The 144179-nt window shown below is 38.9% G+C and overlaps 1 protein-coding gene across 1 annotated transcript; it reads right to left on the minus strand.

Moving 5' to 3' along the window:
- Nucleotides 1-46325: 46325 nt before the first annotated feature.
- On the minus strand, nucleotides 46326-108847 carry Syt10 (synaptotagmin 10). Its single transcript, XM_052161010.1, has 7 exons — nucleotides 108697-108847; nucleotides 89284-89641; nucleotides 75900-76467; nucleotides 56458-56578; nucleotides 54698-54869; nucleotides 49385-49514; nucleotides 46326-46537 (listed from the first exon to the last, which is right to left on the minus strand). The coding sequence occupies exons 1-7, from the start codon at nucleotides 108845-108847 to the stop codon at nucleotides 46466-46468; spliced, it is 1572 nt and encodes a 523-aa protein (XP_052016970.1). The 3' UTR covers nucleotides 46326-46465.
- Nucleotides 108848-144179: the final 35332 nt, after the last annotated feature.

A 144179-nucleotide genomic window follows, 5' to 3' on the forward strand; every position in this document is an offset into this window, starting at 1 on the left:
AAGAGGAGGGGGAAGCCGATGGTGAAAGGGAATGAGGGCGACGTGTCTCTTAAACTGCTTCCTGCTGTCTAGGGGTGTCATCAATTTTGGGGTGTAGCTGACTTTCACCGTTGGGATCCACTTGGTAAACATTCGCATCAGGTACCTTTGTGGACAGCGGCTCTTCTGTGGGCAGCAGCTGGTAATCCTGTAACAGGAACTGATTAATAGTTTGGTTAGAAATATTTTGTATCTGCTATTGGAGGAATGTATAAGATTAATGAGGCAGGGAGCAAACAATAATGCCAGGAGGGTGACTAGAACAGGCGTTACCAAAGGGAGTATCCACTTCCAGATAGGATTATACGTTTCCCCCTGGAATTGATTGTCTTACAGCCTCTCCAGTGATACTGCCAAGTAACCTTACCTCACCTTTTGTCAACTGTCTTGACTCCGATGTCACCATGACTCTGTACCTTACCTCTGTCCCTCTCTTTGGCATGGCAAACTATTTTAAGACCTCTGGGACATGTTGTAGGAACACTAAGCTTCCTAGATTGCAATAGAATCATAACCCTTGATATATCATCTCTGCCACAGTGCCCTGCAGTCCAGAACATGTCAAGTTTTTGTGGCACCCAGGTATATCATTGCTTACCTGCTAGGTGGTCAGAAGTTTGCATGTTGGTACTTCTTTCCTCTGAACTGGGAGTAATCCAGGGAAATGAGCCCCTGCCAATCCCAGTAGTAGATATGATAGCTGCCTGACATAGGAGGGCAGTTCAGGTCATGTCACTCTTGGTCACTATGGTGATAGCCATAGGTGTTAGTACTGGAGTTGCAGGGATAACAACTTCCATGACCCAATATAATACATTCACTTCCCAGTTTAAAAGCAATCTATAAGAAATGACTGAAACTGTGCTTACTATCCAGAAGTAGATGATTCTTTGGCAGCTGTGGTGACTCAGAACTGACAGGGCCTAGATGTCCTGACAACTAAAGAAGGTGGTCTTTGCCTGCTCATTCAAGAAGAATGCTGTTTCTATGTCAACCAATCTGGGATAGTGAGAAATAAAATCCAGGAGATACAGTGAGACATAAAGAATTTTAGGGATCTCGAGACCTCCAGTTCTGGGATTTTTGAAAGCCCTATATGGAAGCTTAGCCTAATTTTTAATCTGTTTTGTTGTGTTCTTATGAGTGAGTATATATACAACAGGCATGACTTTTTTTCTCAATAAAATATGAATATATAACTTAAAGAAGTAATAAACAACTCCAAATCTTGAGAAACATACACCCATACAAGGTCATACTGGTTAATCTTTTGTTAACTCAGCATAAGCTAGAGCCATCTGGAAAGAGAGGACCTCAATTTAAAATATATCCCAATCAGGTCAGCCTATAGGCAAGCCCATGGGACATTGATTAATGTGGAAGAGCTCTGTCCACTGTGGTAGTGTCACCCTTGGGCTGGTGTCCAGGACTCTGATGCCCCAGAGAAGGGGGAAGCTAGAGAGGTGAGATAGGAGTGGGTGCGTGGGTAGGGGAGCACCATCTTAGAGGCAAAAGGGATGGGGATAGGGTGGGAGGCTCATGGAGAGGAGATTGAGAAGGGGGACATTTGAAATGTAAACAATATAATTAATGATAATAGAAAAGAAAGCAGAATGTGCAAACCATGGAAAACAAGCCAGCATGCAACATTCCTCCATGGCCCCTGAATCAGTTCCTGCCTCCAGTTCTTTCCCTGACTTCCCTTTATGAAGACATGAGAGCAAAACAAACCTTTGCCTTTTCAGATTGCTTTAGGTCATGATGTTTTAATCACAACAACAGGAAGTGAACTAAGATAAGGGCAGTAAGTACTCATGAAACTTGATGAAAAATTTGTTGGGAATTCAGTTGGGGCTGGGAAAGCAATAGTATAGGAAGTTTGTGTCTACTGTGCATATTTATTTCTATAAAAATTGCCACAGCAAGAAATGTACTCACAGTCTATATTCTCTAGATTAAAATCTTTTGGTTTGTGTATATAACCTTAAATAAGAAGGGGAATTATGGAGGGAAAAAAAGGATTCAAGAGAAGAAGATGGTGGGAAACAAATGGGTGCTACAGAGGGCGATAGAGGAAGATGGGAGAGAGGCAAGAAAAGTGGGAGAGAGAGAGAGAGAGAGGGACAGAGAGAGAAGAGGGATAGAGAGAAAGGAGGGAGAGAGAGAGGAGGGAGAGAGAGAGAAAGAGAGAGAAGAGGGATAGAGAGAAAGGAGGGAGAGAGAGGAGGGAGAGAGAAGAAGGAGAGAGAGGAAGGGAGGGAGAGAGAGGAGGGAGGGAGGGAGAAAGAGAGGAAAGAAAGGAACTAGCAGTAGTGGAAGAAGAAGGAGGAGGAGAAGGAAAAGGAGGAGGAGAAGGAAGAGAAGAAGCAGCAGCAATCATTAACACTAAGGATGTTTGGGAAAGTTAATAGGGAATATTGTTTTCATCAACAAACAATAAAACAGATATTGGCAGGGATCCACTTATATTACATACCAAAGCCCCAAGTGGTAGGCTATTTCTTCCTACTAAGGTGTGGGCCCTTACTTATAAATGTCTTTAATTTTCTGTGTAATCTCCATTCTTTTCTGTTACAGCAGTCCATTTGTAATTATGTATTGATCAGATTTAAGTACACATTAACATAAGTGTAGTTAAATACTGACAAATCTGGTTTAGGGTAATTTCCCTTTAAAGTGTGCCTATTTTAAGAAAAAAATTTAAGCAGGGCAGTGGTGGCACACACCTTTAATCCCAGCACTTGGGAGGCAGAGGCAGGTGGATTTCTGAGTTCGAGGTCAGCCTGGTCTACAGAGTGAGTTTCAGGACAGCCAGGACTATATAGAGAAACCCAATTTTGGAAAAACAAAACAAAACAAAACAACCCAAACCAAACCAAACCAAAAATTTAAAAAGTTGACTAAAGAGACTTGTGCATGAAAAACCATGTGTGATCCAGGACATAAAAGTATAAAAACATGTTGATCCCCAAGACAAGGACTATTTCTCTTTCTACTGTTTTACATGTGAAAATTCAGCTTTTAAAAGATTCCTCCAGTTCCTTTGATTGTCACCTGAATAGAGAAACACTAATGATTCCACAGTCAATCAAATTTAATGTTATTTCTGGACTCCTAATTTTTGCTTAAGCTGCCGGAACAGATTTCATTGTGATGCAAAATTGAAATGCAAGGTTATGTGTGTACAGAAGACTGCCTTTCACATGACATGAAATTAAGAAAAAAAAAGAAGCCCTCAGCCTGAGTCTCTTAGGTTAGAACAGGCATCTGCCTAAAGCAGAGAATGTTGAAGTGGCTAATTGATATGCCAAAAAGTACTGTATCAATTAGGCGCAAAATCAATAACTGTCAAGAACTTACAGATGAGTTACAAGAGAAAAGTCTATTTCTGTTGATCTGCAATTTGAATAGGGATTTTAAAAAAATCTAAAATAACCTAATAAGAGTGTTGGGAGAAAAGCCAATCATAATTTTTCAATATATCTTGCTGGCAAGCTTAAAGCTGTAAAGGAGTGGAGAATTGGAGATACACTAAGAGTGGAAATCTGTAGTCTTCATGAGTAGCTAGAATTCTTAGCCCAAGTCCCCTGCTCTAGCAGTGCAAACAGGCTGGGCTTGGGTACTGGCTGGGTTTGTGTGTCAACGTGACCCAGGCTGAAGTTAGCACAGAGAAAGGAGCTTTAGGTGAGGAAGCGCCTCCATGAGATCCAACTGTGGGGCATTTTATCAATTTGTGATCTAGGGAGGAGGGCCCATTGTGGGAGGTGCCATCCCTGGGCTGGTAGTCATGGGTTCTGTAAGAAAGCAGGCTGAGTAAGCCAGGGGATACAAGCCGTAAGTAGCATCTCTCCATGGCCTCTGTATCAGCTCCTGCTTCCTGACCTGCTTGAATTCCAGTCCTGACTTCCTTGGGTGATGAACAGCAATGTGGAAGTGTAAGCTGAATAAACCGTTCCTCCGCAACTTGCTTCTTGGTCATGATGTCTGTGCAGTAATAGAAACCCTAAGGCAGCTTGTAAGAACTGGCTTGTTAACAGTTTCAAATAGTTGCACAAGAGAATTGAATGTAAACTCGTGTATTTTATGCAAATGATGATGGGGTGAAACAGATCAGATTTCCTGTCTTTGAGACTAGTCTTTGGGAGGTAGTAGGTGAGCCTTTAAAAAGTGAAAAAAGACTGTCTGCAAAAGGACAAATTATTCTGTTCTAAATTCTAATTAACTCAAGTCCCTGCATTTCACCTAGGCATGGTTAAGATAAGGAACGTGAATAACTTAGTTTTTTGAAAAGACACTGCAACAGAAAAAGAGAGAGGGAGTGTCAGAGGTAATAACACCTATATTTTATAATGAAAAATTATCACACACACACACACACACACACACACAGAGGCACACACCATGTAGATGCACTTCATTTTTTCTTTTTTTCTTTGATATATTCTTTATTTACATTTCAAATGATTTCCCTTTCCTTGATCCCCCCTCCCTGAAAGTCCCATAAGCTGTCTTCCCTCCTCCTGTTCCCCCATCCACCCCTTCCCACTTCCCTGTTCTGGCATTCCCCTACACTGCTACACTGAGCCTTTCCAGAACCAGGGGCCACTTCTTCCTTCTTGGATATCATTTGTGGATTGTGTCTTGGGTATTCCAAGCTTCTAGGCCAATATCCACTTATCAGTGAGTGCATACCATGAGTGTTCTTTTGAGACTGGGTTACCTCACTTAGGATGATGTTCTCCAGCTCCATCCATTTGTCTAAGAGTTTTATGAATTCATTGCTTCTCATGGCTAAATAGTACTCCATTGTGTAAATATACCACATTTTTTTAATCCATTCCTCTGTTGAAGGACAACTGGGTTCTTTCCAGCTTCTGGCTATTATAAATAGGGCTGCTGTGAACATAGTGGAACATGTATCCTTATTACATGCTGGGGAATCCTCTGGGTATATGCCCAGGAGTGGTATAGCAGGGTCCTCAGGAAGTGTCGTCAAAAGGATAAAACAGTAACCAACAAATTGGGAAAAGATCTTCACCAACCCTACATCCAACAGAGGGCTAATATCCAATATATACAAAGAACTCAAGAAGTTAGACCCCAGAAAACTAAATAACCCTATTAAAAATGGTGTACAGAGCTAAACAAAGAATTTTCACCTGAAGAACTTCGGATGGCTGAGAAGCACCTTGAGAAATGTTCAACATCATTAGTCATTAGGGAAATGTAAATCAAAACAACCTGAGATTCCACCTCACAGCAGTCAGAATGGCTAAGATTAAAAACTTAGGAGACAGCAGGTGTTGATGAGAATGTGGAGAAAGAGGAACACTTCTCCACTCCTGGTGAGATTGCAAGCTGGTACAACCACTCTGGAAATCAGTCTGGTAGTTCCTCAGAAACTGGGCACAACACTTCCAGAGGACCCTGCTGTACCACTCGTAGATGCATTTCAAATGTGGCATGTTGTGACTAGCAATGGATATTTCAAAAATGTGAAAATGAAGTGGTTGCAGATTTGCTATTAAGTTATTTTCAAGAAATATGGAGGTAAAAACATTTGCCTCATCTTGCTTTAGACATACAATGATATGTGAATACATTAATTCATAGCTATTACAAAAATCACCATTAATTTAGGAAACTCTTGTCAGCTAGAGCTCTCTGTGGGGAGCACCAAGCTAGGACAGACTTAATATTTCCCAAGGTCAAGCCAACGAAAACTGATAACCCGGATAGTCTTGTACCTTAACATTCCCTGACATTAGAGAAATCACTTCATAAACCTATTACATCTTAAAGTAAATTGATAAGAAAAATGGGACTTTATAGTTTGATGAAATTGGGGAGAAAAAGTTCCCTGGTTTCTTTCTACCTTTATATGGCAATGTTACAATTTTACACTCCCCCACACACATGAGAAAGAATACTTAAATTTTAGTTTAAATAGAAATATACTTTCAGTGTTTTCTCTAGCAAACACCTGAGGGTCATTCTTTCCCTTGCTCTGGCATGATATTCCTGAGGAAATTTGGTTCAGTAGTCTGACAGGAAAAGGTAAGGACACATGTATTTCCTTTTTGACTATTTCCTCATCGAAAGAGATTGTCATACTACTAGTAACTGACACAAAATTACAGAGCGTACATTTCCTTATCAGAATCATAGATTCACAAGGGGTTCAAAAGAACCCTAAAGGCAAAAATTCAAGTGACTCTGAAAGAAACCAAATATTTCAAAATGTATTTGAGACCCAAGTATAGCACTGAGTGTCCCGAGTCTGGCACTGTGTTGAAGGTTATAGATGTTTAGATGCTGGAGCCTTGCTAGGCAGCACATCACTGTAGGTGGGATTTGAATATTAGAGCCCTGCTGCACTTCCCATTCCTTTTCTCTGCTTGTTGGATGTGGATTGGATGTGAGCAGTCAACTCCCTGTCTTTGACACCTTATCTTCCTTGCCTGTTACACATTTTATAACTTCTTCCCCTCTGGAACTATAAGCTAAAATATACCATTTTCATCTACGATGCTTAAAAACCCTGTTTATTGATTCTTTGAGTTTTACATCACACACCCTAATCCCACTCATCTCTCCTATCCCTCCATATCTTGTCCCTGCCCTTGCAACCTTCCCCACTACCCCCCCAAATCAAAACAAAACCAACCAACCAACCAAAAAAGCCCCCCCCCAACGAAACACATCTTGTAGAAGCTATAGTGTGACAGTGTACCCTTTTGTCTACACATTTTTACTTGCAAGTGCTCATTGCAATGAATAATTGGTCTTGTTTGAGGTGTCTGGCTTCTGCTACTCTATCAATACTGGATTCTCACTGGGACTCCTCTCAGATCTCCTGCTGTTGACCTGTGTCATGGAGATCCTGCAGCTTTGGATCTGCAGGACACGCCCCTTCACACGCTCCAGCATTTCATCAGTCGTGTAGATGTTGTGGTGGTCCAACGCAAAGCACCTGGGTGGTAGCAGAGTTAGTTAGCTCTCCTGCTTCTACACCACCAGGGCCAGCTTTCCACCACTGCTTTGACTAACTCACCCAGTGCTACAGACAGAAAGGGATAAGGTCGTCTCTCCTGCTCTCCTGCTCTCCTGCTCTCCCTCAGGGCCAACTCACCCACACCCTTGTCAGCAGGGCCAGCTATATGATTCTGCCCAGTTGAGGTGCAGGGTCTCCTCTCCAGAGTGCTACAGCTCGAGAAGTGGCAGGGACAGCTCTCTGGATTTCGTGACCTTGGAGCCAGCTCTCTCTCCTTCTACAGGTGACAAGGTGTAGTCATCAGGGTGCAGTGCATCTCTCCTGCACCCACATGTTCAAGGCAGATGAGAGGTGAGGACAACTCTTCCATATTCATCCTGCCAGTCTAGGCTGGTCTGCACTTACCACCAGATCCATCTCTATTGTGCTACCCAGGCATGGCGCAGGGTCCACTCTCCCAAGTGCCACACCAGTGAGAGGTAGGACCAGAACTGCACAACGTAGACATCCACATGGTCCCTGGCAGCATCATGGCATTTGGTGGTAATATAAGTCACGGACATGAGCATAGACCATTGCTGTTCTATGCTCACAGATCTAGACATGACTCAGGGACAGCATTGGCAGGGACTTCACCATGGCCTCAAGTGGCAAGGCAGGCTACTCACATCAGATTATTTTTCTCTCTCTACCCTTGCATCTTCAGTTCTGTTCCTCTTCATAGTGCTCCAACCTGTCTCCTCTTTCTCTCCTATCTCTCCACCACGTGCTCGCACTTCATGATGGATCCTGTGGCCCGCAGGCCATGCAGTGGGTGGGTCTCTTCTGTGTACCTGCACATGCATGGTGGTGGGTGGACCTTTTGGAATACAGATTTTTTTTAAAGTTTGCTTGTGTGACTCTCTGAATTTCCTTATTATGTATAGTAATCTTTTCTTTTCATATCTAATTTTATTTATTTGGACCTCCTCTTCCCATCTTCGGCTAATTTGTCTAAGTGTTTATAATGTATTTTCTTAAAGACCCAAGTCTTTTTCACTGATTCTTTATAATTTTTGTTGTAGTAGCTCTATTTCATTGATTTCAGCTCTTGAGTTTGGTTATTTCTTCCCACTCACTGTTTTGAGTATTATCCCTTCTTGTTTTTCTAGAGGTTTCAGGTGTGCTATTAAGTTACAAATACGAGGTCTTTCTACTTGTTTGACATTTTCTGCTGTGTTCTTGTTTCTTAAAGCCACTGATTTCCTTTTTGTCACATAGTTTCAGATATTAGTTACATTGTCATTTTCATTCAGTTGTAAAATGTTTCGATTTTCTTGGTTTCTGTCTTGACCCAATTTTCATGCAGTAGCGAGTTGCTCAGTTTTCATGAGTTTGTATACTTTCTGCTTTTTCCATTGTTACCAAGACCCAGCTTTAATTCTATGGTGATCAGCTAGGATTCATGGCAGTAGTTCTGTTTTATTGTATCTGTTGAGACTTCCTTTGGTTCCTAATATTAGTTAACTTTGGAGAAAGTTCCCTGAGTTACTGAAAAGATAGTGTATTTTTTAGTGTTTGAGTGGGATGTCCTATAGATGTCTGATAGGTCCATTTGATTTATGATGCTATTTTATTGCAGCATTTTTTGTTTTTGTTTTTGTTTTTAACGTGGATAACCTATCTATTGCTGAGGGTTAGGTGTTGAAGTAACCCACTATCACTGTGTGAGGGTCAATATATGATTTTAATTGTAGTAGTGTTTATTTTATGAACTTGGGTAGTCTTTTGTTTGATGCAGAAAAGCTTAGAATAGTAATATCCTCTTGGTGCATTTTTCCTTTGATGAGCATTTTGTGTCCCTTGCTATCTCTTCTCATTAGTCTTGGTTCAAAGTCTGTTTTTGTTTTTTGTTCTTTCTGATATTAAAATGGCTACACTTGCTTGCTTGTTGAGTCTATTTGCTTGGAATACCTTTTAAGTCCTTTTACCTTGAAGGGATGTCTGTCTTTGAATGTGAGGTGTGTTTCTTGGATGCAGCAGAAATATGACTCCTGTAGTACTGCTTGAGGTCTGGGATAATGATTCCCCCAGAAGTTCTTTTACTGTTGAGAATAGTTTTAGCTATCCTGGGTTTTTTGTTATTCCAGATGAATTTGAGAACTGCTCTTTTTAACTCTATGAAGAACTGAGTTGGGATTTTGATGGGGATTGCATTGAATCTATAGATTGCTTTTGGCAAGATGGCCATTTTAACTATATTAATCCTGTCAATCCACGAGCATGGAAGATTTTTCCATTTTCTGAGGTCTTCTTCGATTTCCTTCTTCAGAAATAGGAAGTTCTTGTCATATAGGTCTCTTTCACTTGTTTGGTTAGAGTCACCCCAAGATACTTTATGCTGTTTGTGGCTATTGTGAAGGGTGTCATTTCCCTAACTTTTTTCTCAGTCTGCTTATCCTTTGAGTATAGGAAAGCAACTGATTTGCTTGAGTTGATTTTGTAACCAGCCACTTTACTGAAGTTGTTTATCAGCTGTAGGAGTTGTCTGGTAGAGTTTTTTGGGTCACTTAAGTATACTATCATATCATCTGCAAATAGTGATAGTTTGACTTCTTCCTTTCCAATTTGTATCCCTTTGACCTCCTTATGTTGTCTAATTGCTCTAGCTAGGACTTCAAGAACTATATTGAAAAGATCAATGATTGCATTCCATGTGTATTCTTTTGTGATTGGGTTACCTCACTTAGGATGATATTTTCCAGTTCCAACCATTTGCCTAAGAACTTCATGAATTCATTGTTTTTAATTGCTGAGTAGTATTCCATTGTGTAACTATTTCTGTATCCATTCCTCCATTGAGGGACATCTGGGTTCTTTTCAGCTTCTGGCTATTATAAACAAGGCTGCTATGAACATAGTGGAGCATGTGTCCTTTTTATATGCCAGAGAATCCTCTGGGTATATGCCCAGGAGAGGTATAGCAGGGTCCTCCGGAAGTGTCATGCTCAGATTTCTGAGGAACTGCCAGACTGATTTCCAAAGTAGTTGTACCATCTTGCACTCCCACCAGCAGTGGAGGAGTGTTCCTCTTTCTCCATATCCTCACCAACACCTGCTGTCTCCTGAGTTTTTAACCTTAGCCATTCTGACTGGTGTGAGGTGAAATCTCAGGGTTGTTTTGATTTACATTTTCCTAATGATTAATGATATTGACATTTCTTAAGGTGCTTCTCAACCATCTGAAGTTCTTCATGTGAAAATTCTTTGTTTAGCTCTGTACCCCACTTTTTAATAGGGTTATTTGGTTCTCTGGGTTCTACCTTCTTGAGTTCTCTGTATATATTAGATATTAGCCCTCTGTCGGATTTAGGGTTGGTGAAGATCCTTTCCTAATCTGTTGGTTGACATTTTGTCCTTTTGACAGTGTCCTTTGCCTTACAGAAACTTTGTAATTTTATGAGGTCCCATTGGTCAATTCTTGCTCTTAGAGCACAAGCTATTGGTGTTCTGTTCAGGAACTTCTCCCCTGTGCCCATGTCCTCAAGGGTCTTCCCCAGTTTCTTTTCTATTAGTTTCAGTGTGTCAGGTTTTTATGTGGAGGTCCTTGATCCACTTAGAGTTGAGCTTAGTACAAGGAGATAAGAATGGATCGATGCGCATTCTTCTGCATGCTGACCTCCAAATGAACCAGCACCATTTGTTGAAAAGACTATCTTTTTTCCAGTGGATGTTTTCTGCTCCTTTGTCAAAGATCAAGTGACCATAGGTGTGTGGGTTCATTTCTGGGTCTTCAATCCTATTTCACTGATCCGCTTGCCTGACATTGTACCAATACCATGCAGTTTTTATCACTTTTGGTCGGTAGTAATGTTTGACGTCTGGGATACTGATTCCCGCCCTGGCTCTGAAAAGAGTTGATCCACCATTGTAGGGGAGTACCAGGACAGGGAAATGGGCCGGGGTGGGGGGGTGATTAGGAAATAGGTGAAGGGAAGAAGGCTTATGAGATCGATGGGGAGGGGGCAACCGGGAAGGGGAAAGCATTCGGAATGTAAACAAAGAATATAGAAAATAATAAAAAAAGAAATATGACTCCTGTTGTCTAATCTAATCTGTTAGTCTGTGTTTGTTCACTGACACATGAAATAATCGCTGTTGAGAGTTATCGGTGAGCAGTGTTTATTGAGTCCTGTTTTATTGTTATTGTATTTCCCCATCTCTTTGACTTACTCTTCTTCAATTATTTATTTCTTATGTCCCCTTGCATGTGGTTAACCCCATCACATTGAAGTTTCCTTCTAGTGCCTTTTACAGCTGGGCTGATAGGCAGAAATTACTTAAATTTGGTTTTATCATGAGATATTTTTCTTTCTCCCTCAATTGGAGTTGATAGTTAGCTGGGTACAGTAGCCTGCATTGGCATCTGTAGTCTCTCAGAGTTTGTGAACCATCCTTGCAGGCTTCTCTGGCTTTCAGAGTCTTCATTTAAAAATTACAGTTTATTCATAATGGGCCTGCAATTTATGTTATGTGGTCATTTTTCCTTACAGCTTACTATTCTTTCTTTGTTCTGAACTTTTAATATTTTGATTATTATCTGTTGTGGGAATTTCTTTTCTGGTTCTGCTTATTTGCTATTCTTTACCCTTTTAGTACCTTAATATGCAACCTTTTCTTTCGATTAGGGACATTTTCTTCTCTGATTTTGTTATAAATATTTTCTTGGACTTTGACCTGTTTTTATTCTCCTTTCTTTCTTCCTATTATACTTAGGTTTGGTTTTTTTCATAGTTTCCCAGATTGTGCCTGATTTTTAAAAAAGATTGAACATTTTCTTTAACTGAGATATCCATTTTTCTACATTGTCTTCAAGATCTGAAATAATCTCTTTCATATCTTATAATTTCTTACTTCTGAGGTTTCATTTGACATCCTAAAATTTTCATTTCTAGTTTCATTTCAAGTGCTGTTTTCCTTAGAGATTCATTTCCTTGTTAGATTCTACTTTAATATCTTGAAGGGTTTTCATTATTTCATTTAATTTTTATGTTCACATAGCCTTTATTAAATATTTATCCATATTCTTTTTGAGGCCCTTGAACATATTCACACTTGGTATTTGGTAGTCCTTTTCTTGCGGTTCAGTTAGGGATTTTTCTTGGTGCCTATTGCAATAGGGTTGCCAGCAAAACTTTGGAATATTATGAATTTTTATGTCATTCATGTGCAAGGGTTAGTCTCTCTATGTGCTCCTGAAGTGAGCACAGAGAACAGGTTTTTAAAGCATTCCCTTATGATATTCTGAATTCCTTTGATGTCTGTTTTAAAGTTTCCATGTTCATTTCTGTTTATTTGGGTCATCCTTTTCTTTCTTTTGATTAGTTGTCCAAGGGCCTGCCAATAAATACAATTTATTGGTTTATCTTTAAGTAATTCATTTCTCTCTATATAAAAGAGATAACTCACCAGGGTGGTACGGAATTATCATTTACTGAGCAATGCTATTTTTATTTTCTCAAGATTTATGAGAATTTACATGTTCTATCTATAAAGTGCTCTTATTTTTTCCTTTAGTAGAGACAAATATTATACAGATTAATTTATACCATGAAACAACACCGTTTTTATGTTCTTTCACAGACTTGGATGGGAATGGTAAGAAATGCCTATTCTTACTGTAATGTTTTTAACAGTTTTTCACTAAGCTGTCAAAGTCTAAAAAAAAGCACATATGTGCACACTGTACGTGATTAGGAACAGCTGTTTCAGCAGAGAGAACATCATGTACAACAGACAGAGGAGACAATTACAGCATCTGATAGGTAGCAGTCAGGTTATGGGCAGCAAGCTATTATTCTGAAAATAGCTGCACGTGTATCTTGCTGTCTTCACATAATGTGTGCAACTGGCCACCTTAGTCTTTTGTATAGCCACACAACTCGACGAAGAAATAATATAACAAACACGTCTCTAGATATAGTACACACCCAAACAGTTAAGTGGCCCCCACGTTAAACCTCATGCATTGACAGCTCCTTAGGGTAAAGCCTTCATTGTCAGCTCTGGGTTCTAGGATCTTTCCTAGATGTCAGCGGAGTCCCTGGCTTCTATCCCAGGGTGTTTGTAGGACTCTGGAAACGATGTGTGGGGGCGGTCACTTTTACTCCTGAACAATGTTAACTTAGTGTGAGTCATGCATGCTTTCAATGAGCATTAAACTTCACGGCCACATGTGCCTGTGTTTAAATGTAAATGAGAGAACTGACGTCATAAACAAAGACAACCCCTCTAAAGGAATGACAGTTAAAGTAAACAGAACCGTGAATCTTTATAGGCTTTGACAGTTTAAAAATATGGATAATGTTAGCCTCTATGACCCCCCGCCCAGGAGAAGATACACAAGGTGCTGAATTATTCCAATTGAACGCATTTGATTCAATTAACTAAAATCAATATATTCTCACACACTTCAGAGTAATTCCTAAAATCTCTTCGCCCCCAAAGAGGTTTAAGTAGATTCTTTCAGTCAAAATTCACACAAGGACTTGCAGAACACTGAAGAATACCAGAGAAATAAAAATGACATGATATGCTATTTCTAAATTTGGAGATAACTGTGACTTTAATGTATCTCTCTCTCAAATGTAAGCCAAACCGTTCACCACAGGCTAAGGATGTTTTCAGTATTAGAGATGCTCTTGGCTTTTCAGTTCCTCCAGTCTCTCCTAACTGAGGAAGTGTTTTGTAGTTCCAGGTCCCACTGGGCTTTGTTTTCATGTAGAAAACAAACTTCCAGATCTCCCATTCCTTCTCTTCATCTTGGCAGAGCAAAGAGGAAGTACACTTGACAAGCTGATTTGCTTCAATTTTCTTCACCATTCCCAGCGAGAAGCATCACGTTAGGTCCCAGCATTCCCATCTTCTTGTGCTTAGCCATGCCATTAGTGATTTAGGCCAGCACCCAGATAGCCTGTAGCTCTCTCTATTACTTTAGCTTTTCTTGGTATGTGGTACATAACATGAATAGATGTTTGTTATCATCAGCCGTCATGGGAACGGAAGCAAACAGCAGTGAGCTATCACTGAATGTCTATTACAATGGTTACGATGGTACTGGAGACCATGAAACATCTCATGTCATTCTCATACAAATTAAAAGAAAAAAGGTTTGGGTCTTTGACTCCCCCAAATGAAAATTTATATTCACACAAATTCTGTATGTGAGAATTTATAGTGATATTATTGATAGTTGTCAAAAAAAATAGACCAACTAAACCTGTGGTAGATCACAGTTACAAAGTAACAGATAACAGTTACTTAAGCCACAGCCCCCAATGGGGACACATAGCAGATACTATTGCTACAGAACATACCTTCTGTTCAAAAAGAAGAACATCGATTCTCCTAATATGGCCAGGATGCCATGATGGTCAAAGTCTCTGGCAGAAGCATGGCTTTTTAGAGAACATGGAGATAAGGGAGAAAGGAGAGATAAAAGAGGAAGGGGAGAGGGAGGGGGAGGAAATAAAGATAGAGAGAGGGAGGGAGGGAGGGAGGAAGGGAGAGAGAGAGAGAGAGAGAGAGAGAGAGAGAGAGAGAGAGAGAGACGTACAAGTGTGTGAGAGAGGACTTATAACTGGGGCATTAGCGTCCCCCTTTTCATAGTGTTAGAACTTAATGATTCATATCAGATAATTTATAAAGAGCAGAGATGAACTTAACCCATGATTCCAAAGGTGAGAAGACTTGATAAAGGCACTTTGCCTACATTAAAATATGTTGAAGGGCATCTTATGGAGAGACAGGGTAAATCTGTGAAATTGAACTCTAGTTTGTATTAAAATTGGTTCGGCAGTAATGTACTAGCTTATTAATCTTTTGATTGCATCTCAGAAGCCCCAGGTCTCAACACTGTTGCCCTGGTGGCCACATTTCTAACATATGTATATTTTGGAACTAATTTAAATTATACTACCACCCAAGGGATACTATTTCTGGGATTTCAATATTTACAAACAGTATACAATGAGCATGTTGACAATTTATCTGTAAGAGATAAAGATAATTCACCACAAACACTTGCTGAAGTATTGTGCTGTTGACCACCTTTCTGGATTGTCAATAGAAGTTTAGGCCTCTCAGGATGTTCATTCTAAGTGAAGCCTTCATTTATTCATGTATGTATGTATGTATGTATGTATGTTTTCATTTATTTATTTATTTATTTATTTTAGAGTTCTTTTTTAAAAAAATTTCTCCCAGAAAACGCTCAAGTCATCCTCCCACCCCGGTCTCCAAGAAAATGATGGCCCTCTGCTCAACCCACTCCCACCACCGCCCCTGCCCCCCCTCCCCCCGGGATTTCCCCATGCTGGGTAATCAATCGAGTCTTCATAGGACCAAGGACCTCTCCTTCCACCCATGCCGGACAAGGTATTCCTCCGCCATAATTGCGGCTGGAACCATGTGTACCCCTTGGTTGATGGCTTACTCCCTGGGAGCCCTAGCGGGGGGGTTTGGTTGGCCGGCATCGCCGGTCTTCCCATGGGGCTGTAAACGCCTTCAGCTCCTTCAGTCCTCCCTCCAACCCCTCATTGGGGACCCCGCACTCAGTCTGATGATTGGCAGCTAGCATCTGCCTCTGTATCTCTAAGACTCTGAAGTCTGCATTTATAAACCAAAGAACTTAGAGGTTCTTTGACTTTTAACTTACCTGGATTCCAAAATTCACTGTACTCAAATTGCTGGTGGCTGAGGACATCTTTGACATTGTTTGCAGAAAGAAATTGAGACCTGCTGTGGACTGACGTGGCTGATATCAGCTTCTCTTACAAAAAAGCCACACAAGCCAAGGCGATGGTGGCACACGCCTTTAATCCCAGAACTTAGAAGGCAGAGGCAGGTGGATTTCTGAGTTCAAGGCTAGCCTGGTCTACAGAGTGAGTTCTAGGGCAGCCGGGGCTACACAGAGAAACCCTGTCTCCAAACAAACAAACAAACAAACAGCCACACAAATATTGGCAGAATTTGGGGGTAATTGAGATACCATATTCATAGCACAAGATGTGTCCAGGTCCAGAATTAATAGATTCTGCCATATATTTTCATTCTTTTATCCATAGCCTGTAGAATAGGGTGATGTGCAAGGAAAACTTTCAAATTAGGTATCCCCAAGGGTCCTTTCTAATGCTTCCACTGTCCTTTGTCACAAGGAAGATCTCACAAAAAGACCATGTTTTTCTGTTTTGAGGAATCTCTACATTGATTTATGTAATATACGTAAGTTTAAAATCCAACTAGTAGTGAATGAGGAGACTTATTTCCCCACATCCTCTCTGGCATTTGTTGTTATTTATTTCCTTGGTGATAGCAAGCCTCATTGAGATGAGATGGAATCCGAGGTAGTTTTAATTTTCAATTTTTCTTATGTTCAAAGATGTTGAACCATTTTTAAAAGTATTTATTTGGCAACCTAAGTTTTGACAAAAGTTTGAGAAACCATACATTGGGAGTAAAGCTTCTTCAACAACTGATATTAAGAAAGCTGAATCTACGCCAAAAGAATAAAATTACAATGTCATTGCTCACCTATCACAAAATACCTTAGTATGAAACCCGAGATGTAGAAAGTACTAGAAGAAAATACAGAGAAAATACTTCAAGTTAAAGTCTAGGTGACAATTTTCTAGAAAAAAGCTCTACTAGCATAGGATATAACTCCGTGAATTGACAATTGAGATTAATTGATATTATGAAGTTTTTGCACAGCAGGAGAAATTGTCAGCAAAGTGAAGAGAAGTGACTAGGAGTTGTGAGGAGATCTTTTCCATATTGTCAACTTGACACAAGCTTGAGGTATCTGCGAAGGGAAAGAGTGACCTTTAGACAAGTCTGAAGGAAACTTTCTTTTTCTTTTCTTCTCTTTTTCTTTTTTCTCTGTGTAGCCCTGGCTGTCCTGGAACTCACTCTGTAGACCAGGCTGGCCTTGAACTCAGGGAAATTTTCTTGACTGATATGGGATAGCCCAGCCCACTGGAGGTATTGACACCTATGGGTAGGTGATCCTGAGTAGTCTGAGGAGGCAGACTGGACAAACAATAGGAGCAAGGCTATAAGAAGTGCTCCTCCGTGGCTTCTGCTTCAGTTCCTGCCTTCACGTTCCTGCCCTGCTTCACTTCCTGTTTAGACTTTGTTCAGTGATGGATTATGATCTGGAAAGGTAAGCCAAAACTTTCTTCCACAAGTTACTTTTCTTTTAATTTTAATTTTTTTGTTATATTCAACATAATATATTTTTATACCAATCATAAAAATGATGGACATGTTATTAAATGAACATAAAAAGATAAAGTCTTTCTGTTTGTTCATTTCGTTTCTAGTAGAGCTTAAAATCTTGGCTCTTACTGTGGTACAAACCCAAAATAAGAACAATTTTTAGACATTGGAGTTCATTGTAATAAGGCTGTACTTCAATGTCTCTCACATATCCCAAAGGATTTTACCTCCATAGTAGCTAAGAGTTGACAGTTCTGCTACATCAAGAAGTGAACTGTAGACACAATTATTTGGATAAAGATTTCCTGCTATGGTCAAAGCTATTTGACTTGAGTGATTGTCATCATTCTCAACCCACAGAGAACAGATTACATTCTTTTAAGAAATTGTGTGTGTATTAAGATGGTCTATCCATGAAGTCATTTATCAACTGTTTCACTGAACAGTGGTTCTGCTTGGAGGGTAGGACAGACACTAAGTGAGGGTAAGATTCTGTTTCATTGGCTGTGATAATTTTGAAAAGCATTTATCTCAGAAAAAGAGTAACTTATAAGGTCATCTTAAAAATTGATAAAATAATTATAAATATCATGCAAAACATTCAGTCTCACTTTTGTTCTCTTACAAGCTACCTCCCAAATCAATTGTCTATGTTTCTTTTGGTTGTATAAGTAATTTTGAAATATGTAAGCTGTCCTGAAAACCATAGTATAGAGTAAAAACCTCAAATAAACAATCCTACTAAAAGAGAGGCTGAGATAGGAGAAGCATGATTTCAAGACCCTTATGTGGTACACAGCAAGACACTGTCATGTACAAACGAGCAGAAAGTGTATATGGATTGTACAATATTGGACATATTTCTTCAATTAACAAATTAGAGAGACCACTGGGTGACAGCCAACACATTTCTAATTCCTCATATTTTTGAATTTCAATCAATTAGGGTATGTTGGTAATATTAATTTTCTTCTTTTTATAATAAAAATCATTTTATTTTTATGACAACTTAAGTAAAATGATTATTACATAAAAGCTAACTGGTACATGTTATCATTCCATTAAAGTCCACTGTTAGAAAATATAGAGGGTCTACATACAATGATCTGATAAAATTGAAGAAATATATATAAAACAGTGTTAAAATTGGAAAATTTTATGGAAAATAATAATTATAAATTGGTAAACACAGAAAATATATCTATTCTAATTGACTGAGCACATAGAAATATTTTCTCATAAAATTGAAAATTTTCAAGGAAAATAATTCTGATAAAAAGAAGAAATATATTGAGAAAAGTTTGAAAATTGAAGATTTCATGGAAAATAATGCAGATAAAGTGGACATATAAAACATTCCTAAACTAATTGAAGAGGTAAATAGAAATATTTTCTGATAAAATCGAAGATTTACATGGAAAATATTTCTGATAAAATTGAATACATACAAAGAAAAAAGTGTTGAAATTGAAATATTCAATGTAAATCACTACAGATTAAAAGGGAGACATGGAAAACATTTCTCAACTAATTGACAAAGCATGTTGAAAATTTTCTGATCAAATTGAAGAATTTTATGAAAAATATTTCTGATAAAATTGAAGAAATATAGGGAAAAAAGTGTTAAAATTGAAGAATTCATTGGAAAATAGTAATAGTAAAAAGGTAAACAGAAAATTTATCTTTATAAAATGACCAGGCACATAAAAAATTTCCTCATAAATTTGAAAATTTTGATTAATATATTTCTGATAAAATTGAAGAAATGCAAAGAAAAATGTGTTAAAATGAAGATTTTCATGGAAAATAATAGAGATAAAATGGTAGACAGAAAAAATTTCTAAACTAAAGAGTTAAGTAGAAACATTTTCTGATAAAATTGAAGATTTTCATGGAAAATAATACAGATAAAACCTAAGAAGCATATGAAGAAGTGTGAAAATTGAATATTTTCAAGAAAATAATTAATGGTAAGATGGTAGACATAGAAAAAAATCTAAACTTATTAAAGATATAAATAGAAATATTTTCTGATAAAATTGAATATATACATGAAAAATATTTCTGAAAATATTGAAGAAATATATAGAAAATGCTAAAATTGAAGATTTTCATGGAAAATTATAGATAAATGGTAGAAGCAGAGAACATTTCTAAACTATTGATGAGGTAAGTAGAAACATTCTGTGAAAAAACTGAAGAATTAATGTAAAATATTTCTAAAACAACTGAACAAATATAAAGAAGTGTTAAAATTAAGGATTTTTATACAACATTATAGCTAAAAGGGTAGTAATAGAGAACATTTCCCAACTAATTGAAAAGGGAAGTATAAATATTTTGTGAAAAAACTAAAGAATTACATGGAAAATATTTCTGATAAAATTGAATTAATATATAGAAAAAGTATTAAATTTGGAAATATTCATGGAAATAAAGTGGGAGACATAGAAAACATTACTAAAATAATTGAAGAAGGAAGTGGAAATATTTTCTGATAAAATTGCTGATTTTCATGAAAAATATTTCTGAAGGAATGAAAAATTGAAGGAATATACAGAAAAAAGTGTTAGAATTGAGGATTTTCATGGAAAATTATAGACAAAACTATAGAAATAGAGAACATTTCTAAACTAATTGATGAGGGAAGTGGAATAATTTTGTGAAAAACTGAAGAATTACATGTAAAATATTTCTGAAAAAATTGAAAAATATATAGAAAAAAGTGTTAAAATTAAAAAATTGACAGAAAAACAATACAGATGAAATTGTAGACATAGAAAAAATTTCTATTGATGGGCATGAAGTGTCTTTTCATGTCTTTTTTGATGACTTTTGGTTGATAGTCAATTTTATCTGATATTAGAATGGCTACTCCAGCTTGTTTCCTGGAACCATTTGCTTGGAAAATTTTCCAGCCTTTTACTTTGAGGTAGAGTTTGTCTTTGACACTGAGGTGTGTTTCCTGTATGCAGCAAAATGCTGGGTTCTGTTTACATATCCAGTCTGTTAGTCTATGTCTTTTTATTGGGGAATTGAGTCCATTGATGTTAAGAGATATTAAGGAATAGTGGTTGTTGCTTCCTGTTATTTTTGATGTTATTTTTCTGTTTGTGTGGTGACCTTCTTTTGGGTTTCTTGGGAGATTACTTTCTTGCTTCTTCTAGGGTGAAGTTTCCCTTCTTTTGTTGGCACTTTCCATCTATTATCCATTGTAGGGCTGGATTTGTGGAAAGATATTGTGTAAATTTAGTTTTGTCATGGAATATTTTGGTTTCTCCATCTATGGTGACTGAGAGTTTTGCTGGTCTGTGCTGACATTTGTGTTCTCTTAGGGTCTGTATGAGATCTTCCCAGGATGTTCTAGCTTTCATAGTCTCTGGTGAGAAGTCTGGTGTAATTCTGATAGGTCTGTCTTTATATGTTACTTGACCTTTCCCCTTCTTTTAATATTCTTTCTTTGTTTAGTGCATTTGGCATTTTTATTATTATGTGACAGGAGGAATTTCTTTTCTGGTTCAGTCTATTTGGAGTTCTGTAGGCTTCTTGTATGTTCATGGGCAGCTCTTTCTTTAGGTTGGGGAGTTATTTTTCTATAATTTTGTTGAAGATATTTACTGGCCCTTTAAGTTGGGAATCTTCACTCTCTTCTATACATATATCCTAAGGTTTGGACTTCTCATTATGTCCTGGATTTCCTGGATGTTTTGGGTTAAGAACTTTTTGCTTTTTGTGTTTTCTTTGACTCTTGTGTCAATGTTTTCTATGTTATCTTCTGCACCTGAGATTCTCTGTTCTATCGCTTGAATTCTGTTGGTGATGCTTGCATCTATGACTCCTGGTTTCTTTCCTAGGTTTTCTAGCTCCATGGTTGTCTCACTTTGAGATTTCTTTATTATTTCTATTTCCATTTTTAGATCCTGGATGGTTTTATTCATTTCCTTTGCCTGTTTGATTGTTTCCCTATAAGTCTTGAAGGGATTTTTGTGTTTCCTTTTTAAAGGCTTCTAGCTGTTTACTTGTGTTCTCCTGTATTACTTTAAGGGATTTATTTATGTCTTTCTTAAAGTCCTTCATCATCATCATGAAAAGTGATTTTAGATCTGAATCTTGCTTTTCTGGTGTAATGGTGTATCTAGGACTTGCTATGGTGGAAAAATTGGGTTCTGATGATGTCAAGTAACCTTAGTTTCCATTGCTTATGTTCTTAAGCTTGCCTTCCACCATCTGATTGTCTCTAGTGCTACCTGCCCTCGATATAGCTGACTGGAGCCTGTCTTTCCTGTGATCCTTATTGTGTCAGAACTTCTCAGAGTCAAGCTGTTGCTGTGATCCTGTGATTCTGGGATCCTTTGTTCCTGAGATACTGGGTGTGTCTGAGCTCCTGGGAGTCAAGTTGCCAATGGGACCCTGAGATCCTGGTGTGACAAAGCTCTTGGGATCCTGGGATCCCATGATCCTGGGCAAGTTAGTACACTTAGTAGTGGAGCTTCCTCTGGATGTTGTGGGACTGACTGAGGAGTTTGTTCCCAAAGTCTGATATATCTTTTTGATTTAAATATCAAGTCTGTAGCCCAACTCCCCAACAATGGTCCATAGCAGCTGTGAATGAAAGTCCAAGTATCTAGCAGTTTCCCAGTCTCACAAGGCAAGCAGGCAAAGAAGAGAGAGCCCACAGTAGGGCATAGGCTGGAACTCAGGTACTTTTAATCATGGTTCTTATCTCAGTGATAAAAATCTGACTGTAACAATGGTTAATAACTAGAAGTGTGGAAATGAAACAACAAACCCCCAAATTTTCCAATCAGTGAACTAAATAGGCAGCTCCAAAAGGGAGGGATATCAATGACAGTTATGGGGCCTTGGAAGTTAAAAGTATGTCACATTATAATCAAAACACTAAGTGTACATATAACACACACACACACACACACACACACACACACACATACCACAGAATATTATAAAATGCAAAGGGAAAAGACTATAGCCTATTAAGTCATTCTTATTAGAGTAACACCTGACATGTCAGTGAAGACTGTAAAAGCCACACACACACACACACACACACACACACACACCACAGAATATTATAAAATGCAAAGGGAAAAGACTATAGCCTATTAAGTCATTCTTATTAGAGTAACACCTGACATGTCAGTGAAGACTGTAAAAGCCAGAAAGGCATGAAGAGATAGATATTCTTCAAACCCTGAGATACCACAGATGCGAGCCCAGTCTAGTATACTATATAGTATAGTATAGTATAGTATAGTATAGTATAGTATAGTATAGTATAGTATATTTTCTATAATAAGATCAAACCTAACCTCCAAGAACACATGAAAAAAAAATCATCCACCATGATTGAGTAGGCTTCATTCCAGTGATGCAGTGATGCATGAATGGTTTAACATATGTGAATTGGTAAGTGTCGTCCATCACATAAACAGATTGAAAGACAAAAGCCTCATCATCATCTCATTAATTGCAGAAAAGGTCTTTGACAAAAGCCAATACTCCTTCATGATAAAAGTCCTGTAAAGCTTAGGAATTCAAGAGTGGTAGTTCAACATAATAAAGACAGCCTAGAGCAAACCCATAGCCAACGTCAATTTGAATGGAGTGAAACCCAAAATATTTCTATTAAAATCAGGGACAAGATAAGGTTGTCCACTCTCCATACCTATTCAGTATAGTACTTGAATTTTTGGCAACAGAAGATCAAGGGGACACAAATAGGAGAGCAAGATGTCAAAGTATACTGCTTCCAGATTATATGATAGTATACATTAATGACCATAAAATTCTACTGGAAAACTCCTATAGATGATCAACACTTTTAACAATGTATTGTGATACAAATTAACACACACACAAATCAGTAGCCTTTGTAAATACGAATGACAAACAGACTGTGAAATAAATTAGGGTACAAATGCTTTTCACAATAACCTCCAAGAGTATAAAATATCTTGGGGGTAAGTCCTAGACAGGCAAGCTAAAAACACATACAATAAAATCTTTAAGACATTGAAAAAGAAATTGAAAAAGGTATCAGAAGACGGAAAGATCTTCCATTCTCATGGATTGGTAGGATTAATGCAGTAAAAAATGGGCATCCTACCAATAGCAATCTATAGATTTAATGCATTCCTCACTAAAATTCCAATACAGTTCTTCACAGAACTCGAAAGGACTAGTTTTGGCTTTTTATGAAAACGGAAAGACATGTAATTGCAAAACTACATTTGAATGATACGGAACTTTTATAAGTATTGCTAGCCCTGACTTCAAATTGTGCTAAAGATCTATAGTAATAAAACAGCATAGTATTAGCACAAAACCAGACATGCTGATCATGGATTAACATTGAGAACCCAATATAAATCCACGCATCTATGGACATCTGATTTTTGAAAAAGAAGCTAGAAAAGCATCTGAGAGCAAAGAGAGCTGCTTCAGCAAATGGTGCCAGTCAAACTGGATGGCTGGATTCTGCTGGCAAATAAACCCAAACTTATCATTCTTCACAAATCTTAATTCCAATTGGATCAAAGACCTCAACATAAAATGTTACCCCAAACTTGATAAAAGAGAAAGTAGGGCATAGGCTGGAACTCAGCGGCATAGGAAAAGACGTTCCGAACAGAACATCAAAAGCTCGGGCACTAAGATCATCATACTTAATGAGGTAACCCATTCACAAAAGAACACACATGGAATGCACTCACTGATAAGTGGTTATTAGCCCAGAAGCTCTGAATACCCAAGACACAACTCACATATCAAATCATTTCCAAGAAGAAGGAAGGAGAGGGCCCTGGTCCTGGAAAGGCTTGATGCAGCAATGTAGGGTATTGCCAGGACAGAGAAGTGGGAGTGGGTTGATTGGGGAACGGGTGGAGGGAAGAGGGCTTATGGGACTTATGGGGAGGGAGGAACTGGGAAAGGGGAAATCATTTGGAATGTAAACAAAGAATATAGAAAATAATAAAAAAAAGAAAAGAAAAAGAAAGAAGCTTGGAACCCTTCTGGTTAAATTATGGAAAGACTGGAAGAAGCTAAGGAGGAGGGTGTCCCCACAGGAAGAAAAAAAATAAAAATTTTTAAGTAAAAACAAAACAAAACAAAACAAAACAAAAAGGACAAAAAACCTGAGAACTCGTGAAACTGTAGAGCTCCTGTATGGAGAACGACAGCGTCATTCAGACACTTGCAATCTATAGAATGGGAAAAGATCTTTACCAACTACATGTTGGACAGAGGTCTAATATGTAAATTATATAAAGAAAAAAATCATCAAGAGGCAATAACCCACTTAAAAATGGGGTACAGATCTAAACTGAATTCTCAAAGGGGGAAACTCAAAGGCTGAGAAGCACCGAGAAAAGTGTTCAGCATTTTTAGCCATCAGGGAAATGCAAATCAATACTACTTTGAGATTTCATCTTACACCCAACAGAATGGTCGAGTCCAATACAACAAATGAAAGCTCATGCAGGTGAGGATGAGCAGTCAGTGGGAGGCATTCATCCATTGCTGGAGGAGTGCAAATTTGTATAGCCACTATGGAAATCAGTGTAGTGGTTCCTCAGAAAGATAGAAATCAATCTACTTCAAGCTCAAGCTAGAGCTCTCTGGGCATATTCACAGAGAATGCCTTATCCTACTACAGAGACACTTATTAAACCATGTTTATTGCTGCTCTATTCATAATAGCAAGAAATTGGAGACAATGTAGATGACTGTCAACAGATGAATGGATAAAAATGCGGTTCATCTATGGAGTAGAATATCACTCAGCAGTTAAAACAATGAAATCGGGAAATAGACAGTGAATGGGTAAAGATAGAAAAACACATCCTGTGTGAGGTGACATTTGTTATGGTGTGCATTTGCTTTTTATGGCTGTTATCTATCTATCAAGTCTTTGAGAAGACATTATGTATAACCACAGAGGTTACGTATAGAGTAAGAGTCTAGGGTGAGGGATGGATCTCCCTAGAAAAGTGGAATAAAACATAGTTATGGATGGCCATGGGGAGGAATTGGAATTGGAAGGTCAAACAAGAAGGGGGAGAAAACAGGAGGTGATGGAGGGAATACAGCTTAAACTAATGGCCATTTGGGGAGTCAAATGGAAATAGTAAAATAGAAGCTTTCTATAATATACATGTATCATATATTATATATAAAATAACATATTATTTATATTATTATATATGATGATATATGATCATATATTTATATTATATATAAAACAATCTATGTTACATATAACAATATATAAATAATATGCATGTATTATGTGTATTATGTATCTAAAACATAATAATATATATGATGATTATTTAAATAAAATCAACTAACAATATGGTGAGGTGAAACTCCAGTTGGATATTTCTCATCAGCAATGAAAATTTTAATGCCAGCAATTATTTATATCTAATTACTTTGTCAGCCATAGGAATTCTATAGGAACCCCCAAGCAACCTAAACTATTGCCATGGCTTTAGGAGACTCTCCTTAAACTGATGACAAGACCGTATTGCAGAAGACAGCACTCAGACAACTCACTGAACATGGAGAAGTTGAGCTGGTGCCTAACTGAAAGCCTTCATCCCTACAGACTAGTATTCATGGTACTGGAAGCTACTCTGCATGCCACCAAAGTCTAAAGGTAAATACCAACCCAGCTACAAACCCTTTGAACTACAAGAGTCTTCTGCCTGCAAGATACACTGGTGTGATGGTAGCACAAAGTTCTTGGGAATAACCAATCAATATCTGATTTGAATTTTGTCCACTTGGTGAGATGGGCAAAGCCAGCCATACTCTGTTCTGCTTGAGTGGTAAGAACATGAGACTTGATAGGGCAGAGATCTAGGGTAAAACCAAACAGGACTGTTACAGGAATATAGCAATAAAATAACTCTTAATGATATTCTTCTATACTCACAGAACAGTGCCTTGTTCAGCCGTCATCAAAGCAACTTTCTCCCACAACACATGGGAAAAAACCTGTAGCCAGACAATATACAGAATAAGAGATCTAAAAGGGATGTTTCTATCAAATCCCACCCTTCAAGGTTCCATGACCTATGTGGAAGAGGAGGCAGAAGCAGTGCAGGAGCCAGAAAGGATGGAGGACACCAAGGTATAACAGTCTTCCCGACACAGCAGGACTGCCACACATACAAACACACAGTCTGCAACGACATGCGCAGGGCATCGGATAGGGTCTTAGAGCTGAAAGAAGTGGACACACTTCCCATCCCTAAATCCGAAGCCATCTCCAATTGGTAACTACTTGCAAATAAAAAGCTAGTTTTCTCCAAGGGAATCTTACTCAGGAAAGGAGCCACTCCCAAGGGTAAGCTCCGTGCCCAGCAGTAGATGGCCAACACTAAACAACTTGGAGGTATTTTTGGAGGTTGTCTCATAATGTTAAGTCAGGACATTTTTTATTGTTGTTGTTCACGCATTCTGTTTGTTTTATTTATTAAACTTACAGGTTTCTTGCATATTCATTATGGTTTCCATTTAGTTTTTTTTTATTATTATGGGATTCTCTGTGTGTGTGTTTGTATCTATATGTATTTCCTTTTTTTAATTTGATATATTCTTTATTTACATTTCACATGATTTCCCCTTTCCTTGATCCCCGCTCCCTGAAAGTCCCATAAGCCCTCTTCCCTCCCCCTGTTCCCCTATCCACCCCTTTCCACTTCCCTGTTCTGGTAATTCCCTAAACTACTGCACTGAGCCTTTCTAGAACCAGGGACCACTCCTTCTTGGACATAATTTGATATGTGGATCGTATCTTGGGTATTCCAAGCTTCTAGGCTAATATGCGCTTATCATAGAGTTAGAAAGAGCAATTCTCAAATTCATCTGGAATAACAAAAAACCCAGGATAGCTAAAACTATACTCAACAGTAAAAGAACTTCTGGGGGAATCAGTATCCTGGACCTCATGCAATACTACAGAGCAATAGTGTTAAAAACTGCATGGTATTGGTACAGTGACAGGCAGGTGGATCAATGGAACAGGATTGAAGACCCAGAAATGAACCCACACACCTATGGTCACTTGATCTTCAACAAAGGAGCTGAAAACATCCAGTGGGAAAAAGATAGCCTACATGTATTTCTTGTGTTTTTTCTTTGGTTCTTTTTCTTGTTTTGTTATATTCTGATTTGCCTGTTTTTCGTTTAACTTATTTTATATTAGTTTTATTCCTTACATGATTCTCTGTTTCTAAGGCTAGACAGAAAAGGAGTGGATCCAAATGGGAGGGAAGGAGCTGTGAGTAGCAGGGGGAGAGGAGGCCATAATCACATTATGTTGCATGAAAAAAAAAAAAAAACTATTTTCAACAAAAGGGGAAAATAGGTTTGCCATGAAACTTTTCTTTTATATAGCAAAGTATAGCACAATTAAAAATTTAAAACTGGAAATAATTTTGTGTTGATTAAATTTTTGTTTGTCTCTCCTCATTAGTATCTGATTATCATATTTTTCAGATAGATGGTCTAAGTAGCCAACAGTGTTCGTGGTGGTGGCTTGATGCCCATGGATCCTGGGCGTCTGCCATGGAAAACAAAAGTTCTGCCAACCAGGCCAGGTAACCACTTACTTGTTCCATTGTACTAGGTCATCTTTATATCCACCTGATATTTCATTTTTTTTCTCAGAATTAATGTCACTTTGCATTGAAATAGCTAATGAATATTCCGGCACTGTGTGTAGATGCTGCCCACCTACAAAAGCTTTGCGCATACTTAAAACAAATAAACCCGGGACGCACAATGGCACAATGGCTCTCTTAGTCACTCTGCTTAGAGCTAGCTCTGGTAGATTCTCTTTGGCAAGCCATTTTGTAAACCCTTGGGGCAGGTCACCATTGTGTTTTCCCAGAACTCCCTCATTTTACCTTATTACACAATTCATTAAGTTTGTCTTGCATGGCTTACTTACATTCCTCTTTTGCATTAGATTTGGAGTTCCTGGAAGAAAAATGTGTGTTCTTGAGAGCACACACAGCACAATTTTGGTATATACTAAACGCTCAAAAAACTGTGGGTTTGATTTGGATAATTCTGAGTAATTTTATTTTCAAAACATTCGCGCTTGAAGGGCACTTATTTTATCAAAATGATTGTTCTGCAGATGATGGTGAATTGAGCCAGAGGGAATAAAATGCTTTAGGCACAGTATTTCATTTGGGATTTATTGGTTCAGCAAGGCACAGCAGAATGCATAGAATCACGTTTGCCACTAGAGTGTGGGATCTCTACTTCATGTGTGCATCCTAACAACATGACAATGGAAGAGTAACACGAAATGTAACCTCTGACCAAAGGGGGCTATGAAGCATTTTGCTGAGTACAGGTATGACGCTTAAGATAAAAACATACGATCATTAGCCATTGTCAGTCTCCCTCTCTTGACACCTTTCTAATAATGAGCCAAGAGTCCATAAAGAATATATGTTTTTTAAAAATACTAAAAATGGTTTGTATACAAAGCGTTTTCCAGCAAAACCAAAAGCAAATAACAAGCTAAGGAGTTCCGGCAAGAATAACTGCCCTTCTTGAGTTTTTAAAAAGAAGTATTTATTCATTTAACTGGGTTTCTGTAGCAATTGTTACAGCAGGAGACAAGGCTGGGAGGATAGTGAAAGAAGTTCAGAGGAGCGTTTGTTTGTTACGACAGTGAAGATTACAGCCGAAGATACCCAACTCTACAAGACAAGTTCAAGAAGCAGATGGAGGACAACATTAAAAAAAAATTCAGCACTCTTCCTTTTAAGTCAGTCACTCTTCCGGTCAGTGTCTAGGTGATAGGGAAAGCTTTCACTCTAAGATTGATATTGGTTTGCTTGTTCACTCTGTTAACAATGATTTGCTCTCAACGAACCAGCAAAATTAGCACTTGGTGTTTATTAGGGTTCAACTGTGAAATGCACCCTAGAGGTCATGTTTGGAGTGCTTGGGCCCTCATTGTTGGTGGTTGTTTGAAGAGGGTGGTGTCTTCAGGAGGTAGAAGCAGGTCCCTGAGTGTGTGCCTTTGAAGGTGTAATTGCTACTGTCTTCTTTCTGGTCCAGTCAACAATGAAACAAACAAACTTCCTCTCTTAAGGAAAGTAACAATACAGAGTTGGAAATGATTGGTATCAACTCATATTCAGACCCTCATTCAACATATGCCAATTACCCAAGCAAGGGTCAGGGAAGACCCAGTGTAGATGATCATCCTCTGCAGCCAATTACTCTAAGCTCAACATGTGAGAGCTGTAGCATATGTATTTTCCTAAGACCCACAACACAAATAACAGTATGAAGCAGTCTCCCTAAATGGCAGGAACCCAGAGTCACCAGGTATCTCCCTGAAGAATTTTTCTAGGGCACTCTATAAATGAGTTTCATGATTATAATCACCTTTGTCTTGGATAAATGGCATCTATTATATTTCATTATACTCTGTTGTCGAATATATAAAAAATAATTTTTTGATGCAAATACACAGTTCACCATCCATTCCTGTAATAGGACACATATGGTGACCAGATCAGTAGAAAACAAATTCTGAGGTGCTAAGGATCAAAGCTTGGGCCTGCAAATACTAATGAGCCACACCCAAGTCCATAGAAATTATTATGTTATTCTTAGGATAGGAATATTATTCTTTTGAATGTTATGAATATAAGTATGACCCTCTATCTTGTTATCAATTTTCCTCCTCTTCCATTCTCAAGAGTCTTTTTATTCTACATGTAATTATATTGTAGAAATGAAGGGAAATTATTTGTTATACTTTTTCATTGTTCCCTCCTCTCTAAAGCCATTTGTTCTGCCAACTTCTAACAAAGAAGTGAGGCGTGAGCTTCGTAGGCTGTCTCACTTGTGCCTATAGGAGCCCTGATGTCTGGGGATTGGAGTACAGACGCGGAAAGTCTGTATGCTGATCATTGTCACAACAAATGGCAAAGTGGAGGATAGAGACAGTGTTGGGAAATCTTGGTCTAGACCACGAGGGGAAGGCCTCCATGAAAACAGGCAGGGCTCTTCCATTTTGCAGGTAGCAGAAATTGTGGATGGCAGTATTGGCTTTTTAAAACAAGGTTCTGTGAGAATTTGGCAAGTTTTATCATATAACAGGCAAAACAATTTTAGTGTTCATGTGAACTCCAATAAGGGGAATAAAGCTGGGTATCTGTCTGTTTTGTGTGAAAGAAAAACAACTCCCGTTTTGTGTGTATTGCATCTATCAGACACACCAGTCTTTCTACTGAAAGGTGCAGCATGTCCAGGCAGATGTGACAGATGTACTTATAGAATGACTTTTATCACACATTTATACTTTATGTATGTATGTATGTATGTATGTATGTATGTATGTATATATGTATGTGTGTATCTAATGTAGATTGGTGTTTTTCTAGTTATGTGTGTCTGTGTTAGAGTGTTGGATCCCCTGGAACTGGAGTTTGTTAGTTGTGAGCTGCCATATGGGTGCTGGGAACTGAACCCTGATCCTCTGGAAGAACAGCCAGTGCTCTTAACCACCGCACCACCTCTCCAGCCCCTATAATTGTTTCTTTTTGACCTTATGGATACTAGTCAAACAATTATAATATATGTTGAGTAACTGATCATGCTTAAAAGTCAGAAGAATGTTCTGCTCTGAACAAGTTGAGAACAAGTGAACTGCAGCATGATTTTTAGTTGTATTTTGTGAAAGCAGAAGTTCCTGCGATTTCCTCTTGTCCTTCAGTCATTTATATTTTTAGGGCACAGGGGCATTTTCAATCATGCGGCTACCACTCTTTACCTGAGGACTGTCTATTAGGAGAGTATTTTCTCACTAAGCTGTGACCCCTGATTGTGACTGCAGAGCAGCAATGTGTTGACCACACAATGTTCCCACTTCAAAATCTCTCAAAAAGGGTAAAGTTTGTAGAGATGCAAGCCCTCATATTTCATATTTTTCCAGATGTGTTAGCTGCAAGAGCAGACCGTGAAGTTAGTTCAGTCCTTTTCTCACTACATCAACTATAGCAGCTGTTCCTTCAACTCTCAACTTCTAGCAGAACCATGCTTTAACCTAACAATTCCGAATAAATCTGTTACCTGCTGTATTCAGGCTCTCAGGCTAGCTACTCCCTCCTGCCAGTGCCTCCTATCACGCTTTCTCAGGCCTACTTTTCAGTTTTCAGGTAACGTCCCAGTGAGTTGAGTTACGTACTCTATTCTTTCCTCCTTCTCTTCTACACACATCACTAAGGGCATCGTTCCTTATACACGCCCCACGTTGGTCAACATAGCTTTAGTTTCTACTTTTGTACTGCCCAGGCAGGGCCGTGCTCTATACATTGTACTTCTTTAATATCCTTTTATTTCTAAATTTTTCTCATTCAACTTCTTTTCTCCTTCATTTATAATGCTTGCTGAAGTCTTTAAGTACAAAAAATAATTAATTTAAAATTTTCTGGGACTATGAATGATTTGTGTGTCGGGTAGTGTGAGAAATTTATGTATAGCTAGGTTGACTTCTCCTTGGTTTAGTGAAGCAGAGGGAGTCCTGGATGAGTTGAAACTGGTTCGAGCTTCTGTGGCCACTCGTGTTAACTTGACAGAGCTAGAGTCAGCAGAGACATGGGCCTCTTGGCATTTCCTCTGGGAATTATCATGATTATATTCATTGAGGTGGAAAGACCTGCCCACTGTGGGTGGTAACATTTCCTGTGGAAGGAGGATCCTGGACCATAGAAGCTGAATTAGTTGTGTGCCAGGTGAATTGTTTTCTTCTAACCAAGGATGCATTTTGAGCAGGTGTTTCAACTACCTGCTGACTTCCCTGGCATGATGGACTATACTCTAAATTGTGAGCTCTAACAAATCCTTCCTTAAGTTGTTTTTATTATTCAAATGATAGAATTCTGGCATCAATGTGTTCCCCAGAGCCTTGGGGAAAAGTTTGGTTTAGTGCTGTTTCCCTTGAGAAACTTTGGTGATTGCACTCTTTGGATATTCTCTACAACCCAGTATCTTTATTATCTGTCATTACAAAACTTTTCTTGTTTGAGGTGAACAAATGCTCTTATGTAAAGTGGTGCTGAAGAGTGTTAATCCTGTCAGTCCTTGCTTTTCTGATATAGGTAAGATTTAAAATTGTGCAGCAATGATTCATTGAGCCCAAATGGGTGGCATAAATTGACTTTTGTCAGAAACTACTTCGGAGAGCTGATTAATCGAAGGCTGGCTGTCTTTATCTGAAATCTCCATATATGGAAGAAATACATACCATCTCTCCCCAAAGTTAAATGCCATTTAGCAGAGGAAAATGAAAACATAGTTTATATTGAAGAGCTTGCTTTGAAGACAGGCCCACAGAAGACGGGAGTGACACTTTGGCAATGAACTGACTCATGCTCCCAGCCCTAAGAGCTATTAGTCTTCCATTTTCAGAAAGCTGTTAACATTGTCAAAGAAATTCAGCATCATTATGCGTGTTGGATAATACAGTTGAAGAAGAGGATAACTCGTTGGGAATATCTGTCACCAGATCTAGAAACTTGCCTCACTTTCATCATTATGCATCAGGCATCTTTTCTAGTCCACAGTGGCCCTGGGGCTGAGGGCTCACCACCTGCCAGGTATAAAGCTGAATCTACCATGGTTTGTTTGTTTGTTTGTTTGTTTTGCTCTGCTTAGATCTTACCAATAAACTCCAGATTTACAATCAACCACACTCTGGGGTACCTTTTCTCTGATGAAATCTTTCATTCTTTTTGTTTTGCTAAGCCTTTCCATTGTGGCATTTGTATTTTAGACAGATGGTCAGTAGTTTCAAAGAGCCTCAGCTATTTCCAAATACTTACCTTAACCTCCTATGACCCGTTACAGCTATCAAGGGTCAGTCATCTATTCATATCACACTCATCTCTGGGTCAAGTCAAGGGAATCTTTGCATTGTTCATTCTTGGGCCAATTGCTTTTGATGGTTTTCTCTTCTTCATCTAAGATTCTCACTGTCCATGAACATGACTTGTACCTTCTGTCATGCCACATCAGTCTATCTTAAATACCTAGGACATGTGTTTGTTGAAATGTATATTTATATTTATATTGTCATATATAACTGGTTATTATATCTTATTTTTATGATTTGGTTTTTCAGGATTAACCTTATCTTATGTTACCATTCCTATAACTATTTAAAAACCTTCCTTGTGAGACCCAATGACTCAACCTCTTTCTTCTGCACTACTCTAAACAAATGATTTTTACTTGATACGTGTCTGCTTGGCATAATTATTTAGATTCTCAGTTATTTAGATTCAGTATCTGGAAAGCTCTTCTGAATCATCTTCCTACATCAACATCGTTCTTCCTTTTACATCCTCTTCTCATTAAGTCACATCTGTAATTTAGCAAGTATTTAGAATTGTAACCAAGAAGTTCTGTCTACAGGCAACTTATTTACCTATTAGAGAAGTCCAAGTCCTGGACTTGGAAGATGATTCTATGGATATGAGACTTTGCAAAAAGAAGCACGAGAACCTGAGTTAAAATTTCTATTACTCACATTTAAATAAATAAAAAAAAAGCCAGGAATAGCTGTGCATGCCAATAAGTCACTGTTAGGGGATGGAAATGACTTATTGTTCAGTCAGTCTAGCCCAAACAGCAAAATCCTGGTTCATTGAGAGACCCTCTTTCAAGAGAATAAGGCAAAGATTCGAGAGAAGATATGCAAGAAAAAATATGAGAGAAGGCAGCCCAAGTTTTTTATACTTTACCCCCTGTGCTGGGCAGTGTTGCTCCCACCGTGCCAACTTTTATGTCACACACACAAGCAGCAGTTTCACAGTTCTCTGGAACTCTGCCCAGTGCTCACTGCAGTGTGCCTCTTGTGCAACTTATCTCTACTGTGATAAGACACTTGAGTGAATTTACGAGCTATGCATTTAGTTCGCAGTTTGAGGTGTCTCTGTTGACTGTCAGCTGGCTCTACTGTTTACAGGGCAGTGACAAGGTGGAAAAAATTTAGTGCAAGAACATGGTAGAGGGTCTCACCTCACAGCAACCAGGAAGCAGATACATTTTAGTCGTGGAAAAATATATAGCCTTCAAAGGCACACACAGAGTTACCTAATTCTCACCATCAAATGGACCCTGCCTCCTAATAGCATCTTCAGTATAAACACAGGACTAGATTAGTCCACTGATGAAACTGTTTCCTCATCAAACAAATTGCTTTTCAATGTTGCCACCAGTTGGTTACCAGATATTCAGAAAATGGGCTAATATTTTTCTTGGGGCGGGGAAGGATGCTATTATATCTGGAAATTGTCTTAGACCTTCTTGTTCTTCACGTTCAGCTAAGACACATGCTCTGTCTATGAATTTTCTGCTGGCTGAGACCCCTCCTAGACCAATTTAGGTCTTCCTGTTATACAGTATATTAAAATGCTGTGTCATTCATGGTTGTTGTCTGTTTTCTACTTGTAGACTAAGCCTCAATTTAGTAGGGTCTGGATCTGTTGGGTTTACCTGCATAATTTAAAAATATTCATGGGGCTGGAGAGATGGCTTAGTTATGTGAGAAATATTGAGGACAGGTGAAGCTTAAAAGAAGAAAGAATTGGAAAACTCAGTATTAAAAACTCAATATTTAGCCCAAAGCTGATAAGGGTATAAGAGAAATTAGTTTCTCACCTCAGTTATAAAAACATACAGTTTGGGATCCTAGTAAAACTAGGCCATCTTTTTAGAAAGTTCCAGAATAAAGATGACGTAAAACAGAAGCAAACTGCTGTATCTGCAGCCGTAAGTCATTCTCACAGAACATCTGCTAGTGTGACATTTTATAACCATCTTATTATGTTTTGTTAAGTAAATTGTTTTATGTTTTTGTTGCTTGGCTTTCAGACTTTGGCTACTTAGAGAACTGACTTTACAAAGCTAAGATTCACTTAAGTAATTATTTAATTTAAGCAGTTATTTAAATATTGATCTTCGTTAAAGTCTTTTAAACGACTTCTCTGCAAGTAATTATATTAAAGTGATTTTTAGCAGACTTAATGCTCAATGTATCTGTGACTAAAATGTTCCTAGCTTGGTATATATAATACAAATTTTACGGAGTTAAATCCATATAAGGCATTTAAAATAACGAACAATTACTGTTGGCCAATACAATGTCTTCTCAGTAGCTATGCATGACTGAGGAAAGATAATAGTAGGGTTGCAGCCAGCTTTCCTGAGCAATGGGTGCAATTGGGACAGATCAGAGTCCCATTTTCTCTTGTCCCAGCGCCAGGCTGAAAAGCTTACTGAATTCCATTGAGGTTAAAAAAAAATACAAAAAAACAAAAAAACAAACAAACAAACCCAACCCATTCTAGCATCCCAGTTGAAGAAGAGACAATGCATTCTAGAATCATTCTACATCAAATAGAGGTATAAGAAAATTCCTTCCACACACACCAATGTGCCTAGTCACGCTCTTTTAAAGGAACAACTTATGAACTATTTCCTTCTATACTGTATTATTTACTCTTGGAACTCGTGTTTCTGAACCAACCACCAAACGGTTAATTAACAGTGTCATCAAAGAGTTTTGTTCAGTGCCAAGGGGAGGGGTTACCAGGATTGTGGATTTATAAGTGAATTCTCAATTCATCTATCCTGTCTTTATTCCAGTGCCACACTGTTTTATTATTATAGCTCTGTAATATAACTTGAAATCTGGAATGATTAGACCTTCAGTGATTTTGTTGTTGTTCAATAATACTTTAGCTACTCCACATATTTCATAATCCCACATAAAATTTAGTATTGATATTTTTCAGTTTCTGAGGATAATTGCATTGGGATTTTGATGTAGAATGCATTGAAAGTGAAGATTGCTTTTGGTAAACATTAAACCTGCCCATCTATGAGCATAATAGAGCCTTCCATGTTATGGTAATTTCTTTTTCAGGTGTTCTGAAGTTTTTGTTGTATAAACTATTTTGCTTCTTTAGTTAGATGTATTCCAAGATTTATTTTTTAAGCGACTGGGATGGTATTCTTTCTTATTTTTTTTTCTCAATGGGTTCTTACTTGTATATATGAAAGCTGTTGGTTTTAAGGGTTAGTTTTGTACCCTGTTACATTGCTGATACATTGTATTTATCAGATGTAGCATTTTCCTAGTTTTTCAAGTTCTTTCATATAAAGAATCATATTTGCAAATGAAGATGCTTCTACTTTAACTTCTCCCTTTCCTGTTTGTGTCTCACTTATTTCCTTAATATGTCTTATTGCTTGGCTAAGACTTTATATATTGTATTGAACAGTAATGGGGGGAGTGGACAGTCTTGTCTTATTTCTGATTTTAGTGGAAATATTTTGAGCTTTTCTCCACTTAAGATGATTTTGTCTGTAGGCTTTCTGTGTATTACTTTTAATGTATTTTAGCTATGTCTCCTGTATCTCTAGTCTCTCCAGGACTTTTCTCATGAATGGATGTTAGATTTTAAACAAAATCCTTTCATGTATTTAATGAGAGAAATCATGTTATTTCTTTCCTTTAGTCTATATGTGTGGTGAATCACACATTGATCTATTTGTGTTGAACTATCCCTGCATCTCTGGGATGGAGCAGACTCGATGATTTCAGATAAGAGTACAATTTGCAAATATTGTATGTAAAATTTTTGTGTCCATGTTCATCGGAGATAATTTTATTTTGTTGTTGGTTCATTATCTTGTTTTAGTATGAGTGATACCGATTTCATAAAAAGAATTTATAAAGGTTCTTTTCTCTGTTTTGCAGAAAAGTTTGAGCCACCTTGATCAATTATATCTTCTTTGGAAGCCTGATAGAATTCTGCATAGAATCCACCTGTCCCTGGCCACATTTTATTGGGAGATTTTAAATTACTACTTCTTTCTCACTGAGTGTTATAGGTCTATTTAAATTATTTACTTTATCTTGATTTAACTTTAATGGGTTGTCTCTGTCAATAAATCTACCCATTTCTTTTAGGTTTTGTAGTTTGGAGGAATACAGACTTTGAAAGTACGTTCCTATTATTCTCTGAATTTATTCAGAATCTATTGTAATGTCTCTCTTTTCACCTCTAGTTGTAATGTTGGATTGCCTCTTTCCTTTGTTTAGTTTGGCTAAAGTTTGTATGTAATAACATGTAATGAAAAGAGACCATGAATCTGAGGGGAGGAGTATATGGAGTACTTGGGGGGAGGAGAAGGAAGGGGGGGATGTTGTAAGTTTATTGTAATCCCCCAAATTTAAGAGGTAGGTGCTTATAAATGGGAGCCTGGCATGACTGTCCTCTGAGAGGCCCTGCCAGCAGCTGACTGAGACAGATGCAGATACTTACACCCAACCATTGGACTGAAGACAGGGACCCTATGGTTGAAGGGAGAGTGACCCCATAGGAAGACCAGCCTTCACAACTAACCCTGACTCCAGGGAGCTCCTAGAGACTGAGCCACCAGTCACGATCATACAAGGGCCAACCTGAGGCTCCCGGCACACATAGAGCAGAGTTCTGCCTGGTTTGGCCTCAGTGGGAGAAGATGCGCTTAACCCCTAACAGACTTGAGACCCCAGGGAAAGGGGAGGCTTGGTGGAGGAGGGGAACAGAGGCAAGGAGGAGGAATGGGATGAGGAACGGTGAGGGGAGCACCGTGGGGGGGTAATGACTGGAATGTAAATAAATAAAATGACGAAAATGAAAACATTTAAAAAGATTTTTTTTTTAAAAAAAGGATGTTGTAAGTAGACTGGGCAGAGAAGCAGCCATTCTAAGATCTAACTGCAAAATATCCAGTTGCGGAACCATTATGAGACATGTATGCAGGGGTGGAGATGAAGTGAATGTGAGAATTAATTTCTGCCCTGCATTGAATGGTGCAGCTCTCAGAAGCTCCTGGCTCTTGCAGCAGCAGGAGGAGTGAGCGGGAGAAACTGCTCTCTGTAGGTTCTGCATTGCATAGGCTTGTGTCCTGTGATGGAGAGAAAGTTGTAAAACTTTTCACCGTAGTCTTTCTTGTTACAGACCGCGTGGGGGTCTGCCGCAGGGATAATCAGGGTTTCTTGGTCCAGGAAGACACAGGTCCGGCGGAAACATGACAAACTGACATGACCACAGAGGTGATTTAAAATCTGAGTGTATTTCTTGGGTATCTCTCAAAGTCCAGTCAAGTTAACATCTCGAATTAAGCATCATATACATCTGTAAAAGGCTAGCTAGGCTTTCTGGGGCAATACAGGGTGTTTACCCAAAGTCCAGGGCCCATGTGGCTAAACTGCTTCTTCATCTTGGTTTCAATGTCGCGCCGGCTCGGGAGCTGAAGAAGGATGGTTCTTGTGTCTAGCCTCCTGGAGAAAATGGAGGCATTGTAGAGCTTGGGAAGCTGTCTGGCTCGCACTGTCTTTTAAGAGTCCTTTTGCCTAGTCTGCCGGTTGTATTCTTCTCTGTGCCATGCTTGTGGCCGTCGTAGGCCACCCTAGGCCCTGGGCGATTAGCTGGATCTGCTCCAGCCTCTAGCTCTTAGCTTGATGAATCAACTAACTCATTCCTCCTCTGAGTGTCTCTCTCTCAGGTAGAGAGAATCTACTGCCTCTCTGTAAATCAAAAGTATCTATTGTCTTTCTGTCTGCCTCTCTCTCTCTCTCTCTCTCTCTGACCTTGCATTGAGTCTTCCTGAGTATTTAGTATAAACTGTATCCTGAATCACACCTGGATAAGCCAAGAAAGGCAGCTTTTGTCAAGATCTCTCTGCGTGAGGCCTGTAACAAAAGGTAGTTCCTCACAAACATTCCTTGCTATTCAGGTGGGCCAGAGATAGCCGGTCTGTAAGCAAAATCAAGAGTTAAAGGCAGAACTAGATTAACTTGTGGAGAAAGGTGGCTAGGGAACCAATTCAAATGTAAATTCTTTCTACCTAGCCCAAAGACTCATCTTTCTGGCAGGGACCTCCTAAGATTTTTCAGATGTAAATATCCTTAGTCTGGACTATAGTTTAGAAACCATTTTTTTTTTAATATTTTTATTTTCTATATTCTTTGTTTACATTCCACATGATTTCCCCTTTCCCGGATCCCCCCTCCCCATATGTCCCATAAACCTTCTTCTCTCCATCCATTCTCCAATGACCTCCCTCCTTTTTTTCTCTGACTTTATATTCCCCTCCAATGCTAGATCAATCCTTTCTAGGATCAGGACCTTAGAACTAGTGACTGGAATTTCTGGAATGCCTTTTTTTTTTACCATAATAACATAAATGGTTGAAGCAAAGCAGAATTTTTTGTTATAAGATAGATTCTAACATATTTATATATGCTTGGTTAAGCTTTGATTCGAGTAAAGTTTAAAGTTCAGAGCAATGCTGTTCTCTGCCATTAATCACCCGTGTATCAACACAACTTTCTCCCACTTTTAAAAATGGTCATAATGTCATATTTAAAGTTTTGTACAGATTAGGAGTAAGGTGTGTAGCCAAGTGGGGTTCATATACATGTTGTGTCTGTTTTAGGCAATCTAACCAATTCAAACAATCTGGATTTAAATTCTTGCTGATTCTAACTTCCAGTGATAGCCTCTAGTGAAGGTAATTCTATGGGTTTTACTTGGGCTATGCCTTGCCAAGTGATGCTGTTTGGGTTTGTGCTTCCTGGTGGCACCGTACGCATAGAGTACATCCATTGTGAATGATGCTGGAGCTGTGGAATTTGGTCGCTCTTTTGTGTCTCAACATGTTTCTGATATATCAGCCCCTTCACAGTTGGGTTTGAGTGCTTGTCACCAACTCAGGTATGGCTTCCCATTTAAGGGAAATACTTTATTAGCATATATGTGAAAATTTATTTTAAAAGGATATTTCCCCAAGGAACTAACTGAGCACACAAGGCTTTGCTCCTAATTAATCAGACTCGTTAACTACGTTAACAATGGCAATTGATTTCTGTTACCAAAATTTATGCTCATTTTAGAATCGGGTGACTTTTATTTTATTTTTTTAATTTCAAGAAAGGGATATTTTAAAATATTGTTACTTGCAGTGACAGCCAGGGAAACTTACCCATGTTGTTTGCAGTTTCCATCCAGATTTCTTATTTTGGCTTTTATTGCTGCGCCACCAGTGAGTCATGTGCTTCTAGTTTACTATGTTTCTATGGCTGCCCATTCATCAGAGCTAACCACAGCAGTCACTTTTCTGTGTCTTTGGATGTTCATAGCTGAAGGGTTTCATACCAGGCTACAGTTTCCTTTGTTGTGTTGCTGGGGTTGGAGCCCAGGGATTCAAGCTTTCTAGACAAGTGCTCTATGACCAAGCTACAGCCCAACCCTGGGATCAGCTAAGTGCACTTCTCACGTTCTTCTCTTAGTAGGGTTTGCTTTGTTACAGAGGCCCTTATGAAGGAGCAGAACAGTGTTGGGTTTTTTGGTCCCACTTCAGTGAGTATTAAAGGCAACTGGAAAACTACGTTTAATTTATATTCAAGAGATACTTCATATTTATCTTGCAAAATTAAATCGGGAAAAGGGTTTTAAAAGAGTAACAGATAAAATTATTTATAACTACTTTATTTCTTTTTTAAAATACATATGAAACAGTAAAATTATATTTCAAGTGCTTTTCCATTTCTTTTACAAAAGGAATTATCAACTACCCTTCATAACAGCTTTGAGGTTTCATTGTTACATAATTCATCTGATCCTGACAAATATGTTCATACACTCTAAAGAAGACATAGTAAAAATGCTAAAACACAATGTGCAAACATCTTTTGGAGGGTTTACAGAAACAGCTGTTCTAAGTAATATGATTATAAGATGCCAAAGTTCACAAAATGACTGGTCACCATACAAAAGTCAGAAACACAAATTTCAAGACCTCAGTTTCTCTTCTATAATGTAGAAGTCAATGACACTGATTTAAACAATGGCTAAGTATTAAATCACAAACTTCACTTAAAATGTTACATTGAGAACAATGACTTAGAGGTACCCCAAAAAGATGAACTATGATGGATTTTAATTGCCTGAGGCTCTATGAAAAGAACAGTAGCCGTTTCTACCAATATACATGGTGACTATCTACTTGTAAAGGAGTTAGAAGGAACATTGCATTTATGACGGGGCAGTTCTTTTCTTGTTGACTTGTCTTGATTCTGAACTCACAGTGTTCTATAGTTTCTCTGTGTTTGAATGCAATCCCAGTCACTGCTCTGTTGCATTGATAACAGCTAATGTTGACAACCTGGGTGTTGTACTTCTTTGTTTAAGGAAGAAGCTATAAACACAAATATTTTACATATTGAAGTTTTACCGACTTCTCCTTTATGCAGTGAACTCTTGGCATTGATACTACTATATTCCTTAAATGCAAAGCTTAAAGGACTTTACAAGAAAAACAGCAAATCATGATGAAACTTACCTATGAATGTTTTATATAAGTATTTATATAGAATGATTATTTTATTGTTTTACATAATCGTGGGGATAAGAGTTATGTGGGGTGCATGAAGTTTTCAGCAAATCATGGAAATATATTTCCTTTCTTAATGTTCAGGTGAGACACACAAGAAACTATTTGGAAAGCCTCAGGAAATCTAACCACCTCACACATTAACTTTGCAACATTGAAACTAATTTAACATTAATGAGTTTTGACTCATATCTGTAAATTTCATCACCATTCAATAAATTATTTTCAGGACACTAAAACCTCATGAGGTTGAATAAATAAAACTCAATTCTACGTTCAGCAAGTAGTGAATTCTCTACACAGTAGATGCAACTCAACAAAATGTCAGAAGACAATGGTTTACTTTTACCCTCTGTGATAAAATCAGACATAGTCTCACTATTTGGAAAGGGTCTCATAGCCTACATAAAAATTTATCATAGGCTTGAGATGAAAACATTTCCATATAAATTTATCAAGAACAACTCATATCTCTTGTCACAATAGAGGTAAAAATAGGATTTATAGAAATAGTTCCCCTGGGAGGAGTATATTTAATCATCTCAGATATACAAAATACTATCATTTCTCTTAAACATCTTTTACTTATTTTTAAGTCACTATTTTTAGTATTCAAATGTTTTCTTTAAGTAAATCATTAAGGCTTACCTTGGTCTTTAACTGAGTGATTTTCTCTATTTCTGTAACTGTCATGCTACCAAATCAAACTTGAATTTAGTTACATGATAGACATGATGAAAAGAAAATAATGATTTAACCATGATGAAAATGCATTTTTGATCAAATATTTAATGCCACTATTCAAATTAATATGGTGCTGGTTAACTGCTAATGGTATAAGATAAGTAGTTACCTTAATCTTAACTGACAGATTATTGAATAAATATTGATCTTTTAATGAAAAAATTCTTAGCAAAGAGAATACCTAAGAGATAGGATTCTGGAAACAGCATTTTATTTTAATTGGTTCTTTATTATGTCTAAAATATTAAAGTCATTTTGTCCTAAATATTAGGTCCTCACAGCAGGTTCATATAAATCATATCCTGAGCTATGTCACTGGGTGATAATTACATATTGAGTCATGGAGTTTTGGGACAATATTTGAGAATTTACTGTCCACTAAGAGTTAAAAAATGAAGGAATCCCCCCCCCTTTTTTTTACATCTCCATATCGTTGTTTTCTATGCGTTAATATCCTTTTTAATAACTACATGGCTACTTAAATTATCTTAGGCTTCAAACAAATCTACTTGTTGAAAGTAGTACTCCTTTAATCTAAAAATTACAAGCACTGAAACCAAGGTCAGCTTAGAACAACTGTAATTGTTATCTGATCAAGTTGTGACACAGGTCTTTTTTTTTTTTTTTTTTTTTTTGAACAAAGAGACCTAATGGTTTCTCAAGGCCATACCAACCCAGTTTTCTAGCTATTTGCAAATAAACTGGTAATATCACAGCTATTATGACAAAAATCGATAAATTCTGCTGAAGAATAACATCAAGTAGTCTTTTTTGAAGAGGTAGAAATTGATTTGTGTTCAATGTTATAGTTTTATGTTATTTTATTGTAATAATTCCTGGCTGCTTGGATATCTCATCCTGGAATAAATTGTATTTTGTTTTATAGATAGAATAGACATGGCAATAGTAGAATTGACATGGGAAATGGAATTTTGATATTTATTTTCTTAACTTCTGAAGTAACTATTAAGTGAATGCTTCAAGAGACTGCTAGTTCTTTATGGACCCTGGGAACTTCTAAAAGAATAAACACACCAGGAGAGTAAGCACAGTTGTGACTATCAATTAAACATCACAACCAAGTAGCTCATATACATTTGCTCTAGTATAAACCCTGAGTAAGCATTGGTCGTTTGTGAGCTCCCTGCAATAACTAGTGTGTGCACCCCCCATGAAACTCCGTGTAGATATGTGATTGGCTCCACTTCCTGCCACTACTTCCCTGACATTTGTCCTAACGTTTGAAACTGAAATGAGTGTGTCTGAATAGGGTGAGCTTTATGTATAAAGTACGAGCAACCCAGGGTGTCCTGAGAGAGGAAACAAGAACTGTTGAGAAAACTGTATTAGGAAGCTAGTGATCATACCTGGACCCTTACACTAAAATGGAATCTTCACACCAGTGGAAAAAAAAATCAAGACCCTCCAAACCAATCAGCTTCTGGTTTTGTGAAAAGATTGTGCACTGGACACATACTGGTGTCTGTCATATTCGGTCCTTAGCAACAGTGCTGTCCCGCCCACAAGGCAACACTGAATCTTTTTCCTAGATGCATATAAGTCCCTGAATGAATCCCTGAAATCAGGAGTTTAGTGAATACTCAAATGACAGCCTCGTGCCTTGCTGGCCAGCATTGATACACGTGCCCTTCCAACTAGCTAGTGGGGGAGGGGAGGGGCATCTGGAACACCGAACCATATTTTAAATACCGAGCTCAGGAGCAGAGAAGTTTCCGTGTGTGGCTGGGTAAGATAAGAGTAAGCAGTATAAGACCCGTAAGGATTGTGTTTTCTCGGAATGAGCTATTCTTCTAATGAACTTGTGCATCGCTCTGAGAAAACGTCTCTCACACGTTAATGGAAAAACAGTTGCAGATTTACTCTCTTTAACCTCTCTCATAGCGTAGTAAATGCTTTGACGCTCCGACTTAATTCTCAGTTAATTTTGTGTTTCATTCCCCTCCCCCCAATCTTACGTTAATCTACTCACCTCATATTTAAAATATCTTGCCTACCTGTCAGTTTGCTTTAGTTCTTAAGGTTTAGCCTGTTCTTAGGAAATTACATGCGATTTTGTAAGCCTTTAAGATATCATTTTGAGTGAAAATGCATACTTTATAGACTTGAGAAATGTCACATTCATAATTATTAATAAAGCCTCTCCCAAAATGTTGTCATATTAAGATGATGAGGGTGTTGCTCTCCATTTGGCCATTTGCGTTTTGCGGTAAAATAAAGACTTCAAGATAAGTTGTCATCTTGAGTCATTCTGTAATGAGTAGGGTTGTTTGTTTGTTTGTTTGACTTGGTTTGACAGGATAGTCAAGTGTTTTCAGATGCATTTCTCTTATTTTTAATGAGAAAAAGTTTAGTAGTAGGTTTTCATTAACTGGACGTGGGCATTTCTCCAAAGCTTTAGACAAAACTGTGTTTACACTATAAATATTAATATGAAACATACTTGCATCCTGGTTAACAGCATCTGATTCTTTGTGAGAGAGATTTTAAGACCTTAAAAATACATTTCCTAATTTTTGAAATGAGGGATTTCTACAAATATAAAAATCCACAATTTGTGATAAAAGTACTTCATCCTAATGAACTTGTTTTAAAATTTCAAATATCAATTTTCTTCCCTTTTAGAAACCATATTGTGGAGTAAGCAATAAATATGTATACCTCAAAAGCAAGATTATTGTAATTCCATTTAGGTTCCTTCCAATAGGGTCTTAAAATAAGACAGCAGAAAATCTGATCTGATTTCAAAGAAAGTTCCATCTTGTAAAAAGACAAAAGCATTGGCATAGTTTTTTTTTTTTAACCTATCAATCCTTCATTTCATTAAAGAGCTGGCTGTCTGGACCTTTGAAATGTACTTATTTTTATTAAGTGTGAAAGTTGTACTGTTTATAGCATGCATCTATATTTTGTCCGTGAGAGACTGTCTAGCTCTAGCTCTAGTGGTGAGAGATGAACTCCTGACTGGGAGGAGTCAACACCTGTCTATCTGAAGGACAATGGGCACAGAGAGCTTTGCTGGACCTTTGGTTTCTTTGAAGTGTGATCCATCAAAAGCGTAGGAGCAGCGTGACAGCTCCAAGTTACAGAACAAACACACCACAGTACTAGACAACCTTGAAAGACAAATTTATGACTGTAGCCACTTAAGAATACCTCAAGCAACACTTGAGGAGAAAAATACTAGGAGTTTTAAAATGGTCAGAGGACTAACAGGTGTCTGACTAATGCAACGGTAAGACATTGTAAGCTGGTGGCGTTTACCGGGCACTCAGCATCACTTTGTATATTTATATTCAAAATGACTCTTCATTTTGCAGATTAGCTAAGTGTCCCCAAAAAAGAAGCTTGAGAGACAAACCTCAACGACAAAAAATGCTGATCATGAAAGAAAAACTATTGTCAGGCACATGACATGAATTAGGATTCGAAGGAATTGATTCTGTTGAGTTAATTTAAATATGCACATTAAAGTTCAGATAGAACTGTGTGTACAGTTGGAAGTGACGTGTTTCACTATTTCACACAACACAAGCATAAACTATATCTAATTTTACGTATACGTGGATTTTCTTCTCAAAAAAGTTATTTCTTTGCTTAGGCAAAGAATTACAACATATTATAACACTGTGCTAGTAGAGATAAGACATGAAAATAAAACACCGTATATAACTAAGGACTGTTAGTACTCAAGTAGAATGTATTAATATGCTTAAAGTTATAAATAAATAAGCCAAAAGATATTATGCATCGAGTTATTAGTTATCATGGGTGTATTTTAAATGAAGAAGTCAAATGTTCTTTCTCTCTGAGTGTATTCTCCGAGTATGTGTTTCTGATTCAATGAGCACATGATTCTAGGTCTTTCTGTGAAATGGTCTTATTTGCAGGCTTTTATGGTGTGGACGGTGGCCTTGGAGAAGAACAGGATCCTTGACTATCAAAGCTGGTTGCCCGGCCAGGTAACTGAAAGACAGGAATTTCATAATTTATGATCCAATAAATAAATAAAAAACCTCCATGTAATGGCAATTGTATCTCTCTGATGACAGTGGATATTCACACAGTTTGCAATTTTCTGAAAAGAAGATTTATGTAACCTCCATGTTGTTCAGAACTTACCTTCCAAGGCAGAAAGAAAACACAAATATTTCCTGTGATACATGGTACTTGGATATAAAAGGTATATAGAATAATATCATTCAGCAACTTTTATGGCTTTAGAAGAGTCCCACACTTTATGGGAGATATTTAGTTTTTTCCTATATTATTACCTTAACAAGAACTTGCAGACCTAAGAGACTTATGATAGTTTGAATGAGAAATGTCCCTCATAGACTCACATGTTTAAGGGCTGTTTGGAATGGTTATGGAACCTTGGGTACATATGGCCTTGTTGGGTGGCCTTTGAAGGTTTTTACTCCCAGTGTCCTTCTTCAAGTTTGTTCTGTTTCCTGTGAATGAATAAAAATGTGCTCTCTCTGCTTCCTGCTCTGGCTTCCTGACACCACGCTTCTCTCCTATATTATATCCAGAGGACATAATATATGTTCTATATTATATCTTTTATTATATATCCTATACTATATATTATATATCTTCTCCGCTATATTATATCCAGAGGATATTCCTCTGGAATCATAAGCCAAAAAAGTTCTTTCTTCAAAAGGCCAATTTTGATTTTGATATTTTATTACAGCAACAAATTGTAATAAATTCAAGCCCACATTCCCTTTGTTTTGAAGCAGGAAGGAATTTTCCTCTGGGGGATTAATACACTGAAAGGGCTAGCTTATCATGTGGGAACACCAAATGACCAGAAGAATTCTCATGATCTATTCATATATGCATTTTAAGAGTTTAGCTAAAGGAATATCTATCTATATCTATATCTATCTATCTATCTATCTATCTATCTATCTATCTATCAGCTATCCATTGATTTATGAGGTACCTTGCCTGACTGTATACTTCTCACAATGATAAGCATGACCCAACCATCTGAATCTGTATGCAAGCCCCAATAAAATGCTTTCTTTCATAAGTTTCTTTGATCATGGTGTCTCTTTACAGCAATAGAAAAGTAACTAAAATAATACTTGTCTGTGTGTATATGTGTCTGTGTATGTGTGTATCTGTGTCTTTGTATGAGTATGTCTGTGTGTATATGTCTGTGTATATGTATGTCTATGTGTGTCTCTGTATGGATGTATTTCTTTGTGTATGTATGTATATGTCTGTGTGTGTGCACATGTCTGTGTGAATGTGTGTGTCTGTATCTCATGACTTACATTAATTATGAAATCAAGTAAAGTTTTGTGATTTTATATATAAAAGAAGTGTAACTGTTTGTGCTTTTCTATGTCCACTCCATTTTCTGAATGACACAGGGCTTATTTATTTATGAATTAATGCCTACGCCTTAAGGTAGGTATGTTCATAGATCACTATATCATAACTAACACATTTATACTATTCTGTGTGCCACATAGCTGGTTACCTCTCCTCAGTTTCACACATCCAACTTTCTCAATGTTTTGGTGGCAAATCCCCACATCCCTCTCTTTCCCAGAGTTCCCCTCTCTATCCTGGAAGTCCTACCTATTTTTTTCCTGCTTTGCTGTTGGCCATTCAGTCTTTATTGACAGGTGAGTACACAAGAGGTTATCCCTACAATGGGAATCTGGGTAGCAGCTTACTTCCATTGTCTGAACATGAAATCTTTGCCTCATTACCACAAAATGCCTTGAATAACATACCCAGGGTCTCATTCTTGTAACTAAGTTGAGACTGAAACCTTGTCCTACTGATAACATTCAGTCAGTTATAGCACACAGTCTTTCCTGTTTTAAAACCAAAGCTTACTGCATAAAGCATCAACTTACTCCTCAAAAAGGCTAAATTTTTATTTATTTTTTGTGGCTTTTATAAGCATTCATTTTATGAAACTTCACAAAGTTCTTTCTATCCTTTTGTGAACACCCATTATGTCTCTTCATGTGGCCCTTGAGGAGGTTATGTCAACTGATTTTGTGGGAAAGAAAGGCATTAAATAAAGCAATGTTTTGTACCTCCAGCTGACCAACTTTGACCAAAAGTTCTGAGAGAGAAAATGGGTATTCCTGTTCCTCTTTCCTAACATAACTCAGTCAGCGACACTGCTGTCAAGACCTGATACTGAGTCAGCCTGTGTGGCATAGTGTTCCGCATCTTCACTGTAAGTTGCTCCTACTGCAGAGGCATAGTAGAAATTTAAAGAAGGTCAACCATTCACCAAGCTTTATAATTAAAGTTGCATAGCATGGCCGGGCTTTGACTGTAGCTAAGTCGGTGTCTTGATATTTTAAATCTCTGTATGTTCTTTTTGACCAGACTTGCATCTGGGACGTACCCAGACGTATCAGATGACAATGCTTAATTAAGGATTTATAAATGACAAGGGGATTTGGGGAACGAGGTTCTTTTCACAGAGGATCAGTGCCGGAGCTCGGTTCTTATTGAGTAATGAACATAAGACCATGGCCCCTGGTCACTGACAAAAGCCTAAGGCTACACAAAGGAAAAGACACACTCCTTTCCCAGGCTTACTGACCAAGGGGCCCCAGACATCTAGAGGGTTTATTTATTTATTTTTTAAAAAATCTCTCAATTCACCCAGAACTTTGAATAGACAATGTTAGAGGCTCTGAAACAAAAGCAAGAATATGTTTTGTTAAATAGGTGGATAAATGAAATGTCAAATGAAGGTTAGCAGATAAAAAAAGTTTAAGCAACAGCAATAACTGAAGGCTGAGGTGGTGTCAGCATCCTTACCTCCAGCAAGGGGTGCCAATGTGTGATTGGCTTTCGGTGATAGGCCAGCATTTCATTCCAGTGGTCTCTCCCAAGACCCTCGGCATCTAGTCCAGTTCGACACACGCCTATGACCTCATTGTGTCCCACCCTAGGATTTGAGGAATATCCTATTTTCATTGTCACAGTTCAAAAGTCAGTGGAATGTTCCACATTTCAGTAGAATTTTAAAACTCATCATCAAAGCAATAGGTCCTTCAGGTTATGGTAGTCCCCAGACCCAGATTTCACTCTTTGTACTTTTAGTGACATGGACAATCACTGTCAGAAAACATCAAACACACAGTTCTAGAAACAAATAATCCACCAATATTACACAGTGATTTATACATACAGTATATTGCTATAATTGTTCTAATTTTATTATTTGTTATTGTTAACCTCTTAAATGGGATCTTGAAACTGGAAAGCTTCTGTAAGGCAAAGGACATAGTCAATAAGACAAATCGGCAACCTACAGAATGGGAAAAACATCTTCACCAACCCCACATCTGATAGAAGGCTAACATCCAAAATTTATAAAGAACTCAAGAAGCTAATCACCAAAAAAACCAAACAACCCAATCAAAAAATGGGGTATAGAACCAAACAGTGATTTCACAACTGAGGAATTTTGAATGGCTGAGAAGCACTTAAAAAATGTTCAAAGTCCTTAATGATCAGAAAAATGCAAATCAAAACAACCCTGAGATTCCACATCACACCAATCAGAATGGCTAAGATCAAAACCTCAGGTGGCAACACATGTTGCAGAGGATGTGGAAAAAGAGGAACACTCCTCCATTGCTGGTGGGAATGTAACCTGGTACAACCACTCTGGAAATCAATCTGGAGGTTCCTCAGAAAATTGGAAATAGATCTTCCTGAAGACCCAGCTATACCACTCTTGGGAATATAGCCAAAAGATGCTCCACCATGCCACAGGGGTACGTGTTCCATGATGTTCATAGTGGTCTTGTTTGTGATACCCAGAAGCTAGAAAAAACCTAGATGTCCCACCACAGAAGAATGGATACAGAAAATGTGGTTCATTTACATAATGGAATATGACTCAGCTATTAAGAACAAGGACATCCTGAGTTTTGCAGGCAAATGGGTGGAACTGGAAAATACTATCCTGAGTGAGGTAACTCAGACCCAAAAGGACATGCATGGTATGTACTCACTAATAAGTGGATATCAGCCAAAAAAAATGTTCAGAATACCCAAGATTCAGTCCACAGAACTCAAAAATGTCAACAAGCCGAAGCGCCCAAGTGAGGATACCTCAGTCCCACTTGGGAGGGAGAAGAAAGCAATCACAAGTGGAGGAGGGATGGAGGGACCTTGGAGGGAAAGTAGACAGTGGGGGGGAGGGGAGACAGGGGGAAAGGGGAATCTGATCTTGTGCACAGTTTATAAAGTAGGCTTCATGACGATCTGAACATGTAGGAAGAACAGCATTTATGAGACTCACTACTGTTTTTGGTTTCCACTATGTATGGAACATGTTGAAACATTCCCTATAGAGAGAAGAGATTGTTCTATACCCCTTTTGATTAAATGGAAATTCCTAAATAAAAATTAACTAGGCCAGGTGTAGGGCACAGCTGAGAGGTGGAGACAGGAGAATCAGAATTTCAAGTTCATCATCGGCTACAGAGAAAGTTTTGAGGTCAGCCTGGGCTACATGGGGTCTTGCCTCTAAACAACTACCAACCAACCAACCAGCCAGCCAACCAACCAACAAACCAATCAACCAAGCAATCAACCAACCAACCAACCAGTCAACCAAGCAATCAACCAACCAACCAACCAGCCAGCCAACCAACCAGCCAGTCAACCAACCAACCAACCAACCAACCAACCAACCAACCAATCAACCAACCAACCAACCAACCAGTCAACCAAGCAATCAACCAACCAACCAACCAACCAGCCAGCCAGTCAGCCAGCTAGTCAGCCAACCAACCAGCCAGTCAACCAACCAACCAACCAACCAACCAACCAACCAACCAACCAACCAACCAATCAACCAAGCAATCAACCAACCAACCAGTCAGCCAGCCAGCCAGCCAGTCAGCTAGCCAGTCAGCCAACAAAAAAGATGCAAAGATAATTTACTAAAAATCAACATACAAAGTAAATTCGTATAAAAAAACTCTCAGACTTTTTCAGCCCTCTGTCATGTTATCAATGAAATCACGGGCATAGGAAACACCAGCAAATCTCCCCCCGACTTTTACGATGCTGCTTTCTGAGAGGGAGCCCCACCTAACCCCCATACTGCAAAGAAAAATCCCACTCTTTTCACGAGGCTTGCTCTGCAGTGGTGCTTAGATTGTATGCGAGGAAGACAGTGCTCAGTTTCTTGCATAAAAGTCTCTATTTTACTAACTCTAAATTATAAGAGTAAGTATGCTACTGCTGGCAGTATAATTAAATAGGGTAGAGTTATGTTTAGTCCCGCCACTGTGATTTATCACTGCATAACAAAGCATACTGTTCGACATTACTATTTTCTATTTATGCCTTGTTTTTACTGCAACCAATAGCAATGATAGCTGATACTTATTTTTACTTTTTTATTTTTGATATTAAAATATAATTATACCATATTTCCCTTTCTCCTTCAAAATCCTCTCGAACACTGCTTTTGGTTCACATTTAGGCAGTCGTGTTTGGTGATATATTATGGATGCAGCTTCTGACATTACTAGGAGACCCAATCTCACAGCAAACTCCTTGACTCTGACTCTTTCAATCTTTCTACCCATCTCTTCTGCAGTGTTTTCCAAGCCTTAGGTGTGGAAATGTTTTGTAGATATATCCATTGGGACTCAGGTAACTAATATTTTTGAGAGTCCACTATGTAAAGACTGTTTTCCAAGTACTTTGAGTTTAATGATACAGTTAATCCCAAGTCCGTGACTTTGATTTGCTGCAGTATTTTTCCAACCCAATTACCTGGTAAAAGAAATCTCAGTTCAATCAATATCAATACAAACTATATGCCTATATTGGGTGAATCTCCCACTACATTACTCTATTCCCATCTATGTTATCCCATATAACTTGCTTCTTTCCATCCTCTCCCTCTATCCTCTGTAGCTCCTCCCACTTTCCCTGTGGATCGTTTTCTCCTCCCCCAAAACTCTCAGCTCCTCTTCCTTCCTCCTTCGCCTTTATTTGAAAAGTTAAAGTAGGGAGAAGGTTCACAGGTGTTGGCGAGGATGTGGAGAAAGAGGAATACTCCTCCACTGCTGGTGGGATTGCAAGATGGTACAACCACTTTGGAAATCAGTCTGGTGGTTCCTCAGACATGGCATGACACTTCTGGAGGACCCTGCTATACCTCTCCTGGGCATATACCCAGAAGATTCCCCGGCATGCAATAAGGATACATGCTCCACTATGTTCATAGCAGCCTTATTTATAATAGCTAGAAGCTGGAAAGAACCCAGAGGTCCCTCAGTGGAGGAATGGATACAGAAAATGTGGTATATTTACACAACGGAATACTACTCAGCAATTAAAAACAATGAATTCATGAAATTCTTAGGCAAATGGTTGGAACTGGAAAAATATCATCCTAAGTGAGGTAACCCAATCACAAAAGAATACACATGGAATGGAATCACTGATAAGTGGACATTAATTAGCCCAGAAGCTCTGAATTCTCAAGACACAGTTAGCATATCAAATGATACCTAAGAAGAGGGAAAGAGAGGGCCCTGGCTCTGAAAAGAGTTGATCCACCATTGTATGGGAGTACCAGGACAAGGAAATGGGAGGGGGGTGATTAGGAAATAGGTGAAGGGAAGAGGGCTTATGAGACCAATGGGGAGGGGGAAATCTGGAAAGGGGAAAGCATTCAGAATGTAAACAAAGAATATAGAAAAACAAAGTAAGGCACCTGTATACCGATTAACGATTAACTCCTCCTCTGCAGCCCCTCCCAGGAGTGGAATTAGCATCAAAATATAAGCCCAGGGCTATCCACAACACTCTATCATCTTATTTCATAAACAAAAAAGCTGGATACCTAAGAGTCAATAGCAGAAGTCAGTCTCTCAGTAAAGCCCCTGGCAAGCTGGATTTCCTTCCCTTTCAATCAGTTTGAGATGGGATTTTACGTGGCTTAGGTGGCCCTCAGACTCACCATGTAGCTGAGAATGAGCCCCCTGCCCATTATTTCTGAGTGCTAAGTTACTGTTTCTGTACCACAACTTTCTCGATAATCTGTTTTTTGAAACACGATGTAAATTTGAAAGAATTTGAATGTCTACAGAGTCACTTTGATAAGGTATCGAAGACATTGAATGGGCATCAAAGTGATAGGCATGATTTTAGGATGCTCTTCTTTTTAGGTATGTTTTCTGCTCTTCTTCTATGTAAATTCCTCTCAACATGAAGTTTCCCAGCAGGAGTATTCATGGAAATGATTTTTATAATACTAATTTATTTGATATTAGGATCTATTTCCTTAACAGTGGCTCACTGTTTTGAGAAATCAATAGCAGTTGCTAAAGCAAAATAGAGTTGTTCATGAAGACATTTATTTTTAAGGTTTGAAATGTGGGATGATTCAGGATTCTTTTAATACCCCTGAAAAGTCATCACAGGTGCTTTTCCTTTAATATAAACCCATTTAGTTAATTAGTTATCTAATTAATTTTTGGGGACTGAGTTTGAGACACTGAATGGCACATTACGACCATTCCCCATAGTGTTTGATTAATATTCTCTTAGGCATTTTATACTCATGTTCTAACTGAGCGGTAGAGTTATCAACAAAGAAATGTACAAGGGCAATGAGCAATGTCACAGCCTCCCAGGCTGCTACTCATCTTTCCTCCCATCATCACCCCAGTTCCACAGGATGTTAACAGTTTACCAGTGCAGAAAGTGAACCCCATAAATATGCTGCACTGGCCCTTGATGCCAGTTCATTCTAGAGCTGGGGTGAGCACCATTGCCCTTGTGTGGCATTCCCTCTAGTAAAGCCAACTCTGAATTGTCATACTTGTTATTCTGAGGAAAGACTTCTGAATAGTTCTGTATGTCACGAACTTCATACTACTTCCAGACTTGCTCTTCCCTCAGCCTCATGCGAATGTTAAGAAAGACTGCTTTGGAGATGAAACCAAACCCAAACTAGAACTGTAGGTTCTGATGAATTGCTTCCTTGTTGTTTAAGTTACATCTGGTGTCACAGTGAGTAACCTGGACACAGATGCGTCCTGGCTATGACTATTTGATGGTGTGCATCATGGACACACAGCCTCCACCCACCTGTCGTAGTCCATGACCGCAATGCACAGGCTGACCTGGTCCACATTCTCTGGAGGGATGTCGAAAATAATGGCTTCATTGTACACGGGATTGAGAGTATTCTTCTTTGTAGTTGTTTTCCGTTTTTTAAGTCTCCGTCCCTCGCACATCAGAGACACTTTGACATAAGGATCTATGAGAAGGAAGGGAATTTTATTAAAATGAAAACATCCATGATGTACACGAAACAGAGTATTTCATTTTTACTAAATAAGAAAGTGTACACGAGCTCTTTAGTATTAATAGTTTTAAAATTAAATAATTTACTTTGGGGGTTACAGACTTGATCTTATTTTGTCTATTCCTTTAGTCATAACTCTTTAGACTCAGATTTTAATTTTTTGAGCATGTTTTTGGAGCATTTTAAACTCTAGAAAAATATGTCTTTATATTTTGAGGAACAAAAGGTATTTTGTTATTAGAGTTATATACATACTGGTGCATAAAAGGGGAAAATGTCAATACCTAACCTCAGAAACACTTATTATTTTTTTTAACACCTGGAAGATCATTCTAAGGAAAACATTTCTTTTAAGTGAGCCACAGCCTCTTAAGAAGAGAGCGAGGGCTAGTTCCTCTCTGCTCCCCTATCACAACTCTGATGGCGTTCTGTTCTTTGCTTCTTACAAGTTCAGCAGCTCCTTTGCTGAGGCATATGCCTGCTGTGAGGTCGAATTAGATAATACTCTTCAAACACAGACATTTCTGAGGAAAAGCTTCACATAACAGTGGAATAACTTCAAATTTCATAATAACTCTGCCATTGTTCTGCTTGGTTCAAAACACACAATAAGAGACCAGAATAAACAATAACACGTTGGATGTCTTCTTGACATTCAACAACATATATTGACTCACAGATTTTTCACTAAAATAAACTTAATTTTTCTTTTACCTTCTTTTTTTTTCATTCTATAGTTTACACTGTTTAATTTGGGGATAAAGTCCCCAATTAAGGTGATAGCGGAATACACATAAAAACATACACAATAACTGGACCCTTCCTTTGCCACCTGCTGGTTTGTATCACTTTATAATTCTCGAGGCAAACACTGCAACAGAAGTTTATGTTCAAAACCATTAAAGGAAGAGAGAAGGAAGCTCCAGATTTCACTACTTTGTCAAATTTTCCCCCAAGAGAAATTTCCCTCAAGAGTTTCTTGACATATTGCTTTTGTTTGTCTCTTGTAGTGTCTTTCGACACTCCCGATGTTTACTGGGAAGGTGTCGAGAATGCAAAATGCAATGGTGAGCTTACATTTCATCTGCTTCTCTGCAGGAAAGTAAAGGGGGTGTATTCAATTTAACCTTATCTTTGTATGGTCTTGATTCACAACTGAAAGGCTAAGGATCCTCCTTTGCAAACTGACTCGATGAAAGCTTGGGAGAACAAAGTAAATTAGGCATTTATAGATAAATTGTATCAGGAAGGAAGCAAAGAAGGAAAGAAAGAAAGAAAGAAGGAAAGAAAGAAAGAAAGAAAGAAAGAAAGAAAGAAAGAAAGAAAGAAAAGGCAAGACTAAAGTTCAAAGTCAATCTATTAATAGTTTTCAAAGATTTCATAATTTGAATGTTATGTAAAAGGTGATTTATAACATTTTAATTTGTAATTTCTCCTCCTTTTATGTTATCCCACAGCAGAGAAATGATCAAAAGCCATACAACGTTAGATGTGTGAAATTATTTGTACAGGAATATGCCATCGACTACTGTGCACGCACCTGATGACCCAGTAATGTCCATTGCTTTCAGATTTCTGCACTTGATCACTGTCAAGGTCATACGACCAGCAGTTGGCAAATAGCAAAGGGAGAACATGATTTCGCCCAGGTCTATGCTTTCCTAGAAAGGAAATTGATGTTAGTAATTTCAAACACCAAACAGTGAAAGAAAAATGAAAAGGAAGATCAGCGAAAACATTTGCATCAATAGGATATTGGAAAATTTTAATTTCATTGAGGATTAAGACAACAGGTGTTTATGAGTGGAGCTAGTGAAAAGAGTCTCTCCCAACTGCTCACTTACCTTCTGTAACTTAGCAGAGAGGACCAGACTGCAGATGCCATCCACTGGCCACCTTCATCTTGTTTGTCACAATGAATGAAGGACAGCAGAGCTTATTCAGAGCCTGAGGACAAACCTAGTAGGAAATTATTCTCCATTTCCTCTCACCTCTGCATCCAACCAAGCCAGAGCAAATCTTCTCTACACTACTGACGAAATACGCCATATATTACTGATTCTTGGAATCTACTGTGCTGTGACTGGTCAAGCCACAGTCTTCCACCACCAGGATCAAATGGCCTCTAAAACTCATCTCCACTCCATATATTAAGCTTCACATATCAAAGTGATCAGTTATGGAATGAAAAGCAAATTTTATTTACACACACACACACACACACACACACACACACACACACAGACACACGTGAGTCTTACGCTTAAAACAAAGCACTTAAGGGATCATGATGTACTCAATATAATTTAAACTCCTTACATTGGCCTGGAGATAGAATGACTGACTATAAGCCCTGATGTGTCTGGAAAATTCCTTTTTTTAAAAAAAGTATTTATTTTATTTATATGAGTACACTGCACCTGTCCTCAGACACACCAGAAGAGGGCATCAGATCACATTGCAGATGGTTGTGAGCCACCATGTGGTCGCTGGGAATTAAACTCAGGATCTTTGGAAGAGCAGTCAGTGTTCTTAACCACTGAGCTATCTCTCCAGCCCCTGAAAAATTCACAATGCACAATTCTTTTGGTGTGAGTTTAAGAGCTTCCTTTCTGTGTCTTCATTAAGTAACACACTAAAAATCTATCTACATAAGCCCACATTGACTGGATCCTACCTTTGTTTCATCTCCAGTGTACCAACTCAGCCCCATTAATAAGCACAGAAGACTCTTTCCTACAAATCAAGTGATGCTTGCCTCTGCTTTTGAAGGTGCTGCTTGTTGAAACTTAACTCAGATTTCAGTTGTTTGACTTCTTTTTCCTTTTGTTTTTTACTTTTTCTGTCTTTGCTTCTCTCTGTCTCTCTGTCTCTCTGTCTCTCTCTCTCTCTCTCTTTGTGTGTGTGTGTGTGTGTATACACACATACACAGACACTCTTCACACACGTATTACATGTGCACATATGTGCACATGCATGTAGAGGCCAGAGATTGATGTTAGGAGTCATCCTTTATTGACCTTCCACCCTATTTTTCTTTAAGGCAGTGTCTCTCAATCAAACCCAGCACAATATGGCTAGTTTTGGAAGCCAGCTTTCTCTGGGAATCCTGTCTCTGCCTCCCAAGGCTGGAACTACTGGTGAAGCACCACACCCACCTGCTGTTTATGTGCATTCTGGGGATCTGAACTCAGGACCTCACACTTGCAAATGCTTAAATCAATGACCTATATATCCTCAGCTCTCGGCTATTTGATTTCTTATCTGGGAGCTGGCTCTTTAGATATTCTTCAGTGAGACATCATTCTAAGGCAGCATCTGGCCTATCCCCTGCCCGTGCCCATGCCAATGTTCCTGCCTGTGCCCTTTCCATGCCCCTCCCATGCCCCTCCCAGCTCCTTCATAGATTTTCATAACAACCACAGCATGAACTTGATTCATTGTCTAAAATTCCCCTTTGGATTCTTTCCCTTTGTTCATAGACAATGTCCAAAATAACAAGACTCCTGTCTTATTTTTAATATCCTAGAGAGACATAGTTTATTAGTGGCTGTCAGTACTTGAAAAACATTATGGATCTGAGGATTGGACGCAGGATTCCAAGAATGCTAGGCTATCACTCTACCATACACTACACCCTCAATCTTCTGGTCCCATAGTCTTTGAAGGAATGGATAAATGACAGTCACTGTGGATAAGTGTTAAATTTCTCTTACACATTAGAAACATCCCTAGCATTCTTACATAGGTGTGTATGCTATCACTGCATAGCTAGTGAGTGAGTGTGTAAAAACTGATGAGCATAATGAGAATTAAGGATTTCTAAGGGTAGGTTAAAGGATTTGATGAAATCACTTGTAAAGAAAAAAAAATGAGCCGGGCGGTGGTGGCACACGCCTGTAATCCCATCACTCTAGGAGGCAGAGGCAGGCAGATTTCTGAGTTCGAGGCCAGCCTGGTCTACAGAGTGAGTTCCAGGACAGCCAGGGCTACACAGAGAAACCCTGTCTCTAAAAAAACCAAATCAAAAAAAAAATTGAAGTTGATTTAATTCGAAGAAAATACATTCCTAATTCAGTAGCCAGCATCACAGAACTAAGTTCTTAAAAGTCTTTTGTTTCTCGGGGCTGGAAAGATGCCTCTAAGTCTGATGACCTGAGTTCAGTCTTCCAAAAGGTCTCCACATGCTAGAGGGTGAGAACTGACTCCAGAATCCTCCAAGTTATAGTCTGACATGTGACTTCCACAGTGCCTTTTGGCAAACATGGACCCACACCCACACACAAAATAAAGGAAACACATACATTTTTTAAAATCCTTATTTCTCTGAAGAATGAAGTCAGAATTTTGATTGGCATCACAGTCAGCCTGTGGGTTGCATTCAGCAGTACAGCAACCTTTGTGGATTGATTCCGTGATAAGCTTCAGAGGGCTTCCCATCTTGCCTTATCCTTTCTTACCCGTTGTCTTACCCCTCAGTGTGTCAAAGGTTCATTGCTAAGGTCTCCCCTTTTCTGGTTGTACTTATTCCAGCCCACTATCCCTTTAAAATGGGAGTGCTTCCTTGAACTTTTCCTCAGCGTGTTTGTTACTGACAAATAAGAAGGGTACTGGCTTTTGCCTGTTAGTTTTGTATTCGGCCACTTTCCCAAAAGTGTTTATCAGCTTCAACAGTCTTCAGGGTCTTTTATGTACACAATCCCAGAATTGGCAAATGGAAATACTTCAAACTCTTCCCCCCCTCTTTGATTCGTTTTTTTCAAGACAGGGTTTCTCTGTATAGCCCTGGCTGTCCTGGAACTCACTCTGTAGACCAGGCTGGCCTCGAACTCAGAAATCTGCCTGCCTCTGCCTCCCAGAGTGCTGGGATTACAGGCGTGCACCACCACCACCCGGCTCTTTCTCTTGTCTTACAGCTTTCACTACGACCTAAGACTTCTGAGCGCACTGTGATTAGGAGTGGAGAAGGTGGACAGCCTTGTCTTATTTCTTCTTTTAGTGGAAATGCGTGGAGGTTTCCTCTATTGAGTAAATTGGTGGCTACAGGTTTGTGGGGACACACAAGAGCCCAAATAGTGACAGTAATTTGGAGCAAAAAGAATAATGCAGAAGATAAAATCATTCTGATTTTAAGTTATGCTACAAGCCATGCCAACAAAAACCAGCACGGTGCTGGCACATCCACAGAGTGAGATCAACGAGTAGAACAAAGAACCCAGATAAAACCCTACAGCAACAGCCACATGATGGCAATAATCCTCAGTGGAAAAGAAGTCATCCTCTTTACTAATGGTGCAGATATACCACGTGCACATGTAGAAGAATCAAACTAAATTCCTTTCCTTTAGCCTGTATACATTTGAATCCAAACAGATCAAAGACCATAAAGTCAGGAACTATTGAAGGAAACAGTGGGGAAATGTTTCAAGAAATTGACATTGAGAAGACTTTCTCCAGTCATGTGGAAAATCAAGCTAAAAGTGGACCAACAAGACCTTCATCAAGTTCAAAACCTACAGCATAGCAGAGGACATAAGTAATTGAGGGATGGGGCAGCATATAAGAATGGGGAAAAATCTTATATACTTATATATCAATTGAAGGATTAATATCCAGGATATGCAAATAATGCAAAAATGCAAACAACGCAGTCAGTATTTAGTAAAACTAATAAAACAAGCAGACAGCTCCCAAAAGATGAACTATGAATGGCCAATATACATATAAAAATATACTCAATTTTACAAGCCATTAGAGAAATGCAAATGAAAGGTTGAGGAGATGGTTCAGTGGATAAATCACTTGCCACACAAGCATAAGATTCTGAGTTTTGATTCCTAGAACCACTGGGCATAATGGTGTGCAACTGTCACCTCAGTGTTCTGACAGTGACAGGAGGTGGAGGCAGAATAATGCCTGGAAACGTACAGGCCAGCTATTCTATACATAGCTGCAAACAAAGGACTCTTTCTCAAGGCGGAAGGCAAGGACCCACACCCAAGATTGTCCTCTAATCTCCAAACATGCACCATAGCACAGGGGTGCCTCTCTCTCTCTCTCTCTCTCTCTCTCTCTCTCTCTCTCTCTCCAGTCCGAATGGTAGTGAATAAGAAACCAAGTAGCCACCAGTGCTGTAGAGAACATAGAAACATGAGAACCCCTACATAATGCTGTTGGGGAGGTGGACTAGTCCAGCCCCTATGGCAACTGGTAGGATGTTTTCACATAAAACTAAATATCGGTCTACCAGTGACCCAGATGTACTACTCCTGGGTATTTACCCTAAATTCTAAGTCATCATCTCACAGAGACACTGCGCTTCAATGTGTACTTTAGCACTGTTCCAAATAGCTAACTGTCTTAGGGTTTGCATTCCTGCACAAACATCATGACCAAGAAGCAAGTTGGGGAGGAAAGAGTTTATTCAGCTTACATTTCCACACTGCTGTTCATCACCAAAGAAAGTCAGTACTGGAACTCAAGCAGGTCAGAAAGCAGGAGCTGATGCAGAAGCCATGGAGGAATGTTACTTACTGGCTTGTTTCCCCTGGCTTGCTCAGCTTGCTTTCTTATAGAACCTAAGACTACCAGCCCAGGGATGGTACCACCCACAATGGTTCCTCCACCCTTGATCACTAATTGATAAAATGCTTTACAGCTGGATCTCATGGAGGCATTTCCTCAACTGTAGCTCCCTTCTCTGTGATAACTCCAGTTTGTGTCAAGTTGACACACAAAACCAGCCAGTACACTAACATACCGAACTAACCTAAGCATCCAACAACAGTGAAGTGCATAAAGAAAATGTAGGAAATATGCACAATGGAAATATTTTAATCCACTAAGAACAAATTATGTTATATGTAGGAAAGTAGAGACAACGGAGATAATCCTATCAAGCAAATTAAGCCCCTGTCAGACTAACAGACAAATGCTTTCTCTTATACATGGTTGCTGTATTTTACATAGATACATAAAGCATTCACACACACACACACACACACACATTACATTAGAAGAAGACTATTTTGTTACCAATTAGTCAATAGCCATAGGGATTGTAAACAGTGAAATAATCTAAATAAAGCATAAGGAATTCAACATGGATCAGCATATGATAGGAGATATTGTCTTGATCATAGGTACATGTTGGCAATGAATCTTCCACATAATAAATTCCGTGTTTCAGAAACCTGTAGCCAACACCAGGCTACATGGAGAGAACCTCAAAGCATTCCCACTAAGATCAGATCTAAGATAAGGATGCAGATCCTTTTCATGCTTATTTAATATAGGGCTTAAAGTCTTATCTGGAGCCAGAAACAGAAGGAGAAAATAAAATGGTTATAAATAAGAAAATGGCTGGCTGCTATATATAACAGACCCCAAGGACTCTAAAAAAATCACCTACAGAAAAGGAAAGAATACAAAATGAGTTCACAGAATCAGTAGACCCTCTTTGTACTAATGACAGATATACTGAAACAATCCTATTCATAATAGTCATTAACAATCACATACCTAGGAAACCAAAGACAAATGTCTTTAACAAAATTTTCAGATGCTGAAGATCAGGGAAGACACTAGGGGATGGAAGGTCCTTCTTTACTTCATGGAGGGGAAGAACCGAAACTGTGAAAATGGTGTTCTACCAAAAGCAATATAAAGATTCAAAGAAACCACAGGGGCACAATCCATAGGCAGACAGACATACACACATACTTGCACATACTTCTTAAAACATATATGGAGAAAAAAATCAAGGATAGTTAAAGAACAAATGGTATTTGCAAAAATACCATTGTATGAGATATCACCATACCTGATTTTAAGTTATGTACACAGAACCATAGGAATAAAAATAGTGTGGTTCTGGCATAAACATAGATTCATAGAACAATGAAATAGAAGACTTGGATATAAGTACAAATAATTATGACTACATAATTTTTCTTTTTACATAGGGTCCAAAAATATACATTAAAGGACAGACAGCTTCTTCATGAATAGGGCTAGAAACTCATTAACGTGTACAAGAATGAAACTATGATCATATTATCTTGCTCTGCACAAAACTCAATTTTGTAAATGAGTCAAAGGTCTTAATATAAGACCAGATACCTTAGAACTGCTACAGGCAATGTAGAGAGTACAGTTCAACATACTAGGTATAACATGGGCCCTTGAACCCCCAAATGGCAGTACCACTGGCAATGTCCTAAATGACAGTCTGGGCTCAGCCAAGGCTACACTCTCACTGAGTAAACAGAAGTATTGTTGCCTAAAGTCAGCATTCCTTGGAAACCTTGATAAGTGGGGTTCTGTTTGTCAGGAAAAGTCATAGACTCTCTTATCTGTCACCTATAAGCAAATATCTCCAGAATGGACATCTAGCTCCTGGTTAATTCACATAAGACTGCAGCAGATCAAAGCCCCATGCTGGCTTCTAGGCTGTCTCAGCTGACATGCCTACCTCCCACCATAACATAACCCCGTTCTTATAACTAGCAAGAATCTCCCCCACCATTTTGCTCTTCTTACTGACCCCCAAGAGAAAGCTTTGGCAGTTTGAATAACAAATTTCCTTCCACCCATGGAGTAGTCTAGTTCAGTGATTTCACTGCACCCCTGACTACAATATAAATATAGGTAATGATTTTCTAAACGGGATTCCAGCAACATGGGAAATAAGACCAACACTTGACACAGGGGACATCAGGAAGCTAGAAAGATTCTCTACAGCAAAGGAAACGGTTAGAGGAGTGAATAGAACTTTGTACACTGTTAGTAGAAATGTAAACTACTACAGTCACTTTAGGAGTCAATCTGGAGGTTTTTCAAAAGACTTTAAGTAAATCTCCCACATGACTCAGCTGTACCATGACTCTATATATTAATATAGAGATATTTATATTAGTGTATCCAAGCTCATTACCACTCTATTCACAAGAGATAGGAAATGGAATAAGTACAGATTTCCAGTTGAATGTAAAATGGAGACATGGCAACTGTACACAGTGGAATTATATTCAGCTACAAAGAAAAATGAAACTGAAAAGAATTATACTGAATGAAGTACACTACCCTCAGAAACAAAAACGCTCATGTTTTCTCTTCTGTCCAGATCCTAGATTTGGCTCTTCAATTGTGTTTAGCTTGGAGTATTTCTCAAAGCCAAGACACCAGAATAGAGATGAAAGGCCTAGAGGTGAATTACCTTAGAGGAAGTGGGCATAGCACATAGATAAACAGAGAACAGGAGATGTTAAATTTTATGTGGAAAGATTCAAATAGAGAGAGGGCTGGGAAGATTTGGATGTAGGTAAGGAGTAATTACCATGAACTGGGTTTAAAGAGGAATAGATGTGGTCAGCTGCATCAGGTGATACGGCAGGAAGGTGCTGTGGAAGCTGCTCAGAGAGAAAAATCACGGACAGTCTTATCCAGCTGTGAACCTTGGCAGCCACAATGACAAGATATGCTCTTTGGTGACAAGATGGAATGAAGTCATGAGAATAGTCAATGTAATTTTAAATTAAACTTAAAGCCTGTTCCACAAGAAGCAGTTCATGCCTGGTACTGTAACCCTTGACTAGGGAAGCCATAGTCCCAAGGGGACAACCTTCTACTAATGTTCTGTTAAAGGAACATGATGTACTAGTGGCTTCTATAGGCACTCTACTGATCTTTATGCCTATAGATTAGTATAGCTCTTGCCCCTCATCAGAGAGACTTCTTATTGTAGTGGTCAGAGACTACCATAGAGATCCACAACTGGTCAAAGTCCAGAGAATAATTGGGTGTGGAGTGGCCAGTCCTAAATAGAACATCTGTACCATTCTTCGTGCTCCAAAGCTCCCCGGATAATCTTGGAAGAGGTGGTGAAGAGTCCTTAAGAAAACTGTAATTAGAACATAGAATGTGAGAAAAAACATCTGTCTTCAATAAAAAGAAAAAATGGGGGGAAAGAGAGAGAGAGAATTGCTGCAAAATAGTACCCTCTTGGACAAGGTAGGACAGTTATACCATAGTCTCATCTGCTGTGGATGCCAGTCAATATCCCAACAGGGAAGGGGGAGAGGGATTATGAGGCTGTATCTCTAGCTGAAGAATTATTGTCAGCTGATGGCTACTGAGGGACACTCATTTTGCTTCAGAAGTGTTCTCTCTGGTAGGATGGTCATATATCCCTGCACATATGAGTACCACTAATTGGTACTCATATGTGCAGGGATATATGACTATCACACACACACACACATATGAATTTGGAAAGGAATGGGTGGGGCAGAGATTGTTTAGGAGAAGTATGTAGGAGTAATTAGATGAAGACATGATCAAAATATATTACATATATGAAATTGTCAAAGAATAAGTGGTGTGATGGATATTCTTGGGTATCAACTAGACTACATCTGGAATTAACTAAAATTCAAGCAGCTGGGTACACCGGTGAAGGATTTCTCTTAACTGAATTATGCAAAGTGGGAAGACCCACCTTATATCTGGATCTTTTGAGGGAGAAAAATCCATCTTAAAACTGGGCCATACCTGGTGGCAGCCTATATAAAGGACATGGAAGATGGAAGATCTTACTCTGTCTGCTTGCCCTCATTCTCTCTGGCATGTTCTTTCTTTCATTGGTATTAGAGCCTTCTTTGGGATTCTGAAGAACAACTGAGATAACCATTTTCATGGACTGAACAACTACTGGATTCTTGGCTTTTCCATTTGGAGATAGCCATGGTTGGTATGGAGGAAGAAAATTCTCTCTCCTTAGCAGATGTGCTCCACCCCCACTACCTGAAATATTACCACTTTGACCTTGTCTGATAAAATTGTCCTTCATTGTCTGTTAAGTCATAGGTGACTTTCTTTGTAGGAGATAACAGACTTGGCAATAATGATATCCCTCAGGGTCCACCTAAATTACTGTTAGACCTATACACTGTTAGACATATAACCAGGAATAAGGCTAAGAGGGGATATCCTATACCCTTTCATCTTATCAAGTAGATAAGTCTGGTTCAAGGGAAAATGTTTTATGCTACTAATGAGTGTGATAATTCATTCACTCAGAATTAAGTCTGAAGAATGTGTGTTAGAATGGATTTCAAGGCTGTAGCATGGATGGCTAAGAAAAGGGATAGCTAAAAGGCATAGAAATGTAGCATGGTTTGCTGATGGTTCTGCACGCAGAAGTGGAGAGCAGTAGCATTATAACCCCTTTCTGCGACAACCCTGAAACACACCATCAAAGGGAAATCTTCATAGTGGGCAGAACTTTGGGCAGTACCCTGGTATTACATTCTGTTTGGAAGAAGAACTAGACAGATGTGTGACTGTTCATGGCCTGTAGCCAGTGGACTTGCTGGATAATCAGGGACTTGGAAAGGCCATGATCTGAAAAATGATTGGAAGAAATTTGTGAATAGATCTCTCCAAATGGGCCAAGGGTATGAAGATACTTGTGTTCTTCAGCAGGGGACTTCAACAATCAAGTAGATAAGATGACCTAGTCTGTGGGTAGTTAGCCCCTTTCCCTAGCCATCCATGCCATTGTCCAATGGAAAAAGTGGCCGTGGTGGCAGAGATGGAGGTTATGAATGGACTTGTTAGTGTGGACTCCCACTTATCAAGCTCACCTGGCTACAGCTGCTGCTGCTGAGGGGCAGGTAGTCCAACAGCAGAGCCCAAGACTGAGGCCTGATATTTCCCATTCCCAGGGTGACATGATGGCAGGTTGACTACAGTGCACCATTTCCTCGGTGGAAAGAACAACTCTGTGTCTTTATTGGAGTAGGTACTTATTCTGGTTTTGTATTTGACATTCCTGCATGTAATACTTTTGCCAAATCTACCATCTGTAGAACTGCAGACTGCAGCAACCACTGTCATGATATTCTACACAGTATTGTGCCTGACCAAGGAACTCACTTCACAGCCAAAGAAGTGGGACAGTGGACCCATGATCACAGAATCCACTGGTCTTAGCATGTTCTCCATCATCCTGAAGTAGGTGGCCTGACTGAACAATGGGATGGCCTTTGAAGACATAGAGGGTCAAGTAGGTGACAGCAGCCTAAGAGGTGGGCAGAGTTCCCCAGAGGTGGTAAATGCTTTAAATTATCATCCTATATATGGTATGCCTTCTTCCTTAGCCAGGATCCATAGATACAGAAATTAAGGGATGGAAGAGTAAATGGTTCCACTCACTTTCACCCATATAGAACCACTAGACATTTTTTTCTTCCTGTTCCTACAACCTTAAGTTCTCTGTCCTACAAGCTTTGGTTACAGATCAGGGAACACTCCTGCTAGGAGACACAATAAACATTCCATTGAACTGAAGGCTCAGACTCCTCCCTAATTACTTTGGGTTTCTTATGCCCTTAAAACAAGGAATAACTATGTCCAGATTACCTAGGGGAAATTGAATTGATACTCCACAATGGACATAAAAAGATTATTTGTGGAGTGCAGGAGATCCTTTGGGAATCTCTTGGTGTATACACACACACACACACACACACACACACACACACACACACCACACAGAGTGAGCGAGAGAGAGAGAGAGAGAGAGAGAGAGAGAGAGAGAAAGAGAGAGACAGAGACAGAGACAGAGAGACAGAAAGACAGACCCACACACAGACAGACATACACAGACACAGACAGGCGCGAGTGTACATACATACACACACAGAAAGAGAGAGAAAGAGAAAGAAAGAGAGAGAGAGAGAGAGAGCGAGCGAGAGAGAGAGAGAGATGGGGGAGAGAGAAGAGTGAGTCACATTCATTCTCTCAGTTCTGATTTGCTAGTCAATCTTGACCATTACAAACATACTTGAAAAATATAAAAAATTCAAAAACAGAATAATCTAAACAGCTTAATGAGTCACAGTCCCATAGTCCCACATTTAGTTTATCATCTAAAGGATCATCTAACTGATCATGTTGCAACACACAATCTATTAATTTTTCTACTTACTGGCTACTGAATCTCATCATTCAAAGATTCTTTTCATAGTTTCAAAAACTCCAACAAGAATACTTATCTGCTAATCAATCTACAACAGGTGAAAACACATGGGATCTAAAGAGACAATTAAAAACAGAAATAAAAGTAGCTATGTAGAAATAAAATGTAGCTGCTATAAAGACATACTGTATATAAAAGAAGCAAATGTTCCAAAGCCACAATAATCTAGTCATTTTGAATATGGCTGTAAGGCATACACAGAAAAAATATCCCATACATAGAAATATATAGCCTTAGCATTTTATTAAAAGTGCAAACAAAGATTAACACAAAACGATGAGCTGTGTCATCGGATAAGAAACTATGTTTTGTACATTCCACTTCAGTAGAGAATTGTGCACATTTGTTTCAGTTCCTTTTCTTTAAGTGCTTAAAATAAGGCCGGCTTCTGAGGGGCTCCTGAAAATTCATTAATTGTTATTCTAATGTCTGCAGTATTATTGTAAGAATTCCCCTTCTTAGCTCTCTAGAAACTCCTGATTCTAGAAAACAACCACTGTAACAAGCACTGTCTAGTGCTTGGCATTCCATAGCTTTTTTTCCAAGGAGTATCTTTAACCCGTTTAACCCACGTATGCACTAACTTAGTTGTGTGTTCGCTGTGACTATGCTCTAAGTGCACAGTTGGGAAGTGAGGAATATAGAGGAAGATCACAAAGAGGCTGACCCAAGAGTTTCTGCACTTTATTTCTTTGTCTTAATGGTGACATTATGATATATGATGGTTAACGAACTGAAGTGATGAGATTTCATAGATAATAAGAAGTATAATATATATGAGTACTGTGATAAGTATTCAAAGATAAGAATGACTAGGCCACATGGCGAAATGAGGAAGTGATATTTAATGAGGCTTAGTGTGGGCAGGTGATGGTTTCTAAGGAAGCAAGAATCCAGAAGTGTTCGTGAGACGGAAGAGCAGGAGCTTGGTGAAGTAGGAAGGAGTCAGGTCCCGAATCAGAAATGATGGAGATGAAAGGGTAAAGCTTTGGGACCAGTGAGATGGATCAATCACAGTAGTGCCTGCTATCCAAGGATGAGGACCTCTGTTCAGTCCCCAGCACCTAGAACATCCATGTAAATGCCTGGTGTGACAGTGCACATCTGTAATCCCAGGGTTAGGCAAGTAAAGACATGAGTATCTCCAGAGTTCACTGACCAGATGATCTTGCCAAGCTGGTGAGCTGTAGCTTCAGGGAGAGACACTCAAAAATATGGTGGAGAATGACTGAAGAAGATACCCAGCCTTAACCTCTAACCTTTATATGCATGCTAACGCACATGCTTATCCACACACATGCATGGATATGTCCCTAGACACCACCAAAAACCATACATCTTCCATGTATTGATTCTCAAACATAAAAGAAAATTACCTAACCTCCTTAATTAATTGCAAGCAAAATGACAATATCTTTTTATCTTACAGGGTCGATCAAGTACTTTATGTAAATATATACAGAACACAATAGTGACAGTAGTACTGTTTGCATTGCTTCTTTATTTTTTGTGACCTGGCTAGGAGGAGAGAGAGAAGCAGCAAATTAAGTAAAATAGGGATGGGAGATGTTGGCTGAGGGAAGTTTGAATTCAGGGATATATTGGGAAGTAGACTAATGAAGACGTATTGGGAAAAAAAACCTCATTGGTTGCTATGGTTACAGCAGTCATCACATTTACTTAGCACCCTAAATGTAGCCTGCCTTCCACGTTTCCTGGAGGGTAAGAAAAGAGATGGTTTTCTGTAGTATATTGCTAAAAGCAAGATCTAAGTAGATCAAGTGAACTTTTATCAAATTACTAGTCCTTTGTCCATCTCCAAGGAAATGAATTTATAGTGAAATTTGAGTGATGTTCTAGGTTCAAAGGACTATACAATTCTTATCATTTCTTCATGACACACCTCCTGGAGTTTCATCTTGAGCAATCCACCTACCCTTATGTGTCCTTGGTGTCCTTGGTATAAGACGGTACTCAATAAGATGAAATAAATTATTTTCCAGAACTAGATGTTTATAAATGTAAACACTAGTAAAAATGATGCCCATGGAGGATATATAAGTGAAGTAAAGTATGCTCAAGAGTGTCTGAACCTGGAGTTGGAGGATGGCACAGCAGGTAAGAGCCCTGGCTACTCTATCAGAGGACCAGGGTTCAATTCCCAGTACCCACATGGTAACTCACAACTACCTGGAACTTCATCTCCCAAAGATCTTACACACTATTCTTACCTCCTAAAGATACCAGGCACACACATGGTGCACAGACATACATGCAGGCAAAATATCCATATGCATAAAATAAGTACATTAAAAAATAATGTCAGAACAACAGTTTCATGCTTCCTTGCTATAGTGAGGGCATTAATAGGTCAAATTAAAGAGAGGAAAAAAGTAGACTCAAAAATGTAGATATCACCTTACTTCAATTGCTCAAAAGTGTGCCAGATGAGGGAGGTGGCACACTTAGACATTGTCAAGGATTATTGAACTGGAGATTAATGAGGAAGTCATCAAGGTTAATGGATATTAAATGTTATTTATATTGTGCATGTGTAATCAGGATGCCTGGAAGGACATCCTAAAAGGACCTGGTTTCCCCTATACAAATAATTTGGACTATTGAAACAATCAATGCACCCAGAGACTTGGAATTTCTCTCCACAAAAATCTCATGCTGGGAAGGAAAAGGTTGCATCCTGGTGTCTTCCAGAGAGAGGGCGCTTGTCTCCTGGAAGGAGATTTCACACATTACCAACAACTTTATAGATTGCCTGGTAAGGAAGACAGACTGGGTCATTGAGAGGCAGAACCAAGACTCCTTAATCATACATATCTCTCTTCCTACCGTTTGAAAGTTACTTTCTTGTCAGAACCCTGAAGATGAACTTGGCAATGGGAGGGGAGGAGGGGGCATAATTGGAACTTTTTGTCCCTTTACCCAGTGTGGCCGGCTTGAATATGCTTTTATTGCTTTCTGCCATTGTTTGTTTGCTTAGTGGGCTTACTAAGTCCAGCTGGCTGAGCGTGGTTTATGGGGGCTGCCAAGTCCCAGGCTCTGACCTTCAACAACTCCAGTAACACTTGGTTCTCCCAAAAGCCTCAAAGGGGTCTGGTGTGTGTCTTACATAGATCTCACAATATAAAGTCCAAATCTCATATCGTGACACATGTGGGCCCTTGAATTACTAATTTCTCATCTTGCTCTCACAATTTCCAAACTCTGATTCCAACTCTATAAAATACCTTATCAGTCTTCAAAGACCTGCTCATCCATCACAGTGCTCACTGTGATGGAGAACATCCCCAAACACCAGGTACTTGGCTGGCCCTGGGGACACTAGTGATCAAGATAAATGCTCTCTCCCAAGGTTCTTACAGCTGATTCTGAACAAGTATTGTGACCTTTCAAAATGTCACAGAATTAATTAGGGGCCAACAGAGAATAAAAGCACAGGTCTTTATCATCTTAAAGCATCTTAGGCATTTGGGGTGGGGGTTTAACAGAACAGTGATTAAAAAAATACAACCGCTATTAATTCTTTACAATGTATTAAATTTTCAGAGGAGGGCAGCAGGTAATTTGAGGAGATGTGAAAGCATCCACGGAGGCTCTGGGATGGGAGGATGGACATGGGCCAGGCTGTGCAGGAAGTGCTTTTAGGGCAATGGCATTCAATAAGATCTGAACGATAACACTGGCTGATCTCTAAATGGCCTGTTCTCTGATGCACCTCACGAACTTGCATTTTCTGGTTTTTGTTTGTTTGTTTGTTTGTTTGCTTGTTTTCTGGGTTTTTGAGACTCGCAAACTCTCTACGTGGCTAAGGATGACCTTGAACTTCCAATTCTTCTCCTTCCGCCATTTTCTCTCAGCACTGGGATTAAGGGTGTGTACCATCACACTTGGTTATAGGATGGCAGAAATTAAGTTTTAGGCTCTGTGCACATGAATGAAACAAGCATTCAGTCAACTGAACTTTTTATCTCAACTTTAACTTTCTCTGCTGCCAGGATGACGTCCAATTTCATGGCTTATAAAATTATCAGGAGATGAGAGGTTTTAACTAACATGTGGCCCATGCCTCTAGTACTGCCTCCTAGTCTCTGGTTATACAGTGAGACACACATCCCTCTCACACATCTTGTCTCACATATTTTTACTCCAAAGGAAATTGGAATTTGGTTACTTTGAAAAATTTGACAGTGACTATATCAACTCGTAGCTGAAGTTTAGAAGAAAGTTTATTAATAGCAAAATTTATAAATAGCATTATACTGATCCTGTGATAGGTCTAGTATTAGTGGAGGAAAAATGGAGAATATAGTATCAGAATAAAAATTCATTTAAAAATTTAATTGCTCACATAATATGTATAATAAATGAGAAAATGAATTTATTTACATGCAGCTCGGCAGGAACATTTGGTACCAGGAACAAGAGATTTCTTTCAGTTTTCAATTCAAGGTCTACTCATTTACATACTATTTGGCAAATCCCGTGTTATAAAATAATATATTAAAATATTTTATAGCCACAAATCAGCTCAGTATGTTATAAGAACACATTTCTCTTTTTCTTGTGTCTTATAAGAATCTTTAAACACTTTAGGAAATGGTTGTGGCTATAGATGTTTATTTAACAGAAGGTCAAATAGGTAAATGTTCAAAATGTAATTTTATTGAGAAGAAGAATTATTGGGTCAGTGAGGGGGCTCGGCAGGTTGAGGGACTTGCTGCCAAGCCCAATGACCTGAGTTCGAGCCCCATGACCCAGATTGCAGAAGAAGAGAACCAAGTTCTACAAGTTGTCCCGTTACTTCCAATCATGCATGTATGCATTAATGTGCAAACATGCATGGATTCACATACATATGAAATGAAATGGATGAGTGAATAAGTAAATAAATAAATAAATAAATAGATAAATGTTTTAAATGAATTATTTTCCTTATTTATATTCCCAGTGACTTCTGGCTATGCTTGGGAAATCTACATGTAAAATCTACAAAATGTTTGTTTTCATATTGATTTAAAATTCAATTAAATGCAACAACTAAACATTGAATAATATGAAAATGTCCCAGATTATTTTTTTTATAATCATCCATGTAGTTCTTAACACGTTTGACAGTAAGTAGTGATCTTCGTTAAATTCTATATAACTGAATATTAACGTGGAGTTTTTCTCTCATGTCACAAAAAATGGTTGCCTAGGGCAACCATGCCCTTCAGCATAAACCTCCCTAAGGTCAGCAAGTTTTCTGTGTTAGGTTAAGAAAAGATGACCAGACTGCTTTATGTATGATAGATAGTTGATATGATGTTCTGCAAAATAAAAATATTTTTGTATATAGCAAATATACATTTCTAATGTTTGCCTTTCTGTTTAATAGCAAATTTGAAGAGAAATAAGTGACAATTCCTTATATTAACCCACGTGATTCTCTCAGAAGAAACTCATCGATTTTGATTTATTTTCTTTTCAAGTAACAAAGAACTTGTTAGCATTCTGTCGCCATCCCAGGATGATTTCAAATAAAATATATACTACGGCTGGGTGTGGGCAGAGGATTGCTTTATTCCTTTATTTAGCTCTTATTTTAGATTTCTTCCTTGACCCAAACCGATGTTTTACTATTTTATCTATCTCTACTCTAAAATTAAATATGAACTTGCACAGAGAAAGTGTTTGGTGACCATTTATATAATAAGAATAAAGTTATGTGGATCTCAAGCTTCAGGGAAGGAATATTATTTTTCTGGAATGGATTGTCTTAGGTTTTTAGGAAAGATCTTGGAAAGGGCTTTAGATATCTAGAAGGAAGAATGCTCTAGAGACACTCTGATGGCTGTGTCTCCTGTCACATGATCATGTGCCCTTTACTTAAGCATTTGTTCATTTTATTGACTCCTCCATATCTAATCTCACTTTTCCCAGCTTCTATAGAACGGTGGTGATGAGATTCTCTGTTGGATTCCTATTTCTTTCCTTTCTACTTCCTTCTTTCTAGAAAACCCTACAATTGCAATTTGAATTCATAGAGGGACAGCTAGAATAGAACATTTTTTGAGGCAGATTTTGATCTGCATTAATATTTGCTCTTAGTTAAAAAAGAAATATAAATAAAAAATGTAAAATTGTTTCATAAACAGCTATGGTGGGACATATATATACTGTCAGAACTTGGAAGGCAAAGGCAGGATCTCATAACTGCAAAGCCAGCTTGGGTTTTATAGTGAGTTGATTAGAATAATATAGCAATGCATAAAATATAGAAACAATACATTAAATATATAAAATAATAATTATGAGAATTTATTAAAATAACTGTTTTGTTTGTGTCAAAAATTCAGGCTCCTATAAGCAATGCCTACTTTCTAAAGGACCTGTTTATATAAAAAAATCTTGTAATTAATTATAACAAAAAATCCACTATGAGGCTCTTGGAAAAGGCACTAAACTTTTACGTTTCACTTATGGGTTTCTTACTGCAGAAGCTGAACATATAAACAGAACATGCTTTCAACAGTATTCTAGAAATGCGTAGAGGTGACCAAGCATTGGTGCTCTGCAAACATTTGTTGACCAAATAGCGAACCATGATAGAAGACTTCAGAGTCAAAGGAATAACTTTGCAACTACAGCTCAACAGTCACCATCTACATTTGTAGAATTGTCAGAGCTCTTAAACTTGTGGTGGTTACAATTAAGAGTGTCTCTGTGAGAATATTATCAACAAAACTTTTAAGATGTTAAAGTCAAAGACTGTGCTGTGCCTGCCAATGAATTGGGATCCTGCTCTTGATTTCCATTTGTTTGTTTCATTTTTTATTAAAGACTTATTTATTTTATACATGTGAGTACACTGTTGCTGTCTTCAGACATAACACTGGATCCCATTACAGATGGCTGTGAGCTATCATGGGATTGCAGGGAATTGAACTCAGGACCTGTGAAAGAGTGTGGGTACACACACACAGACACTCACACATGCAGACACACTCACAAACACACTAATAATTTAAAAATTGAAAACAATGAAGGCCATGCATTGAGACAAATTAGCACACAACAAAATCAATGTCAAATAGAAATTTGATGTGATCATAATTATTTTAATGCATTCAGAGCAGAAACAGGAAACCAAAACATTTACATAATTGGCAGCATTGTTGACTACTTTATTTCTATTCTGTTTTTACCGCTTTCCAAATTTTCAATACTGTATCATTTTGCAATTGAAAAATACGTGTCATGAAAAAAATAATTCTAATATGTAGAATTATCTTTCGATACTTTAGCAGCCATGTACTGTAATCATGTACATTCCATGGAAGCTTCTAAAATCATGGGCTGTTTCAGATCAAATCATATCGCATCAGTGTACATTTCAGGTTTGACTGTGAAATAAAATCACTTTAAATAATGAAACCCAGCATCACTCATGGTGAAACTGGCACTGGATACAGGTTACATGTAAGTGTTTTGTAAAAGAAAAGCCTCCCCGCTGGGCAGTGGTGGCTTTAATCCCAGCACTTGGGAGGCAGAGGCAGTCGGACTTCTGAGTTTGAGGTCAGCCTGGTCTAGAGAGTGAGTTCCAGGACAGCCAGGGCTACACAGAGAAACCCTGTCTCGAAAAACAAAACCAAACCAAAACCAAAACAAACAAACAAACAAACAACCAACCAACCAAAAAAAAGCTTCCCCATGTAAAAAGCATGTAAAAGCTACTTTACTGTCTATGCACCTGCCGAGTTACCTATGCCATACATATTATTAGGTGACCAAGTAATATTGCTACATAGTCAAATACCACCTTCGTTAGAAACTTGGAGTTTCTAAATTCTATGGCTCTATAGAATTTACTCTATAGTGGACAATGATTGGTCTTAAATATCACCAGCAGTCAAAGAGAAATTGGAAGGTTTATTACTTACTGTGGTAGCACAGTGGATATCTTTCCATACTGTGGCTTCCCTGGATAGATCAGAGACTTCAAATAAATTATCAAGAATCACTTCCCCAATCATGTCGTGTCTGGAAAATCTGTCAAAATCATATATACTAAAGTGTAGTTTGCGGTTGCTTAGCTGATCGTAAACCACCGGAAACTGAAATAGCTCATCGAAGAGAGGATTTAAAGTCTTCCGGTGCACACGGGTCTGAAATTTTTTCTTCCTGTCTGGAAGAAGATAGATCTTCACATAAGGATCAGAAGTTCCTGTAAAATCTTTAGCTGGGAGATCTAAAGCTTTGATAATTTTAACAACTAGAAGTTCATTTTCATAATCATACTGGAGCGCAAAATTAAGTTTCCCACAGGTCTTGATGTCGTCTTTTCTGTTGCCCTCGGAGTCAACCGATTTCTGCTTGTAGAGTTCTGGTTTTATCCTTCCGATGCTGGTTCTTGTTTCTCCTCTTTGTAAGACAGGTTCAGTGCCCATGCTGAAGTCAACGCTGGAGACGTTCATTTGCCTCGGTAGGTGTCTCCTGAAGGAATTGTGGCTGTACAGACACACATACACAAAATCATTTAGGTTAGTCATTTCTTTCTGAGGTAGTTTGGAACTGACATATCCACCCTTCCCACCCACCAGGATCAGGAGAAAAGTGTCATTGTCCTTGTGCAGTATAATTATGCCTATGTCTATGTCAGCACTGTCTCACACTCAAATGATGCAAAGAGAGCCACCTTGAGAAACCAGAATGACAGTTGTCAAAAAGTCTAAAGCTTGATACTCAAACCACACACACACAGATGTTCAGCGTAAAGAGGTTCTGCTGTTCTTCCTCCATAAACACATCATTAAACACCATGGTGAAGAAACTGGATTGTCAACATGTCCTTTCATCCTTCTCCCAAACTCAAGCAGATTCATCATTTTTTTCCCTGTCGATGCCAGAGCCACTCCCCTCCTAAAATCTCTAACAGCATTAAATAATGTGTTGTATTGAGTAACCGTGAAAATACTTAAAATATTCATATATGTTTTATATAACATTTTACTTAAACATTATACATAACCTACCTATGTATACTAAACTTCAAATCTTATTTGGTTGCAATATCTTAAGCTTATTTGGAGGGTTTCTCCCCACTTTAAATAGCTATCTAAATAAGCAGTGGAATAAGAATGCTGAATTTGTAAGCCAAATTATAACTATTCTCTGGTATTAAAAAATCTAATTAAGCATATTGTTAAAGGACATTTTGTAATATATATCCAATATATATATATCAATATAAATATATATTAACATATATATAGAAAATGGCAACATAAATATTGTAGCAATTTATGTTATATTATATAATAATAATCACTAAATCAAATTTTGACCATAATTGAAAAATTATTTTTATAGAAAGAAATATACTAGACCTCTTAGGTCTGATAAAAATAGATAGTAATTAAAACTATAGTTAATTTGAAGCTCACTATTTCAGATTCTGTAACTGAATATGTAACATATATGAAATTTTTTACTAAAACTTTGAGACTGTAAATCTTGAAGCAATCTGTCTTCTTAGACCTATCCCATTATAATTTATTAGACATACAATGTAATTAATATTGACCCTAAACCTATTCCAAAATGAAAGACCAGCAGTCTAAATTATATTCAGAATAAGGTCAGAGATAATTTACGAAACAAGAGGAAAACGTCCCCATAGGCTCTAATTGTTCTGAAGCATTCAAGTGGTCCATTACAATCCAATTTGCAAGCAGAGTCTAGGGTACAAATCACTACATAATGGGTCAAGCTTTAGCTTCTTGAGAAAGTTCATTACGCAACAATAGATATTTCTAATAAAATCACTTGTTCAACAAATTTGATTCATAGAAACAGAACCCGAAAGAAGTTAATTATTGAATGTCCTAAGCTCATTTCATAATTCCAAAGACTTTCAAATGTAATTGTTTAATCCTTTTTTTCTTTCTCTCAAAACTTAGACATGTCTTCTTTGTGCCTCAGAATGCAACATGCTTTCTATTATTATATAAGAGTCATGAAGCCTTTAATAGGACTCACTTCTACTGAGTCCCTTCTAATGAAATAAAAACTGTAGTGTTACTTTTTTATTCAAGTATTGTGCCCTAATTACAGGGTAAATAGTTCAATTCTAAGTCAGTTCAGCTAGTTGGTTAACAAAAGCATTCATTGCTACAATGTTGAATTGTCACCATGACAACGCATGGCTTCCTCCTCTTCTGCCTTTTCTCTTGAAATGGATGATTAGCAAATGTTCAAACAATGAAAATGTGAAACACTTTTACACTTAAGACTTCTGGAGACCCATGCAAGTGCTCTGGGGAGGTGCTGGGCCTTAAAGGACTACAAGTGGACCCGGGTTGTCTTACATAAAGGCTGACTGCATAAGTCACCGAGTGTATTGGTGTCCGCTACACCCCACTGCTCAATAGAAACCTGGCCCAGACTTCTCCTGTGGGTGCTGGTACTTTCTCTACATTCATTATTCTACTGTTTCTTGGCCTGGAATATTCCATTGTTTTTGACTGCCTTTACCACATTACACAGTTCAGAAATAAATGCCACTTCACTGACTTGTCAGCTAAGCACTTTATTGTAATCTCTCGTTATTAGCCCTGTGTTGATAGTCAAACCATTCCCTGGAAACTCTATGTTAGTCTCCTGGTATCTTTAAAACTTTGGAAACCTCTATTCTGAATGCTACTATACGCATGTTACTTCCAGAAGTTTGATCTCTAAGTTCACTGAGCTACTCTCCTACAGGAATGTTTTATATCTTAATCACCATTATGCAAACAGTTTGATTGTGTCTCGTCATTAACTGGAAATGATTCCACACCTCCAACTTTGAGCACATGTCTGATCAATACCTCCTACCTTTCTATGTTCTTTTGAGACAGACTGAACACTTGTCACCATGTAGAGAGAATTAGTGACTCAGAATCAGAAAGAAGCATTTGTTATGAAGGAAAACAAGACTTAGCAACAGCTGGTGATAGGGTATGACATGAAGTACTGAGGGAATCCAGGGCAGGAATTTGAGGCAGGAACCTGTAGGCAGGACTGAAAGCAGAAGCCATGGTGGGATGCTGTTTACTGGCTTGCTTCTTTTTTTGTTTATTTGTTTGTTTTTGTTTGTTTTTGCTTTTTTGTTTTTTTTGAGACAGGGTTTCTCTGTATAGCCCTGGCTGTCCTGGAACTCACTCTGTAGACCAGGCTGGCCTCGAACTCAGAAATCCACCTGCCTCTGCCTCCCAAGTGTTGGGATTACAGGCGTGTGCCACTACCGCCCAGCCAACTGGCTTGCTTCTTATGGATTCCTCAGTTTACTTTTTAATATAACCAGGACCACATTCCCAGGAGTTGCATCCCCTAGAAAGCCTGAACCCTCCCATGTTGATCACTAATCAAGAAAATTCCTCAGGCTTGCTGCAGGTAGTCTGGATGGAGGCATTTGAAGGATGGAGGGTTCCAAGATAACTCTAATTTGTGTCAAGTATATGAAAAAGCAACCATGACATTTGACCCCTTGTCGACTTGGCACACAAATACATCTGTATACTATGTAAACATTCCTTTCTTATTCAATCCTGTGATCTCATATTAATGCTAATATCACGATATGAAGCATAAATAGAATTAGAAATCCCACAGCATTTAAAAATTAGGACATTTTAAAAGTTTAGACTCATAAAAATGTCTGAAATCTCTCAATTGTGGGCTCCTGTAAAATAAAATAAGTAACATATTTTTTTTATTCCAAGAATGAATAAGCAGGAGATGATCACAATCAAATCCAACCAGACCAAAATTCAAGTTCATAGGTATAAATAGAAGTTCAAAACTCAGAGGAAAGCCTTATAGACAGAATGAATCAAGCAGAAGATAGACTATCAGGACTTTAAGATAAAGTAGAAGATCAAGGTTGAGTAAGCAAGGAATAGGAAGAAAGATCAAATCACTAAGAAGAAAATTACGGAAAGATAGGACTCCATAAAAAGACCAAAGCATTGTATTATAGGCATAGATGAGGGAGAAGGAACTCAAGCCAACTGCATAGAGCATATCCTCAACAATATCATAGAAGAAAACTTCCCCAAACTAAGGAAAAACATGCATATACAGCTCGAAGAAGCACACAAAACACTGAATAGACAAAACCAAAAAAAAAAAAAAAAAGATCCTTGTGGTCTATCATACTTAGAATACTAAGTATACAGAACAAAGAAATGTATATTGAAAGTTGCAAGAGAGAAGATGCAAGTCACATAGAAAGGAGACCTCATCAGAATAACGGAGGGTTTCCCAATGGAAACTTTGAAAACAGGAAGAGTCTGGAGCAGTGCCTTCCAAGATCTGAAAGACCATGATGGCCTATCTTGATTAACTTATCTAGCAAAATCATTCCTCATCATTGAAGGAGAAGGAAAAATTTTCCATGATTTAAGTGACCTAAAAATTATTTATATACAACAGGCCAAACCTAAAGATAAGACAGGAAGCAATGTTTCAGGCTGGAAAGAGGAGTGTTCATAACAGATATTGTGGAAAGAAATACAAAATCATTATTATTAAAACACAAAGTACCACTGAAAACAGAAACAACACCAAAACACAACAATATGATGATTATGATTAATACACACACTTCAATAACTTTAAATATTAATGGTCTCGATTCTCCTATCAATGGACACAAGCTATATATTACAGAGCCATAGTAATGAAACAATATATTACTGGCACAAAAACAGACACATGGATCAATGGAATGAAATCCAGATAGCCTCAAGCATTTATTATTTGACAAAACCCCAAAACATAAGGCAAAGAAAAGAATATATCTCCAGCAGCAAATGGTTCTATGGGAACTGAATGTTCACATGCCGAAGAACAAAACTAGAACTATCTCTCTCAACTTGCACAAAAAGTAGCTACAAATGCATCAAAGACCTAAATGTTGAGCCTGTAACACTGAAATTGCTAGAAGAAAACATAGACAGTACCTATATGTTATAGGTATAGAAAAAGACATTAAGGGACTCATACTTTGTCCAAGATATAAGGCCAAAACTTAACAAGTGGGACTGTATAAAACTAAAATGCTTTTCCACAACTTAAAAAAATAATCAACCAGGTGAAGATGAAGTATACCAAATGAGAGAACAACACAACTGACAGAGAATTCACTTCCTGAATATACAGAGAGTTAACCCACAAAAGAAGGGAGAAGGATGAGGAGAAGGAGGATGAGGAGGAGGAGAAAGAGGAGGAGGAAGAGGAAGAGGAGGAGGAAGAGGAAGAGGTGGAGAAAAAGAAAACCAATTAGGGAACTGAAAATCAAAATAACTTTGAGATTTCATTAACCCCAGATCAACAAAACAACTGACCACAAATACCAGAGGGGATGTTGTGGTGGGGGACAGAGGTGATGAAAATGACCCTCCATTACTGCTTTGTGGGGAGTGTTCTAAACTGGTCCCACTGCTCTGGAAATCAGTGTGGAAATTTCTCAAAAAGGCTAAAATAAATCTACCACATGAGCCAGCTTTACCACTCATTGTAAAGGTAAAATCCTTTACTACACGTGTAAAGGATTCGGCATTCTACTCCACAGACATTGGCTCAGACATGTTCACTGATGTTCTCTCTATTTACATTAGCTAGGAAGTGGAAACAATCTAAACGTCTTTCAGCAGACCAATGGATAGTCAAGATGTGGTGCACAAACATTATGGAATACTTACTATTCAGCTACACAGAAAATGAGACCATGACATTGGCCATGAAGTAGAAAAATGATGTAGTTGAGTGAGCTAATCCAGTCCCAGAAAGACAAACACTGCACATCCTAGCTAATCCTAGGCTCCTTCCTAATGTCAAATCTTCAGATGTGAGAAAATACCCTGGAGTAACTACAAAACCCCCGAAGGTAAAAAAAAGGGGGGGGACCAATTTCAGGGTACAGGAACAATAGAGGACAGAATACCAGTGATCTGAAGGGGAATGGGAAGACAGATAGGGCTCTAACTCAGGAGGAGGAAGGAGATAAAGAAGATGGAGGAGAAAAAAAAACAGAGAGTAAGGATATCTGAAAAAGTCATAAAGAATCATGGGGAGGGGAAGGGAGGGAGAAACCTGAAAGGAGACAGGGAGGGGAAGAGGGGAACATGATCAGGTACTGGAGGTGGGCAGGACTGAATTCCTGGGAGCCAGCAGAAAGAATGGAAACAGGCAACCTCTGGAGGTAGGAGGTGAGGGGGGGGGACCCTCTATAATGTACCAGAGACCTGGGAAGTGAGAGACTCTCAAGACACAAAGGGAGGGAACTTAGATGAAATGTCCTACAGTGGGGAGAGGGAACTTGTAGAGCCCACCTCCAGCAGAAAGACAGGGCATCAAGTGGAGGGATGAGGTCGCCATCACAGTCAAAATCTCTGACCCATAATTGTTCCTGTCTGAAAGAACTCAGGGTCAAAAATGGAGAAGAACCTGAGAGAAAGGAGGTACAGTGATAGGTCCAAAGTGGGACCCAGCTCAAGGGGAGGTCCCAAGGCCTGACACTATTACTGATTCTGTGATGTGCTCACCAAAAGGGGCTTATCATGACTGCTCTCCGAAAGACCCAACAAGCAGCTGAAAGAGTCAGGTGCAGGTATTTTTACCCAACCAATGGACAGAAGCTGCTGACCCCTGTGGCGGAATTAGGTTGGAAGAAATTGAGGAGGAGGAGGAGGGCGACCCTGTAGGAGGACTAGCAGTCTCAACTGACCTGGACCCTTCATATTGCTCTGACAGTGAGTCACCAACCAGGCAGCATTCACCAGCTGATATGAGGCCCCCAACACATATACAGCAGAGGACTGCTGGGTCTTGACTCAGTGAGAGAAGATGCACCTAACCCTCAAGAGACTGGAGGGCCCAGGGAGCAGAGAGGTCTGGTTGGGTGGGGGTGGGGGATGCAGACATCCCTTTGAAAATGGGGGGAGGAGGTATGGGATGTGGAACAATCAAGGGAGGACCAGGAGGACATTTAAAAAAGATTAAAAAGAATAATAAAAAATAACACAATTCTCAGCTACCTAAAGATAATCATAATGAAGTATAAGTATTAGTTATAAGTATGCCAGTGCATTGTACTTTAAATTAAATTTTCCTATCTTGGCTGACAATGCTCTTTTTAAGAAACAAAGACTATCTAGCAAAAGTCTCAACACTTGTCATGAGAAGTCTTTTTTTTTTTTTTCTTGAGTTAGGGTAGTCCAAAAGACTCCCAAAACATCGTAGACTACTGTTACTGTTTCTGCCTGTCCTCCCACCACAACCCCAGTGGAAGGGATGTCCTTATTGCTGAAGACACCTTCACTTCAGACACAGGGCCAGAAGCCTTGAGATGGATCTGGCCTGAATGTCCTCCATGAGGACTGGCTTTTGTGGTTCTGTGTGTTCCCATGCAAGCTTCCAAAGGAAGGAAGCAATCAATAGACTTACCCAGCGATGGCATCTGTGAACCACAACAGTGGCTAACATGGCATGATACCTCTAAGGGTTCTTGAGTACAATATCCTTGAGGTAATCAACAGTTCTCCAAGATTTGAAACCCATTCAGCAAGTGGCAAACCATGCCTGGTCCTGGAAACCTAGCTATACCAACTCAGGACTAGTGAAGTCATAAATCTTAGAGATCCTGTAACTACATTGGTAAACCAGCAAAATCACTTGCTAATTTTAAATATTTGCCCTTATACCTACACGAGTTCCCACCCCTCCTCAGGGAAGCCTCTCTTATAACAGAGGGAGGCCACAACAAGACAGAAACTGACAACCAACTGGAATGCATTGATGTGGAGCCCAGTCACATCAAACACCCCTACACTCAAAGCTCAGGGAACACTGAGGAAGAGGGGTCAAAAAGATGGTGAGATCAGAGAGTGCATTGTACGAGTGTGTCTCCTAGAAATGCCAGAAGCTACATCCGTAAAGTCTCATCAACACGACTGCCTAAATGTGAGCTGAGTGAGAGCAACAAGAGATGGGCCAAAGAGGATGGGGGCAGCCCAGAGGGCCTCAGTCTGACAGAGAGAGCTACAGGCTGTTAGGGGATGCTTAGAGGGAGGGAAGTAGTCTATCCCAAAGAAGCAAACACCAGCTGCTTATCCAATACCAAACGGTCAGCCCTGAAAACACATAACACTGCATAGACTAGGCAGGCTGTGTTTCTGCTTAGGAACATACATGCACACAGAGCAGGTAGAGGGGGATAGCAGGGTTTGGAAGGAGGAAGAGGAAGAGTAAACGACACAATCATATTAAGCAGTCAGAAGAACCTTTTAAAAATTATTAATAACCTAATGTATAACCATATAACAAATCTTAGACTAAGTTTATATTATTTCTAGAAACGTGAGACGTGTTCTGTCCCATCATATTCTGGGCTTAAATTTCTGTACTCAGTGTGGCAGTTTAGGCTTTTTTTCAAAACTCTTTTGACCATCACGGGCCCATCTCCTGGGTGAGATTTGAAGAACATTTGAAATCCTGATCTGATCTGATCTGATCTGATCTGGCACCGCTCATCCTCCTCTGTGTTTTAGCACCTGCTCTATTGGAATGATCTGCTGTCTCTCCTGCCTGCCATTCTTCAGTATTTTATTAGACTGTGGCATTCATAATATTGGAAAATTATTACTCATCTTCTTATACTTTTAATTAAAAACATTATGGGACTGTACAAAGGACTGTCTGTTCCTATAAATGATTTATGATAGGGTCCTTGTGACAAATACCGTGACACATTCAGAACTTATCTATGTCATATAGAAAAAGTATAGTATCAGTCAACATAAAATTAGTATATATACATATGTATATATAGTAGATATATACTACATATACTATGTATATAGTATATATAGTACATATAGTGTGTATATATAGTATATACAGCATATATACTATATATAGTATACACATATTATATATATTATATTTATATCTACACACATATAAACACACACACACACACACACACACACACACACACTGTTAGTTTCAGAAAGCCAAAATAGTTTCACACTGGAGGAATTTGTTCTCTGGTTGTTGTGTCACATACACCCTTGATCAAAGGAGGCACCCCACTTGAGAAAAGCAGCATGCACACACCAAATACACCCCTTTTGTAAGAGAGCATATGCACAGACTTCATTACCACATGCCTCATGAACCTTCAGCCCTAGGAGACTGGCTATTGTCTCTGGTTCTGAACAAACATTGCTTCTTGATATCCTAGAGAGCTACATGTTTTTTCAAATGCTCCCTTTAATATTGTTTTATCTTTTTTCCTATTTCTTACAGTGGCCTGGCATGAGTAATTTCAGTGTTTGTTGTCCTTTGGAAGGAATTTAATTTATATATTAAAAAAACCTTACCTTAAATAAAATTACTCAGGATTTTCAGTTTTACATAATTTTTAATTTCCCTCATAACAAGATACATTGAACTATTCTTTGTGAAACTGCGCATGGCCATTTCATGAATTATTTTTTTAGTCAGTCATTGCTAATTCCATCAGAAGACGTAGCCACTGTTTATCTTATACAGGTTTCCTTGCTTTTATTCATGTTCAATCAGATCTCTCATGCTTTCTCCCCATTTCACGAGTCCTTAATGTCCCCCAACAGTGATGAACTTATGTAATGCTGCATCTTCCACTAAGTATTTTGCCACTCACTCTTCTTTTCATCTTCACACCATTAATGAATGAACTGAAAACTGGTTTTCCTATGCATCCGGTGAGCACATCACCCCCACCCTCCTTCTAACATGAGCACCGCATCGCCTTAGCATCTGATGTCTAGCAGACTAAACCGAAATGGAGCAATGATCAATCAATCAAAAACATCCTCTGACAATTACTCTGTCTCTCTACACTGTGCTGGAAGATAGGGGGACATAGAGGAAGGTTGTGTGTCCTCATGGTTCGAGAATTTAATGTTGGAAAACAAGTGGCTTCTGCTGAACATATTTTTTGAAGGAACAGTTTTGAACATTTTAGCCATGATTTTAAGGCCTCATGTACCTTAATTCTAACAGACTCTGCTTATATTGCCACCAATGACTCTTTTGTTAGCAGTGCATTGTGTTTTGTCTTGATGTAAGTGTTTTCATCAGCGAAACACACTTAAGTCTCCATGGAAAAATTTATGGACTCCCATTTGCCTCTCCTCATTTCTTCATAACTCAGCAGGAAATCTCTCTGTGCTCTGAAGTTCGCCTTCTCCACCACACAGGTGACATTTACCATTACTTATGTTGAAGTCTGATGATGTGCATTTTTTACAGTCTTCAAGTGGATGGTGCATAGAACACATTGATTGCACCCAGAAGTAAGCATATGAGTGTTTTGAGTGAATGAAGGTTCCATCAAGAGGGACCTTCTTCTAATGGAGATACACAAGTGAGCCTGAGTAGTTTAACTGACAGCCAGAGGGGTCAAATGTCAAAAAAACCTTCCTGTGTCCAGCAATGCTGCTAGTTTCTAGACTTGTCTGAATGCTGTTTCACTAGATAGAGGGATAACTGAAACTTGATGTCATCTCTTGTCTGAAATAATGCGGAAATGGAAAATTAAAGTTAGGTTTAATTTGGACATTTGTGTATGGATATGTATGCAGTTTTGATTTTGCCATATGCCAAGCAAAACTGGTACTTGAGATGGATAATTTGATTTATCATAATGTAATCTCTATTTCATATCTAAGGTGACTACACAGAAAACTCTGCAATCTCCTCTTCTTCATACAAAGGTAATACACATGAAGAAGTGGTCAATGTAGAGGAGGACTGTTGAGAAACAGAAGTGTTGAAATTTTCTACAAGGCGTCCATCCCCGTGCCAAGCATATTTGGAGTCCTTTCTATAATCATTCACAGTAAAGTTGCCACACCCAATTTCAGATTTTAGTTGCGAGGAACAAGCAGGAAGATATTCTTCAGCTCCAAACTGCTTATCTTCAGCTGACTTTGTAACTCGGTTTGATTTGTATAAACCCCACATTACATTTAAAAAAATTGAAACGTTCCACCCATCTGGATGAATCTGAATGCTCATTCATTGCAGCTTTCATAATGTCAGGCAAAATATTTAAATCTCCCTGGGCTTTGGCTAATTCATGAAGAACAGAGATGATTACTAACTAATCTTTTCTGCAGGATAGTGGAGGCACAGCAGGGAGGGAACTAAGTTATCCGAGATTTCCATCTCCCCAACCTTCCCTATACACAGGGCATTTCAGCAGGCATGGAAGCAGCACCCTTCCAACCAAACCCCAAGTTGCACAGTACTCCTTCACTCAGGCAGCACCAGATGTGTGCCACCTACTTTTGTGCCTTCTAAGACCGAGAGAGGAAGTTTTCTGACTTAATTGCTATGGGTTTTCTTTTGACTATAATTACTGGAAAAAATCCAAGAATAAAATTATTTCTCTTGACTGAAAGAGGCCATTCTGTCTCCAGGACCCAGTACATTAGTCTCTCATTTTCCCTTTACTAGGGATAGTCAGATGCTCTTTCTTTAATATTTTCTTTTAATTTTTAAATTTTATTTAAATATTTTAATATTTCTTTATATTTTGGAGATAAAAATTTCACTTTTATGATGTCATCTGGAATAAAATGCACACATTATCTTCACTGCTCAAGTTTACTTATGTAAATTTACTTATTTACTTATCAGCTGAAGCTGAATAATTCTGAACACCATGCTGTCATCTATTCATAATTGTTAGGACAGTATTTCCTCTTATCCTGTCTCATGTTCTCTGGTCTTTGTCAAGCTGTTGTCTTGGTTACCAGTGGCAAACCGAGGGCTGGAAGTATTGAATAGAAAATTCTAGGAGTAAACAATTCATAAATTTAAAAATGAATATTGTTCTGACTGGTGAGGTGAATTACTGGTCACTTTGTTCTGTCTCTGGGGGCTGTGGCTCACTCACTGCCCCTCATATCTATTTGGTTCAGGTAGCTCCTCGGTCACTAATATGTCATCTTAGTTATCAGATGCCCTGCCGTGGTATCGCTCTGGTGTAGAAACCCAACAGATGTCACAATGCCTGCATCATTCATTTGTCTGTTTTTTTTTCTTTTCTTTTCTTTTCTTTTTTTTTTTTTTTTTTGTATCATGGAGGGAATACTGTTGCATATCACAACAGCAAGAAAACTATTATATATAATAAGATACAATATTTGGGGACAAAGGGACAGATTCATAGGTTTAATTATCATTATTCTATTCCACCATTAATAGCTATCACTTTGCTATAGGTATGTACACATAGGAAAATAGAGCATTTATGGAACTTGGAGCTTTCAGGAATCCACTTAGGTCTCGGGACACATCGCTGGTGGGCAGGGGGAACCTGCTTCTTTTAAAAACTCCTTTGTGATTTTTCAGGGATAATAGCATAATAATCAAGGGAGGCATATGGGATCATCTTGTGCACATGTAGACAGTTTTAAATGACCATAAATGCCACTGGCTAAAAACGTTCTCCAAATCACTGGCTAGCATCTGTTGCTTGCTTGTAAATTGTAACCAGCACAGCAGGCGAGCCCACCTGCTTTCCTTGTTACTCTTTCTGAAGTTACACATGCCAGTGGTAACAGTTTCTTACTCAACTCTTTGGAATGCATTTCAGAAAGAGCGTGTGCTACACGTATACCTGTGACCTGTAGGCTCCTATAGAATTGCTAGCATTAATATTTCATCTACAGGGGCTCAGATAAAGAGAACAGTTTGTGTTTACAGTTTAGGTGCTAACTAACTGCAGAGTAAAAACTTTCCTCTGTTTTTATTGTGAGCAGCAAGGTAGTTCTGGCGTGTGTTGCGCGTACACACACACACACACACACACACACACACACACACACACACACACACAGCTTCTGTGTGATACATTTTTCCCAATGGCTCTTTGCACACTATTTATTAGTTAACAAAAATAAATTGAAAACTTACAAGTGGCAACTGTGAAATAATGACATTTCAGGGGCAAGAGTTAAATAACTGGTGTGATTTGACTCAATTACTACCAAATTCTTTTCATACACCACTCCTACCTGCTTCTTGGTCCTTGATCTTTCTATCTATATCCCTGTCTGTGTCCTACCCTTTGTCTCTTGATTGCCTTATATGCTTATGTGTTTCCTTACTGCCTGTTTCTCTCCCTTTCCTCCTTCCATTTCTGCTGTTGACTTTTCTTGTTTCTTCTCTGTTCTCCATCTTACTTCCAAACCCACCCATAGGATCACACCTGCCACCCTTCCTTACCGGGATGAAGATGTAGGCTCGGTGGTTTGCCTTTGCACTCGAGCATGTTTAATTAAGTGCTCCTTTAAAGCAGTCTGCACTTCTGCTGGGATGTCGGGGGATGTGTGGCTGATTTTTATTGCAGGCTCAATAGCTTTTGGTGTTGGCTTTTCATTTTCTTCCACTTCTTTTTTCTCTTCGGTCTCAAAAACTTCAGTCGGAGCACTTGAGACGCTCTGTGGAAGGACACTGACATTGGGGGCCACAAGCTTGCTCTTCCAGCATGGCCAGCACAACTTCCAGAAGACGAAAAGAGAGACAACCAGCAAGGCCAGGCCACAGAAGCTTACAACAACTGCTAACAGGCTGACTGAAATATCTGGAAAAAAATCACAATGGAGAGAACTATCAATAGACATTATATATCAAAAGCAGAAAAGGGGACATAAATGATTAAGATAATGGGGGGGGTTGAAAAGTTTTATGATATGAAAAATTATCAACTGAATTCAGGGAACACATGTCATAACCAAGCATACTACAAGGGATTCAAGATTTTGCAAGTAAAGGTTGCAACTTGCCTCCTGCTACAAAGCCAGAAAGTTGACCTCTGAAGCTGTATGTGATAGAAACTATTTGCTCCTCTGATTTAATGATCTCCTCTCCTTGTCTATGTAGAGAATAGCATTGAGTACTATCTTCCTGTATCATAAGCGAGAATAGCACCATGTAAATGATTAGAGTTTTCAAACACTTTTTTTCTAATAATTTTCTACATATGCAATTTTAAGTTAGTATGCATGTGATTTTAAGTTGTAAGTTAATAAATGAATTGGGCTATTATATGAATGTCTATGCCCTCCTAAAACTCTTATGTTTAAATCCTAACTCCCAAGACAGTATATAACACTTAACTTTGATTTCCTTGCCTGAATTCAGTACCACCTAAGAGATTATAAGGCACACTGCTGGGCATGTCTATGGGCATTTCCAGTGAGGTCTAATTTACGAGGAATGGATTACCTAGTAGAGCGGTTCTCAACCTTCCTAACACTGTGACCCTTTAACATAGTTCCTTGTGTTGTGGTGACCTCCCATTAATAAAATTATTTGGTTGTTACTCCATGAAGTAATCATCTAGCAACTGTAATGTTGCTACTGTTACGATCATAATGTAAATATTGATATGCTGGATGTCTAGCATGAGAGCCCTATGAAAGGGGTCAACCTTCTAAGGGGTCACGACCCACAGGTTGAGAACCACTGACCTCCACTGTGAATGACACCATCTCATGGTCTAGAGATGCAGATATGCAAATGGGAAAGAGGAAGTCAGGTGAGATCTGACATTCTCATCATCTGCTTCTTGCCCAATCACAAGGAACCAAAACACAGAGTAAATCATTTCTTTCCCCAAGTTGTTCTCTCAGATCTCTAGTCACAACACAATGGTTGCTAATACACAGGAGACATAGCCTCTGAGAAGGCGACTACATCACGAAGGGAACACTTTCATGAATGGGATTATAGTGCCTTTTCAGATAGGTCTGAGAGGGCTCTTTTGCCCTTCTGCCTACAAGGCTACAGAAAGTAGCTGCTATCTATGAACCAAGAGTAGGCCTCATACAATATGGTTCCTTCAAAATGTATAGATTGGACCTTTCATTCTCTGAGGCCAGTGTTGGGAGACAGGACCTTGTGGGAGGCTTGCAGGTGATAAGGGTGGAGCCTTCAGGAATGGCTCCACTATAACTCCTGATTTTTACCTCTTTGGGGACTAGACTAGTGGCTTGGAGAATGGATTGTTAAAATAACAAGTCTGTCTTTGCTCTTCAAATGTCTGTCATGAGCCAAGGAGGCAAGAGGCCCTCACTAGGTGGAGGTAGAATTATCAGTCTCTGGGATGATGAGACAAAATGAGTCCCTTACCGCCATATCCTAGGTATTCTCCAGTGGTAAAAGAAAACAAAGAGTCTACCTCTAGTAGAAAGACAGGGCATCAAGTAGAGGGATGAGGTTGCCATCCCACTGTAAAAAACTCTGACCCAGAATTGTCCCTGTCTAAAAGAACTTCAGGGACAAAAATGGACAAGAGACTGAGCAAAAGGAGGCCCAGTGAGTGACTCAAATTGGGATCCGGCTTGAGAGGAGGCTTCAAGGTCTGACACTATTACTGATGATATGGTGCACTTACAGATAGGAGCCTAGCATGGCGGCCCTCTGAGAGGCTCAAAAAGCAGCTAAAAAAGACAGAAGCAAATATTTACACCCAACCAGTGAACAGAAGCCAGGGACCCCTGTGGTTGAGTTAGGGAAAAGCTGAAGAGGCTGAGGAAGAGGTGAGCCCCACAGGAAGACCAGCAGTCTCAATTAATCTGGACCCCCAAGAACTCTCAGACACTGAACCACCAACCAAGGCAGCAAACACCAGCTGATATAGATCAAACCCCAACACATATACACCAGAGGACTGCCTGGTCTGGCCTCAGTGGGAGAAGATGCACCTAACCCTTGAGGGACTTGAGGCCCCAGGGAGTGGGGAGGTGTGGATGTGATTCCTCTTGGAGAGGGGAAGGAGAAGTGGGATGAGGAACAGTCAGAGTGTGGACCAGGAGGGGGACAACGACTATATTGTAAAAATAAAAATTATTATTATTATTATCAATAATAAGAGTAAACAAAGAAAACAAAGATGTGTTCTCATGAGTTACTGAATCTGCCAGTAACTCAATCTCTCCCAGCCTGTAGACTATGAGAAACAAATTTCTGTTCTTTACACGCTGCCCAGTTAGTACTATTTTGCAATAGCAATTGGAATATGTTAAGGAAACTTGTTATTCAGGAATTTAAAAATATTTCTTTGAAAACAACTGTTTTAGTAGACTGACATAGGCTTATTATGTGAAATGATTGGAGAGAAACACAGTTTAAAAGTCGAGACTGAATAAACAAATACACGGAGAAAAACAGGACACATTTCCCTTTAGAAGAATTGTGAGACATTTGTGTACATAGTCTACTTTCCAGGAGAGAGCATAACTCCTGACTTCTTTGGCGTGGCCTGCACACCCTCACAGGGACATTGGCTACAAGAGTGCTACTAACAACAGAGGTGACGGAAGCCAACAAGGATGAGCTGTGGTCACAGTGTGCAGCCGTGACATTTCTCTTTGCTTCTGTCGTCATCATGCCTCATACCAAAACCTCACGTCTATCCATGATAAAGACAAAATCAGGCAAGTCCCAAGAGGTAGACATCCTAAAAGCACACAACCAGTACTTCTGCACATCATCAAGGTCATCCACAAAAGTTCTGGGGAAACGCCCCAGTCAAGGAGCATCAAAGCAGTCTTAAGCACAAAATGGAGTCAATCATTTTGGATAGGGATCTGGAATAAAAAGGAAAATCTCAAGGAAAAATATACGGCCTTTAGTAAGTCTCCCAATACCAATATATGAATAACAGCAATGTGTCATTTCAGTGTAAGGCATAAGTATTACTGAACGTGGATTTGATGGGAGCCAGTCCTATGTTATTTTCCTATAATCCTTCAACTGCTTAAAAAACAAGAAGTTTAAACAAATAAAAATTAATCTTTCCATTACCCATTTCTGTTTTTCTAAAGTGACCTGAATTAGCCATATGGCATTATAGCATTATTAAAATATTGAATGTCAAATAGATTCTCAGTAAAGGACAATTTTTCTAGATTTGATTAACCTTATACTTTTTTTTATTACCAAACTTATTTACCCTCAATATCAAATATAAGTCCAATCTCCTCTGTTTGTTTTAAGTAAATTTATTAGGAATATATCTCAGAATGATTGTGTCTGTCTCTTATCCCTTCCTAAATTAATATCTTGATGTAATAACAGTCAATACTTTAAAGTATGACTACAGTTGAGAAAAGGAACTTTTGGTAATTATCAAAGATCAAGTAATATGAGCCAGTCTTCCTCTATTGACACTCATGTTTAAAGAGGGGAAGAGGTGAGGATACAGATGGAAAAATCACATAAAGACATAGGGACAGTGATAGCCATCACTGGCTGTCTTATTTAGGGTTTCTATTGCTGTGACAAAATGTCACAGCTACCCAAAAAGCAAATTGTGGAGGAAATGATTTATTCAGCTTACATTTCCAAGTCATAGTCCATCACTGATGAAAGTCAGGTCAGGAACTCAAACAGGGCAGGAACCTGGAGGCAGAAGCTGATGCAGAGGCCATGGAGAGGTGTTGCTAAATGGCTTGCTCCACATGTTTGCTAAGCCTGCTTTCTGTGGAACCCAGGGCTGGTACCACCCACAATAGGCTGAGCCCTCCCCACCAATCACTAATTAAGAAAATGCTTTACAGGCTGGCCCACAGCTACATCCTATGGAGTCACTTTCTCAGTTGAAGATCTTTCCTCTCAGGTGACTATAGTGTGTGCCCCATTGACATGAATCTAGCTAGCACATTTGACAAGTACAGAAGCCTCAGAACTCAACACTGCCAATATCTCGACTTCAGACTCTAGCTGTCTGGATGGGGAAGAAAGTTCCTATTGTTCATGCCATTCATTCTAGTAAGTTTCTATGGTAGTCCCAGTACACTAATACTGAATAATTCCAAATTCCTTTAAACACTGTTGTGAATACACTATGTCACATTCCTTGAGACTAACCACTGATACTAAGTGGGTATTATATCTAAGCCTGGTACTTACAGACAAAATATATCTTATAAAATCTTTAAGATTTATAATTACATCATATAATTTTTTTTCTTTTTTCTTTTTTTTTCTTCTCTCTCTCTCTCTCTCTCTCTCTCTCTCTCTCTCTCTCTCTCTCTCTCTCTCTTTTGGTGTTTTTTGGATTTGTTTTTTTTTTTTTTCGAGACAGGGTTTCTCTGTGTAGCCCTGGCTGTCCTGGAATTTACTCTGTAGACCAGGCTGGCCTCGAACTCAGAAATCCGCCTGCCTCTGCCTCCCAAGTGCTGGGATTACAGGCGTGCGCCACCACCGCCCGGCTACATCATATAATTTTAATATAACTTGTTTCCAGCATAATTCTTCCTTCAATTTGCCTTTTTACCCAGAAATGAGTTGTAATTTCACGTTGATATAATTTTCCATACTAATTCACCAGAACGGATATGTAATTAGGCTCAGTGTTTGGGAATGTAGCGCAACAACCTTGAGCATCTATGTGTCTTTCTCCTTGTATGACTATTTGTGACTGGTTTTCTAAAGCAAGAGTCTCAAAACAAGATTTCTCAGTCACTTAAATACATATCTAGCATTACTAGATATTTTCATAGTTTCAAAATGAGCCCTCTGCTTGTGAAAGAGATACCATAGGCTTATAAATTTCTGCAATTTTAGAGAAATATCATCTCTTAATTTTCACTAATCTTCTAAAGCTTTGTTTTCTGCTGACTGGAATGGGAGACCACTCTGAAATAAAAGTAAAAATATTTTTTACAGCTAGTGAGTTATGAAAATAATATAGGTTTAGCCTGCTTCAATGGATGTTAATATTTCTCTTTATTTTCTTTTTGCTTATTAGAGCAACAACTGAGTGTTTCCTATTTGTACCACATTGATATGGAGGGCTTTCTTCAACATTTTAGAGTTTATTTTTTATACTAATGTATTACTCATTATCACCATAACTTGAGGAAAAGAGAGAATGTGTGAGATTAATGTGCTTCCTGTCTATTAACTAGATTTTAAAAAATGAATAAAGATGACATGACTGCTATGTTTCTAAAGTACTCCCTAAGGTTTATATCTTGCAAACATTATTGCAAAAGCAGCAGGGCTTCTGTAGTCACATGGGTCCTGGTTTAATACTCGACTGATGTTATCCCAAGAGCAGTTAGTTACTGAAGGGTAATTTGTCAAGTTCGTGAGTTCTAGCCCAGCACAAAGGCCTTAGTTTTAAGACTTCTTATCCTTAGAACTATGAAAAAAGTATATATTTGTAAATTAAGTAATCTACTCTATTGCTTCAGTAACATAAAACATATCTGGCCTGTGGTCTTCATGAATTTTACCTTATATTATTCTGCATACTTTAACACTGAAGTTTTAATTTTTTTAAAGTTAAAACTTTAAAAATTTAATAAAAGCTTTAATAATTAAAGTTTTAGAATGAAAGTTTTCAACATCAACAGACGTAGACCTGTAGGATTGTGTGGGATGGTCATTATTTCCAGTGGTCAGTGGAAATCTCTCCTTTCCCTAATGGAGTAGAGGTTTGAGTGGAGAATCCTTCAACAGCACTGTCCCTGAGAGGTGACTTTGGTATTCATACATCCTTATCCTAGTTAAGAGCCCTGTGGAAATCTGAGTATAGTTTCTATTTTACTTCTACTATTTTTTTTTCTTTCTAAAGTATTGCATCGTTCTGGAAAACATCCGATACTTGTGCAAAGCACCAGAATATTTCTAAAAACGATAGGTTATGCTGTCAGCACAAACAAGACAGAAGAAAGTCACGCTTTCTTCTCTCAGGCTCCCATCCCTCTAGGTAAATCCAAATTCCTGGAATGTCTGCCTCTGGCTATGTGTCCGGCTTCTCTAACTGTGCTTTACTGCGCCCAATGTTCCTTTGTCACTATCTTTAGCTGCCTCCTGCAGCTTCAATACATTCTTTCCCTCCTGTCTTATCAAGGGGCACTCTTGTGTTCATCCTATAATAACCTAATAACCATCTTAGAATAATCCTATAATGACCATATCGGTGTGGCATATAGTGTCTAGGATATTATCCAGATAGCAAGCATAGTACTATTGTGTGTAACCTCATATACATAACTGGGATTACAGCAGGCCATAAGGACATACAGTGTTAATTAATTAATGCCAAGTCAGGTAGGTTACTAGTGTCAGATTGCTACAATTTACAAACTCACTTTCAATTTTCAAAATTTTGAGGGTTTCCTATAATGGACGAGGGAACTTGAGTTTACTCTTATTTTTCTTCTCCAGGCAGTGTCTTCTGACCTATCCTCCCCACCTGTTGATCCTTCAGACTAGAGACATACTTATTCACCTTTCAATGTTCAGTGTCTGTTTCTTATGGCACAGCAGTCAAAAATATTTGTGGAATTACTGAAACCATGCATTGGGCGTTATGTCTCCTCATCGTGACAATTACGAAACTTTCAAATAAATAGAGATTTCTTCTCGTTCACCGTTTCAGAAGGTTCAGCCTGTGGCCACCTAGCCCCATGTGCTTGAGCAAAACACCATACCAATGCAAGCGTGTAAGTTCTCCACTTTCGTGGTCCACAGGAAGTAGGAAACGAAAAAGCGCTCAGGGCTAAGACACTGAAGTCCTCCAAACCTAGGAGTGGTAGCTCACGCCTATAATTCCAGACCTCAGGAAGCTGAGGCAGGAACCTCACAGGAGTTCAAGGAAGCCCGAGCTATATACATTGAGCGTACTGACTGGTTTTGTGTCAACCTGACACAAGCTGGAGTTATCACAGAGAAAGGAACCTGCCTTCCTTGAGGAAATGCCTCCGTGAGATCCAGCTGTAAGGCATTTTATCAATTAGTAATCAAGAGGGGAGGGCCCCTTGTGTGTGGTGCAGTCCCTGGGCTGGTAGTCTTGGGTTCTATAAGAAAGCAAGATGAGCAAGCCAGGGGAAGCAAGCCAGTAAGGAACATCCCTCCATGGCCTCTGCATCAGCTCCTGCTTCTGGATCTGCTTGAGTTTCAGTCCTTACTTCCTTTGGTGATGAACAGCAATGTGGAAGTATAAGCAGAATAAACCCTTTCCTCCCCAACTTGCTTCTTGGTCATGATGTTTTGTGCAGGAATAGAAACCCTGACGAAGACAGTGAGGGATGCTGACTCTATACCTCTCCTGGGCATATGCTCAAAGGATTCCCTGGCATGCAATAAAGACACATGCTCCATTATGTTCATAGCAGTCTTATTTATAATAGCCAGAAGCTGGAAAGAACCAAGATGTCCCTCAATGGAGGAATGGATAAAGAAAATGTGGTATATTTACACAATGGAATACTACTCAGCAATTAAAAACAATGAATTCATGAAATTTTTAGGCAAATGGTTGGATTTGGAAAATATCATCTTAAGTGAGGTAACCCAATCACCAAAGAATACACATGGAATGCAATCTATGATAAGTGGATATTAATTAGCCCAGAAGCTCTGAATACCCAAGGCACAATTAGCATAACAAATGACTCCCATGAAGAAGTAAGGAGAGGGTCCTGATCCTGGAAAGGCTTGATCTAGCATTGGAGGGGAGTATCAGGACAGAGAAAAAGGAGAGAGGTGATTGGAGAGTGGGTAGAGAGAAGGTTTATGGGACATATGGGGAGGGGGAGACTGGGAAAGGGGAAATCATTTGGAATGTAAACAAAGAATATAGAAAATAAAAATATAAAAAAAACTACACACACACACACACACACACACACACACACACACACACGCACAGAGTCATGCACCCCTTGCTGTTGAATCAAGTTATGCACTACAATGGGAAAGCTTGAGAATATGCCCCCTGGAGATGAAATTTTCAGTTTCCAATCAATTTAAATGATTTCATTATGTAACTGTCATTGTATTATATCTTGATAAGATTGGAGGTAAATAAAGTTTGCAGCAATCAGATTAGGCTTCTAAAGAATTAGATTAAAACTGTGAAAGCTGTGGGTTGAGCACATACATTTGCATAACTACTGTCCTATTGCTGTGTACTTAGACACCATTGTGTGTTCTAATTTACTCTTTATCATGTTTTAACACAGCAAAACAAAGCCTTAGGGTTCTGGAAAAAAAAATACCACTCTAAGAAAGCATGTGTCTTCAAAAACTTTCAGAAGAATGGAATCTTGATGAAGACCAACTGATATTTGGTCTTTACATTTCCAAGTGTGGCATTCACTATGGCTTGTGAATCCATCAGAACTGACTACCTTTGATCCACTCAGCTGGTGGTAATCGCCAAGAAACACATCTACCAAGTGTCATGCCCTCGAGTCTACTCTTTCTGAATTATTTTAGTCTTTTTTTTCCACAATTTTGAGAACTTTATGAACATTGAATCTATATCACACTTGTCCCTCCCTCTCCCTCCCTTCCTCTCTTTCTTCTTCCCTCTTTCTTTCTCTCCCTCCCTCCTTCCCTCCTTCCCTCCCTCCCTCTGTCCCTCCCTTTCCCCTTCCATCTCTACTTCATCCCCTCTCCCTCTCAAATTCTTGACATTTTCTTATCTTAGATTGTAATTTTCAAGGCTATTGTCATTTTAATTTTTCAAAATGCCTGAAACTGTGATCTTAAAGTCAACGGAAAAGCCATGGTTCTATTCTGGGTATGTCCAGTGTTTTGTTTCCTTGATAGATCTTTTGTTTTCCTGGTTGCATGACCACAGACTCTAGACCACACTTCTGTTCATGTCACCACACCACAGAGAGAGGGAGAAGAAAATAAAACTCAGATCAACATATTTTCTTAAATGAAAGAACATTTAAGGAGTATTGATGAAGTTAACTCATTTATACTATTCGTTTGGAATTCCTGTTTTAACAGTGAAGTCATTGTTTTGGTTTCTATAACAAAGGACAGAGTTTATAGTGTCTTAGACAAGAAGGTTTTTCTCTTGTTAAGGGAGAAAAACTACCAACTCAAGTAGCCAAGGGCAGACTCAGCAATACCAAGGAGTTTTTGCTCCTTTGGCCAGCTTTTTTTTTTTTTTTTTAATATTTTTATTTTCTATATTCTTTGTTTACATTCCAAATGATTTCCCCTTTCCCGGATCCCCCCTCCCCATATGTCCCATAAACCTTCTTCTCTCCATCCCTTCTCCAATCACCTCCCTCCTTTTTCTCTGTCCTTATATTCCCTTCCAATGCTAGATCAATCCTTTCCGGGATCAGGACCCTCTCCATACTTCTTCATGGGAGTCATTTGTTATGCAATTTGTGCCTTGGGTATTCAGGGCTTCTGGGCTAATTAATATACACTTATCAGAGATTGCATTCCATGTGTATTCTTTTGTGATTGGGCTACCTCGCTTAGGATGATATTTTCCAGATCAAACCATTTGCCTAAAAATTTTGTGAATTCATTGTTTCTAATTGCTGAGTAGTATTCCATTGTGTAAATATACCACATTTTCTGTATCCATTCCTCCTTTGAGGGGCATCTGGGTTCTTTCCAGCTTCTGGCTATTATAAATAAGGCTGCTATGAACATAATGGAGCATGTGTCTTTATTGCATGCCAGGGAATCCTTTGGGTATATGCCCAGGAGAGGTATAGCAGGGTCCTCTGGAAATCTCATGTCCAGTTTTCTGTGGAACCTCCAGACTGATTTCCACAGTGGTTGTACCATCTTACAGTCCCACCAGCAGTGGAGAAGTGCTCCTCTTTCTCCACATCCTCTCCAACACCTGCTGTCTCTTGAGTTTTTGACCTTAGCCATTCTGACTGGTGTAAGGTGAAATCTCAGGGTTGTTTTGATCTGCATTTCCCTAATGGCTAATGATGTTGAGCACTTCTTAAGGTGCCTCTCGGCCATCTGAATTTCTTCAGGTGAAAATTATTTGTTAAGATCTGTACCCCATTTTTTAATAGGGTTATTTGGTTCCCTGGGGTCTAACTTCTTGAGTTCTTTGTATATATTGGCTATTAGCCCTCTATCAGATGTGGGGTTGGTGAATATCCTTTCCCAATTTGATGGTTGCTGTTTTGTCCTTTTAACAGTGTCCTTTGCCTTACAGAAACTTTGTAATTTTATGAGGTCCCATTAGTCAATTCTTGATCTTAAAGCATAAGCTATTAGTGATCTGTTCAGGAACTTTTCCCCTGTGCCCATGTCCTCAAGGGTCTTCCCCAGTTTCTTTTCTATTAGTTTCAGTGTGTCTGGTTTTACATGGAGGTCCTTGATCCACTTGGAGTGAAGTTTAGTACATGGAGATAAGAATGGATCAATTCGCATTCTTCTGCATGCTGACCTCCAATTGAACCAGCAGCATTTGTTGAAAAGGCTATCTTTTTTCCACTGGATGTTTTTGGCTCCTTTGTCTAAGATCAAGTGATCTGGATCTTCAATTCTATTCCATTGGTCCACTTGTCTGTCACTGTGCCAATACTATTCCCCAGTTTTACATTAAAAGCTACTATGCACACAAACTAGGAGTCTGAATGAAGAATGTCTGGAGACTGGAGGGTGAGGGGATACCTCCTCAGGGTTTGGAGGATGTAGCCTTAATATTTGACACATCACACTGCTGCTCACATTCTGGTGTTCCTATCACCACAGTTTAGTCAGATGAGCCTACCACAAACCCAACTAAGCACCGAGAGTTCTATATCTACAAAGGAAAGAGGAGTCTAACACTGGTAAGCAATTACTGTTATTCATTTCTACATTAGATATGTAATATAATCAGCATGCCCTTGCATTGTGCCTCTGAGGAATTCCACTGTAATTTCATTTCCCCTTGCCCTTCCTTTGAGTTACAGTAAATGAAGAAAAAAAAGAGTTTGCATTAATATCATACTTAACTGATGATAAAATGTATATTTTAAAATATTTCCTGTTGCTGAGGTCATGATACATCAGCGATTCTCAACTTGTGGGCCACAACCCTTTAGGGGTCACATGTCAGATATATTCTACACATCAGATATTTACATTATGATTCATAACAATAGGAAAATTATAGTTACGAAGTAGCAATGACATAATTTTATTGTTGGGGGTCACTACAACATGAGGGACTGTATTAAAGGGTGGCAGAGTTAAGAAGGTTAAGCATCAGTGCTATATGTATTAGTAGTTATAGTTTATTAGAATTTCTAATAGCTACTGTGGTGTAGTTATGCCTGCAGTAAAGCAAAAGCATCTACATAAAAATCCATGTAAGAATTTTGCAGTGTGAAAAAAAAATGTACTCCAGCAAATAATGATGTCATATTTCATTCTTACATGCAAAGTTCTTGGAACTTCGTGGAATTTGTTAATAAATATGATGAATAAAGTGTGTTTGCCAATATTGTTGACAATCAACATTTTGCACAGAAAGCTGCACGGAACAATAGCTAATCGATCTTACGTTAATATGAATTCTCTTTAGAGAGAAACAAGGCCCCAGTTCTCTCTGCGACACTCATTGAAAATGGCCAACCAATAAGTGTGTTATGGATTCTGAATTAAGAACCTACTTGTAAGGATTGGACTCAGAAGTTTAGCTTTAAGCCCTGAGGCTTTCAGCTCAGTTCAGGAGTGCTAGTCTAACATACACAAGACCTTGGGTTCAGTTCTCAACACTGTAAAGGAAAATATAAAGAAGTAAAGTTTCAAAATTACCTAAATACACTTATTTCTCTTGGAGCTTTCCCCTTTCACATGTTTAGGGAAGTGATACATGATTTAAAAGTTGTTAAAAGACATCTTCCTATACATATGATACAAAAAATTCATGTTAATAGGAAGCACTGAACTCCCACACCTAAAGCTCAGGAATACTGCATAAGCGGGTGGGGCAGCAAATGGTAAGGGTCAGACTATCAGGGCGCTTGCGTGAGGCGATGTCTTCTCAAAACATCAGAAGGTCACAACATCTATACATCTATAAAGTTTCACCAACATGGCCGCCTAGACACAAACTGAGCAAGGACAACAGCAATAACCATGCCAAAATGGATGTGGAAGAGGCAGATGCTCGCAGCCAACCATTGGACAGAGCACCAGGAGCCCAATGGAGGAGTTAGAGAAAGGACTGAAGGAGATGAAGTGGTTTGCAACCCCATAGGAAGAACAACAATATCAACAAACCAGAGCTCTCAGGGTCTAAACCACCAGCCAAGGAGTACACATAGAGGGGCCCATGGTAGAGAATGGCCTTGTCGGGCATCAGTGGGAGGAGAGGCCCTTGGACCTAGGAAGGCTCGATGCCCCAGTGTAGGGTAAGGCCAGGGTGGGGAGGCAGGAGTGGGTGGCTGGGTGTGGGAGCATCCTCATAGAAGCAGGGGGAGGGGGGGAATGGGATAGGGGGTTTGTGGAGGGGAAACCAGGAAAGGGGATAACATTTGAAATGTACATAAATAAAATATTCAATAAAAAATAATTAGAAAAATTCAAACTTTTAAATAAAAAAAAAATAGCCTTCTCCAGGGAACAGAACATCATTTGGTTATCTAACACCAAAACACACATTTTATAGCAACGTTTTATAGACTTACAAGTTCCATTTAGGAATACATATATTTATATAATACACATACATATATTTATATAATAACAAATAATGAAAAGTGAAGGCAAGAATTTGAAAGGTATCAAGGAGAGGTTCGTGGGAAGACTTAGAACAGTGTTTCTTAACCTGTGGGTCATTCAGATGTATTAACAACTCCTACTGAAATAGATTTGAAATGACAGTAAAACTGAGAATATTTAGCCTATTGTTGCCATAATTCTGAGTTCCAAAACAAAACTAAAAGAGACTAAAGAGAGGACAACAGTTAAAACCGACAGTAATGTTTCTTATTCAACAGTAAGGTAATACATGGCTCCTTTTTTTCCTTCTACCCCAGATGACTTTATCATTCTGACTCCAACATCATCATAGCAGAACTTTGCAGAGGAGAATCAGGAGGGGCTGGGCAGAGACAGACGACAATTAACTATCCCATTGAACTGAGTGAGAGAGGTTCGCCAGCTGCTCCACTGAAAATGAGGTAATATCACCACAGATCAGCACACATTCTTCAAAGCATTTTAAATCATCCTTAGATTCCCTGCAACACCTAACGTTATGTAAATGCTCTGTAGATAGCTGCTATGCTGGTTCTTCAAAGAGTAATGACAAGAAGAATCTGTACAACTTATAGATGCGGTTGTTTCTTGTTCCATCTACTGGTGTGGAGTCCATGGACTCACAGGGTGACTGTGTTGCACAGACAGTAAGAGAATGTGTGCATGTAGCTTTTCATGACAGTTTCCTGGATCTCTCAGTTCTTACAGCTCAGATGATATACACCTTACATCTTACAGATGATAGATCTGATGCTCTAAAGCAAAGACAATGTATTGTTAGTAATAAGAAACTATATCTTCACAGGGGATTAAATTTCCAAATTTGGCACTGTACAAGTTAGAAATGAGAAGGTATGATTTGCTGACCTTTATTTAAACACTCATTATCAGCAGCGCCGTCTCCTCGGTGCGTGGACTGTTTCAGAATCTTTGAGCAGAGGACTTGAGCTCCTTTGAACTGTCACGCTGTTTGCATTTCACACATAATGAATTTTAGTTAATAACAGAGATTGTTACTTCCTAAATGTGGCAGGAAAATATACAAATCTGAGTTTTCTTGATTTTTTAAAAAGTAATTTCAAATTAGAAAAAAAATGTGGGGCTGGAGAGATGGCTCAACGGTTAAGAGCACTGACTGCTCTTCCAGAGGTCCGGAGTTCAATTCCCAGCAACCGCATGGTGGCTCACAACTATCGGAAATGGGATCTGATGCCCTCTTCTGGTGTGTCTGAGGACAGCCACAGTACAGTTGTATACATAAGATAAATAAATATTTAAAAAAGAAAAGTAAAAATATTGTTTTTGATCTAATACCTTTCTCAGTTATACATTCATCTATGAGCACATAAAAAAAGCCTTATGTAAAATTGTATGTTTGAAATTGTATTTACGAATTCAACATTATGTACATTCAATACACTAAAATCCTTTCCCTTAGGTGGAAATGATGGCTGAGTAGAGAAGAGCACAGATTGCCCTTCTAGGGGGCCCAGCTCCGGTTCCCAGCGAAGCAGCTGGCAGCCATTCGTAACTCCAATTCCAGGGAATCTGACATCTTCTTCTGGCCTTTGTGGGTACCTCCCATACACAGTGCAAAGACATACAGGCAGGGAAAACAGCCATACATCAAAATAAAATAATTTTAATAATCTTTAACATGAACTCATTGTTAATGTGAATCAATTCTATTCAGACTAGAACATGGATCAACAAAGAGTTGCACATGCTTCAGTGCACATAGATGCATATATGTTTAAGTATGAGCAACGGATAGCCTGTGTTCCATTTGTGTGGTGGGAAATCTAACCTAAAGAAAGGTTCTAGGTTTGCGTTAATTGTAAAAGGGAACATCTTGCTGTTACCTTCTCATATGTCGTAGCCCACAGTATACAGTTAACATTCCATGTTTACCAGTATTTCCTGGAACAGCTGGGATTTAAGAAGCCTGAGACCCTTAAATGTATTTATCAGCAACTAGTTGTGACTTGTGATTAACGTGTAAACTATTTTTTTTTTTTTTTGCTTTTTTTCATATCTGCCAAATAATGGCTCCTGGTTAAGCTAGAATAACTAATAGGAGTTTTAATGATGAGTTTTTATTACATCAAGTACTTTCTCCTTAAGCAAAGTCACATGCCTTCTTTTGCCAGTGGGCATTATTAAAGAAGCCATCTTGTTCATTGAGCAAATTATCTATCAAGTTTCTAGTATGGGCCATGGATGCTTCCAGCACTGGGAATGTTAGAGTAGACCAAGCTCTGTCTTCAAAGACATAATATTCTAGTGACTTAAAGTGCACATTAATCTTATCAATGGAGATCTAGAGAGTCCTTGTTATACTGTCAAAATAGAGACAATTGCCACTGAGTGGATCTGATTCATGACTTATTTACTTTACAATGGAACAAGAGATAAGGTAGAAACCATATTTTGAATTTGGTATGCTGACCTTTTCTTAAGTTAGAAATATTGGTATCATCTTCTCAGTGATGCTTGGCTGCAAGCTAAAGCAATGGTTTGAGTCTTTTTAGTATAGGTTAAGATAGAACAGTCACACTTTCAGCTCAGTGGGCTGGGTTTGTTAAGTGCACTTTAGATTTTTATTATTGGCCTCTGATTGGGACCAGCCGAATCATAACTTGAAGGGTATCTCTTTTGTACAGAGATTCCTAGCTTTCTTAGAATTTCAATAAACTAAGTTCATTTACTCTATGACACTTCACTCACTCAGCGCGTATCTACTGAGCCTTTAGAAGGCATCCCAGATTTTTCTAGGCATATATTTATGGAATTAACATGCACACTAACTGTATTACTGTCAATTAGAAAGAAAACTTTTGATAAATGTTTGCTGAGTAATAGCACTTCTAAATCATAGAATGAACTTGGAACAATTTGTCTAATTTTTTTAGAATGTTTTCCCACATTAAAATTATACAAAAACAAATCTGAAACACTAGAGGCTTATTAAAACATTTATATTGAGGCTAGTTATCCGCAGCTGTGGTATGCAACTGTGCACTTCAATGGTCTGCTTAGCTGTGGATTTGGAACTCTGACTTTCAAGCAATCTAAGTTTCTTAGAGTTGATAAACATCTAAGTAACCATCAAAACCTGTTCAGAAATGAGCATAAAACCAGCTAAAAATGATTATGTATGCTATGTATACCACTATAGTATATCTTAGAAATAACACTCAAGAGGAACCCATTTCTTTACATTTCCCATAAGCTTTCTTGGTTATGTCATGTTGTGTACTAAATGAATTTATAGGGTAACTGTCTTAGTCAGAGTTTCTATTCTTTCACAAACATCATGGCCACCAAGAAGCAAGTTGGGCAGGAAAGGGTTTATTCAGTTTATACTTCCACACTACTCTTCATCACCAAAGGGAGTCAGGACTGGAACTCAAGCAGGCCAGGAAGCAGGAGCTGATGTAGAGGCCATAGAAGGAATGTTCCTTACTGGCTTGCTTCTCCTGACTTTGCTTTCTTATAGAACCAAAGATTGCCAGCCCAGGGATGGCACCACCCACAAGGGGCCCTCCCATCCTTGAAAACTAATTGAGAAAATGCCTTATGGTTGGATCTTATGGAGACATTTCCTCACCTGAAGCTCCTTTCTCTGTGATAACTCCAGCTTGTGTGAAGTTGACACACAAAACCAGCCAGTACAGTAACATATCCATTTTGGGGTCTTTCAATGTCTTTTTTTCTATAAGCTTCTCCCACATCTGGGTTTTTAAAATGTATACATGGCATTCTTTGTAGTACTGTTGTTATACTACATTGTATTTTATGCAGTACTGTTGATTCATCTAATGACGTTTACTAAGCATTTAAAAGGGGCATTAGTCACTACAGTCTAAATTTTCAACCTTTCACCAATACCTGAGTTTGATTGGCTGGACTGTGGACCCTCCAGGGCGACATCTCTGTCTTAGTGATATGCTAGATTCCTAACTCCTTTCTAGATAGTGATGACTATTTGGGAGTACATGAATCTTTCTCTTGCTATTACTGGGTGAAGGATTGAAGAGTGATGCAATTTCAAATCTCAAGATTGTCACTACAATGGAACATGAACACTGTTAACTATAATGAGATGGTTACTTTAAAGTGAGCCACTACAATAGCAGTAAAAGTCACTGATGTTCTACTTACAATTCAGTCAACAGAATCTATTGCAAATGTTTTTATGCAGGAACCATAAAAAAGTGTACATGTCGTGAGAAAAATCTACAAAACAACAGGCACTCACTGCCTGTTAGTAGTAGCTAACTGATATAATTAAACTTTTAGCAAATAATCATCAAGTTTGCTTTGATTATCCATTAATATTGGAACACTACTTTAAAATCAGAGCACTTGGTTTTAACCGATTTCACAATTTACAAATGAAAAAAGCAGAAGAATCTAGCTTATCTTCATATGTCATATGCGATTTGTGGACTGTCTTTCTCTGCTTTCTGTGTTCACATATCAGACAGGATAGCCCACTTTAATAGCACACATTTTCCTTAAAGAGAGAAAAATGTCCACCCAATTGTTTTAGAGTCATTTTCCTCCCTTCCTTCCCCCACAAATGAATGTCTAAGGAGAATTAGAACTATAATCAACTACTATAGTGATGATGAAAACCTCACAACTCTTTCTGTAACTTACATACCCTGAAATTTACATACCTTGAATTTACACAATTACACATTTTGGAAGATTGAGAACCGAACCCTATTTTAGTATCCATTTTATCCATCCTATTTCTAAACTGCTAGCCAATAATAGCCAGGAAACCAACTCTTCCTGTCTAATCACAAGGGCCAAGAAAGAATAAGAATTAGGGGTTACAGCCCTAATTCTATTGGTGACCAACATGCATGTCCTTAGAATTAAGTATCCTCACTTCCTCTACTCTGAACCTAGGCTTAATGTTTGCTTAAAGACATTTCAGAAGAGCTTACTGTCTTTGCAGAGGTCTTTCCAGTCGCAGCACTTTGATTTTTATTACATCCTTTGCATAACACACACACACACACACACACACACACACACACACACACACACACACACACAGAGAGAGAGAGAGAGAGAGAGAGAGAGAGAGAGAGAGAGAGAGAGAGTTTAAATGGCTTTGGTTGTGCTTATACATAAAAAAGACGCTCTATCACACTGACAGCAGCAACAATGTATTATTCTGCTTCAAGAGTCCCTGGATCTGACAAGCTCAACACCCCTCCCCCCCCTTTCTGTTACCATCAGCAGAGCATTTGAAAACCTTGGAGACAGTCCATGTAAACAACGCGAAGACACAGCTAAACCAAACCCATTCCCATCCCACCAGACTCCCCCTTTCTTTGTCTAGCTCTTAGGGTCCATGGTGAAAAAAAGAACTCTTCTTTCATCTTCTGCACTTCTCTCCTGAGCCTGACTTTGCGATTGCGCTTACCTGTTGCCCTGGCTACCCAGAAGCTAGATCCTTGCCTGGAGACCAAAAGGACTGGAGAAAACAAAGTGAATGCGATAAGACACCACCCCCCCCCCAAAAAAAAAAAAGGAGCAAGTGCATCTCCTAAAGCGATCAAGTGACCCTGGGGTCATCTGATTACACCTCCTCCCCCTGATATTGGCTTTCAAGGTTCTGGACGCAAGTAGTGTGGAAAGGATTTAGAATCCATCTCTTTTCCATTATCTTGTCAAGTGTCCTGAGTGGCTGGTGTCAATAATCCCTACCCTTTAGCCACCTTCGCCAAGAAGCGCTAGAAAATTTCATATGCATTATAAAAGGCCATGGAAGCTCTGAAGAGCTGGGCAGGCTGCCTACGAAAGTTAGAGCCAAGGGATCCTTTCTGCGTTTTGGGCTGACGACGCAGCCCAACCTCTATAACTAGGTTCTTTGAGGCCAAGCGCAGATTCTCTGGCCAGGCTGGGTGATTCTGCTGCACCCTGAGGGACAAGCTAGAGTCCCTGGGACGCCAGAGCAGCAGGTGGGAGAGCGCAAGAGCTGCCTGGGAGCAGAGACCCAGCAGGTGCAGGCGACAAACCCAGCGAGCAAGTCCCCGAGGCCCGGCGAGACAAGCTCCAGCCAGGAAGTCTGCCGCAAAAATGCCCCTTGTCCCGGGAGGCGCAAGCGGATCCCCTTACCTGTGCCACCTCCGCCCTGGCTGCTCCTATCTGCTGGAAAGATGCCCGAACACTTGTCCCACTCCACCTGGCCCGCGAAGCACAGCTCGGTGATGATGTGCAGCGCCTTCTGGCACAGGCTGCTCACACCGTCCTCCTTGCGGAAACTCATGTTGGCTTCTGCTAGCAGCGTCTCTGGTTTTCCCTGGCCAGAGGCTGAGCCCTAAGAGTTGCAAGTTGGCCCCATGGTTGGCAAGGGCTCAGGAGGGCGGCGCGCGCCGACGGACGCTGCTGCCAGGTCTGCGCTTCTCCTCGGAGCGCTGGGAGGCGCGCGGAGCCCAGCCGGCGGGGAGTGAGGGGCGGCGGCGCGCAGAACGGCGCCTCCCGGGTGCTGGGCGGCGCGGCCAATGGCAGGCTGGCGCGGGCAGCGGTGGCAGAGGCGACCGTGTCCTCCCGTGGCTCCCATACACCTTCCTGAGTCCCAGTCACAATCTTTTCATTTCCCCCTTTCAACCCAACTTTCACACTACCTGGTCTCTCCTAGATTCTTTATCTTCGAAAAATGAAAGAAAGAAAAAGCTATTCCCCATTCCAGACCTGCTGATCTTTATTTTTATTTTTAAATAAAAGTAATCAAAAGTCAGGTCCATGCGAGGTAGAGTGACACCTGTTTACAATTTGTTTTTAAACGATTGGAACAATGATGGTTTGGGGATAGGGAACATTCTAGGTAAGAACACTTTCATCGCCAGCAGTGAGGTTCATCAGAAGCCGGTTTACCCGGCACTGTGAACAGGAAATTTTGAATTCATTGCATTTATTCCTCCTCAGTAGATGACAGAACAAAATACGCCATCCATCAGGGTTTTATTTATTGAAATCATAACTCGTGACTGAGAGGCGGGCTTGATTCCAGTTTCTTCTCTGCTGGCGGCTTAAACAACAGGAAGAGGAGACTTCTGTGTCAAAGGAGTGAGGGAGATTAGGTTCAGTGTGATCAGCTACAGGCGCACTCTTAGTTGTAAAGAAATTGTTTTGAAGTCTTTTTCTTGGCCTGTGAGAACAAAGGACTTTAATTGGGGCATCAAACACCCACCCCGGCTAAATTTCTCTAATTCAAGTGGGTGTAAGTCACCAAAGAAGATACAAAATAAAATTAGAAAACAGTTACCCCAGGCTATGATAAAGTTACCCAGGCTATAATAAAAGCAACCACCTAGTTTAAAAACCCTTTCCGCACCAGCCTGTGAATCAGATAGGAGTTCTTCACTCTCTGTCCTCCAATTCTAAGTTGCTAGTCTTATCCCCAGCTTTGTAGAAGACCTTTTCTTGTTGTCTCAATCAGCCCCCATTTCCCACAGGGTAATGCAGAGCTTCTCCTCACTGAATCCCTCCATCTCAGTCTCTAACCCCAGGCACTCCCTGGAAACCCTCTGACCACACCTGCCTGGGTAGCCAATGCAATCTTCACTTTCCTTCCTACCTTCCAATTGTAATTACCCAGGCTCATTCCAGACCTGGCAGACACCCTGCTGGAATGTCTCCTAGCTCTCTGCCCCTATTTCCAGGGAACTACTTTGATCCAGAACTAGCATTCCCCCCTCCAAGGCACTCTCAACTCCACCACTCCTATCTAGCCATTCCTGGGTCAGCTCCCAAAACTTAGAGATATGTTCTACCCCAGGAATCCCAGTGACTACCCTTGACGGTGTCGTGTCTTAGAAACACTCCTTACCAGGCGTACAGCTTAATCCTTTCAAATAGTGCTATTCCGTGGGGGTCAATTGTTCAAATCTATGAGCATGTGAAGGCTGTTTGCATTCAAGCCACTACAAGGCAAGGTACCAGAATAGATGATCAAATAGGGGGGAGGAAGATATAATATATGAAGGTGACCTAACTTAAATCACCAAATAATGGGGAAACTGAGCCCCACTTGCACATCCCTCAACTAAATGAAGCTTCCAAGTCCAGGGATAGGTTACATTTAATGTAGTTGTTGTTCAAAGGGGCCCATAGACGCCTCCAAACAACCCACACTTTTGCCAAAGGTATTGGTGGCTCTCCGCTAGCTAACAGTGAAGCCATATTGGTAAAGGCAGCATCCACACAACTCACTGAACATGGAGAAGTGGAGCTATTGCCTACACTGGTCCTACACTCCTAGGGACTACTGTTCATGGTCTTGGAAGGTACTTGGGATGCTTCTGAAGAAGAAAGGTAAAAACCGACCCAGCTACAAACCCTTCCGTTTATAATTGTGACCTGGCTACAAGATACACTGGGACAGTGATGGTACAAGTGTGGTAGGAATAACCAGCTAATATCTAATTGGATTTAAGTCCTACTCCAGGAGATGAAACTCATACCCAACAGTGCTTGGGTGGCCAAGAACCCGAGACTAGGTAGACTAGAGACTGGGAGTCCTAGTATAAAGAGAGGTAGAAAGAACCCCTATCCGTTACCCAGAATACATCTCCAACTGGTAATTGCTTGCAAATGAAACGTTAGTTTACTCCAACAGAGTCTCACTGGGTATACAAAACATCCTTAAGGCCAGGCCACATGCTTAGCAGTAGATGATCAATACAAAACTAACTCAATGGTGATTTTAGAAGGTTCTTTGTCTCAGGGCTTCCTTTCTCTTCTTCTTCTTCCTCCTCCTCCTCCTCTTCCTCCTTCCTTCTTCTCTTTTTAAACCTTGTAGTTCTTTTATGTATATATTGTGTATACTGGCTGGTTTTGTGTCAACTTGACACAGGCTGGAGTTATCACAGAGAAAGGAGCCTCCCTTGAGGAAATGCAGCCATGAGATCCAGCTGTGGGCCATTTTCTCAATTAGTGATCAAGGGGGGAGGGCCCCTTGTGGGTGGTGCCATCCCTGGGCTGGTATTCTTGGGATCTATAAGAGAGCAGGCTGAGCAAGCCAGGGGAAGCAAGCCAGTAAGAAACATCCCTCCATGGCCTCTGCATCAGCTCCTGCTTCCTGACCTGCTTGAGTTCCAGTCCTGACTTCCTTTGGTGATGAACAGCAAGGTGGAAGTGTAAGCTGAATAAACCCCTTCCTACCAACTTGCTTCTTGGTCATGATTTGCGCAGGAATGGAAAACCTGACTAAGACGTTATGCTTTATGGTTTTGTGTTTTATGGAATTTTTGTGTGTGCAGATGTGTGTCTCTGCATCTTTATGTGCTTTTTTAAAAAAATGTTTTCATTGCCTCTTTTTCTTGCTTGTTCATTTTGTCATATTGCGTTAGTAAATTTTTTTGATATTATTAATTTTTAGGTATCTGTTTTCTGACAAGAGAGAGAAAGAGATGGTGTGGAATTTGGTGGTGGTGGGGAGAGAGTCTGGGAGGTCTGGAGGAGGGTTAAAACCACAATCAGGGTGTACTGTATGAGTATGAAATCTATTTCAGTAAAAGGGAAATAGAAGAGAAAAAAACCCATTTTATGTGGTTCGTTCCCATATTGTATCCCTAGGATTTGATTGTCTATTATTAGGCAAAGGAGACATAATTTCAGAAACAGAACATGCTGAACATGTTTGTTTGCCTATTCTGGTAAAGCACCTAATTTTATTTTAAACTACTAGTCAGTTTACCGTTCATGTGTGCTGGATGGACAATACAGTAAGGCTCACTGTAAAGATTAGGAACAGCAGCGCTGCGGGTAAGCATTCATTAGCTGAGTCACTTTTACCTGATTCATAGGAAAATTGGATGGTCTGAGATGATTTTTTAACGACGATTAAGAAACACTGAAATCTGCAGGGTTCTTTTGTTTTTGTTCTTTATTGCATAATGAGTGGTGGTTTTTAAGACCAGAACAAAAAATAATTTAACTTTCAGTTTAAAAATATTGACTATGTAGTGAATGCTGAATGTTAAGTAACACAGTTTAGTAGAGGACTTTCCAGTTGTCCTTGTCCTTCCTTTATCTACAGTCTGGGCAGAACAGTGTGCAGTGTATCATGTGATTTTGAAAGCACTGGGTAAGCAGAATGTGATATAGAGGAACCAATGAGTGATTTAGCCTCTCTACCAGTCAGAGTGGTACTTGCTTAGGCAGAGTGATGCAGACCCCTCTAATAGCCCTCTTAGGTTTGATTTCTGCTTTAGTATTAAGTAAAGACATTCTGAAAGTAACCTTTCTGGTATTCGTTTATAGGTCCCTAGACCCTGCTGCTCTCAGTGACCTGGGTAAACTTCTCAGTGGTTCTTAGCCTCCCTGACCCTTTAATACAGTTGCTCATGTTGCGGTGACCCCAAACCATAAAACTATTTTTGTTGTTACTCTATAAATATAATTTTTGCTACTGTTAGAATTGTAATGTAAATATCCTTGTTTTCTGATAGTTTTAAGGGACCCCCATGAAAGGATCCTCTGACGCCTCCCAAAAAGGGTCATGCGCGCCCCACAGACGGAGACTCACTGCTTCAGAGGGACATCCATTTGTTTGAAGTTATTCTTCCTTCATCTAAAATGAATGCCACGAGGTTCTATCTTTTCTCTTGGTTGTTTGGTCCTTTCTAAAAATCGTTTATTAACAAATGAATCAAAAGACTGTTATCTGCTGTTTATTAATAGCTTGGTGCTTTGGGCAAAGCACTACATTCAAGGGTTGAAGGCTTAGACAACCAGAATTGAAATTTGTAGTCTTGATTATTATTGTTTTCTGCCAATTATTTCAGCTTAAAAAGTAAACTAAGCAATGCAGCTGTGCCTTCACGTCCTGACCCACACTCCCAGTGGAGGAAATGCTGAAGTAGTGAATTGTTTAGAGTGACAGCCATTGACTACTGTTTGCAAAGCCAAGCGTCATACTCGACACCGTTAGTTTAAAAATACTGCTCATGCCTGACATATTGGCACTCACATCTGTGAATTCCAAGCTAACCAAGATTACACAGCGAGGTACTGTCAAACAACAACAAAAAGCAGCAGCAACAACAACAGAACAACAGCAGCAAACAACGACAACAACAATACAAAACCATTACATTGAATGATCTCTGTCACTTCCACCTCTTAGTGGCTTCTGTATGATATATAAGAGAAACTGGTTTGGAAATGAAATTTCTAAAACAATAAAATCTCTAGTGGCATATATATATATATATATATATATATATATATATATATATATATATATATATATATATATATATATAAACACACACACACACACACACACACACACATATATATATATATATATATATATATATATATATGAAAAATATTGGCAAAAATCAGGTTACTCTTTGTTGCATTCTTACATGGCTGGATCCCAGTGTCCTAACTAGGGGCAATGAGGGAATGAAGAAAAGACAGACACATGGACACATGGACAGAAGAACTGAGATTGATTGCTCTGGGCTTTCTGATAAAGAAGCAACAGTGCCCAGGAAGATGAGTATGTTTAGTAAATACAATTGAACAGAAAAGAGGGATTACTGAGAGATATTCCTCACAAAACAGTGAGGACGCATTATTATATATAACTCAACAAAGAGTCAGGTTTAGCTAGTGTAATAGCTGTCTTGATAGGAGAGCAATGTTTCGGCAGTAAATATAGCATAGGTAGAAAGCTTTGGTGGACATTTTTTTGCACATACTATCAACATCGACACATGAGTTAGGGGAAAGTTTTGCCATTTCTTGAACCTAGCCATTCCCACACTTCTATGGGATTGAGGTCCTTGGTATGGTTGTGCATACATCAAGCAATACACATTGATGTGGGAGCTTCACTAGCTCCCTGCAGCTGCTGTATATGGATCTACATCTAGGTCCTTGATTTTATTCCATTGATTAACATAGCTTCTTTTGTGCCAGTACCATACTGTCTTCACTACTATGACCCTGTAGTGTAACTTGAAATTAGGAATCGGGATGCTTGTAGAAGTGTTTTTATTATTAAGGATTGTTTTGGCTATTTAGAGCCTTTTGTGCTCCCATATGAAGTTTAATTTTATTTTATTTTCAGTTCTGTAAAGAATTGCCTGGGAATTTGGATGGAGATTTCATTGACTTTATAGATTGCTTTTGGTAGAATAGTGATTGTTGTGGTATTAATAATACTATGTACATGAAAGGTCTCTGCTCCATTTTCTGCTATCTTTATTTTTTTAGTACTTGAATGGTGTACATTATATAGGTCTCTCATCTCTATTATTAGGTTTATTTCTCTTGAGGCTATTGTGAATAATATTGTTTCCCTGATCAGTCTGTTTGTTCTTGATATATAGTGCCTTAGGGTTTCTATTCCTGCACAAACATCATGACCAAGAAGCAAGTTGTGGAGGAAAGGGTTTATTCAGCTTATATTTCCACTTTGCTGTTCATCACCAAAGGAAGTCAGGAGAGGAACTCAAGCAGGTCAGGAAGCAGGAGCTGATGCAGAAGCCATGAAGGGATGTTTCTTACTGGCTTGCTTCCCCTGGCTTGCTCAGCCTGCTCTCTTATAGAACCCAAGATTACCAGCCCAGGGATGGCATAACCCACAAGGGGCCCTCCCCCTTTGTCACTAATTGAAAAAATACCTTGCAGCAGGATCTCATGGAGGCACTTCCCCAACTGAAGCTCCTTTCTCTATGATAACTCCAGCCTGTGTCAGGTTCACACACAAAACCAGCCAGTACATATAGGAAGGGTAATTTGATAACCTGTTACTTTTCTGAAAGTGTTTGTCAGCTCCAGGAGTTTCCTGGTGGAGCCTTTAGGGTCTTTTGTGTATAGAGTCTTGACATCTGCAAACAGGATATATCATAGCTCTGGAGACAGTGGGACCTGGGAGAATGAAACCAATGTATAAGGCAGACTAAAGTCTCATACAACGGCTAACTTTAATTCATAATATCAGACAGTTTAGACACCGAGGCTTAAGAAGAATCACATGAGGAAAGTTCTCATGAGTTCAGGTTGTATACAATCAAAGGGACAAGTTGAACCCGGCATAAACATGTTTTTCTATAGAGAGATATAAAGGAGAGTTTAGATATTTATTTGAACAGCACCAACAAGCAATAATGAGTAGTCTGAACCAAACTTTCATCCTATCTGCTATGCCTGGGAGGAACATGGAAGCACATTCCAAGAATAATTCTGTTTTGAAAACTCTGAGGTCATAAGGCTCATGTCTCACAAGCACACAGGACTCCATTCTTGGACTGTGTTCTAACAGAGATACTTTGGCTCCTTCCTTTCCTATGAGTGCCCCTTTTATTTCCTTCTCTTTTCCAATTTTTCTAGCCAGGACTTCAGGCTTTATACTGAACAGGAGTGACCATCGAAGGCACCTTTGTCTTGTTCCTGATTTTAGTTGGAAGGCTTTGAATTTTTCTTCATTTATTATAATGTGGCTTTCAATTTGTTACAAATTGCTTTTTTTATATTTCCACAATTTTTTTTTTTAAAAATTAGGAGAGGTTGGATTTTGTCAAAGGCCCCTTTCTTCACCAATTGAATGCCCTTGTGATTTTTGTCCTTGAGCATGAAGAATTAAGTTTATTGATTTACATGTGCTGGAATGAAGCCAGTTAGATCAGGATGAATGATTTTTTAAAAAATGTGTTCTTAAGAATTATTTGCAAGTATTTTACTTACAATATTCCATCAGGGAGATTGACCTATGGTTTTTTTTTTTGTTGTTGCTTGTTGGATCTTTTCTTAGTTTGCATATTAGAATAATAATGGTACTGATAAAAGATCTTGGTAGTGTTTCTTTCTTTTGGAATAATGTTAGGAGCCTTGGGGTTAGTTCTTTGATGGTCTGGTAGAATTCTGCCCTGAATCAATTGGGCCCTGAGCATTTTTGAGTCAGGAAATTTTTAATTAGTGCTTCTATCTCGTTGACCTTATAAATCTGTATAAATTGTGACTTTTGTTAGTTTAACCTTGCTAGGTCTTATGCATCTAGACATTCATGCATTTCTTCTAGGTTTTCCAGTTCAGTGAAATGTAAATTTTAGAGTATGTCCTTGGGACTCTCTGAACTTCCCCAGTACTTGTAATGTTGGCTTTTTTTTTTTTTTTAATTTCCAGTTGTATTAACTCGAGTCTTTTATCTATTTTGGTTACTTTGACTAAGGGCTTGTCAATTTTATCTTTTCAGAGAAACAACTATTCCATTGATTCTATCCCTGCCCCCTTCTCTATCACCAACTTCTGCTCTGATTTTCTTCATTATTTCTTTACATCGCCAGCTTTTGGGATTGGTTTAATTTTGCTTCACCAACACTGTTCGGTGGTGTAAGCACCCATGCTTACTTACTCAGCCAAAATCACCTGATATGACCAAGAGGAATTTTAAATCAGGACAATTGGAGGAGCCACAGCACAACTGAGGCTGTGACAACTTAATGGAGAGCAATCAAACTTTTTGCACCTTTATCAGAATCAGAATATAATGTCGATCACCAGGACCAATACAGTGATAGTTGTCAGGATACAATGATATTTCCAAGGGAACACAAGATTAGTGTCTAAGACCAATTAATGTCTAAGATAAGATTAATGTCCTATCAAACTTCTATGCTTCCTTGACGACAAAGGGGAAGTACAGAAAAACACAAGGCAGCCTGAACATTTCTTTGCCTGAGGGAGGGCACTGGTGTCTCAGGAACTGGAAGACACATGCCAAGCACTTCAGGAGCCTGAAAACCTATGACAAACGCCTCTCAAGGACAACTCTATGGTTGCCTGCAAGGTGCATCATCAGATTTTTTCTCTTGTTATTTTTTTCTATCTCTCTGGTATTTTAAAATGTAAACACTCAAAACCACAAGCTTCCCACTTAGGTCTGTCTTCATTGTTTCCTGTAGATTTGGATATCTTGTTTTCATTTGATTTTATGAATTTTTAAATTTGCTTATTGATTGTCACAACTCAGTGGTGTATTGTTTAATCTCTAACAATGGTTTCTCCTGCTATTGATTTATAGTTTTATCCCATTGTTTTCAGATAGAATACAAGATGTTGCTTCAATTTTCCTCTATTTGTTGAGAATTTATCTGTGTCCTGATGTTTGGTATACTTTAAAGAAAGGTCCTTATTATACCCAGGAGAATGAATTCCTTTGGTATTTGGATGGGATGCTATATGGATTTCTGTTGAGTCCATTTGATTTATGGTGGTATTTAGTTCCGATGTTTCACTATTTGCTTTTAACAGTGGTTCTATCTAATCCTGAGAGGAGGGTAGTGAATGCTTCCATTATTACTGTGCTGGTGTTAATCTGTGATTTTGGATGTTTGCTTTACAGATGTGGATGAGCCTATATGCAATACATATGTATTTACAATTGTCACTTTCTCTTGATGTATCAATTCCTTGAGCAACAGGAAGCAACTCTGCTTATCTCTTTTGGGTAAAAAAAGTCTTGAAATCTGTTTAGTCAGATATTGAGTAGTGACACCTACTTCCTTCCTGGTTTATTTACATGGGATATTTTCCCATCCTTTTACCCTAAGATAAGTATTTTTCTTGGCATTGTGATGTATTTCTTGGAGGCATTAGAAAGAAGGGTTTTATTTTTGAATCCAACCCGTTGGTCTGTGTGTTTTGATGGGTGATTTGCAGCCACTGATATTCAAAGTTGTTATTGGAAGATGTGCATTGCTCCCTTCTGTTTACTTGATTTTGTATTGTTTGGGCTTTTCTTACTCTCCTTTTGTTTAAAGGATGTCAGGGCTTACTTTTAACTCCTATAGTCCCTTGAATATGTTTATCTTTCTCCTTAGACTGAAATCCTCCTTCCAGCATCTGTGGTGGGGCTGGCTCATTGGTTGTGAGTTCCTTTATCCTACTTTTCTTTCACCATTGTCTTGTCCCTGTTCTGTTGCTGTGAAGAGATACTATGATCAAGGGGGACTCTTATTTTTTAAAAAATATCATTTAACTGGGGCCTGCTTGCAGTTTTAGAAGGTGAGTCCATGGTCATCATGGTGGGGAGCAGTGGCTGAGAGCTTTACCTCCTGATCTGCAAGCAGCAAGCAGAGAGAGAGAGAGAGAGAGAGAGAGAGAGAGAGAGAGAGAGAGAGAGAGAGAGAGAGAGAGAGAGAGAGAGATATGGGAGAACCATAGGGGACAGTGTTGGCTTGATACACTGCCCTTCTATAGTATATAGATAAGATGTAGCTACTACAGGGAATGGAGGGAGGTTGGGTGGAGATATAGAGACACGGACTCACTGGCCTGGATGTTGAATCTCCTTGATGGAGCCTTTGTTTTGAATCTCTGGCTCTATCCTTTATTGCTCTTTCCTGTCTAGGCCTTTCTCTTGTGCTTATCTTTTGTTCCTTGTGTGTGACTTTCCTTCACTGTGTTCTCTGTGCTGTGGATATTCAGGTCAGCAGCAGTTGAAGTGTTCCAACAGGGTAGGGAGTGACTGGTGGTTGGGTGTGCCCCAAACTGCTTAGGACTTGTGCTTAGGTGTATGAGAAATATTGTTTCCTATTAAACTTGGCTAGCCCACCAATGGCTAATGTTCCATCAATCATCCCGACTTCATGAGATATTTCTAAGCAAAGAAATTAAAATTCTTTAATCTCCCAACAAAATGGACTTCCAAAAAATATTTACGGGGTAAAATATTTGTTTCCTCAAAGGCCCTGCTGTATTCATTCCTGGAATTTAAGGGCCCAGAGCTCCCAACTCCTTCTTTCTTTCCACAGTTCCCTCTGTGCCTATTCTTTTAAAACTCTCCAGTGACAAGAAACTGTAAGGTTAGACCCCAACCAATGGGGGAAAAGACACGGTTTTCTTGTGTTCAAATAAAAACCTATTGAAGAGCCTGCCCGCTCAGTGTGTTGCCAGCCCAGTTTGTGTTGCAGTGCACACCTCTTAGAAAACAACGCTGCCTTGCTGGATTGCTTTCTTTGTGCAATGGGAATATTATTTTCTAACATGTTTCCCAGCTTTGTGTATTCCCATTGTGGTGCTGATGGCGGCCCTGAAAGCAGCCTCTGGGAAGCCTTCTACAACACTCCTCTTGGTGCCACTTCTATAGAATTTCAGGTAGGGTCTTTCAGCCTACATTTCCTGGGGTAGTATGCTGCTATGGAAACAGCAGTTACCTTAGTTGCTGTTGTAATAGCAAGCCCAGTCTGATGGTGGAGAGAGTTCACACGTCTAGGGATAGAGAAGTTTTGTTGAGGTATTGATCAAGTTGACTCTGGGGCCGGAGTCATAGCTGATAAGGAGAGAAAATATTCCCGTTGCTTCCAGTTCTCATTGTAACCACTCACTTGTTCCAATGAGGTTTTTTTTAGTACAGCATTTTACCCAAAATTCCTTTCTAACTTCCTTATACACTTGGGTTTGCTACTGCATATTCTAATTTGGAAAATGGCATAGCCATTCATTTTTAACTTATGGTAATATCAAGGGAGTCTGGATCCTTTTAATTCAACCTGGCAAAAACTGAAATAATTTGTATTGAAGTTAGTTAATTTTCAGCAATATTCAGGCCCATCCACGTGATGTTCCTGGTCTGGGCTACTGCCTGGGGTCATGTTGATATCAGTCTAGGAGCTGAGGAGCGATGGCCCTGGCCGTTGCTAGGGTAGTGCTGGAGAGCTGACCCTGACAGCACAGGAGAGCTGATGGGCTGACCAGCATAGCTATTGCCCAGGCCCAGACCCAGGCTTTGAGTTGGAGAACACAAAATGATCCATGAGGAAAGATTTGGGCTTCAAGACGTATTTAAAAATGATACTAAATAGGACTTGGGGATGTAACTTAGTGGCAGAAAGCACTAGGGGTTCTGGTTTTGATTCCAGCTTTTGAAAAAGAGTGAGAAAATAAGTTATACTTGGAGGTGAAGAAAGATGACTATAGATGTTTCTGTATGATCATGAATCCCACAGAAATCACCTTGGACTGCTACTATGTACCAAACTACTTTAATAAAACCTAAAGAAAAGCAGATGAGCAACTAAAATGTCTGCTTTTAAAACCACAAAATTAAAAGACAAGATATATGATGAGAGGCAGGAAAAAGATAGGCTTGCATAATACCTCCAACTCCTGGCAGTCTAGCATACAAATAAATAATCGCTCCAAGTCTGACATATTAAATGTATTATCTAACCAACTGACAGTGAAAGACAGTCCTGGGATAAGTCCTATCATCCCCCATCCCCAAACCCCAGTGCTGGGTCAGTGCTTGTGGACTGAGACAGAGGAAGTACATTGAGATAGGAAATTGGCTGCTTCCATCACGCCTTCTCCAAATTCCACACCCAGGTCAGAGAGCAGTACTCTACCTGCTGAAGTGTTGGCGAGGATGTGGAGAAAGAGGAACACTCCTCCACTGCTGGTGGGGTTGCAAGCTGGTACAACCACTCTGGAAATCAGTCTGGCGGTTCCTCAGAAAACTGGGCATCTCACTTCCAGAGGACCCTGCTATACCACTCCTGGGCATATACCCAGAGCATTCCCCAGCATGTAATAAGGACACATGCTCCATTATGTTCATAGCAGCCCTATTTATAATAGCCAGAAGCTGGAAAGAACCCAGATGACCCTCAATGGAGGAATGGATACAAAAAATGTGGTATATATACACAATGGAGTACTATTCAGCCATTAGAAACAATGAATTCATGAAATTCTTAGACAAATGGATGGAGCTGGAGAACATCATACTAAGTGAGGTAACCCAGTCTCAAAAGATCAATCACTGATAAGCGGATATTAGCCTAGAAACTTGGATTACCCAAGACATAATCCACATATCAAATGATGTCCAAGAAGAACGGAGGAGTGGCCCCTGGTTCTGGAAAGGCTCAGTGCAGCAGTATAGGGCAATACCAGAACAGGGAAATGGGAAGGAGGGGATGGGGGAACAGGGTGAGGGAAGAGGGCTTATGGGACTTTCGGGGAGTGGGAGCCAGGAAAGAGGAAATCATTTGAAATGTAAATAAAAAATATATCGAATAAAAAACCCATAAAAATCACTAAAACCAACCAACCAACCAAACAAACAAAAAAACTACCACAGTGGGGCTGGAGCGGTGACTCATGGGACACTACTCTGGTTGCTCTTCCAGGGGACCTTGATGCAATTTCCATAAAACCACATGTCTGTTCAGAACCATTTGTAACTCCAAGACCAGGAGAGCTAGTGATGTCCTTTGACCTCTGTAAGGCACACATGTAGTGCACAGATATACATGCAAGTAAAACACCCATATGCATTAGATAAAATAAAGCATACATATATATACATATATAACATATGTATTATACACATATATAATATAGATATACATAATAATTTAAATTTTTTCTTTTATTGAAAATATTTTTTCTTACAATATATTCTGATTATGGCTTCCCCTCCCTTCCCCCTTCCCTCCCCCTCCTTGTTCTTCCCTGTCTCCTCTTCCATTGGGAGCCACATCTTTTCTGACTCTCATTAGAAAACAAACAGGCACATAATGAATAATAATAAGATAAAATAAGATTAAAAAAAGAAGCAAATATCTCCTCTGTTTGCTCCTTCCATTTCATTTCCAACTCCATCCATAATTATTCTATTTCCTCTTTCTAGGGAGTCCCATCCTTGACCCAGTCCCTATACCTAACTTCTGTGGTTATGCAGATTGTAGTTTATCAGTAACAACTTCTACAGCTGAAAAATACTTCCATTAAACTAGCTGCATAGAATATTAAGATATAAAAATCAGTAGCCTTTCTATATACAAATACTGAGAAAGAAATCAGGAAAACAACACCTTTCACAATAAATAGCTTTAAAAAATAGAAAATATCTTGGGATAACCCTAATCAAACAAGTAAAGGACTTGTATGATAAAAAGACACTGAAGAAAAATTGAGGAAGATACCAGAAGACAAAGATTTCCCATACTTAGTAGCATTAATGTAGTAATAATGGCCAACCTACTAAACCAATCTTCAGATTTAGTGCAATTTCCATCAAAATTCTAAGACAATTCTTCACAGAACTTGAAAGGTCAATTTTTAGCTTTATATAGAAACACCCTCCTCCTGATTGCAAAAACATTGCTGAATGATAAAGAACTACTGGAAAGATCACCAGCCCTGATCTCAATAATAGCCCTGAGCTACTGTAACCACAAAACAGACACATTAATCAATAGAATAGAATTGAAGACCTACACATAGATCCACATATCAATGGACACTTAAATTTTTATAAGGAAGCCAGAAATACACACAGGAAAAAAGATATCATTTCAATAAACCATGATGGTCAAACTAGACAGCTATAATTAGAAGAATGCAAATAGATCCATACATATCATCCTGCATAAAACTCAACTCCACATGAATTACAGAGCTCAATGTAAGGCCAGTTACACTGGATCTGAGAGAAGAGAAATTGAGGAACAGTCTTGAGCTTTAATGGCTCAGGAAAGAACCATTACAACACAAATAACACAGGTACTAAGAACAAAAATTAACAAGTGGAACTTCATGAAACTGGAAAACTTCTGTATGGCAAAGAACACCATCATTTGGAGAAGGTGGTCTCCAGAATTAGAAAAGATCTCTATTACACATCTGATAGAGGGTTCTTTTTTTTTTTTTTTTTTTTTTGAGCCAATGAATTTTTTTATTTACTTTTTAAAATTTATTTTATTTTTTTAATTTACATTGCAAATGATTTCCACTTTTCTGGGTCCCCACTCCCCGCAAGTCCCATAAGCCCTCTTCCATCCCCCTATTCTTCCATCTACCCCTTCCCACTTCCCTGTTCTGGAATTCCCCTATACTCTTGCACTGAGTCTTTCCAGAACAAGGGGCCACTCCTCCATTCTTTTTTGACATCATTTAATTTGTGGATTATGTCCTGGGTATTCAAAGTTTCTCGGCTAATATCCACTTATCAGTGAGTGCATACCATGATTGATCTTTTGAGACTGGGTTACCTCACTTAGTATGATGTTCTCCAGCTCCATCCATTTGTCTAAGAATTTCATGAATTCATTGTTTCTAATGGCTGAATAGTACTCCATTGTGTAAATATACCACATTTTTTTTTGTATCCATTCCTCCATTGAAGGACACCTAGGTTCTTTCCAGCTTCTGGATACTACAAATAGGGCTGCTATGAACATAGTGGAGCATATGTCTTTATTGCATGCTGAAGAATCCTCTGGATATATGCCCAGGAGTGGTATAACAGGGTCCTCAGGAAGTGACATGCCCAGTTTTCTGAGGAACCGCCAGACTGATTTCCAAAGTGGTTGTACCATCTTGCAATCCCACCAGCAGTGGAGGAATGTTCCTCTTTCTCCACATCCTCGCCAACACCTGCTGTCTCCTGAGTTTTTGACCTTAGCCATTCTGACTGGTGTGAGGTGAAATCTCAGGGTTGTTTTGATTTGCATTTCCCTAATGATTAATGATGTTGAGCATTTCTTAAGGTGTTTCTCAGCTCTCCGAAGTTCTTCATGTGAAAATTCTTTGTTTAGCTCCGTACCCCACTTTTTAGTGGGGTTATTTGGTTCTCTGGGTTCTACTTTCTTGAGTTCTTTGTATATATTAGATATTAGCCCTCTGTTGGATTTAGGGTTGGTGAAGATCCTTTCCCAGTCTGTTGGTTGACGTTTTGTCCTTTTGATGGTGTCCTTTGCCTTACAGAAACTTTGTAGTTTTATGAGGTCCCATTTGTCAATTCTTGATCTTAGAGCATAAGCTATTGGTGTTCTATTCAGGAACTTTTCCCCTGTGCCCATGTCCTCCAGGGTCTTCCCCAGTTTCTTTTCGATTAGTTTCAGTGTGTCAGGTTTTATGTGGAGGTCCTTGATCCATTTGGAGTTGAGCTTGGTACAAGGAGATAAGAATGGATCGATGTGCATTCTTCTGCATGCTGACCTCCAATTGAACCAGCACCATTTGTTGAAAAGACTATCTTTTTTCCACTGGATGCTTTCAGCTCCTTTGTCGAAGACCAAGTGACCATAGGTGTGTTGGTTCACTTCTGGGTCTTCAATCCTATTCCATTGATCCACTTGCCTGATATTGTACCAATACCATGCAGTTTTTATCACTATTGCTCTGTAGTAGAGTTTAAAGTCTGGGATATTGAATCCCCCTGAAGTTCTTTTACTGTTGAGAATAGTTTTAGCTATCCTGGATTTTTTGTTATTCCAGATGAATTTGAGAATTGCTCTTTCTAGCTCTATGAAGAACTGAGTTGGGATTTTTATGGGGATAGCATTGAATCTGTAGATTGCCTTTGGCAAGATGGCCATTTTAACTATATTAATCCTGCCAATCCATGAGCATGGAAGGTTTTTCCATTTTCTGAGATCTTCTTCGATTTCCTTCTTCAGAGATCTGAAGTTCTTGTCATATAGGTCTTTCACTTGTTTGGTTAGAGTCACCCCAAGATACTTTATGCTGTTTGTAGCTATTGTGAAGGGGGTCATTTCCCTAATTTCTTTCTCAGTCTGCTTATCCTTTGAATATATAAAGGCTGCTGATTTGCTTGAGTTGATTTTGTAGCCAGCCACTTTGCTGAAGTTGTTTATCAGCTGTAGGAGTTCTCTAATAGAGTTTTTAGGGTCACTTAAGTATACGATCATATCATCTGCAAATAGTGATAGTTTGACTTCTTCCTTTCCAATTTGTATCCCTTTGACTTCCTTATGTTGTCTAATTGCTCTAGCTAGGACTTCAAGAACTATATTGAAAAGATATGGAGAGAGGGGGCAGCCTTGTCTAGTCCCTGATTTTAGTGGGATTGCTTCAAGTTTGATAGAGGGTTCTTATCAAGAAAACAAAGAATCTCAATTTAAGGCACCCAGAGGCAGACTGGGAGGACACAGCCAGCCTGCTCTGGTGGGTCGGTCCCACAGAGCTTAGGTTCTAGTCCTGAGGCCTCTGGCGGGAGCCTTCAGATCTCTGCTTCAGGATCCAGAACAGCCTGGGCTACAATGCCACATCTCCAGGCCCTGCAATAGGCCAGAGGGGCACACGGGAGGCCAGCTGGGAAGAGCCACTGTGCTCTGGTGAGTCCAGCAGGCCCCTGTGGGAGCCTTCATGTGTCTGCTTTGGGATCTGAACAGCCTGAGCCACAGCACCCTGTCTCCAGGCAGTGCAGGAGGTCAGCTGTGCACCAGAGGCCAGCTGGGAAGAGGCAGCTTGCACTGGTGAGTTCAGCATTGACAACAAGACCAACTAACACCAGTGAGAACTAGATGGCAAAAGGCAAACGCAGGAATGTCACTAACCGAAATCAAGGCAATATGGCAGCATCTGAACCCAATTCTCCTTTAACAGCACGTCCTGTATACCCCATCACGCCAGAAAAACAAGATTTGGATTTAAAATCACTGGTCGTGATGCTGGTACAGGAACACATGAAGGACATACTTAAAGAAATTCAGGAGAAAATGGATCAAAAGTTAGAAGCCCTTACAAGGGAAACACAAAAATCATTGAAAGAAATTCAGGAGAATATAAAAGCCAATAAGGAGGAAATGCAAAAATCACTTAAAGAAATACAGGAGAACCTTGATCAACAGGCAGAAGTCATGAAAGTGGAAACACAAAAATCTCTTAAAGAATTAGAGGAAAACACAAACAAACAAATGACAGAACTGAGCAAAAACTTCCAGGATCTAAAAACAGAAGTAGAAACAACTAAGAAATCACAAGGGGAGACAACTTTGGAGATAGAAAACCTTGGGAAGAAATCAGGGATCATAGATGCAAATATCAACAACAGAATACAAGAGATAGAAGAAAGAATCTCAGATGCTGAAGATACCATAGAAACCATGGACTCAACAGTTAAAGAAAATGCAAAATGCAAAAAGCTTGTAACCCAAAATATCCAGGAAATCCAGGACATAATGAGAAAGCCAAATCTAAGGATTATAGGCATTGATGAGAGTGAAGATTTACAACTTAAAGGGCCAGCAAATATATTCAACAAAATTATGGAAGAAAACTTCCCTAACCTAAAGAGAGAGATGCCCATGAATATACAAGAAGCCTACAGAACTCCAAACAGACTGGACCAGAACAGAAATACCTCCCGTCACATAATAATCAAAACCCCAAATGTACTAAACAAAGAAAGAATACTTAGGACAGTAACAGAAAAAGGGCAAGTAACATATAAAGGAAGACCTATCAGAATTACACCAGATTTCTCACCAGAGACCATGAAAGCTAGAAGATCCTGGGCAGAGCTCATGCAGACTCTAAGAGAACACAAATGCCAGCCGAGACTACTATACCCAGTGAAACTCTCAATTACTGTAGATGGAGAAACCAAGATATTCCATGCCAAAACCAAATTTACACAATATCTTTCTACAAACCCAGCCCTACAAAGGATAATAGGGGGAAAACACCATTACAACGAAGGAAACTATACCCTGGAAAGAGCAGGATATTAAGCTTCTTTCATCAAATCCAAAGATAACCACACATGTATAAAATTAAACTAAAAAATGATAGGAAGCAATAACCACTACTCCTTGATATCTCTTAACATCAATGGACTCAATTCCCCAATAAAAAGACATAGACTAACAGACTGGTTACGTAAACAGGACCCTACATTTTGCTGCATACAGGAAACACACCTCAGTGTCAAAGACAAAAACTACCTTAGAGTAAAAGGCTGGAAGACAATTCTACAAGCAAATAGTCCCAGCAAACAAGCCGGAGTTGCCATTCTAATTTCAGATAAAATTGACTTCCAACCTAATGTCATCAAAAGAGACATGGAAGGTCACTACTTGCTTGTCAAAGGAAAAATCCAACAAGAAGAACTCTCAATCCTGAACATATATGCCCCAAACACAAGGGCACCCTCATTCATAAAAGAAACTTTACTAAAGCTCAAAGTACACATTGCACCTAACACAATAATTGTGGGTGACTTCAACACTCCACTCTCACCAATGGACCAATCAGGAAAACAGAAACTAAACAGGGAGACAATGAAACTAATTGAAGCTTTGAACCAGTTGGAGTTAACAGATATATATATATAGAACTCTTCATCCCAAAGCAAAAGAATATACCTTTTTCTCAGCACCTCATGGTACCTTCTCCAAAATAGATCATATAGTTGGTCACAAGATAGACCTCAACAAATATAAGAAGATTGAAATAATCCCATGCCTCCTATCAGATCACTATGGAGTAAAAGTGGTCTTTAGTAACAGTAAAAACAACAGAAAGCCCACATACACATGGAAACTGAAAATACTCTACTCAATGATACCTTGGTCAAGGAAGAAATAAAAAAAGAAATCAAAGTTTTCTTAGAATTTAATGAAAATGAAGGCACAACATACACAAATCTATGGGACACAATGAAAGCAGTGCTAAGAGGAAAACTCATAGCTTTGAGTGCCTCCAAAAAGAAATTCGAGAGAGCTTACACTAGAAGATTAACGGAACAACTGAAAAATCTGGAACAAGAAAAATCTAATTCACCCAGGAGGAGGAGAAGACAGGAAATCATCAAACTCAGGGCTGAAATCAATCAAGTAGAAACCAAGAGAACCATACAAAGAATCAACAAGACCAAAAGCTGGTTCTTTGAAAAAAATCAACAAGATAGATAATCCCTTAGCCAGACTGACCAAAGGGCACAGAGAAAGTATCCAAATTAACAAAATTAGAAATGAAAACGGAGATATTACAGCAGGAACCAAGGAAATTCAAAAAAATCATCAGATCCTAGTACAAAAACCTGTACTCAGCACAACTGGAGAATCTGGAGGAAATGGACATTTTCTTAGACAGATACCAATTACCAAAATTAAACCAGGATCAAATAGACCATGTAAACAGACCCATAACCCCTAAAGAAATAGAAGGGGTCATAGATAGGCTTCTGACCAAAAAAAGCACAGGACAAGATGGCTTCAGCGCAGAATTCTATCAGACCTTCAAAGAAAACTTAACACCAATACTCTTCAAACTTTTCCACCAAATAGAAACAGAAGTAACACTACCCAACTCCTTCTTCGAAGCCACTATTACGCTGATACCAAAACCACACAAAGATCCAACTAAGAAAGAGAATTTCAGGCCAATTTCCCTTATGAATATCGATGCAATAAAATTCTTGCCCACCAAATCCAAGAACACATCAAAACGATCATCCACCATGATCAAGTAGGCTTCATCCTAGGGATGCAGGGATGATTCAATATAAGGAAATCCATAAATGCTATCCACTACATAAACAAACTCAAAGAAAAAACCAAATGATCATTTCATTAGATGCTGAAAAAGCATTTGACAAAATTCAGCATCCTTTCATGCTAAAAGTCTTGGAAAGGACAGCAATCCAAGGCCCATATCTAAACATAGTAAAAGCAATATACAGCAAACCGGTAGCCAACATCAAACTAAATGGAGAGAAACTTGAAGCAATCCCACTAAAATCAGGGACTAGACAAGGCTGCTCCCTCTCTCCATATCTTTTCAATATAGTTCTTGAAGTCCTAGCTAGAGCAATTAGACAACATAAGGAAGTCAAAGGGATACAAATTGGAAAGGAAGAAGTCAAACTATCACTATTTGTAGATGATATGATCATATACTTAAGTGACCCTAAAAACTCTACTAGAGAACTCCTACAGCTGATAAACAACTTCAGCAAAGTGGCTGACTACAAAATCAACTCAAGCAAATCAGCAGCCTTTATATATTCAAAGGATAAGCAGACTGAGAAAGAAATTAGGGAAATGACCCCCTTCACAATAGCTACAAACAGCATAAAGTATCTTGGGGTGACTCTAACCAAACAAGTGAAAGACCTATATGACAAGAACTTCAGATCTCTGAAGAAGGAAATCGAAGAAGATCTCAGAAAATGGAAAAACCTTCCATGCTCGTGGATTGGCAGGATTAATATAGTTAAAATGGCCATCTTGCCAAAGGCAATCTACAGATTCAATGCTATCCCCATAAAAATCCCAACCCAGTTCTTCATAGAGTTTGAAAGAGCAATTCTCAAGTTCATTTGGAATAACAAAAAATCCAGGATAGCTAAAACTATTCTCAAAAGTAAAAGAACTTCAGGGGGATTCAATATCCCAGACTTTAAACTCTACTACAGAGCAATAGTGATAAAAACTGCATGGTATTGGTACAATATCAGGCAAGTGGATCAATGGAATAGGATTGAAGACCCAGAAGTGAACCAACACACCTATGGTCACTTGGTCTTCGACAAAGGAGCTGAAAGCATCCAGTGGAAAAAAGATAGTCTTTTCAACAAACGGTGCTGGTTCAATTGGAGGTCAGCATGCAGAAGAATGCACATCGATCCATTCTTATCTCCTTGTACCAAGCTCAACTCCAAATGGATCAAAGACCTCCACATAAAACCTGACACACTGAAACTAATCGAAAAGAAACTGGGGAAGACCCTGGAGGACATGGGCACAGGGGAAAAGTTCCTGAATAGAACACCAATAGCTTATGCTCTAAGATCAAGAATTGACAAATGGGACCTCATAAAACTACAAAGTTTCTGTAAGGCAAAGGACACCATCAAAAGGACAAAACGTCAACCAACAGACTGGGAAAGGATCTTCACCAACCCTAAATCCAACAGAGGGCTAATATCTAATATATACAAAGAACTCAAGAAAGTAGAACCCAGAGAACCAAATAACCCCATTAAAAAGTGGGGTACGGAGCTAAACAGAATTTTTACATGAAGAACTTCGGAGAGATGAGAAACACCTTAAGAAATGCTCAACATCATCAATCATTAGGGAAATGCAAATCAAAACAACCCTGAGATTTCACCTCACACCAGTCAGAATGGCTAAGGTCAAAAACTCAGGAGACAGCAGGTGTTGGCGAGGATGTGGAGAAAGAGGAACACTCCTCCACTGCTGGTGGGATTGCAAGATGGTGCAAGCACTTTGGAAATCAGTCTGGCGGTTCCTCAGAAAACTGGGCATGTCACTTCCTGGGGACCCTGTTATACCACTCCTGGGCATATATCCAGAGGATTCTTCAGCATGCAATAAGGACACATGCTCCACTATGTTCATAGCAGCCCTATTTGTAGTATCCTGAAGCTGGAAAGAACCTAGGTGTCCTTCAATGGAGGAATGGATACAAAAAATGTGGTATATTTACACAATGGAGTACTATTCAGCCATTAGAAATAATGAATTCATGAAATTTTTGACAAATGGATGGAGCTGGAGAACATCATACTAAGTGAGGTAACCCAGTCTCAAAAGATCAATCATGGTATGCACTCACTGATAAGTGGATATTAGCCGAGAAACTTTGAATACCCAGGACATAATCCACAAATTAAATGATGTCCAAAAAGAATGGAGGAGTGGCCCCTGGTTCTGGAAAGACTCAGTGCAAGAGTATAGGGGAATTCTAGAACAGGGAAATGGGAAGGGGTGGATGGAAGAACAGGGGGATGGAAGAGGGCTTATGGGACTTGCGGGGAGTGGGGACCCAGAAAAGGGGAAATCATTTGAAATGTATATAAAAATTTATCAATAAAAAAAGAAATGAAAAGGGAGATATAACAACAGAAACTGAGGAAATTCAAAAAATCATTAGATCCTACTACAAAAGCCTATACTTAACACAACTGGAGAATCTGGAGGAAATGGACAGTTTCCTAGACAGATATCCAACATTAAAACTAAATCAGGATCAAATAGATCATCTAAACAGTCCCATAACACCTGAAGAAATAAAAAGGGTCATAGAAACTCTCCCAAGCAAAAAAAGCACGGGAACAGATGACTTCAGTGCAGAATTCCATCAGACCTTCATAGAAGACCTAACACCAATACTCTTCAAACTATTCCATAAAATAGAAAGAGAAGGAACTCTACCCAACTCGTTCTATGAAGCCACAATTACGCTGATACCAAAACCACACAAAGATCCAACAAAGAAAGAGAACCTCACGCCAATTTCCCTTATGAATATTGATGCAAAAATTCTTAATAAAATTCTTGCCAACCAAATCCAAGAACATATCAAAATGATCATCCACCATGATCAAGTAGGCTTCATCCCAGGGATGCAGGGATGGTTCAATATAAGGAAATCCATCAATGCTATTCAGTACATAAACAAACTCAAAGAAAAAAACCATATGATCATCTCATTAGATGCAGAAAAAGCATTTGACACAAGTCAGCATCCTTTCATGCTAAAAGATTTGAAAGAGCAGGAATTCAAGGGCCATACCTAAACATCGTTAAAGCAATATACAGCAAACTGGTAGCCAACATCAAACTAAATGGAGAGAAACTTGAAGGAATCCCACTAAAATCAGGGACTAGAGATGGCTGTCCTCTCTCTTCATATCTTTTCAATATAGTACTTGAAGTTCTAGTTAGAGCAATTAGACAACATAAGGAGGTCAAAGGGATACAAATTGGAAAGGAAGAATTCAAATTATCACTATTTGCAGATGAAATGATAGTCTACTTAAGTGACCCGAAAACATCCACCAGAGAACTCCTACAGCTGATAAACAACTTCAGCAAAGTGGCTGGTTAAAAAATCAACTCAAGCAAATCAGTTGCCTTCTTATACTCAAAGGATAAGCAGGCTGAGAAAGAAGTTAGGGAAATGATACCCTTCACAATAGCCACAAACAATATAAAGTATCTTGGTGTGACTCTAACCAAACAAGTGAAAGATCTATATGACAAGAACTTCAGGTCTCTGTAGAAAGAAATCGAAGAAGACCTCAGAAAATGGAAAAATCTGCCCTTCTCATGGATCGGCAGGATTAATATAGTTAAAATGGCCATCTTGCCAAAAGCGATCTACAGATTTTATGCAATCCCCATCAAAATCCCAACTCAGTTCTTCACAGAGTTAGAAAAAACAATTCTCAAATTCTTCTGGAATAACAAAAAACCCAGGATAGCTAAAAGTATTCTCAACAACAAAAGAAATTCTGGGGGAATCAGTATCCCTGACTTCAAGCAATACTACAGAGCAATAGTGATAAAAACTGCATGGTAGTGGCACAGTGACAGACAAGTGGACCAATGGAATAGAATTGAAGATCCAGAAATGAATCCACACACCTATGGTCACTTGATCTTCAATAAAGGAGCTGAAAACATCCAGTGGGAAAAAGATAGCCTTTTCAACAAATGGTGTTGGTTCAATTGGAGGTCAGCATGCAGAAGAATGCAAATTAGTCCTTTCTTATCTCCATGTACTAAACTTCACTCCAAGTGGATCAATGATCTCCATGTAAAACCAGACACACTGAAACTAATAGAAAAGAAACTGGGGAAGACCCTTGAGGACATGGGCACAGGGGAAAAGTTCCTGAACAGAACACCAATAGCTTATGCTCTAAGATCAAGAATTGATAAATGGGAGCTCATAAAATTACAACGTTTCTGTAAGGCAAAGGACACTGTTAAAAGGACAAAACGGCAACCATCAAATTGGGAAAGGATATTCACCAACCCTACATTTGATAGAGGGCTAATATCCAATATATACAAAGAACTCAAGAAGTTAGACCCCAGGGAACCAAATAACTCTATTAAAAATGGGATACAGATCTAAACAAAGAATTTTCACCTGAAGAAATTCGGATGGCCGAGAGGCACCTTAAGAAGTCCTCAACATCATTAGTCATTAGGGAAATGCAAATCAAAACAACCCTGAGATTTCACCTTACACCAGTCAGAATGGCTAAGGTCAAAAACTCAGGAGACAGCAGGTGTTGGTGAGGATGTGGAGAAAGAGGAACACTCATCCACTGCTGGTGGGGCTGTAAGATGGTACAACCACTTTTGAAATCAGTCTGGCAGTTCCTCAGAAAACTGGACATGAGACTTCCGGAGGACCCTGCTATACCTCTCCTGGGCATATACCCAAAGGATTCCCTGGCATGTAGTAAAGACACATGCTCCATTATGTTCACAGCAGCCTTATTTATAATAGCCAGAAGCTGGAAAGAACCCAGATGTCCTTCAAAGGAGGAATGGATACAGAAAATGTGGTATATTTACACAATGGAATACTACTCAGCAATTAGAAACAATGAATTCACAAAATTTTTAGGCAAATGATTTGATCTAGAAAACGTCATCCTAAGTGAGGTAACCCAATCACAAAAGAATACACATGGAATGCAATCTCTGATAAGTGGATATTAATTAGCCCAGAAGTTCTGAATACCCAAGGCACAAATCGCATAACAAATGACTCCCATGAAGAAGTATGGAGAGGGTCCTGATCCTGGAAAGGCTTGATCTAGTATTGGAGGGGAATCTAAGGACAGAGGAAAAGAAGGGAGGTGATTGGAGAATGGATGGAGAGAAGAAGGTTTATGGGACATATGGGGAGGGGGTATCTGGGAAAGGCGAAATCATTTGGCATGTAAACAAAGAATATAGAAAATAAAAGTATTTTAAAAAAAAGAATCTCAATTTAAACAATTGGGTTATACACCATTTTACCTAAACCAAATTCTCCAAAGAGGAGACCCAAAGTGTTGAGAAGCACTTAAAGAAAAGTTTAACATCATTAGTTATAAGGGAAATGCAAATCAAGACTACTTTGAGATTCTACCTTACACCCACCAGCATGGCCATGATCAATAAAGTAATGACAGCTCATACTGGTGAGGGTGTGGAGTAAGAAAAACACTTATCCCACATCAACAACTTAAAGGGAGACACTGGGATTTTGTTTGATAATCTATGGTTTCTAAGGTGAGCCTTTTCATGCTATAAGGTAACTCCAATTAAACTATCTTTTAAAAACATCTTTCTTACCAACTTACCTACTTATCTAACTTCCTTCCTCCCTGCCTTCTCCCCTTTTCTCCTTCCTTCCTTCTTTCCTTCCTTTTTTCTTTCTTTCTTTCCTTCCTTCCTTCCTTCCTTCCTTCCTTCCTTCCTTCCTTCCTTCCTTCCTTTCTTCCTCCCTCCCTCCCTTCCTCTCTCCCTATTTCCCTCCCTCCTTCCCTCCTCCCTGTTTTCTCCTTCCTTCCTTCCTTCCTCCCTCTATCCACCCTTTCCTCCCTCCCTCCCTTCCTTCCTCCCTCTCCCTCCTTCTCTTCCTCCCCTCTTTCCTCCTTCCCTTCCTTCCTTCTTTCCTTCTTTCCTTTTTTCCTTCCTTCCTTCCTTCCTTCCTTCCTTCCTTCCTTCCTTCCTTCCTTCCTTCCTTCCTTCCTTCCTTCCTTCCTATATATTTGTAGTTTTAGGGAGGTTATAAAATAATAGTTTCCATTTGGCTTTTCCAATTTTAATTAGTTTTATTTATCCTTTCTCCAATGCCACCTTTATTTATTCTCCATCTCTACAAATTCCTTTTAATCTCAGGAATTATTGATTTATGTTTTCTTCTTTCTCCTATTACTGTTGCAGTTAGGGGTATATCTATCTTTTTTTTTATCTTTTCAAAGAACCAGCTCTTCACCAACATTAACAAAGAATTATGTAGCAATCTTAGTTGGCAGTTTTTTTACTTTCAAGGATTGAGATAGTATGTACTTTTTCCATCCTTTTGCTAAAGAAGTGATGATGTCTTAATGGTGCTGTCTTGGTATATAAGCTGGAATTTCTCTCTATGTGCATTTTAATATTGTTTGTTTTGTATTTTTATATGGTGATCATGATGCAACATCAAGAGGTTCTTTTCTGATCTTCTCTCTTTGGGGTTCAAAATAACTCTTGTGTTTGGATGTTCAGTTCTGTCTCTAGGTTTGGAATGTATGCAGTTATAATCTTACTAAAAACATTTCCGATACTTTCCAATTTTATTTCAGTTCCTTCTTTTATTGTATAGATTCTTGAAGGTCTTCCAGAGTACAAGGAATTAATTTTTCTCATGTTTGTTAACATTTTTATACATATCTTAATATGCCTTCTGTCTCTGGATTTCATTTTTCTACTTGTTGTGTCTGTTGATGTTTCCTAACATTTACTGCTATTTATTTATTTATAAATTAACTGTGATTGGGTCTTGAGAAGCTTAGGCTTGCCTTGAATTCTGTACATAGTCAAGATGACTCCAAACTCTTGATCTGCTTGCAGTCACTTCTGAAAAACTCAGATTATGATATCCAAGTGTTTTGGGTTTGTTGTTTTAGTTTGTTTTTTCAGCTTTGTTTTTTGATTAATCTTTCATTTCCATAATTTTATTTTATTACTTTCATAGTCTAAATTTCTTTGCTGAATTTTTTCATCGTTTGAATTTTCTTGTCAAGGTTATTGACCATTTGATTCACTTTGACAATTTTCTTTTCTAACTTTGGAATTTCTTCATTTGAGCATTTTAAAATTTGTACTCTGAAAGAATTTTCTGGAATTTTGATTACCCATTGTAGTTGATCCCTGGTGTCGACTAGTTATAACCTTGTGGAAATAGCATTGTGGGCTGCTGTGTTGTGTTTCAACTTGTGGTGATTTGATCAGAATGACCCCAGTAGGCTCACATACTTGAGTGTGGGTTATGAGTTGGTGGACTGTTTAGAAAGAATTGAAAGGTATGGCTTTATTGGAGAATGTGTGTAATGGGGACTCTGAGGTTTCCAAAGCCCTACCAGGACTATTCTCTCTGTCTTCTGTCTGTCGATTAGGATGTTAACTCTCATCTATGGCTACAGTGCCATGCCTGCCTGCCACTGCTGTGTTCTCCCACTACCATGCTCATAATGGACTAGCCTTTTGACATTCTAAGTCCTCAGTTAAGTGCTTTCTGTTATAAGTTACATAGGTCAGGGTATCTCTTCACAGTAGTGGTAACCCTGACTAAAGCAATTTATAAAGAATGATAAAAACGTGTAAACTTTGGAAGGTAAAGGATCCTTTTCTTAATAAACAGAAATAGAGTCTGCATCAGTATCTTTGTTTTAATTTTGACAAGCTCTTCTCCAGGCAATTTCTGGCAAGTGTTTGCTCTTCCAAGATAAGGGGTAGGGGTTTTCACAAGCTGGCAGAACTTAGCTTACCTAAGTCAAATTTAAGCTCACATAACTCCCATGTAATTCTATAGTATTAGGCATACATTTCTTTTAAGCTATCACAGCAGAGTAGTGATTTGATTTTGTTAGGTGCATATAGAAGATGATAATAATAATAATAATAATAATAATAATAATAATAAATATATTCTAACTTCCTTATTATATTTCTACTGATAAAATAAACCTGATTAACTTTTAGTTTCCTTTTACCATTATTGCTTACTGTTCAGAATCTATTCCCTTCTCAAAAAATATCCCAGAATTGTTCCTGTCTAAAGGAAATACAGGAACAAAGAATGGAGCAGAGACTGATGGAAAGGTCATCCAGAGACTGCCCAAACTAGAGACCCATCCTATCTGCAGATACCAAACCCAGACACTATTGCTGATGCCGATAAGCCCTTGCTGATAGGAGCCTGGTATAGCTGTCCCTTGAGAGGCTCTGCCAGAGCCTGACCAATACAGATGCCAATGTTCACAGCCAACTGTCATACTGAGCACAGGGACCCCAATGGAAGAGATAGAAGTGTCGGGGAAGGACTGAAGGAGATGAAGGGGTTTGAAACCCTGTAGGAAGACTGTTAACCAAAGAGCCTCCCCCAAGTTTCCAGGGACTAAGCCACCAACCAGAGTACACATGGAGCAACCCATGGCCCCAGCTGCATATGTAGCAGAGGATGGCCTTGTTGGATATCAATAGGAGGAGAGGACCTTGGTCCTGTGAAGATTCAGTGCCCCAGTATAGATAAATGCTAGGTCTGGAAGGCAGGAGTGGGTTTGTGGGTGGGGAGCACCCTCATAGAAGCAGGGGGAGGAGTGATGGGATAGGGGCTTGCAGAGAGGAAACTGGGAATGGGGACAACATTTGAAATGCAAATAAATAAAATAAACAATAAAAAGAATCTATTCCCACACATTATTTCCAGACTTACGCTGGTATGGATTAGAAAATTCAAGAAGTTCTTTTGGGTCCCACTAAGTTCCCCTATGCTAATAGCATATAGAGCCTTGAGTGTAGTTGTAAGTCTACAGGTGCAGATGTACAGACTATGAGGAGCGCCAACATTGTCTTTAGGGGAGGTCACTGCTTATATTATAAACAATGCAAGGTTAATTTCCACAAGGCAAGGTTGGAGAGGGCATTACAACGGTGTGTGTGTGTGTGTGTGTGTGTGTGTGTGTGTGTGTTCATGAATGCATCCATCACTAATAGGGACCTTAGTTCTACCATTAAAATAAACCCATCATAACCTGAGAGTTCAATGCTCTGAGCCTCACTGGGGTCCTCCATCCTAAGTTGCACAATTGAATCTTTTCCAGCAAGTGTCCTCACTTTAATTGCCAAGAGTCTGAGATTTTAGCTTGTGTTATAAGCCGTTTATTTTGATAAGGGCTTGAATTTGGAGTTTAGCTTTTCAGCCCTAAGGCTCCTTCAGCGGTTTCTCACACACTAAGGCTTTAGATTGTTTCTGTGTAGACAGAGCTGAGCAATTGCATCTCTGAGCTCAGTGTTTCTGTTTTTATTTGCTTGGGGTTGGCAGAACTAAGATTTATTATGATGCGTCATAACATGGGTGCTGGAGCTTTCCATAGTTCTGGTGTATAAAACCTTTAGATTTTTCAGTTCTTGTAATAATATCAAGAACTGAAAGAAAAGTAGGCGTTGTGGACCAGATTATCACATGTCATCTTTACATAACCATTGGCACAACACATTCTTCAAAGGAATTTGATTATGAACCTTACTTTATTGTCTTTGGCCTCCATGTTTTCATTATACGTCACTAGGGAAGGGAACTTACTAGATTTTTTTTTTTTTGGGCCTTGGCCCAGAATTCATTGGGATCTGATTGATCAGAGATCAGAGGCAAAAAGATATCATAGTTCTTGGCCATCTTCTTGACCCACGTCTTGTTGAGCTTTTTCAGTGCCTTGATGTTCATACAGAGGATGTTCACAGCCTTGGCCATATCTCAGTGATTCTGGTTCTCCATAGCATAGACAGAATATGGGGCTCAGAGTGGCTGTAAATCTGACAGCATCCAAGAAGAATTTCTTCTTCTGAGGGTCATTGTTCCTGATCTACAGATATACTGTTTACATATTGTTGCTGCATTTGCCCTGGTTCTAGTTCAGGACTTTCCATCTCTTAAATGCTGTTAGCTCAATCTTAGACAAACTAGAAAAGAGGTCATTATTTTCTTTTTGTTACATTATACTGGATGAATAAAGTAAAGGGTCGGGATCATTGTGTGCTAAGATGGCGGTAACATCTTCTGTTGAGGCAGCATTTAAGAGTGGAGAATCAGCAGCACTTGCTATTAGAGGGTAGATTGACATCTAAACACTGATGTAGCTTCTTTCTTTGCAAGCCCTTCACTTATTTACTTATTCAGCTGTCAAGCTGTGATTACTAGCAATTGCATGCTGAAAATTGGAAACAGAGGTTCTAGAACTAGATGCTCATGATGAACAAAGCTCTTTGAAAGCCTACTGATCCAACTGCTGGGTCTGCATTTAAGGCCAGGAGACATCCTGAGCTGTCACGAAATTCAGATTCCAGGAAAACTCACTTGGGTGTCATGAAAAGATCATGGTAATTATAGAAAAAAACAGGTAATTATAGAAAAACAGACACATAGATTAATAGAATAGGAGACCCACAAATACATACACACAAAAATGTCAAAAACATACATTGGAGTAAATACTGAGTAATTTCTCACTACAAAATGAAGCCTCTGGTTACAGGAATGCATTATATCTAATAAATTTATTGGTGAAGGGGCCCCAGGGGAACCCTCAAGCAACCTAGGCCATTGTTAAGACTATTAGTTGTTCTCTACACACTGGTGAAATCCTACTGATGAAGATGATACCTATGAAACTCATTGAACACAGAGAAGCTGAGCTGGTGCTGACCTAGAGCCTTCACCCCTGCTGTGCTTATGGTACAGGAAAGTACTCCACATGCTCCCAGAGGAGAAAATTAAACACCAGCACAGCTACAAATCCTTTGACCTAAAATGGTGATCTGCCTGAAAGATACACTGGTGCTATAGTAGCACAGAAGTTGTAGGAGTAACCAAACACTATTTGATTGGATTAAAGGCCCACTCTATGAAATCTAATACTGCTCTTGTGGCCATGGACCCAAGACTATGTAGGCCATGGATCTAGGGAAAAGCAACAATACTGTTCTACTAGACGAATGTAGCAATAAGATGATTCAAACAACAACAATAAAATGAGCTTCTAGATCAGTGAATTGTTCAGTCATCATCAGAGAAACTCCCTCCTGCAATAAATGGGACCAATTCAAAGACCTTCAACTGGTCAAAATTCAGAAAGAGACCTTGGAATACTCAGTCTTAAATGAGATATCTCTAGCAAATCCCTTCTTTTGTGGTTTGGGGAATCTTGCTGAAGAGGATGCAGAAAGACTGTTAGAGCCAGAGTGTGTGGAGGACATCAAGAACAAGGTCTCCTAAACATAGCAGGACCAATCAGTGCACATAAGAATTCACAAAGTGTGGCTGCATGCAGAAGCCTAGAACAGGTCTTGGCCAGATGAGGTCCTCAAAATGAGAAGGGAAGTGGACACAAGTCTGTTCTTAACCCAGAAGCTATTTCCAATTGATAACCATTAACAAATGAAAAAATTGTTTTTATTTTCAACAGAATGTCATTGGGTATACGAACCACTCATAAGGACAGGCCCCATGCCCAGAAGTATAAATCTAATACAATGTTAGTTTTGGAGGTTCATGTTCTCATAATATTTTTTCAGGGCTTTTTTTGGTATATTTATGGGATTTCTGTGTGCATACGAATGTGTGTCTTTCTGTATCTATATGTGTTTCTTAACTTTTTCTTTGGTTCCTTTTCTTCTCTTTGTTTACTTGTTTGCTTTGTCCTATTCTGTTTTGTTTCAATTTAATTTTAATTTATTATTATTACTTGTTTTGTTTAGATGTCTGTATCCTAATGAGAGCAAGAAGGAAAGGGTTTTAATTTAGGTGGGTGGGACAGCTGGGAGGATCTGAGAGTAGTTGGAGGAGGGGAAGGTATAATCAGAATACACTGCATTTTTTAAAAAAAATTATTTTCAACTAGACAAAGACTGACACTCCAACAAATAATGTTGTTAAAAGGGTATTTCCACACAGGAGGAGGAAGAGGGGAAGAAGAAGAATGAAGAGAAGGAGGAAGAAGAGAAGGAAAAGGAGGAAGAAGAAGAGGAGAAGGAAGAGGAAGAGGAGACTGTATTTAAATCTCTCAGTATGCACAAAAATAAAATTAAAATGGGCAAAAGACCTTAGTGGAAGACCTTAACATTTCAAACTGCTAGGGGAAAATAGTAAAAATACTTGGCAAGGACCTTCTGTGTAGGGCTCCCCTAAAACAGGAAATTATCTCAAGAAGTTACAAATTAGCTTGCATGAATTTAGAAAGCTTCCACACAGATAAAGAAAATAAATACCAAAAGGAAGAGAAAGCATAAATAATGAGAAAATGTTCATATAGCCATATACCAGATAGGGGATTAGTATTCAATATATATAAAGAACTTTATAACTTAAACACCAACATACAATTAAAATGTTTAATTAAATAAATAGACAGTTATCAGATGAAGAAATACAAAGGGTGAATAAATCCCACCCTTGAAAAAGTATTCACATTCTTAACAGTAAGGGAAATTCAAGTTTCATCTCTATTGACATTTAGGGACTTTCTAGTCAACATGCCTATGGTCCAGAAAGCAGATGACAACATTTATGTTAAGGATATGGACAAGGAAGGACTCTTAATTGTCAGGAATGAACTTGTGCAATTACCATGAAAATCAATAACATGGTTCTCACAAAACAAACAGACAAACAAACAAAAAGCAACCAATCAACCAGCAATCAAAAATCAGTTACAAATGGCAATAACATGACCATTATATACCTTCACTGTCAGTAAACATACCACAGCAATACTTACAGGTCCATTTTTATTGATGCACTATTTGTTGTAGTCAAGAAATGGAACCATCCAAGATATTCAGCAATAGAAGAAGACAGAAGAAAACATGGTAGACATAATAAAGGAACTGATACTGCCATAGAATAAGATCATGGCAAATTCAGGAAAACAGACAACTGGAAAACATTATGTTAAGCAGAATAAACTGCATTCAGAAAAACAAGCACTGCATAATTTCACTTATTTGTAAGAATCATGTTTTAATTTTATTTATTTATATGTCTAGAATATAATGGAATAGGATCTGTCATGACCCTGTCATGTATGTTCATTTTAGATTTTTCTCCTTTGCTTCTCTTTTCACCACCCACCTCATGCCCACCATCTTCTAGATGGTTCCCCCTGTCCCTCTATTCAAATATTCACAAAAAACATTCTGGGACATCTTCCTTTTGATCTCTTTTACCATTTCCTCACACTAAGGAACGTAAGCAGCTCAGCCATCCATTACTAGGAGCAATAGGAAAAGTAGAAAGGAAAAGGCTCTGACTTTCAAATCTCAGATTCCTTTTGTACACATCATCTAAACTTTTACATGTCTGCCCTAAAACAAGCCCTCCTCTCCTGTAGGTGCTAGGCTCAGGTCTCTGAGCCAAGTAAAAACTAGAACAAAACTGACCTGGAGGTTCACTTCATAAGTGACTAAATTAAAGCACAAACCAAAATCTCTACTTAGCAGGCTGTTCTTTGTCAAAGTCAAGAGAATTGAACTAAGAACGGAATTTTGAATATGGGAATGGCAAAATAGACAAGACCGTGATAAAGTTTGGCAGGCTGAATCCTCAACTTTCTGTCCTCGTTCACAACAAAAACAGATTCTCCAAATTTAGCCCACTTTGGCCCCCCTCAACCTATAATAAATCCTCTTGACATAGGCATCTTCTGAAAAGCCTTTAATTTCCAGAGAACACCATCAATAAGCTTTTCAGTCTGTAGACTAATGATTAGATGCAATTTCTAGTAAGTCTGCATGGGTAAGGCACAAAATATTATCCATATACAAGTGTTCTACACACCCAAACAAAAACTTCATGATTTTCCCAATTTATACAGATATAGTCGTGGAGAATGTGCCTGAAATCGATGTTAAAAGTGTGGGACGGTGTTTCAAGTGCAAAATGAGATTAGGCCAATTTTATCAATATGGTTCCATCAAATAAAACTTTTAGATGTAATGTTTCTGCTCAGGAAGTTACAATCTTCAATGGTATTTGATTGGCTGCCTCAAGTGTAGATCAAAAAATGCCTACATCAACTAAGAATGAAATAACAGAACAGTCTTTGTAAGCTAAAAAGGAAGTATATAAAAACTTTGAATGATCAGACTAGTTGTCAGGATTTATGTAAGAATTGCTTTCCAGATGGAAAACATGACTTTCTCCATGACTGTGAGAACAACTTGAGCATCAATAAGTCCTTCCTCTTCCTCATGGGTTAGAAGTTTTCATGAAAACTGCTGCTAATGAAAGGGGTCCTAAAATACAATGGAGACAATCCTGTAGAGTTACTGGCAACCACCAACGACAAGGAGATCATGTTTTATACAATAGGCAACTGGGAGCAGAGTCAAATCAGTAACTACACAGAGACCTGCTTTGTTGGTTAATTGATTATGGTTCTTGAAAAAATAAAAAGAAAATATCAGATAATCTGTTATGTGGTCTGTATTAGTCTGTATTAGGAAGAGTTCTAAGAAAATATTCAGAAGATTACTTGAATATGATCTTGAACAGAGTACAATAACCCCTCATTACCAAAATTGTGTGATTATAGCCACATCATCACTTGAATATTACCTTTGAGGAAGTATTTCACTATCTGTATAACAATTTATTATCATGAATCCTTTTGTCCAGCCTTCCCTTTCACTGGGATGAATGATGCTTTAACCCCCATGGGCCCAGAAAACTTACTCAATTATGTTCATAACAGCTTTATTCATAATAGACAGAAACTAGAAATAATGTAGATGTCCCTCAACTGAAGTATGGATAAAGAAAATGTGGTACACCCACGGAATGAAATAGTATTCAGCTATTGAAAACAAAGACACCATAAATTTTGTAGGCAAATGGAACATGAAAATATCGTTCTGAGTGAGGTAACACAAACTTAGAAAGACATCTGTGGCAAGTACTCACTTATAAGTGGTCATTAGTCATAAAGTGCAGGATAACCATGCTACACAGACCCAAAGAAACTGAGTAACAAGGAAGGCCAAAGTGAGGTTGCTTGAATCTCATTCAGAAGGGAAAATAAAATAGACATTGGAGGTAGAAGGAGGGAGGGATCTGGATGGGACCTGTGTGGGAGAGGGGATGAAGAGGAGAACAGGAATAGGGATTCAGGTGTGGGGAGGGACGGAAGGAGAGGGCTGGGAGAGAGAATAGAAATCTGTGAGGGGCTTCTCTGGGACTACCTAGAGACCTGGGACAGGATTGGGGTAGGGTGAGCAGTGGAGGCTCCCTGGAGTCTACAAGATCCC

This window comes from Apodemus sylvaticus, chromosome 17 (assembly GCF_947179515.1).
Source record: "Apodemus sylvaticus chromosome 17, mApoSyl1.1, whole genome shotgun sequence".
NCBI lineage: Eukaryota > Metazoa > Chordata > Mammalia > Rodentia > Muridae > Apodemus > Apodemus sylvaticus.

Coding starts and splice junctions, on each gene's coding strand:
- Syt10 (XM_052161010.1), bottom strand. CDS start 108,847: ATGAGTTTCCGCAAGGAGGACGGTGTGAGCAGCCTGTGCCAGAAGGCG. Junction 76,468..89,283: donor GAGCCTACATCTTCATCCCG/GTAAGGAAGGGT, acceptor GTGTCTGTACAG/CCACAATTCCTTCAGGAGAC. Junction 54,870..56,457: donor GGACATTACTGGGTCATCAG/GTGCGTGCACAG, acceptor TCCTTCTCATAG/ATCCTTATGTCAAAGTGTCT.